The 144,179-nt window shown below is 44.2% G+C and overlaps 2 protein-coding genes and 1 long non-coding RNA gene across 3 annotated transcripts; 2 read left to right on the forward strand and 1 right to left on the reverse strand.

The window, feature by feature from the left end:
- The first annotated feature begins 12,296 nt into the window (after nt 1-12,296).
- On the forward strand, nt 12,297-103,096 carry LOC120052867 (protocadherin Fat 1-like). Its single transcript, XM_039000057.1, has 27 exons — nt 12,297-15,558; nt 32,096-32,410; nt 44,092-44,153; nt 52,460-52,789; nt 54,181-54,397; nt 55,845-55,984; nt 68,007-68,282; nt 69,153-69,363; nt 70,571-74,644; nt 75,708-75,904; nt 76,382-76,535; nt 78,992-79,225; nt 84,264-84,653; nt 85,133-85,347; nt 86,402-86,539; nt 87,060-87,203; nt 87,838-88,035; nt 90,116-90,715; nt 91,333-91,555; nt 91,831-91,965; nt 92,458-92,615; nt 93,982-94,462; nt 94,835-94,988; nt 97,210-97,320; nt 97,450-98,093; nt 98,579-98,713; nt 101,782-103,096. The coding sequence occupies exons 1-27, from the start codon at nt 12,297-12,299 to the stop codon at nt 102,465-102,467; spliced, it is 13,884 nt and encodes a 4,627-aa protein (XP_038855985.1). The 3' UTR covers nt 102,468-103,096.
- Nucleotides 103,097-105,189: 2,093 nt separating this feature from the next.
- LOC120052868 lies at nt 105,190-109,478 on the reverse strand. Its single transcript, XM_039000058.1, has 2 exons — nt 109,412-109,478; nt 105,190-107,287 (listed from the first exon to the last, which is right to left on the reverse strand). Exon 2 carries the CDS (start codon nt 107,278-107,280, stop codon nt 105,925-105,927), a length of 1,356 nt encoding a protein of 451 aa, XP_038855986.1. The 5' UTR covers nt 107,281-107,287; nt 109,412-109,478; the 3' UTR covers nt 105,190-105,924.
- A 23,121-nt stretch (nt 109,479-132,599) lies between these two features.
- LOC120051970 lies at nt 132,600-133,974 on the forward strand. Its single transcript, XR_005477343.1, has 3 exons — nt 132,600-132,641; nt 132,879-132,944; nt 133,161-133,974. It is a non-coding gene; the product is annotated as an uncharacterized LOC120051970 (long non-coding RNA).
- Nucleotides 133,975-144,179: the final 10,205 nt, after the last annotated feature.

The following is a 144,179-nucleotide window of genomic DNA, read 5'->3' on the forward strand; positions in this document are numbered from 1 at the left end:
GTTTCATCCCCAATCCAATGGCCAGTAGGAGCGTGCCAATTAGGACCTGGTGACGACTCTTCGGGGCCTCGTCTCAGCCAACCCCACCACCAGGGGGGTCGCCCGGAACACCCTTCCCTGCTTGACCACTGGGCTCTCGCCATTTCAGTGCTCCATGGGTTATCAGCCCCCTCTCTTCCCGGAGGGAAAAGAAGAGGTGAACATACCCTCTTCCCAGATGTTCGTCCGCCCCTGTCAGCATATTTGGAATAGAGCTCAGTCTGCTCTTCTCAAGAGCACCTCCAGGTATCATCAACAGGCGGAACGCAACCGGACCCCGGCTCCCCGCTATCGTCTTGGGCAGAGGGTATGTCTGTCTATCCGGGACCTACCCTCCGGGTAGAGTCCCGCAAACTTTCCCCCTGTTTTATTGTCCCTATCCCCATTTCAAAGATCCTTAGACCCTCTGCTGTTCGTCTTCTGTTGCCCCGCACCCTCCGTACACATCCCATGTTTCAGGTATCAAGGATTAAACCTCTGTCTCACAGCCTTCTGTCTCCTCTTTTTGGTTCCAACAAGGTGTGGTGTGGGGACGTGGTGTGGGTGAACGGATGATCTCCTCATGTGCATTTCCCACCTTAAAGCATGGAAGAGGAGGTGTTATGGTGTAGGGGTGCTTTGCTGGTGTCACTGTCTGTGATTTGTTTAGAATTCAAAGCACACTTAACCAGCATGGCTACCACAGCATTCTGCAGCGATACGCCATCCCATGTGATTTGCCCTTAGTGGGACTATCATTTGTTTTTCAACAGGACAATGACCCAACACACCTCCGGGCTGTGAAAGGGCTATTTTACCAAGAAGGAGAGTGATGGCATGCTGCATCAGATGATCTGGCCTCCACAATCACTTGACCTCATCCCAATTGAAATGGTTTGGGATGAGTTAGACCGCAGAGTGAAGGAAAAGCAGCCAACAAGTTCTCAGCATATGTGGGAACTCCTTCAAGACTGTTGGAAAAGCATTCCAGATGAAGCTGGTTGAGAAGAGTGTGCAAAGCTGTCATCAAGGCAAAGGGTGTCTTCTTTGAAGAATCTAAAATGTAAAATATATTTTTATTTGTTTAACACTTTTTTGGTTGCTACATGATTCCATATGTGTTATTTCGTAGTTTTGATGTCTTCACTATTATTCTTTAATGTAGAAAATAGTAAAAATAAAGAAAAACCCTGGAATGAGTTGGTGTTCTAACATTTTTGACCGGTTGTGTATCTGCAGTAGATCCAATGAATTCCATTGACTATCTATTATGATAGCGTGATTATATCTACCTCCCTCATCCCATTACCTTTCCCACCACATCCCTCTCTTTGTCTGTCTGATTAAAATGCACTGCTCTCTCTCTCTCTCAACCTCTTTTCTTTCTGCAGAGCCGATGACAATGCACCTCAAAAAATAACTCAAAAAGACTAGGCACCACGCGGTTAAAGATGAACCATTAATTTGCTAATTAGGATCTATATTGTGGTTTAGTAGGCTGGACTCATTTGGTTGCAGGTGGATAGTCTGAAATGTTGAGGGTCTGACGGGTCCTGTCAAGATTGCCAGAGGAGGTGTGTCACAAAACAACTGAGACTTTGTTTTCAGAGTTTAATGAGGCTGGGCCGGCTTGTTTATGATGCTAATGGATCCAATCCAATGTTCCATTGTGATCCACCTGGGACGCTATCTTAGCCTGGGTAAACCAGACTGAACACTGAATTAACTGTTGTTTCACAGCATTCAGTCTGGTTCAACAAGGATAAATGTTTCTGGCTAGTTGGAGGAAGAAGCCACTGAATAGCAGTGAGCTTCAACATGCAACAACATCTGAGTTAAAGATATTCTAAGATCAGATTTCAGTTTATATTCTATTTTCTTTCAAAGCCAAGTGAACAGCAATGGGCTTCATCAAACAACAACTTCTGTTCTGAGTCAAACTGGCAGATCTACAGATTATGAGCTATAGATTTATTTTCAGAGAGCATATGTGGATATTTCTAAGCTGGACAGACATAGAAGAAGTCTGGAAGGAAGAAGTGCATCATTCCAGACACTGCCATGGCAAACACATACATGTTTGCTTAAAGGCCCAATGCAGTCAAAAACATGATTCTCTGTGTTTTATATCATATTGTACAACAGCTTATGAAATGACCATTGTAAAAGTGTGTAAAAATTAGATCAGTGTCATTTCCTGAACTTTTCTGGTTGAAAATACAATCTATACAGGGCCTTCTAATCAACAGGTTTGCATGGGCAGGAGTTTCGGCTTTCCATGGTGACATCACCATGCGGTACATTGGTTAATAGACCAATAACAAAGCGAGTTTCAAACCTCTCTGACAATAACAGCTAGTTTTCCCCTTCCCACTCAAACGACTCCCAGACAGTCTTAGCAAAATGTTTGTTTGAGAATTTTTTTGTTGTTGCTAAAAAGCCGTTTTTGCCCATTTTAATGGAAATGTGTAACAGAAGGGTACTTAATTGTTACCCAGAAAGGATTTGATATTGAATATAAAAATGGCTGTATATGGCCTTTAAAGCAAGAAAGCTGCGATCCCCATACACAAGGACCCTGTGGACAGTGTTGTGTCCGACACAGATATAAATGAATGCATAATGTATAACCTGACTGTCAACTCTCATAGCAGTTTGTTTCGAATTTCGAGAGAGCGTTTCCATGCTATCATTTTTGGTGGGTAATTACAAGTAGAGCTCCAACCATGAGGATTTGTTAAGATAATCTTCTTGCCTCGCTCGAGGGAGAAGAGGGAATTTGTATTCAGCGCACAGCAGTTGTTCACACTAGCTGCAGGAGGAAAAATGTTGCACTTTTATTATTCCCAATAAACGCTTATGCCATTGTCTGAAAACCCCACCAAGTACAACTAGTTAAACACTAACACGTTTGCGTTGTGACAGGGGTGCAATATGCACTGTGTGACATTGTGAGAACGTTTGGAATGGTTTGTGATTTAAAAAACAAGAAATCAGCCTTGGGGTAATTGCTGGGACAATGGGTGCAATTTGTTATACTTTTAGTTCCTTGAATATAACTCAGTCTCAATTTTGTTGGTATTGAGCCTTTGGTTTCAGATTCCAACCGGATTGTGTTATGGGAGTCTAGGGCTATGTCCCAAATGATTCCCTTTCCCCCCTACTTTTTCCTTAGTTTGTAACTTATTTGGTACATAATGCTACCGTCTCATATGACCAAAATAAATATCAGAACAGCGATTACTCACCTCGACCTGGATGAAGATTTGTTTTTTATTGAGTCTGAAGCGACGGATACAATGCTGCTCCCAGACAAGGCCCAAATCCCAGTCATTCACATGAAGAAAATATAGAAATACAGGGGGCGGAGATCATGGTGCCCTGTGAGAATTTGTTGGTGAGTGGGTAACCCGCCTCTCCTATCCGTTCTATTGGCCAATGTGCAATCGCTGGAGAATAAACTGGTTGAGTTCCGTTGGAGACTATCCTACCAACAAGACATTCAAAACTGTAATATCTTACGTTTCACAGAGTCGTGGCTGAACGACAACTCAGATAATATACGGTTGTCTGGGTTTTATGCTCGCTTTGAGGCAAGCAACACTGATGCATGCATGAGAGAACCAAATGTTCCGGACGACTGTGTGATCACGCTCTTCGTAGCCGATGTGAGCAAGGCCGTGGGGCCAGACGGATTACCAGAATCTGTACTGAGAGCATACGCAGACCAACTGACAAGACAGTATCATGGTCCAAACACACCAAGACAGTAGTGAAGAGGGTACGACAATAACCTCTGTAGCGCCTTACGGTCTGATGCCATACCAGGCGGTGATGCAACTGGTCAGGATGCTCTCGATGGTACAGTAGTATAACTTTTTGAGGATCTTGTGACTGAAAAGATTTGGCAAGGGTCCCCAGATCCTCAAAAAGGTCTACAGCTGTACCATCGAGAGCATCCAGGCACTACAGAGGTTAGTGCAAACTGCCCAGTACATCACTGGGGCCAAGCTTCCTGCCATCCAGGACCTATATATTAGGCGGTGTCAGAGGAAGGCCCAAAAAATTGTCAAAGACTCCAGTCACCCAAGTTCTCTCGGCAAGTGGTACCGGAGCGCCAAGTCTTGGTCGAAAAGGCTCCTTAAAAGCTTGCACCCCCAAGACTGCTGAACAATTAATCAAATGGCCACCCAGACTGCTGCTGCTACTCGCTGTTTATTATCTAAGCATAGTCACTTCACCCCTACCTACATGTACATATTACCTCGGCTAACCTGTACCCCCGCACATTGACTCGGTACCCCTTGTATATACAGTGGGGCAAAAAAGTATTTAGTCAGCCACCAATTGTGCAAGTTCTCCCACCTAAAAAGATGAGAGAGGCCTGTAATTTTCATCATATGTACACTTCAACTATGACAGACAAAATGAGAATTTTTTTTCCAGAAAATCACATTGTAGGATTTTAAATTAATTAATTAGCAAATTATGGTGGAAAATAAGTATTTGGTCAATAACAAAAGTTTCTCAATACTTTGTTATATACCCTTGGTTGGCAATGACAGAGGTCAAACGTTTTCTGTAAGTCTTCACAAGGTTTTCACACACTGTTGCTGGTATTTTGGCCCATTCCTCCATGCATTTCTCCTCTAGAGCAGTGATGTTTTGGGGCTGTTGCTGGGCAACACAGACTTTCAACTCCCTCCAAAGATTTTCTATGGGGTTGAGATCTGGAGACTGGCTAGGCCACTCCAGGACCTTGAAATGCTTCTTACGAAGCCACTCCTTCGTTGCCCGGGCGGTGTGTTTGGGATCATTATCATGCTGAAAGACCCAGCCACGTTTCATCTTCAATGCCCTTGCTGATGGAAGGAGGTTTTCACTCAAAATCTCACGATACATGGCCCCATTCATTCTTTCCTTTACACGGATCAGTCGTCCTGGTCCCTTTGCAGAAAAACAGCCCCAAAGCATCATGTTTCCACCCCATGCTTCACAGTAGGTATGGTGTTCTTTGGATGCAACTCAGCATTCTTTGTCCTCCAAACACGACGAGTTGAGTTTTTACCAAAAAGTTCTATTTTGGTTTCATCTGACCATATGACATTCTCCCAATCTTCTTCTGGATCATCCAAATGCTCTCTAGCAAACTTCAGACGGGCCTGGACATGTACTGGCTTAAGCAGGGGGACACGTCTGGCACTGCAGGATTTGAGTCCCTGGCGGTGTAGTGTGTTACTGATGGTAGGCTTTGTTACTTTGGTCCCAGCTCTCTGCAGGTCATTCACTAGGTCCCCCCGTGTGGTTCTGGGATTTTTGCTCACCGTTCTTGTGATTATTTTGACCCCACGGGGTGAGATCTTGCGTGGAGCCCCAGATCGAGGGAGATTATCAGTGGTCTTGTATGTCTTCCATTTCCTAATAATTGCTCCCACAGTTGATTTCTTCAAACCAAGCTGCTTACCTATTGCAGATTCAGTCTTCCCAGCCTGGTGCAGGTCTACAATTTTGTTTCTGGTGTCCTTTGACAGCTCTTTGGTCTTGGCCATAGTGAAGTTTGGAGTGTGACTGTTTGAGGTTGTGGACAGGTGTCTTTTATACTGATAACAAGTTCAAACAGGTGCCATTAATACAGGTAACGAGTGGAGGACAGAGGAGCCTCTTAAAGAAGAAGTTACAGGTCTGTGAGAGCCAGAAATCTTGCTTGTTTGTAGGTGACCAAATACTTATTTTCCACCATAACTTGCAAATAAATTCATAAAAAATCCTACAATGTGATTTTCTGGATTTTTTTCCTTATTTTGTCTGTCATAGTTGACGTGTACCTATGATGAAAATTACAGGCCTCTCTCATCTTTTTAAGTGGGAGAACTTGCACAATTGGTGGCTGACTAAATACTTTTTTGCCCCACTGTAACTTCATTATTGTTATTTTATTGAGTTATTTTCTATAATTTTTGAAATTTTTGCTTAGTTTATTTCGTAAATATTTTCGTCACTCTATTTTCCTGAGAAAAAAAGAAAACCGCTCATTTTATTAAACTGTTACCATTCACCTGCAAAAAAGATAGTTCAGATATGCGAGTGCCTTTCAATTTTTTAAAAACTTTTTCACTCACAAATCACAGGGTAGAAGTACATTGCTGAAGGCATGGTAAGAGCTATCTTGTCATGGTCCGTATCGAGTGACAAGTGTACTACAACTTAAGGCATACGTTAAAGTGGCGTTTGAGCACCCTAATCACAACTCTTCTTGAGTCCTTGTTTTAATCCCTATGATATGTCTGTCAATAGCCAACTGTCAGTCCTCTATTTCACAACACTTCATAATCATTTTGGCCACTGTAAATACCCTAACAACAATATGGGGTGGAGGTTTAGGTATTTTGGGTACAGAATCAGAAGTTGTATACACAGAAGGATTTAAGACTGATGACAGAATGTAGTTCTGTCCCAGCGAATGTAGTTCTGTCACCAATAGTTTGATTACTCTATTAACCAAAGTCAAATATACTGCATAAAGATGTTGACAAACTATCCCCCATGATAGCTTCAAATGTCCCATAAAAATAACATTTTAACAGTCATTCTGTTTTGAATTAATGCAACCTTTGGCGCCAACATGGTGCACATTCAAATTCAACATCTCAAACTGAGTTTGATCATCCCTGAATATCTACAGCTCGAGGCTAAACCACTGCTACTCCATCTTCCCCATAACACCTCATACTGTGGCTTGACAAAGAATGAAGGCTGAAACCCCAGTGGAGGTAACAAACATTACCCCCTACATGCTGATCTTGGATCAAATTTCCACTCCTCCGTTTAATAGTCAAGGTTAGGATTGGGGAGGGATAATCTGATCCTAGACATGTGCCTATATGGCTAACTTCTACCCAGGGTACCTCCAGCAGCCCGCAACAATGACATGTCTAAACAGAGGGAAAGATCAAAGGAGCTCAGACTAGCCTTAGGGATCACCTGACCTGTATCCAATTAAACCTTTATGGGCGAATCAGAGGAGAGCTTCTGTAGGGGATAAAAGCCCCTGTAGTGGGTGCATGGATGGGCTCACACAGAGAGAGAGAGAGAGAGAGAGAGAGAGAGAGAGAGAGAGAGACAGAAGGCAGACCTGGCTCTCAAAAGAAGACAGGCTATGTGCACACTGCCCACAAAATGAGGTGGAAACTGAGCTGCACTTCCTAACCTCCTGCCAAATGTATGACCATATTAGAGAAACATATTTCCCTCAGATTACACAGTCCCACAAAGAATTTGAAAAGAAATTCAATTTTGATAAACTCCCATATCTATTGGGTGAAATACCACAGTGTGCAATCACAGCAAGATTTGTGACCTGTTGCCACAAGAAAAGGGCAACCAGTGAAGAACAAACACCATTGTAAATACTACCTATATTTATGTTTATTTATTTGATTGTACTTTAACTATTTGCACATCATTACAACACTTTATATATACAGAATATGACATTTGAATTTGGAATCTTTTGGAATTTTTGTAAGTGTAATGTTTACTGTTCATTTTTTATTGTTTATTTCACTTTTGTTTATTATCTATTTCACTTGCTTTGGTATGTAAACATATGTTTCCCATGCCAATAAAGCCGAGAGAGAGAGAGAGAGAGAGAGAGAGATACAGAGAGAGATACAGATAAATACAGAGAGAGAGAAATACAGAGAGAGAGAGAAATACAGAGAGAGAGAGAAATACAGAGAGAGAGACAGAGAGAGAGACAGAGAGAGAGATACATAGAGAGCTAGAGAGAGATACAGAGAGAGAGATACGGAGAGAGAGACAGAGAGAGATACAGAGAGAGATACAGATAAATACAGAGAGAGAAATACAGAGAGAGAGAGAAATACAGAGAGAGAGAGAGAGAGATACAGAGAGAGAGAGAGATACAGAGAGAGAGATACAGATAGAGATACAGAGAGAGAGATACAGAGAGATGTATATATAGAGAGAAATACAGAGAGAGAGACAGAGAGAGAGATACATAGAGAGCTAGAGAGAGATACAGATAGAGAGATACGGAGAGAGAGACAGAGAGAGATACAGAGAGAGATTTTAAAACCTTTTTGAGTGCAATATTTACTGTTAAATTATACTCTTTTTTTGTTAATGTTGTTTTGTGCCTTCTCACTTTAGTTTATTGTTTATTTTACTTGCTTTGGCAATGTAAACACATCTTTCTGAGAGAGAGAGAGAGAGAGAGAGAGAGAGAGAGAGAGAGAGAGAGAGAGAGAGAGAGAGAGAGAGAGAGAGAGAGAGAGAGAGAGAGAGAGAGACCAGAACCCCATACACAAAAGGGGCTCATGCCTGCCTTTACACAGACTTTGAGCATGGGTGGTGACAAATGGTGTGTGACTGTATGGTGGAATAGTAGTTGTGTTTGGGACTTCCATGCATGTTGACCCTATATACAAAGGTTATATTACATATTTTCCATAGATTGCATTTTACAGTCATTGTCTGAGTTCATGCTGAAAATTGCAGCCTTTTGCAACCATATCACATAAATGATATCCTACACAACCTTAGTTTACTTTCAATAGGGAAAGTCATTGTTATGGTCCTGTAGCAAAGCAATTGAGCACGACCAACGAGTGAATCTTGATTCCTGCTATTTTAACATTTTAGGCTCCTTGTCGCTTTATTTTCCAGTTGAACTGGTATGGGAATCAGCAAGGAGAGCAACGAAGGCGTGTGAGCCTCGTTACGTCACTGCTTCCTAAATCCGAGGCATCCCGGTAGAACCAGTAGGCTACTGCTGTTGAACCGATGCTGTTGAACCGCACGCAGATGAACGATTGTGGACTCCAATGTGCCATACACGCTTGATGAAAATGTGTCTTTTATGGATTTCGGAGGCGTTGAAAATGTGAATAATGTGGAATAACCGGAGTCGGATTGGTTCCTGTGTGTCACTTTACCGTTTTGCGACCTGCTCGCAAACATAATTTGCCAACATTTGCTGAGATTTATTTGAACCGAACTTTGGAGAGGCGGTGTCATCCAGCTCGTCTGGTAAGTACACTAGGAAATAGCATTGCTTTACACTGATAGAGTAACAATAATGTATTGCATAAAACCATTGAAAATAGCAGGAGTCTTTCATCATGATCATCATTACATTAGTGACATGATAAACTTCCGAGGAGCCTTTAATATTACATTGTACTGGCAGCCCATGCTTCACAATCTCCAAGATTCCTCTCTCACCACACACACACACACACACACACACACACACACACACACACACACACACACACACACACACACACACACACACACACACACACACACACACACACACATTATAAAGTTGTGGGTAAGCAGCAGCATGTGCCGTCCAGAGCGCAGCGCTTTGGAGAGAAAATAGCCTGAACAATAAGTAGTGAGAGAGCGCCATCAATCGCATATCGGTCACACTCCCATGCGCACGAATTTGGGAATAAGATATTATTGCACATTTATTACAACGAATATTCCAACGTGAAGATACTTCTAGAATACCAGGCGTGTAAATGTGCACTCTCGTTGCACACATCGGAATGAATTGAAGGTTGTAAATGGGAAAACACTTCCCCTCTCCATAGGCTCATAATAAAACGTTGTAGGCTATGGTACTGTATAGGCAATTGTTTACATTAATAGGGACTACCATTCACCCATGCGGGAAAAATTTGAATCAAACCTACACCCAAGTAACAATTTTAACTTGCTTGGATTACCTCAAACACTATTGGCACCGTGCGTAAATGTGGTAAAACATTGCCTACATTGGGGGGGTAAATTGTCATGTTCATTTTATGGATGCATGGAAAATGCAATCAAAAAGGATAATAGTGCATAGGTATTGGCATGAGTTTTCCCTACGAAATCCTATTTTTTATGATTTGCCTATTATAGCCTGGGAAGGAATAAATAATTTAAATTAAACTAGGGAATAGAGCCGATCAAAGTTAACCGTTATCTCGATTCTTGAAGCGGGGGAGCGAGCTGGTTGTTTTATCTTCATGCCAGCAAAGTAGATCCGGGCGTGCGCAACGCGGAGAGATACTAGGGGAATTCAGTGTGGAAGAAAGGGAGCACGAGAAGAAGTGGAAAGTGGATAGAGTCGCGGAGAGAGAAGTCCACGTAGTTACCATGCAGACGTTCGTACCTTACAAACTACATGAAAAACCGCCAAATCCACGCCGTTAATGAGGCAATAGGTATGTAATGTGATGCATTTGTTTTAGAACTTTTCCTGTGTATAAGCAAGTTGTCTTTGTGGTTTGTGAATCGGAGTTAAAAGTTGAGATAGTCCGACCGGACTAGTTCTCTATAAGTGGCGCTCGAGCAGTGGACTGAAATCAGATCCCTTTCTTTCCCCCAGTGAAGTTCAACATTTTAAAGTTTTTAGGAAATTTATTAAATAGGCTACTATCGAAATTAGAGACTATGGAAGTTGGTCACTGTTCTACGCCTTTTGTATACTTGTGGGAATTGTTTTACACATTGTGTAGTGTTGGCGGTTCGGGTATTGTTGCCATTTCTTTAAACAATCCATACATCTGGCTCGGGCAATGCTGCCGTGTCTACGTGAAATGAATAGAAATGGGGACCGTTGGGGGGATGGGTTGGACAATTAAACAACAGACAGAAAGCAATGATTTTATGAAGCTGTTTAGTTTTTGCCTTTTGCCATCTTCCAAGAATATGATTTCAGCAAAAAAAGTTCATTATTCTATAAAACATGTAAATATCATTTCCCCCCCCTTCTTTATGATTCGCCACGATTAGCCTAGTTCAACAGTTGAAAAATCCTGGATGTGTATGCAGACTTAGTTAAAAAAAAATATTGTACATGTATTTATTTTACTTAAGTTTGCTTACTAACCTGACATGACTGTGGCATAAAGCCCTACACTGGAGGCATGAATAGTTAGCCTAATCCCCGGGGGGGGGGGGGGGGGGGGGGGGGGGGGATATAGGCTCAAGGCATACTTTTTGTTGTTGAAAGTTCCCATGCGTGCATTATGCTACTAGCCCCATAAAACATATATATATATATAGTCTATTGCAAACATACATTCAACATGTGTTTTGAACAGATCTAAGACAGCTGGACACCAGTGTCAGTCAATAGCCCGGGCTGGGATGTTTTAACATTCTCCAGTGCTTTTCCCGATGGCAACCCTTTTAAAGCCCAAAGAGCAGCGCTGTGTTTATTTTAGCACAGCCTAAACAGAAAATAGCCAAGCTCAGGAACTAAGGCCCCAGAGTCAGTATAGACACGGCTTTTAGTGCTAGAATTCAGTTGTCTTCATCATACACTATTTCCAGGCATAACAATGGACTTATAATATACACGTGAAATCCAATAGGAGCACAAACCTGTATGCCTGAATGTCACTTCCTTTTGTATTAGACCATGAATTTTGAGTCCGTTTGCATGTCTAGTTATGCGAGGACAGTACCGCTTTTCCGCCATTTCCAACCCTTTCTTCGTGCAATGTGTCTGCTTGAGCTATTTGCATAATGTCATGTAGATCAAAGAATTTCAAAGATGTGCAATTTAGAAGATGGAAGGAATTGTGAAATGTGCTTATTATAGCTTTGAAGCCCGTTTTTCGCTTGACCTGCAATGGAATAAGTGAGAATTGAATTCCGTACAACTATTTTGTCATTACCAATGACCTCCGTCATCATTTGTACATAGAGGACTGAATTAAATGAGTATATGTTCTGATGTGAAGAGACTTGTCTCTGAATTGTGCTCTCAAACAGGATTTACGTAGTGTATCTTTTCTGTTAAACCTGTTGCTGAAATAGTAAGAGGAATGTCGGCTAAGATAAATAAGTTATTTGTCCTATGTCTTTTCTCCCTCTCCCCCTCGGTCACATAACACCCATTTGTCAGCCTGACCATCGTTTGTCATGCCGTTTAAATGAGCTCAGTGAGGCTCACAGTAAAGAGAGGAGTAAGGTTAGAGACCTTTGTCGAGCAGATATTAAGAGCAGACTTTCACCGTGCCACTTTAAAACCACAATTCTCTTAAGGAAGGTTCAACATTTAGCCCTTTTGCTTGTTAGCACAAAGACATATATTTTATGATGCTCTTAAATTAAAGCACTGATCCATCCCTATTGAGATTTTCTGAAAAATCTAATAAATGTTTAATTTGATGTTTATTTTTTGAGCTTGATTCTGACCTTCTGTTTTGTGTGTCTCCAGGTGGTTTGGTAGAGAACACGGTACGAAAATGGGGAAATACTTGACTTCACTGCTCATGCTGCTCCTGCAGCTCCTCTGCGGCTGCACAGGGAACCAAAGGACGGAGAAGGCATTGGCCCTGCAGTTCACTCACTCTGTTTACAATGCCACCATATACGAGAACTCTGCTGCTAAGACCTACTTGGAGAGTCATGCCAAGATGGGCATCTACATCACAGACCCCACCTGGGAGATACGGTACAAAATAGTGTCAGGAGACAATGAGAACCTTTTCAAAGCAGAGGACTACATCCTGGGAGACTTTAGTTTCCTGAGAATAAGGACCAAAGGAGGCAGCACTGCCATTCTGAACCGGGAGGTCAAAGACCACTACTTTCTCACTGTCAAAGCTGTGGAGAGGGGCACCAACGTGGAGGCTCGCGCCCGAGTCCAGGTCCAGGTCCAGGACACCAACGACCTGAGGCCTCTGTTCTCTCCCACCTCCTACAGCGTCTCGCTGCTCGAGAACATAGCCATACGGACCAGCGTGGCCAAGGTCACCGCCACGGACGCCGACATCGGGACGAACGGGGAGTACTACTACAGCTTCCGGGAGTGGACAGATATGTTCGCCGTCCATCCCACAAGCGGGGTGGTGACGCTGACGGGCAAGCTGGATCACTCTGAGACCAAGCTGTATGACCTGGAGATCCTAGCCGTGGACCGAGGCATGAAGCTCTACGGGAGCAGCGGCTTCAGTAGCATGGCCAAGCTGACGGTGAGGGTGGAGCAGGCCAACGAGCACGCGCCTGTCATCACCGCCGTCACCCTGGCGCCCTCGGGCGCCGACCGCGACCCCACCTACGCCATAGTGACCGTCGAAGACAACGACCAGGGACCAAACGGGGAGATCGCGTCGTTGAGCGTGGTGGCGGGCGACCCCCTACAGCAGTTTAAGGCCATGAGAACTAGTCCCGGGAGCAAGGAGTACAAAATCAAAGCGGTCAAGGATGTAGATTGGGACACCCAGCCTTTCGGATACAACCTCACATTACAGGCCAAGGACAAAGGAAGCCCCCCACAGTTTTCTTCAGCGAAAGTGGTACATGTAACATCCCCTCAGTTTAAAGTGGGCCCCCCTAAATTTGAACATGCTGTTTATAGGGTCAATCTCAGTGAGTTTGCCCCTCTCCATACACCCGTTGCTATGGTAACTGCATTGCCAAAGTATCCACAGTTGAAGTATGCTTTCAGATATAAGACAGAGAAGAATCGTTTTGCTATTAATCCAGACACTGGCTTAATTACCACAACTGGACCCATCTACGCGGATTATGCCCCAAAATTTGAACTAGAAGTTATTACCAGTGACAAAAAGGCAGCGACCAAGGTTATCATTGACATTATAGATGTTAACAATAATGCTCCTGAGTTCCAACAGACCTCTTACAAGGCCACCGTTGATGAGAATGTACCCGTAGGGTCCAACGTGTTAGCAGTGAAAGCCACTGATCTAGACAGTGGCGAGAACGGGTATGTGACCTACAGCATTGCCAACGTGAGCCCGCAGCCTTTTGTCATCGACTACTTCTCTGGTGTCATCGGCACCTCAGAAGAGCTGGATTACGAGCTGATGCCAAGGATTTACAATCTCAAAATTAGGGCTTCAGACTGGGGTTCCCCTTTCCGACGGGAGGTGGAGGCAACAGTTACTGTCACACTGAATAACCTGAATGACAATAAGCCTCTATTCGAAAATGTCGACTGTGAAGTCACGGTGCCTAGAGACCATGGCGTGGGAGAGCAGATAACGACGGTGTCTGCAATTGACGCTGACGAATTGCAGCTAGTGCGGTACGACATTAAAGCTGGGAATGAACTTGATCTCTTTGAGTTGAACTCCAACTCGGGGGTGCTTTCTTTGAAACGAACACTGAGCGAGGGGGAGGCAGGTAAAGTGTCCTTCCATAGTTTACAGATCAGAGCCAGTGATGGAGAGCATGAGACTGAACCAATGATTATGAACATCACTGTCATCACAGCTCGCAAGCCTGTCCAATTGAAGTGCGTCGACACTGGGGTTGCTACCATGTTGGCAGAAAAGCTTCTTCATGGCACTAAGATCCACACCGCAACTGAGCCTGACGATAACTTAATGGACATCCATTCGGTTAACCGCTACTCCCCTCAGTTTGCAGAGTCCTTCCCTAGTGTCATTGAGGTCAAAGAGGACCTTCCGGTTGGGGCTAGGGTAGTCCTTCTAAGCGCCTCCGACACAGACAGTGGTTTTAACGGAAAACTGGTGTACGTTATTTCAGGAGGAGATACAGAGAGTCGTTTCATTGTAGACATGAACACCGGTTGGCTTTTGGTTCACACTCCACTGGACAGGGAAACAACGGACCACTACACACTGAACGTCACAGTCTACGATCTGGGAATACCGCAGAAGTCCTCCTCGCGTCTTTTAGATGTTAAGATCTTGGATGCTAACGATAACAGTCCGCAGTTCCTGCAAGACTCCTATTCGGTGGAAATAAGTGAAAACACACCAGTGGGGACTGAAATCGTCCAGGTGGATTCCACCGATAAGGACCAGGGAGATAACGGAGTAATCAGGTATTCGATTGTGGCCGACACTGACCAGTTTGCCATTGACGAGCTGACTGGAGTAGTGACGGTGAAAAAGCAGCTGGATCGCGAGGTGCACCTGGTTTACATTCTGAAGATTGCTGCGTGTGATCAGGCTGTTAATGAACCTCAACTCGTGTCTACAGTGTTGCTAAAGGTCGTTCTTGAGGACGTCAATGACAATCCTCCCAAATTCATCCCGTCCAATTACCGCGTGAAAGTGAGGGAGGACCTCCCGATCGGCACTGTGATTATGTGGCTGGAGGCTCACGACCCGGATGTCGGGCTGTCCAGTCAGGTACGGTACAGCCTCAGCGATAACGGGGACGGCAACTTCGAGGTGGACAAACTCAGTGGCGCGGTACGCATCCTGCAGAATCTGGATTACGAGAAAAAGCAGGTGTACAATCTCACGGCGAAAGCCAAGGACAAAGGGAAGCCCATGTCTTTATCGTCGACGTGCTTTATTGAGGTGGATGTAGTGGACGTAAACGAGAATCTGTATCGCCCGTGGTTCCCCTCGTTTGTGGATAAGGGATTTATAAAAGAGGACGCCCTCATTGGGACATCCGTAATGAAAGTAACGGCTCAAGACGAAGACAAAGGAAGAGACGGAGAAATACGCTACTCAATACGGGACGGCTCTGGCCTAGGGATATTCACCATTGATGAAGAGACTGGTGAGTTTCTCACTTTTTCCCCCCTCTTTGTCATTACCATATTGCCCCTATGTGAAGGCCCATTTTGTTTATCATTTATTATTTAAGGCACCAAATGGGCATGCATGAATTTTAAATGACTGGGATGTGAAAAGGGATGTAATCCCATGTATCTGTGCAGACTATGCTTGTCTGCCCATGCCCCCCCCCCCCCCTGAAATATCAGTGGTGGGGGCAAATGGTGAATGGAGGTGAGGGTTGCTTCCTGGAGAACTGCTAAGCTTCCTGATTCCTTTCATTTTTCTGTCTGAGGGAAGATAATTGATGGCAGGAACAGCTGGAGCAGCTGTGTCCTAGACCTGCAGTAGACATTCCAAACTAGTTGCCGTGGAATTAAGAGGATTGCTTAGTGATTTGACCCACTGACTCTCCCTTTCCCACACGACCTAAACACGGCATTTTGTTTCAATGTTGAAAAACGAGTCATATGCAAATGGGTAATGCAGCATGCTGGCTAATCCCACATGAGATGGAACTTGTTTGTATAATGAGAGAGTTATTTTTCTGTGATTGTCATATCTGCTTCAGTATTGCAAATCTACATTTTTTTGTGTGTCTGGTGAAATGCACTTGCTGGCCTCTTTGTGGTCTTACAAAGAAAGTATGAGTATTTTTTTTTCCAGCTGCTCACGGACGTTAAAGAACCTGTGCCAAGGGTTTAAAAATAAGCAGTCCGGAATTCAAACGGTTTTGCCACAAAAAGCTACTGGTCACCCCATTTTGGGTGTGTCAGACCTGGCTTGCTGCCCTTCATTTTAAACATAGTTACCATAATCTGGGTGGCTTAATGTGAGTTTTTCCCTTTTAAAATGTATTTCTGCATGGCAATATACATATTTAATGTACAAATGGGCCGGTGAAACTTGATGAATAAACATAAAGTTTTTAGCATATATGTAGTCTATCCCCTAAGTCTGGAAGTTCAATGCAAAGTCTCTGGAAATGTAATTTACAGATTTTAAAGTAACTCAATGAGATATTGATGAGAGAATGTTAATTTAGATTCAGGTGGAGACATACACTTTATTAAGCGGAGTAAATTAGGGCCTTCCGTGAACCTGTGGGGAAATCACACTTTCTTTGCTGGTACATTAGCATGACGGGATGAGCCGGCATGAAGCATTGCTCCTTAAGGACCATCTGTCAGCTATTGTGCCTGTCCAGTCTTAGTGTGATTGTTCTCTGGGGTAGTTGTCAGATTGTTGCTTGTAGATAATTCTACCTCTTTTGTTCAAAAATACTGAGGGAAAATGTAAACAGAGCGAACTGGAGGGAGACTTTTTGATTCTTGAAATGCAATTTGAAACTCATCTGAGATTGGTTTAAAAATGGCTTCGGTCCCGCTCATCAACATTTGTAGAAACTTTCTCACACACAGTGCACTCTTTAGGGAGTTGACGTTTTGAAACAAAGTGCCTTATATTTAGGCAACAGAGATTTCTGCTCTGTGGTTTGTTAGTTGAGACTCTGCCCTTGGCTTGGGGCTGTGGATCTTAGGCCGAGTCTCAGAAGTGTTCTTGTTTCCGTGAAGGACACCCACTTCTTGTTTGAAATCCCACTCCTGAATGTATTGGATGCAGGTCACCGGGAGCTCCTGACCTGCTCTTCCTCCCCTGTCCTCGACCTCCATTGCCTTCAGAGTGATTTATCAGAAGTGGCAATGATATGATTGTCCTGCTATTCAGCCCCATTGTTCGGGATCACAGCCATAGCTGGTAGCAAACCAAATATGCCCAAGGCAACGGTGTGCCTCCTGGGAATTCATGCATTGACTGAAGGATGGTTTGGGGGGTTGGTCTGAGCAGAGGGGGGTGTGAGGTTACCATGTGAGGATTATGCTCTACAAGAAATCAATGTAAAACAAAGGGTGCACACCCAGCATCGCTTTCACCCAGTCATGCAGCTGCACCTAGTGCTTTCCGACAAGTAGGAAAACAAGGGTTGAGAGGAGAAGAAAACAAATGAAAAAGTGCTAAAACCAAAGGGTACATGCCAGAAGCCACACACACCTTAAGCTCTGGAAAGGTTTTTATGAGGGGACTAGTAAGGGAAGGCTGGCTAACATCTGTGGCTGGTTAAATTAAATGCCTTTTGGAATCTCATGTTCTCCTTATGCATGCTTTATTTATTCCCTTTATCCTCTTGAACCCCTGGGTTTGAGAATGGAGGGGTAGTGATGAGGAATGTGCAAATGAAAAGGTCTTTAGTGCCCATTTGACTCCCTTACCTCTCATCTTACTGCCAAGAAGATACAATTTTGGCCCTTAGTTTTTCTCCTTAAGCCTGAATCTTTAACTTTATATTTAGTTACAAGCTTAATTTAGTTCAGTGAACAGAGGTGGAAATTAATTTATGTAACTTCAGCTTTCAATATATTTTTTGACCCGATTCAGGGTTTGCTTTTGCTAACAGCAGTAATTCTGCAATTTTTAGGCCAAGATAAGATGAGCAAAACCCAGAAAGTTGTTACTTCTAAGATAGGAATCAACATGTTTCCCCCCCTATCCAGTTCTTATTGTCCGACTGTAGACGGCTTTATCCGCCAAACGTCTGGCCCCTCTGGATCTCTGGCCCTTGTATTTACTTCTGCACATCACACAAACATGTTTAGAGCTGTGGGCTATGTGGAGCCCTGGTGAGATTTTGTGTGCAGTCCAGGCTAATTCTGTCCTCGTGTGTGCTCAGACACTGCTGTTGGGGTTATGGAGCTAATGGGGGCCTGACACACTTAAGGCCAGCTAGGTATGCCGCTAACCTGATTGATGTTTCCAGGGCCAGGCATGGAATCTAGTTCCTTGATTTAATAAACCTTTAGTTGGAAAAAGGAACAAACAACTGGAGCCTGAGGTCGTGATACAGAGAGAAGAACAACAAGATGGACTTATTTTATAAAGTAGGCTAGTTGAGGCTTCTAGTAAGAGGGGGGGTTGTTGTGGTTGGGCGTAGAAGTTAGGGCTGGGAATTGCCAGGGACCTCAAGATAAGACATTATCACAATACTTAGGTGCCAATACGGTATTTATTGTATTTCTCGTGATTCTATATATATATATATTGTGAATCTATAGTGTGATTTTTATTGCGATTCGATGTTCCAAACATATTGCTCACCACATGTCTGCTGCAGAGGGGCAAGAGAGAGCCATGAGGAAACAGGTTTTGATCAGTCATGGAAATCAAAGTTCTAAAAACAAATTGGCTCCATATTTTAAAAGCTATGAATAAAAAATACTGGAGTTTTGCTAGCCAACTAGCTCAAAACTATATTGGGATATTGTCAATATGATATATCGAAGAAAAAAAAAGAAGATATCCCAATATGTAACTGTACACCCCCCCCAACCATCACTAGTAGAAGTTATTGTTGTGGGGTGGTCGAGGTGGTGAGTGGTATTAATTTGGGACAAAAACCACATGACATTCCGTTCTCTCTGTGAATCTAAATTGAGATCGACTCTTAATGGTCTTCACTCTGCAGTGCACTATAAATGCTTTTCACCGACGTCCCTGTAAAAAAGCCAGTAATGCTGCCGCTGTTGCTTAGGGAAGAGGGAGGGGTGGAGGATGTTGTTTGTCATGGACTGTGCTTAATTAGTGGCGAGGTAGGCTATAGGCATAGGCCCAATAAGTCTTGTACTGGTACATTGTTCAAATCAAATTGTATTTGTCACATACACATGGTTAGCAGATGTTAATGTGAGTGTAGTGAAATGCTTGAGGCAACAATGTAAGAAATAATACATAAAAAAAAAATGAATAGTGCATAGTTTCCTAAGAACTCGAAGCGAGGCGACCATCTCTGTCGGCGCCATCAGTGAATCGATGGAGACCGTTCTCAAAGTAGATCAATTAGACTTGGTGCTTGCGCTAAAGGATTGACTGCCGATTATGAGGCCATGGAAGGGTTATCTGTGATCAATTAAGCATGTCTTTCTGTTAGAACTCCTAATACCTTGTATTTCGGCCTTTGACGTAAAGAGCTAGTTCGACCAGACTCTCTCTCTCATTGTGTTTCTCCTCCAGGAACTGCTAGTTTAAATGCTGCTTTGACAGCACTATTGAAGTCATGTCTTTAAGTTCGTTAGCCTACTTTGTGAACCGAGGTGAAAAACCAAGATGTGATAATTGAATTTGCACTGATTCACTTAACAGGGGAAAAAAGAGGTGCAAATGCATATTAATAAAAGTCTCCAGGCTTAAAATATACTAGTAGTAAAGGTGACCAAAGGTGTAGGCCTTCATGCGGTGTGTTTGCATTTATGTAGGAAAAACGTAAGGAATCTCAACAGCCCCAGTGGAATCGCCTCTTCCGTCCAGATGCTCATTGGATAATGTATGCGTTGCCCTTTGCTCATTGGATAATGTATGCGTTGCCCTTTCACTTCAAACTGGAGGCAGCCGGTGTGCTGAAATAGCTGTTTGTGGAGGCAAATGAACTAGTTTGACGTGGAATGACAAAGTTCTGTGAGCTTGTGTTTTCCCCTCTTCAAATTTGGCCTTCCTCCCACCTCTCTTCCCCAAATTGTCCCCCCATTTCCCTTCCTGTCGAGAGCGAGGTAGGGCCGACCCTCAGTGATGCCAGATAGGGGAGGTATGTGGCGAATGGTTTTGTCTTTTCATGTTTGGCTGCGTTCACTATTCCAGCCATGTTTGCACCACCAAAGCTTCATGGGAGATTGATTGAACCCAAACACCCAGGCCCGGTCCCTTCTATTTTTTTGATTCTATACACACAAGCCAGAAGTGTGACTTCTTCAGCACACTCAAAAGAGCCGCATGACTTGTAATGGTCTTTGCTTGAGCGCCGTTGCTGGGGCGACAGGACCAGGAATGTGCAGCGGGGCAAAGTTGATTGTAGGGTGCTAAATGAAAAGCACACTTTCCCCAGTTAAAGTTTGTTGTTTCTCTCTGTCCAGTAAGTCTTTTTTAGAAACCTGTGAAGGTGCCACGTGCAGATGGTGTGCTCGATTGTGAGTTAACTCTTGTCATGCTAATCTAGGCAATTGAGACCCGTGGTGTAACGGCTGTCTAATTCCTCCTCCTCGGATGAGGAGAAGGAGTAAGGGTCGGACCAAAACGCAGAGTTGTTAGTGCTCATATTGATTTAATCAAAACGAAACTGAACACTTACAAATACAAAAAAACAACAAACGTGACAAAACCGAAAACAGTCCCGTGTGGCACGAACACTGACACGAGATACAAACACCCACAAACACACACGTGAACCCCGGCTGCCTTAGTATGATTCTCAATCAGGGACAACGATTGACAGCTGCCTCTGATCGAGAATCATACCAGGCCGAACACAAAATCCCAACATAGAAAATCACACATAGACAAACCCACCCAACTTACGCCCTGACCAACTAAATAAATACAAGACAAAAGAAAACAGGTCAGGAACGTGACACGTGGCTAATAATGGTTGGTGACATTTTGTTTTCTTTTTATGTAAACTACTGTAAATTATGACTCTACACAAGTTGCTAATGATTGCACAGAGATTCTGCAGACAAGACTGCTGTAACTACATGTTTGTCACACATTTGACAGAAAAGAAAAGAATCAAATTGATCTTTACTGGGATATTTCGATTGTTGAAACTTGGGCCTAGAAGCCATTTTGTTTTTCAGTTCTCTATCTTGGCGTGTGTTCCCCTGTTACTTTGAAAATACCTACAGTTCCCTGTAGCATGTTCACCTGAATATGAAGTCGTTGTTTTCCGATCATAGCAATCAAAATGGAGTTTTACTGCAGTGAAAGGGGTAACCGACAAAAGGCTTAGCTGGCTGTTTATTTTACAGCATCTCTATATGATGCATTGGCTCTCAAAGCGTAACTGACTGAATGTCAAAGTGAAACAGTGCTTGGCTTAACGAATCCTGAGGTTTCATGTGTTGAGAGACAGCCACTTAAAATCAAATGGCGGGAGATGAAGATGCTCCTTTTGAATTCCCCGTCCGTCATGTTTACTGTCAAGCTGCCAATGTAAAGACCAAAGACAGGAAACATCAGAATTACAGTAGCATGACCAGAGACAGCAGCTTAATGGCACTGGGTTCAAATCCAGTGTTATACAGATGTAGACACTGACATGTTTAGGCCTAAGTGCCATGGTTGCCTCTTAGGGTTGAAAAGCTTAGGATAGAAAATGCTGCCCAAACATGCATTTAAACTCCCATACTCTCCCAACCTTCCTGTCATAACTCTCAACAACCATAATGCCTTTTATAGGCCTAAACGCCACTCTAATCTCTAATCTCCGAAAACAATAAAAATTGAATGAAAAAAAGAATCAACCTTTGTAAATGTCAGCACGGCAGCCTATTGGAAAAACGAGAGCAGGCCTATATTTCAAAGTGCCTTATCTGTCTCCAAAAAAAAGACCTTTCCGCGGGAACCGTTTACCGCGGCGCATTGAGTACAGTCGGTGTCAGTGGGCAACTATCTCAGGGGGCTTCATAAACATTTTGCGATAAGAGGAAAACAGACGGTACATCGCGCCCACTATTATCAGAGGAGCGGGGCATGGCACCGGAGGGCCGGGAGGGAACAGGTCTTAAATTATAACATGATATTAAACCAGGTGGCGCTTCTCACAGGCCCGCTCTGAGGCCTTTTGAAATAACACTGCACTCTGTGACAATGGTAGCTGCCTGGGCATGTCCCAATAGGCTTCCTCAACTGGAATTAATGGGGTAAATTCTGCCAGAAAAAAAAAGGAAAAATCCCATCAGGCATGTTTTCATTGCATCACTCTCCTTTCGTTCATTAAAGACTCTCTCGCTTTCACTCTGTATCTCGCTGCGTTCTCCCCTCTCCCCCTCACTCCAGATGAATGCAGCCATTCTTTTAGTTTTTCCTTGGGCCAGAGAATCTAGAATAGGATTCTTATTTTATTACACAGTGTCATCAAGCTATAGTTTTGAATATCTATGCCGCTTTAAAACGTTAATGCCCCCCTGGTCTGTTGATGCAGTTTTAGTAAATGGCAGTTGTTTAGTGCTTTTAGTTAGTTCCCTCCCCTTTTAAGACCATATGATTAAAGCACACTGCTCCACATTGTTAAGCTGGCTGAAATGATTCAGTTTGTCTAAAGTTTTAAAGTACCATTTCCCTTAAACCCAGCTGTTGATAGCGCTGTTTTATGCCTCCGGTGGCGATTGTATACAAAATGCACAATGATGCGCGAAGCGGAAGTGGTTGGTGGATCGCCGGGTCAAAGAGAGATCAAATTACATTTTGTTACAACAAGTGTAGACTTTACTGTTAAATGCTTACTTACGAGCCCTTTCCTAACAATGCGGAGTTAAAAAGTACGCAAATTTGCACAAATTAATTAAAAAAAGGAATTAGTAACACAATAAAATAACAAGAACGAGGCTTTATACAAGGAGTACCGGTACTGAGTCAGTGTGCTAGGGTACTAAGTAGTTGAGGTGATTGAGGTAATAGGTACATGTAGTTAGGGGTAAAATTGACCAGGCAATCAGGTTCGATAATAAACAGAGTAGCAGCAGTGCGTGTGAAAGTGTGTCTGTGTGAGTGTGTTGGTGTATGCGTGTAGCGTCAATTTGCAGATGTGATATGTTTTGTGTTTGTAAGCGTGTGTGTGCGTGTGCACATGCGTGCGCATTGGAGTCGGTGTAGTATGTGTGAGCCCAGTGAGTGTGCATAGAGTCAGTGCAAAAAAAAAAAAATGGGTCGGTGCAAATAGTCCGGGTAGCCATTTGATGAACTATTGATCAGTCTTATGGCTTGGGGGTATAAGCTGTTCAGGAGCCTTTTGGTCCTAGACTTGGTGCTCCTGCACAGCACGGCAAGCGGAGAGAAATTCACTTTTGTTTTGAGAGACTGTGTGAACTCATCATGCAGCTGTTTTGATGGCTGTTTTCCCGGATCTACACTAATGTACTGAATACCCGCTGAATGCTGGTCACTCTTCAAAGCGCCACCATATTTCGTCAATGACCCCGATATGGTCTTTGACACTTCAATAGCCTGCTAAGTCCTATTTTGCATGGTGATTCTACGCCTTTGGCCGATGTGTTACCATGTGTAACTCAAGCTGTCCGTATTTATTCAGAAATATCCATCATTCTATAAAGTAATAACGATGATGAGTGCGAACGCGAGACCTGTAGGCTATGTGGGTATCCCATGAGGTGGAGTTTTTCTGCTTTGGCTGCACTTCATAGCCTTGTGAATTTTTCAAACGTTTTGGGCATTAATACTTACAGTATGGACCGGAAAACGTTGGAAGTGCAGGGCTAGGCTAGGTCTTAGCTTCTGAGAACTCTTGGATCCAAAGAGATGATTTGATTTCGAGGGGGCATGGGAAACTTAGCTCAGGACTCTTTTTCTAATACACCCAGGGCTCTACGTGGTGGAGGAATTTGAAGCATTCCACCAGGGCCGGTGGAAAGAGAAGAGGGGGGGGGGGGGAGCACTGAGAAAGTTTATGTAAGCATGTGAGGCAGGAGTCCTAAGAAGGCTGAGGAATGCGAGGGGAAAGGAGAGCGGAATTACCGAGAGGTAGTTCAAAGCAAACGTCTGACTTTTTCAAGTGCAGAGCAAGGGAGTGCTGGCGTAAGCCGAAATAGCTGATCTCTCGGTCTTGAGAAGACACGTTTTTGTTCTCTCGTGGTCTCCGAAGCACGTAAATTATTCCTGTACGGCCTCTTGTTGTGAAGGTCACCGGAAGACCATCTCGACTTCTGTAGATATCTTTGTCGACAATAGGAAAAAACGGTGAAAATAGTTTTTCTCTGGGCTGTGTAAAGTTGACTGCAGCCTAATTCCTCATTACACGTTTTCAATGCCAGAAAAATATGATATTGACTCAGTTTCTGAAGTAGACGTCGTGCTACCATATGAAAATAAGCACTGGGGATAAACAGGATTTTGCAAATCCTAATCCTCTCTTGACAACCGGTAATCTTTTTGGCGCTCTAATTTGTTTCAATTGCCAGCTTTTGATATCCATGGCATGTGCAATCCTCTCCATTTGTGGCGACACCATTGTAGCTACAAGGCCTTCTGGGGAAAAGAGTGTCTCTCCACAATTTAGCCCCCCGCCCACTATGTACCCCCTTTCATGACAGGGACCGTGGTCCTATACATGCTAGAAATACCGAGCACACCTCATCCTCTGAACTAAATAGGGAACATCATAGTATAGTTCCGGAGGTCCTACCCCCACTGGGTGTTACTTTTTTGTTTTGGCCTGGATCAGCTGGACTTATCCAATCCACCTAAATGTTTTCTGTCCTCAGATCTCCAGACCTCCTCTGCCATTTTCCTCGGCGCCTCGAAGCACAACCATGTTATTTCACCATTTTGTCAAAACAACACTCAGTGGCTGTGTGTTGTGCAGTAGACTTCATCCAGCCTCCCCGCTGTAACTAGCTATTGAGTAAATGTCACGGTGGACCTGTTTCCGGAGACTGATTGAGGCGGCAGGTAGCCTAGTGGTTAGAACTTTGGGCCAGTAACCGAAAGGTTGCTTGATCGAATCCCCGAGTTGACAAGGTAAAAATCTGTCGTTCTGCCACCTGAACAAGGCAGTTAACGCACTGTTCCTAGGCCGTCATTGTACATAAGAATTTGTTCTTAACTGACTTGCCTAGTTAAATAAAGGTTAAATAAAGATAAAATAAATAAAAATTGAAGCGAACACACTTTGCAGTTCACACGCCTACATGAGATGGCAGAATTGTAGGGACAGAATTGTAGGGACAGCTCTTTTTATTGTGTAGCCTAGCTGCTGTGCTAGGTGGCTGTCGAAGGTGTAGCTGTAGGCTATGCAAGGAAGAGGGAAAGAAAGGAGAGAGAGAGCAAATCTGTCTGGGTAGGTTGCCTAGCTTTGTCAACTGTTTTTATTGCCTCAAGGGCACATTTTGCAACTTCCTCATTGACTAGCCTAGAAGTATAGGTGTGGTGGCTAAATACCTCAGATTCATGATTTATACACATTTATACAGCTAACTATTGTTTCAATAGATGCTTTGTCGATAGATGCTTGTCTTCTAGTAGGTTTATTTAAAGCCAGCCACGCATTCATGTTTGAATAAAAAGTAGATGTCAACTGAAATTGTCCTTGTGTTCAGAAAGAGCTTAATTGAAATGTTTCTCTTTTTGAATTGAACTTGATATTCTAGGCGTCAGAGCCTCATCAAACTATGAAAAAGATACAAGATTTGGACTTTCTTACTTCCGCCAGTCAACCATTACAATGCTATCGTACCAGTTGGCCTTACCGACCACAGTTTAAGTTTCCTGTGAGGGGTGAGTTTGGATCAAGGTCCTCTATGACTATGCAGTATTGTTGTTAGTCACCACTAGAATGAAGGAATTACATTTTATTTTCATGTCAAATGGTTAATTGGCAACCCATCCTATCCGGGATTAATTGAAACATAAACAAACATTGCAATAATTCACTGTGATAATTCAGCGATAATTGCTCTAGCAGTGCAGAACAGTAATATAAAGTCATCTTCTCTATGCTGATAGCTTTAGGGTTGGCTGCTAAAAGCCTGACACTGATGAGCGAATGGAATGAAATGGTATAGGTGTGGTGGCTAAATACCTCTGATTCATCATTTACACCCTCTGTGAGTAATTATCCAGCCAACTATTGATTTGATATGTTTCGATAGGTGCTTTGTCTTCTGGTATGTTTATTTAAAGCCAGTCACGCATTCATGTTTGTATAAAAAGTAGATGTCAACTGAAACTGGCATTGTGTTCAGTTAGAGCTTCATCGAAATGGTTCTCTCTTTAAAATGGAACTATTCTAGGCGTCAGAGCCTCATCAAACTATTAAAAAAAGATACGAGATTTGGACTTTCTCCCTTCCGCCGGTCGACCATTACAATGCTATCGTACCAATTAGCCTTATCTACCACGGTTTGTTGAAGTTTCCTGTGAGGGGTGAGTTTGGGTCAAGGTCCTCTATGACTATGCCGTCTTGTTAGTCACCTGTAGCAGTGCAGAACTGCACTAATATAAAGTCATCTTCTCCATGCCGATGGCTTTAGGGTTGGCAGCGGGCACTCTGACAGCCTGACACTCGTGAGCGAGTGGAATGGTTCTGCTATGCCAGTGTCTCCCAGTCAAACGGATGAGCACTCAAGCATGGGCATTGCGTTGGCACAGGCACAATAAATGTCTCATCCCTCTTGTTCAAGCTGTCTCTCTTTTACCTTGTCTCTCACACACAATTAGTCTGAATAGCACACATTCTCACCCTTTACACACAGACACAGAAATGTATCACACACACACACACACACACACACACACACACACACACACACACACACACACACACACACACACACACACACACACACACACACACACACACAATCTTAGTTTCTCGCTCCATTTTCTTTTACCCACTCAACCGCTCTCTCCATCTCATCCTCACTCCTTCTTTTCCCAATCTCCACCCTCTCTCTCTCTGCCTCTCACTCATACTCTTTCCCCCATGCTCTCGCAGGACGCTAGCAGTCAGATTAGCACTCACATTTCTTATTCATGCTTCACATTTGCAAATCTGTTCCTCCCAGAAGCTCTCTCAGTGAGTGCAGTGAGTAGTCGGCAGTGCTTCCGTGAGAAAAACTCACACTTGCACATTTTGACTGTGTTTTTTTGTGGCAATATATATGTTTTTGTAATCGGTTTACTTCATTATATAATCACTTTTTGTATTTTTTTAAATTTCCGCCTCACGATGGCCCTTTGGGTGCATTTCACATTCGGTGCCAGCCAGCAAGCCTTGACAAGCCTGTATACCCATATGACATCGACCATATTACACCCTGCATGCCTTCAGAAAGTATTCATACCCCGTAACTTAATCCACATTTTGTTGTGTTACAGCCTGAATTCAAAATTGATTAAATATATATTTTTCCTCACCCATCTACACACAATACCCCCAAAATGACAAAGTGAAAACATGTTTTTAGAAATGTTTGCAAATGTAGTAAAATAAAGAACAGAAATATCTAATTTGAGTCATCTGAGTCAATAATTTATCGAAGCACCTTTGGCAGCGATTACAACTGTGAGTCTTTCTTAAGAGCTTTTGACACCTGGATTGTGCAACATTTGCCCATTTATTCTTTAAACAATTCTTCAAGCTCTGTCAAATTGGTTGTTGATCATTGGGAGACAACCATTTTCAGGTCTTGCCATAAATGTTCAAGTAGATTTCAGTAAAAACTGTAACTCGGACAGTCACTGTCTTCTTGGTAAGCAACTCCAGTGTAGATTTTGCCTGGTCTTTTAAGTTATTGTCCTGTTGAAAGGTGAATTTGTCTCTCGGTGTCTGGTGGAAAGCAGACTGAACCAGATTTTCCTCTTGGATTTTGTCTGTGCTTAGGTCCATTCCGCAAAAACATTTATTCCCGAAAAACTCGCCAGTCCTTAATAATGATTACAAGCATATCCATTAGGGTTGGGTGATATAAATTTTTATTTGTCACATGCGCCGAATACAACAGCTGTAGACCTTAAAGTAAAATGTTTACTTACAAGCCCTTAACCAACAATGCAGTTTTAAGAAAAATACTGAAAAAAAATAAAATTAACAAATAATTAAAGAGCAGCAGTAAAATAACAGTAGCAAGGCTATATTCAGGGGGGCACCGGTTAGTCAATGTAATTGGGGTAATATGTACATGTAGAGAGTAGCAGCAGCGCAAAATAGGGGGGTTGGGGGGCAATGCAAATAGTTTGGGTAGCCATTTGATTAGATGTTCAGAAGTCTTATGGCTTGGGGGTAGAAGCTATTTAGAAGCCTCTTGGACCTAGACCTGGCGCTCCGGTACCGCTTGCTGTGCGGTAGCAGAGAGAACAGTCTATGACTAGGGTGGCTGGAGTCTTTGACAATTTTTAGGGCCTTCCTCTGACACCACCTGGTATAGAGGTCCTGGATGGCAGGAAGCTTGGCCCCAGTGATGTACTGGGCCGTACGCACTACCCTCTGTAGTGCCTTGCGGTCGGAGGCCGAGCAGTTGCTATACCAGGCAGCGATGATGCTCTCGATGGTGCAGCTGTAGAACCTTTTGGGGATCTGAGGACCAAATCTTTTCGGTCTCCAGATTTTAATAACCATATATATTACTGGCTTAGTACACAAGGGGGGGGGGGGCAAAAAACACAAAAGGCCATTAGGCATCTTTTACCAGAATGCTAACAAAGTTAGCACAAGTTATCCAGCTAATAAAGTTATACATATATATGTAAATGACCGAATGTCATTTTTGTTGACATTTACAAGCGAATGTGAATGAGAGCTATTATGCAAATGAACAAGGTTTTGACGCATGCTTGTCTGAATGAAGAACAGTACTGTGTACACGCTGTGTCTGTGTGGAGTCTGGGAGTCGCTAGGGCAACGGGCTTGCCTGCTCTGCTTAGAGAAGATAGGGGAGTAGCAGATGGGCCTAGAACAGAGCGGAGAAAAAAATGCAAGGATATCAAGATGCAGTGGTAGTTGTACAGAAAACTCATTCAAAGGGCTTTGACTTCTCAAACACCCTTATTAATTCAGCCACTTACTTAGATAACTAGCAAGTTAAACTTAGGGGTCGCCCTATCTCAGAATTATTTGGTTTTCGTGGCCCAAAAATTGAAATAAACGTATATGAAATATCTTGCTACGTTTTGTAAACGCAGATCTATAATGCTTCTTATTGTAATTTTCGCTCAGCATCAAACAAATGTTGTGCTTCAGCTGCACGTGTCCGTCCACTCGGATTAGAATTCAAACGACAGCGCTCCGACTGATGTGTAACTACCTTTCTCTGATACTTTTCTCGGTGTAGCCAGCTTACTTTTCTCAGGTAAAATGCAAGATTAACTTTAAGCAAAACATTAGGAAATGTAGCTGGTTACATTTATTCTATGATAAACATTAGAAATATGATGGCCATGTATCGTTTTTTGCTTTATCATCGTAAGCTCATTTACTTGTGTGGCTGCCAGCCACATAGTGTTGCACTTCTGTTGTCATTTGATGAAATTGAAGCTATTTTCTGCCGAATGTGTTGTACTAATGTATTTTTTGTGAAAGAAAAACTATAGTTGCACGTCACTGATCACTCTTTTGAAGCAAAAAATGACTATTGACTTTCCATATAAACGCGATCTCTGTCAATACACAGCTGCTCCCGCTTTCTCCCGTTGTGCTGGTTCACCTAGGGAACTACCGTAAACTTCATAATGAAAAATAATGTGACAGGTGAAATGAAGAACGCAAACTGCTTTATCTCCTAACGTATTGCACAAGTTGACTGCAGGTATTTACTTAAAAAGTAGCGACAAATATTAAAATGTACGGTATACTGTCCAAGCCTAATACCCATAACATGATGCAGCTACCACTATGCTTGAAAATGTGGAGAGTACACTACTTTTGCAGTATTACTTTAGTGCCTTATTGCAAACAGGATGCATGTTTTGGAATATTTTTATTCTGTACAGGCTTCCTGCTTATCACGTAGACAATTCGGTTAGTATATTGGAGAAACTACATTTTAGCATTTTGGTCATATAGCAGATGCTCTTATCCAGAGCGACTTACAGTATTGATTCCATAAAATGTTTCTACAACAATGTTGTAACTACACTGTTGTTGATCCATCCTCAGTTTTCTCCTATCACAGCCATTCAACTCTGTAACTATGATAAAGTCACCATTGGCCTCATGGTGAAATCACTGAGCGGTTTCTTTCCTCTCTGGCAACTGAGTTAGGAAGGACGGCTGTATATTTTTAGTGACTGGGTGTATTGATACACCATCCAAAGTGTAATTAATAACTTCACAATGCTGAAAAGGATATTCAGCATCTGCATTTTTTTAACCGATCTACCAATAGGTGCCTTTCTTTTCAAAGAATTGGACAATTTAGTATCTCACAACATTTCAGCTTTTCATTTTTTAATACATTTGTTGAAATTTCGAAATAGATAATTCCACTTTGACATGATGTGATATTGTGTGTAGGCCAGTGACAAAACATCTCAATTTAATCCATTTTAAATTCAGTCTGTAACTCAACAAAATGTTGAAAAGGTCAAGGGGTGTGAATATTGTCTGAAGGCAGGTTATACCCTCACATGGCTGTAGGAAGTGTTATGGAGTGTTACAGTGCTATCCATTTCCACCTTTGCCACCCTGCCTCCCGGGCCTTATTACACGCCTCAAGCTAACCACTAACCCTGGCTAGCAGTAATGATGAGTAATGACAAAAAAAGCACCTCAGACATAAGATACAGTAACTCTGAGGTGAATAAAAACTCTGAAACCTCTGAAAAGTGAAATGTCAGTGACAGGTGTTGGAGATTTCTTTTTTTCTTCTCTTTATTCTGAATATTTTTTATTCCCCCCTGAGGTGAAAGGTAGGCCTGTCTCTCGGTTTATAGACCTGCAGTGCAACTCATTGAGTTACAGGGAGCAACAAAGGGTTTTGAAAGGCAGGCAGTAGGAAAAGTAGGATTGGTGCCATGGAGCAGTGTCTTATCGTTCTTCGGTATATGGCAGACTAGGACAGTACGCGATTACCGCTTGCCTATACGTGGCAAACAGGCCCACGCCCTGGCTTTATTATAATTTATTACCGTCGGAGGTGTGCCGGGCAAATGAGCTCACTTTTATTGCTTTCGATAACAGGTCATTGGGACCTTTTTCAAACGTTAATGTTGACTTAAATTGCATGGAAAGAGATTTTCTAGAGATTGTCTTCTTAACTGAGTAATTTCCTATCGTTCTACCCCTGACATGCCATAACCCAAGTCTGCCTAATGATCAGATATATTTTTAAAGCCCCAAATAAAATGTGCATGAGAAACCACATCATAAATGTTGGGTAATCCTTGAGGGAAACAACTGTGCACCCATCCAGAGAAGGATGGCTGACTAGCCTACTTTCTAGTTTGCTGTTTTGATGGTTCCACCACTGATCTCCGTTCAGTCATCGGGGGTATTGTTGTGAAATGTTAGTCCAGGTCTTTGAAAGCTCCTCTGTTTGCTCAGCTGAAAGCTATAGGCCCCTCATGGCATATGGCCTGCTGTACAAATCCAGGCCTGTTATGTAGAAACAGACAGCAGGGTCTGATGTCAATACCAACCTTCTACCCTACCATATTCCCCCTACTGCTGTGCACCGACACCTACCCATGATTAAAATAGCACGGACTGAGTTTCTCTCTTTCTCCATATCTTTCCTTTCTCTTTCTTTGTTCTCTTTCAAGTGGTATCTATATACTGGAATATTTTGGTTTTGCCTAAGCGTTTGTGTGTGATCCCCATACAGAATGCTAAATGCTCTTTGAACTACTTTTTGTTTTTATATGTATGGACTAAGACAATTTCCATATAAAAGCTGGGAGTGAAATGGTTTTCCATTCAAAAGAAAATGGATGGTTTCTCTTAATACAAGAGCCCAAATAACTAATTACTCTCTCTTTCTTTCTCCCAGGGGTCATCAGAACCCAGGAACTCCTGGACCATGAGACCACCCCGCACTACTGGCTGACTGTGTACGCCACGGATGGTGGCGTGGTGCCCCTCTCGGCCTTCGTGGAGGTCTACGTGGAGGTCCAGGACGTCAACGACAACGCGCCGCAGACCTCGGAGCCCGTCTACTACCCGTCGGTGGCGGAAAACTCACCCAAGGACGTGTCCATCATCCAGATCGAGGCGGTGGACCCGGATGCCCGGGCCAGCGACAAGCTCTCCTACAAGATCACCAGTGGCAACCCCCAGGGATTTTTCGCCATCAACTCCAAGATGGGTAAGACGAAGGCAAAGGCCGCCACTTTTCTGAATTGAACTTTATTGATTCCCAAGGTGGAATTGATTTCTCGCAGGCAAACATGTGTAGTGCTGCTATGCTTTAAATGAAGAGCATACACCGAATAGTAAAGGTAGACAGAAAACAACCAGGTAAGGTCACACGTGTCATTAGTGTTATCCATTTGTGGTACATTGAAATGTATTGTAAATGGCCTTGTCTTTTGCTTCCCATTGACTTTGTGTATTCCAATGGATGTGTTCTGTAATATGAAACACAAAGCATGTACAGCGCCTTGGATTTATCTTCCCACGTATGTGTGGCCAGCAATCAACTAACCATCGCCTAACAGATTGTAGTCAATAGGCTACACACCGACTGAGAGACAAGTGTATGGAACGGCATGTCCAATTTCATCACTTGAAAGAATACAACTCCTCTCACAGGGTTGTGAATAGCGCTTCTACATAAAAGGGTAAAGAATAAATGTAGAAAGAATAGATGTTCAATCGCCCTTTGAGACTATGAGGGTACATGGGGGCAGTTGTAGGTTATCTAGGTTATATCAATCTTTTTGTTCTTGTTCTATAAGAAGCCTTGATATCTCCAGTATGGCCACATGATTTTAGCATGGTCGATAGGAGAGATGTCGACAGGGGCTTTTCCCACTACCCACAGAGCACAGTGTGTTCACATATGGTGTTCTGAAAATGGATGAACGTTGAATATTTCATTTTTTTGGGGGGTGAAGCCCACTGGAGCAGACAGTGATTTTACTCCAGCACAAGTGGAAATAGTAGTACAAGGACTAAAAGGTGCAAACTGAAGCTTTTGAAATGGAAGCCAACATTTTTGAACGTGGATGTTTTTTTGTTTTTTTCAGTGGACTGTGTTATTTTTGGTGGGGTTTTGAGGAATTGTTCACACTTTATATTCAGTTGGACAGATACCATGTTATTACATACGACTGTGATTTATTAGTATAATACCATAGATCTTGACTTTGTTCAGTTTCATTACAATTCAGTGTGGACTTCAAATGCCTTGTCTACAGTCCCCACGCCCAGCTGTGTAATTACAGTTGGGTTACCAAAGCAGTTCGACGCTACAAGGCATAACAGCGGCTCAATATGAAAAGTCTGCTAGCCTGAATGAAGTCAATCAGCAAAACGATATTTGTATGTCCCCTTTTAATAATTAACACAGAATGCTCATTACAAACAAGCCTGTTTACTTTGATTGCATTGTGCAACCTTGTATGTCTTTCAATAACTGCTAATTAACAAACTCATTTCAATCCTACCTCGGAGTTTTGTATGCCAGTCTCTTGTTGCGAGTACTCATTTAAACTGACATGAGGAATGGGCTGTAGAGCAATCGTCTCTCCCAATTTCCCCCATTGACTTGTGTGGTCCCATATTCCAAGGCGGTCCTCCCATCAACAAACTGTGGTTATTTTTGTTATAGCAGGGGCCAATGTGAGTGTTCTTGACCAAATAAGGGTTCGTCTTGTAGCATGCTCTCTCGAGCTTTCCTAATGATGGCAACTCTCCAATGAGAGACGGAAAAGAAAGGGAAGGGGGGAAAGAACTTTCTAAGGCACATTTAGCTGCATTTAGCCGCATTTAGCTCATTTAGCCATTAACTCAACGGGGCAATGGTTTGATAGGTTTGATAATGAAGGTGTGAGTTGTGTGGGAGGTGGAAGGTTTGTGTGAGTGTGTGTGTGTTTGTGTGTGGCTTGACTGTAAGATTCCACTTAGACAGATAAGCCATCCTGAACACAGTGGGTATAGTGTAACTCTCTTGCAATGGAGAAGGCATTCTTGAAGTGATTTAAAGTATAGACGACTAGAGATGAGTTTGCCAGACTCATGCTGTCGCGATAATAGCTGTTGTTGGATTTTAGGAGTTGGCCTAGATTCGAGTTTCTCCTATCTGTAGTTAGTACCTATTGAAGAAAGTATATAGGGCAAACCAGCCTAGAGACTAATGCACACCGGTGATTAATCACATAGGATCTGATCAGCCGAAGAGGTTTAATTTCACCCAACGTTTTAACAGAATTGTATGATATTCTATTATCCGGTGTTGCCTGAACCTGTTTGGGCTAGGGGGCAGCATTTTCACGTTTGGATGGAAAGCGTGCCCAGAGTAAACTGCCTGCTACTCAAGTCCCAGTTGCTAATATATGCATACTATTAGTAGATTTGGATAAAAAACTCTGAAGTTTCTAAAACTGTTTGAATGATGTCTGTGAGTATAACATAACTCATATGGCAGGCGATAACCTGAGAAAAATCCAACCAGGAAGTGGGAAATCTGAGGTTTGTAGTTTTTCAACTCTTGGCCTATCGAATACACAGTGTCTATGGGGTAATATTGCACTTCCTAAGGCTTCCACTAGATGTCAACAGTCTTTAGAACCTTGTTTGAGGCTTCTACTGTGAAGTGGGGCGAATGAGAGGGAATTGAGTAAGGTCTCTCCCAGAGTGCCATGAGCTGACCATACGCGTTCACGTGAGAGTTAGCTTGAGTTCCATTGCATTTCTGAGGAATTCTCCGGGTGGAACATCATTGAAGATTTATGTTAAAAACATCCTAAAGATTGATTCTATACTTCGTTTGACATGTTTCTACGGACTGTAATGGAACTTTTTGACTTTGTCTGCTCCAAGTGATGAATTTGGAATACTGGGCTAAACGCGCAAACAAAAAGGAGGTATTTGGACATAAAGATGAACTTTATCGAACAAATCAAACATTTATTGTGGAACTGGGATTCCTGGGAGTGCATTCTGATGAAGATCATCAAAGGTAAGTGAATATTTATAATGCTATTTCTGACTTCTGTTGACTCCAACATGGCGGATATCTGTTTCGCTTGATTTGTTGTCTGAGCGCCGTACTCAGATTATTGCATGGTTTGCTTTAAAAAAAAATCTGACACAGCGGTTGCATTAAGGAGAAGGATATCTTTAATTCTGTGAATAACACTTGTATCTTTTATCAGTGTTTATTATGATTATTTCTGTAAATTGATGTGGCTCTGTGCAAATTCACGGAATGTTTTGGAGGCAAAGCCAAATGTAAACTGAGGTTTTTGGATATAAATATGAACTTGATCGAACAAAACATACATGTATTGTGTAACATGTTGTCCCGGGAGTCATCTGATGAATAATATCAAAGGTTAGTGATTCATTTTATCTCTATTTCGCTGTATGCTTTCTGTGACTAGTTGCTGACCTAACATAATATGTTCTGCTTTCGCCGAAAAGCCTTTTTGAAATCAGACACCGTGGTTGGATTAACGAGAATTTGATCTTTAAAACGGTGTCTAATACTTGTATGTTTGAGAAATTTGAATTATGAAATTTCTGTTGATTGAATTTGGCGCCCTGCAATTTCATTGGCTGTCGGTGAGGGGTTCCGTTCCCAGACAGGTTAAGAGCGCCAATGGTGCCCTCTGATCAACGGGCAGATCCATATCTGACCCCAGGCCATTGATTTGGGCTAACCTCCAATGATTTTCATTTAACCTCTGAGATGGAAAGCACGTCACCGCTCAACTGTTGAAAACACAAAGGTGCGTCTGAGAAAGTGAATTGACATCCGTCTGTCTATTTTAAGGGTGGCTGCTTTAGATCGGCCCCGTGGTCAATAATCGCTTTCACCATAGTGTATTGTAGTTGGGTGTTTTTGCCTCCCATCTGAACAGGCTGGATTGAACGTATCCGATATGCGTCACGGTCTTTCGACACGTTGTTTCTGGATGTTTCCTGAAAACAGCTCTATTGGGAGAGCAGATTTCAACTTGCCCTTTGAACCAAATGCTCCTACTTAGCCTACATATTACCAGTAGATATTTTCCCCCCTTCTGGATTACGGGGTATTTATGAAACTCAAAGCTTTACAGGGCTACTGAGTCTACCTGTTTATGTTCCAACGCTTCTCCGCTTGCTTTGTAGGTCTTCTCAAATGGGTTTACACGAAGGACGGCGATGAGCGAAGGATGAAACCCATTCATGCATATCAAAGTGTGTTAAAACGTTTATCAGTGGTACACTAGGGCTCCTCGTGTCAGGTTCAAAAAGAGGTGGCTTGTACAAAGAGAAACTTCAGCTAAATCACTGCCTCCGTATATGTGTTTGTGTAATTTCTGGGGAGGGGAGGAGAGGAGAGAGAAGAGAGAGAGAGAGAGTTGAGTGCATCTCAACTGTTGCTGAAAACATTCAAATGTAATATTCATAAGTGAACGGGACAGATTTGTTCAACGATTAACTTAACTAAATCACTTATATGGATTTGTATCATTTATATGGAGAGAGAGAGATAAAGAGTGCATTTCAGCTGTTGCTAAAAACATCATCACATAATGTTAATAAGCAAAAGGGACACATTAGCTTTTTATTTTCCACGTGACTTCCATTAAGACGGATGAAAATTGGCATCATACCAGGTCGACATTATCAACTCAATATGACATTCTCCCCGCATATTACAGGACAGCACGCTCTGTAATTATAAGCTCAAGAACGGCAACGGGAGCAAGGCCCTGTTTTGGCATATCTACAAAGCTCTAGAAAGGGGTGGGAAGAAAAAATAAAGGAAAAAAATAATGTGTGTTGCATGTGTGGGTTTTGGCAAACGTTGCGTACACATGTCTAGCTAGCTAGCTTATTAGCTTTGAAGCTAACATTTCTTCCCTTCAGCTTTCTGCCTGAAAGTCTGACAGCTTCAAATGCAGATAGATGAAGGCTTCTTCTCATGCTGCTTTTGGCTCCCCCTTTTCCCTATTTTGGTGAGCATTGCAGACACGTGTAGCTTAGCTAGCTAGCTATCATTGAAGCTAGTATTTTCTTCCTGTAGCTTATTGCCTGACAGTCGGGGGGCTTCAAACGCAGATGAAGGCTTCATCTCCTGGCTGCTTTTGTGTCGCCTTGCCCTTTTCTCTGTGCAGTCCCCGTATCGGCTGGCTAAATCCCTGGATGAAAGGCTTACTTTATTTCTGCAGAGTAAACAAGTCCGGTTGTTTAGTTCCCTGTAACTCTGGGGGTTTCATTTAAGTGCAAGGCCATCTCTCTCGCAAGACACCATGGCAATCCCATTCGGAGAAAGCTGGCAATGGGAATTCATGGGTTTTGGGGTTTCGCTTGGTCTGGAATAATGTATTTTTAATTTTTAAAGGAGTTCCTCCCTGCTGTTTGGAAGTTTGAACGTTTTTTTCCCCCCAGTCTTTTCAAGACACCAAGGAGAATTGTGAACCTTTGTGAGATTGACTCCTTGGCCATCAATGTATGTGTGCAGTCTGTGTGTGTAGCATTGTATGTGCCTCCTCACATAACAGTGGTCTGTTTCCAGAGCTGGTGTGAACGAGGCTCCCCCTCTTTCCGCCACCTGATCTAGTGCTAACCCACCCACTCGCTGTGTTGAAGTGGATCAGGTTTATAGTGATACACATACCACAGGATTCCCTCGCTCCTCTCATTCGTCCCTCTCTCCCTCTGTGGGTTCAGCGTCCTTTTCAAACACAGCCCCGGTCGGAAAACACGTTTCTGCTTTTCCCACCCTCGCCCGGCTTGACCCCCAGCGAGCCCTTGTAGGAGTAGAGTTGCTGAGTTTCCCACCTCCTGCTCTGTACAAGCCTCCACTCTCACGTACACTCTCCGCTTTTTAAATCGCTACAAAGCTTTGGCCTCTCGTTAAGAAGAGACATCGGGAGGTATTCTCAGGGCGGTCGTCAGGGAGAGGTGGACGTGAACTGCCTTCCTGCGTAGAGGGAGAGTAGGAAAATGGATACTGTTAATGATGCCTGGTGAAAGAGGGATTTAAAAGATGCAGGCAGCCTGCTGCGACGGATTGGACTGGGCTTTGAACAATGCCGGAATTGGAGTGTGTGCTCAAACAGCCGTGACTTCTCGTCGGAAATACACTTGCACTCCGGAAACAGGGAGGGAATGAGAGGGAGAGGTCGGCTAAAGATCACATGAGTATCACAGAAAGTCTAACTAGCTGGCAATCCTATGTAGTCCAAAGGTCATTACACCAATGTGTCATCATGTACTGATGATTGTGATCTGTACGAGCAAAAGCACCAATAGTCGCTGGTTCAGTATTTCAGTGTTTTAACTACGATCCCTTTAGGACTCTCTTTTATGACGATAGGTTCAAGGTTCCCTATGAACAAACACTGTCCTTGCCCAAGATGAGAGACTATTGTATAGTCTGTTTTATGAAAGTTAGCTTTGTAGCGCAAACACACGACCTCCCCTTTCACAATGAGGCACTCAATGTTCTTCACTTGACAACAGTACAGCATAGCCCATTCACTTAGTTCTGCTTCCAGATTAGTCCTGACAATGGCATGTCCTGTGTGGGACAGAGTTGTGCATTCCACGTTGTCCCCCCCTCCGCATTTGGTAGCAGCAGTTGACCCACGTATTGACATTAATGGGAAAGATAAACCCAGGTGAATTTTTCTTTTAGGCCCCCATTGAAAATGAGGGCTCAACGCTTCCTAGCGAGACCGGATCAGAGAACCAGTCATTGTAGAACCAGTCATCCTCTGACAGCTTTAAAATGCATTTCTAATACCAGCAGTTGTATGAAAAGCCGTTAGAACAGAAAAAGAATAGCCGGTGGGGTCCGGGCTTCAAATCATCCACTCCGTGAAATACTCGTATCAGCTTTCAGTGACACCTTCTCTGTTAGAAAAGGGGAGGGGAAAAAAAAACATCTGACAATGTGCACCGCATCTTTCAACGCGCCCAGGCCGATAGCGAGGGGAAGCCAGATAGGAAATGGATACTACCTCCAACAACTTCCTGACGTTTCCTGCTATTCGGGGGGGCGAACAATTGGCACGAGACACAAAAGGTTTTCAAAGGAGCAGGAAAGGAAAGGGAAACTAATCCACAGCTTCTAGCTACCTGAACCTTTGTAGGCTATTGTTAATGTCTGTGTGTGTCTGTCTGTCTCTCTGTCTGAGAGTGTGAGGGATGCCTACAGCACCACAAGGCTTCGAGGTTCATTAAGTATAAGCTCATAGCACACCTGTTCCTCCCGGCTCGCCCCCTCCTAAGCTGCTCCCAAGCACCTCCCTCACCTCTCTGGGAACAGCTGAATCTACATCCTCCGACGCTGCAGCCGGGAGGTACTGCAGACTGCGGCCTGCACACCGACCAGACTGTCTGTCCTCAGCGCATGACTGAGCACGGGAATGTACACACATCAGCAGGGGCCGATGTAAAAAAAAAAAAAAAAAAAAAAAAAAAAAAAACGTGGACGTCATCTGCCGGGGTTGGTGTTTTCTCAATCTCACACAAGGTGTTTCCTGTCTCTCGCTGTCTATTTTGCTCTACCTTTCTCTCCCTTTTTCCCCTCCCTCCCTCTAAATTGAAGGCGGACACATTCAGGCATAATAGAAACAGTATAGCCAGTATGTAGACCCCAGCTGGTAATCAGCTCCACAGTATCCAATTACTCATCCCCGTCACCAAACCATACATCAATCACATGCTCAAACAGGCATCTGGAACCCCCTATAGGCACACCGTAGCAAAACGTTTTGCAACGGGAGATGAAAGTTTGTGCCTCTCATTGGAGAAGTCCCTCGCTCTTTTAGCCAGTTTTCTTCTGTTTGGTTTCCTGTGAATACGACCCCCGTCACATTGACCATGGGAATCAGAATCAGTAACACCCGAGTGGCTCTGATACGCTTTCAATGTACCACGACCACAGATGACATTGACCTTATAAAAATCCGTCCCCGAAATTGAGTTCCTCCAGTGTCGATGTTTATCTCTGTTTATGGTCGTAAGCAACTGCGCTTTCTTAAGCTTATCGGCAGTCCTGCACATCCTGTCGGGGAAAATTCCCGAGCTTCCAAAATTCCTCGGCTTCCATCATATGTATATTAGTTTTGGAGAGGAAGTATTTTCCCAGACCCCCTGTATCCGTCCTAATCGAGGACCGCCTACAGATAGACAGTGAGCTCATAGTAGGGTTCCCTCTTTTTTACGTCCCAAATGGAACCCAATTCCCTACTTTTGACCAGGGCCCACTGTCAAAAGTAGTGCACTATGAGGGAATAGGGTGCCATTTGGGACGCATTGTTTGTTTATATCCCCTCGTATGAATCTCCATTAGATGAGCCCTATTAGCTACCTGGTTGGAGGGTAATGAGGTAGGGAGGATGGAGTCCTCTGAAGCATCCCTTTGTGTGTGTGTGTGTGTGTGGGAGGGGGGGGGGGGTCTGTGCAGTGCTTAGGGGAGCGAGGCAGCCATTTTAGTTTTGAAGTGGTTTAGCTGTCCCTCTCTCTCTCCTTCACTAAATGCTAGCCATTTTCACAAAGACCCCCTCTTAGCAGCAGGTGTGAGAGGATCACGGAAGGCTATTGTCTGAATCCACTCACACTGTGTCTGCCAGCATACGTGTGTGTGTGTGTGTGTGTGTGTGTGTGTGTGTGTGTGTGTGTGTGTGTGTGTGTGTGTGTGTGTGTGTGTGTGTGTGTGTGTGTGTGTGTGTGTGTGTGTGTGTGTGTGTGTGTGTGTGTGTGTGTGTGTGCCTGTCAGTACGTCCCTGTCCGAGTGTGTGGTGGTTTCTATCTTGTTGTGTGAATCTGTGTCACTGTCTGAATCCCTGTTTGTGCGTGTGAAGTGGGCTCTTATGGGAAATGCAGGGACCTTTTGTAAGCTGTGTGAAGTACGGCATTCCTCCCCTAGCTAAATGATACGTCTGTGGAGGCCCATCAATGGTACCCAGTCGACGGCTCTGTGGCATCTCACCTTTAAAGAAACACCCAAACAACCCCTTCTCTACTGGAAATGTTTATCCTGCCCCATCTTAAAGCCCCTCACACAAGTCAGCCATGCTTTGGGCTACTTCTTTTGGGATACTTTGCCCTGCAATACACACTTTGCAATAATGAGGGTTTCTTGGGCTGTGTTGGCTGTGCAGGGAACACATTGCTGTTTTGAACCGCCATTTTGGGTTCTGGTTGGGTCTCCCTGTAGACTAGCTTGGAGCTAGTTGGTAGATTCAACAATTAAACATGGTGATATTGAAATGGTTGTCTTTGGTGCTCGAAGCAAGGAGAGGTTATATGTTTTCTCCTTATGAGAAAAACGAGTCGCCCTGGGTCGTTATATATATTTTTTACCCCGACCCAAAAACAGAAAAACAACAATCCCAACTTAGATCAAATAATGAAATCTCGGGGCTTATTCAATTTTTCGCTAGTTTGTCAACAATTACGGTAAATATCTCAAGGCGCTCATATAGCTCCTTCGTAACTGGGGAGGGTTTAGCCTCCAACTGCAGACACCCACAACATTCCCGCACGTCTACAGTTGACAGCTAAATATGTGTCACCCTGCTAGACTGCTAATCACTGCAGTAATACCTGGGTTGTGTCAGAGCCCGCCACTGTCCCGGACAGCTCCCCCGGCCTCCATTTTGGAGACGCGGTTGTGCTGAAGGACATGCTGCGGAATGCCTCTCCTCTGCAACTGTTGTTTTTCTCTAAACAGCCTGGCTGTAATTACTGTCGGCCCCGGCTCAGCTCACTCCTGAGGAGGCTTGCGTGTGTGTGTGTGTGTTCTTCGTCACCTTGTACACTTTCGTCACCTTGTAGAGTCCATGCCCTGATGATTTGAGGCTGTTCTGAGGACAAAAGAGGGGGGGGGGGTGCAGCTCAATATTAGGAAGGTGTTCTTAATGTTTTGTACACTGTGTATAGTACCTATATGCGTCTGTGTATTTCTAATCCATAAGCAGAATTGATCGTCAAAGGCTGGAGGCCTGGAGCTGTGGCTCAGGTAAAGATAGGGAGGTACGCTACGCCTACTACTTCATAGTTGTTGACGCGTGTAACCCCACATCAAAGGACTGCTTCCCGAGAGCTAGGAGACAGCTAAGATCCCATTTTTTTTTTTTAAAGATGGCTCCAACCATCCGGATCAATTTAGAGCAACCTTTAAGAGTTCTACCTCGGTTAAATTTAGCTTCTCGCTAGGATGGAGGTGCGGAGGAGTCAACCCCCGCCCCTTTAATTAAAGCTGTGCAGGATTTTCAGCATGGCACACTTGGCAGCTTGACAAAGGGGAACGTGTGTGTGTGAGTGAGTGAGCGCAACCCCCCTCTCTTTGTCAGTCATTTGGAAGTGTAGGCAATATTAATGTGTGTGTATGAATGTGTGTGTGTGTGTGTGTGAGCTCTTTCATTCTTTGGGAAATGGGGGTAATACGATCACTTTGTTTACGTCCATTGAGATGCCTTGCAAATTGGCCGGTTTTCAGCCCCACCGATATGCCTTACCTTCTTTTACAAAAGTGATGTCACAGTCAGCTGCTGGTCTCAACCCATGACACTACCCATCGCCAAACTATCCAGCATTGTTACAAGCTTAACAGTACAGTGTAGCACATTGACTTAGTTGTTGAGTTTGTTCTGACGGTGGCATGTTGTCAAGAGTCCTTCCTTAGTCGCTCACAATTTCCCCAGACTAGTTTTTCCAACTTGTAATGCTTTCATTAGCTTTGTTCAATGCTTTTATTTTTTATTTTAACAAAAATAGCTTAGCACACAAGGGAAACACTGTCTTTCTCTAATGCTGATAACTCTTTGTTTTATTTATTTTCAATTCCAAACTTTTTAGGGTATAGTATGAACGAAGCCCTGGGGAGCTCCGGCTCAGTTGAGTCCTTCATTTGCTGTGCAAGAGCTATTTCGAGAGGTGCTGCAAGTTATGGGCTTGCTATTCCGGTTTGCACCATATGTGCCATTGATGGGCTCGGGTTTCGGAAATCCTTTTTTTTTTTTTTGCTATGATAATCTGTCGCCGCGTGGTCCACCAGCCGGCTCTGGTGCGGTCTGCTCTGGCACGTCTACTCTGCACTCATGTTTACTGCGAGGTTACAATTACGCCGGGAGTGAGAATACACTGCTTATTATTTGGGGAGAAGAGACTGCTGCTCGTATAATGTAGCCAGACTTTTTGTTGATTTTTTTCAACCCTTCTCTCTTTCTCTTCTCCCGGCCCTTTGGTTGAATTGGATTTAAATCAGATCTAAAACAAACCATGGGATCTCATTCGAAATCCCTCCACTCTAACAGATGACTCAATACGCTAGAGCTCGGGCTTGGGGCTGCAATTGACGGTGTCTGCCTCTGACTGCCTGCTTCTGTATTTGTTCAGCTTGCGGTATAAGCCTCAGTTAGAGTTGAGGCCACTGCTGTTTCAGAGCCCGTTTAGCGGACCGCTGCGATATTTCACGTCTGGAGGATGGGGTGGCCTGACAGTGGACTGTCTGGGGCGTGGATGTGACTGGGGGTTTGGAGACCTTTCTATGGGGTCAGTATCTCAGCCCCCATCCATCTCGCAGGTCATTTAGAAGGATTGGATGACATAACCATACACTGCAAATCAGCAATTCACCCTGGCCCTTTCCTGCTTTAGTGTTAGTTTGGCTATTTTGAGTCTTTAGGAAGCACATCATACATCTTGTAATGAAGTTCGTCTGCCATTTCAAATATGCCTTTTTCTCAATATGGTTTTGTGGTTTCATTTCAAGGAAATGGATATCACGTTGTCCTGTAGTAAGACAAGATAACATTGATGCAACATTGATACATTGATCATGGTCATAGTACTAACAAACCTCTTTTCCCTCGACAGGTCTCGTCACAACTACCTCGAGGAAGCTGGACCGAGAACAGCAGGACGAGCACATTCTTGAGGTAAGCACCTTGTTTTGTCTGGTCTACCGCTATCAGAAAGGGGGAAAGAAAAAAACGGTCTACTTTCTTGTCCGCCTGTCTGTGAGCCCTCGTGTTTGTTTGGAGAAGCATCAACAGCATTGCTAATCATCAGAAAGGCCCTCAAGGATGACCTCTTCAGCCAAAACAGACAAAAAAAAACTTTAGCCTTGGCTGGCTTTAACCTCCAACCGACATACTTTGGCCGGGTGCCAAGCGTTGCCAACCAAAACAAGCGGAAGCACAGAGACGCAGCACATAGTTCCACACTAACCGGCAGAAAGGGGGTTTGGGTTTTGGATCATGATTCCGCCGGTTGAGATTTCCAGGGGGGAAATCAGGGTGACTGTGCCTTTGTTCTTCGCCAGTGTACCATCTCGGGATCGAGGGAGGCAAGCCGGGACAGGAAGCGAGCCTTCAAAGCCGGGTTGATGTTTAAACTTGTGGATACTCACTTTCTCGGTCTCTCTTTCTGTCTCTCCCTCCCCCTCTTCATTCCGTTCCCTCTGCCCAACCTAACCAAACCTTTAACACCAGCACATTTCATGCCAAGATCAAGTAACCAGATTGGGCGCTGCTTAATTACCGTTATAGGAGTTAATGCAATTCGAGGTTCATTGGATGCCAATTAATGCCAATGTGTGCCCGCATGCCAGCCACTCCCTGTGTTTTCATACTCAATTTACACAGTGGGACACACTCATTTTATTCTGGGACTGGAGAGTAAAGATAGTGGGGCAGAGGGGAGGGATCTATTCTCCACAGGAAGACATTTTGCTGCCTCTCTTTTCCCCCCTCCCCCTCTCTCATCCACCCTTATGATAAATTAAATGGCCTACTCCTAGATTTGATTGCCGAGTTGCACAGGCCTCAAGTGAGAGGAAAACTAAATTGAAGCTTGAAACGAAAGCCCTTTAATTTGTTAACCTTTCTAGGACACACGTTCCGCTAGCGGAACCCCTCGACAACATTCCGCTGAAAAGGCAGCGCGGGAAATTCAAAAATATTTTTTTTAAATATGTAACTTTCACACATTAAAACCTCTTGAGCCTATGGGGGCGCCATTTCGACTTTGTAAAAATGAGTTCCCAAATTAAACTGCCTCGTACTCAATTCTTGCTCGTACAATATGCATATTATTATTACTATTGGATAGAAAACACTCTCTAGTTTCTAAAACCGTTTGAATTATTTCTCTGAGTGAAACAGAACTCATTCTGCAGCACATTTCCTGTCAGGGAGTGAGATTTCAGAAATCGAGGTCCCTGTTCTGAGGTCAGTTTATAAGTCCCCATGTAAGCCATCGGGCTACATGCACTGCATACGTCTTCCTCTAGATGTCAGTTATCGGGGAGAATTTGAATGGAGTGGATTGCGCAATCTGGGACCCTATATATAGACCGTGGAACGGAAGTACCGTCCTTTTCAATGGTGCGCCTGGCGCAAGAAGACATCACAATGGCGTCCTGCAAACGCTTTCGTTTTAGTAGTTCTATATCTCCGGTCATGTTTTTATTCGTTATAGGTGTTAAAGACATCATAAGGTAGTTAATTTAAACCGACTTATAGCAGTTTATAGCAGTTTATTGCGATTTTCTGGGATTTCTTTGTCATGCGCTTTCACGAGTTGGACACCTCTCCAGTGGGTGGCTATCGTTAGCTGCTATTTCGACAGGAGAAGAGGACATCTTTCAACCCAAAGACGATTGTTCTGGAGAAAGGACACCTTGCCCAAGATTCTGATGGAAGCTCAGCTAATAGTAAGCAGTCTTTATGCTGTTAATTCGTACTTATGTTGACAAATGTCAAATAATAATTCCGCCATGAATTATGGGGCGGTCTCGCTTTAGCGCACGCTGTATTGCGCAGTAACGTTAATTTTAAAAATCTAACACAGCGATTGCATTAAGAACTAATTTATCTTTCATTTGCTGTCCAACTTGTATTTTTTAGTCAAGTTTATGAATAGTTTTCGATTAGAATAGGTGCCTTTCCCAAGATTTCTCCTGACATTTTCTTTGCAGCTTGGCTACTTTTCTCATTGTATAACCACGATTTGTGCCGCTAAATATGCACATTTTCGAACAAACTCTATATGCATTGTGTAATATGATGTTATAGGACTGTCATCTGAAGAATTCTGAGAAGGTTAGTGAAAAAATGTATATCTTTTGGTGGTTTATACGTTATTGCTATGTTTGGCTTGAATCAATGCTGTTGTGATGTTTGCTATTGTGGTAAGCTAATATAACGCTATATTGTGTTTTCGCTGTAAAACACTTAGAAAATCTGAAATATTGTCTGGATTCACAAGATCTGTGTCTTTCAATTGCTGTACGCTGTGTATTTTTAAGAAATGTTTTATGATGAGTAATTAGGTAATACACGTTGCTCTCTGTAGTTATTCTAGTCGCTTTGGTGAGAGTTGTGATGGTGGCTGCAATGGTAAACTATGATTTATACCTGAAATATGCACATTTTTCTAACAAAACATATGCTATACAATAAATATGTTATCAGACTGTCATCTGATGAAGTTGTTTCTTGGTTAGTGGCTATTTATATCTTTATTTGGTCGAATTTGTGATAGCTACTGATGGAGTAAAAAACTGGTGGAGTAAAAAAAGTGGTGTCTTTTGCTAACGTGTTTAGCTAATAGATTTACATATTGTGTCTTCCCTGTAAAACATTTTAAAAATCGGAAATGATGGCTGGATTCACAAGATGTGTATCTTTCATCTGGTGTCTTGGACTTGTGATTTAATGATATTTAGATGCTAGTATTTACTTGTGACGCTATGCTAGGCTATGCTAGTCAGCTTTTTTACTGATGGGGGTGCTCCCGGATCCGGGTTTGGGAGGAATTAGAGGTTAACAAGTCCAGTACAGCAAATGAAAGATAAACATCTTGTTAATCTACCCATCGTGTCCGATTTAAAAAATGCTTTACAGCGAAAACACAACATATGATTATGTTAGATCACCACCAAGTCCAAAAAACACACAGCCATTATCCCAGCCAAAGATAGGAGTCACAAAAAGCAGAAAGAGATAAAATTAAATCACTAACCTTTGATGATCTTCATCAGATGACACTCATAGGACATCATGTTACACAATACATGTATGTTTTGTTCGATAATGTGCATATTTATACATTGGCGCGTTACGTTCAGTAATGTTTTGCTTCCAAAACATCCGGTGATTTTGCAGAGAGCCACATCAATTTACAGAAATACTCATTATAAATGTTGATGAAAATACATGTGTTTTGCATGGAACTTTAGATAAACTTCTCCTTAATGCAACCGCTGTGTCAGATTTCAAAAAAGCTTTACCGAAAAAGCACACCATGCAATAATCTGGGTACAGCGCTCAGAGCCCAAACAAGCCAAAGAGATGTTGTGGAGTCAACAAAGTCAGAAATAGCATCATAAATATTCACTTACCTTTAATGATCTTCATCAGAATGCACTCTTAGGAATCCCAGTTCCACAATAAATGTTTGATTTGTTCGATAAAGTCCATAATTTATGTCCAAACACCTCCTTTTTGTTCGCGCGTTTATTACACAATCCAAATGGACGACGCGCTGGCAGGTCCAGGGCGAAAGTTCAGACGAAAAGTCATATTACAGTTCGTAGAAACATGTCAAACTAAGTATAGAATTAATCTTTAGGATGTTTTTATCATAAATCTTCAATAATGTTCCAACCGGAGAATTCCTTTGTCTTCAGAAATGCAATGGAACGCAAGCTACCTCTCATGTGAATGTGCATGACCAGCTCGTTGCACTCTGCCAGACCTCTGACTCAATCCCCTCTCATTCCCCCCTCCTTTATAGTAGAAGCATCAAACAAGGATCTAAAGACTGTTGACATCTAGTGGAAGCCTTAGGAAGTGCAATATGACCCCATTTCCACTGTATCTTGGATAGGCAAAGAGTTGAAACACTACAAACTTCATATTTCCCACTTCCTGGTTGGATTTTTTCTCAGGTTTTTGCCTGCCATATGAGTTCTGTTATACTCACAGACATCATTCAGAGTGTTTTCCATCCAAATCTACTAATTATATGCATATTCTAGCTTTTAGGACAGAGTAGCAGGCAGTTTACTCTGGGCACCTTTTTATCCAAGCTACTCAATACTGCCCCCCTGTCCCAAAGACGTTAAGGACAACAAAGTCAAGGTATTGGAGTGGCCATCACAAAGCCCTGACCTCAGTCCCATAGAAAAGTTGTGGGCAGAACTGAAAAAGCGTGTGCGAGCAAGGAGGCTTACAAACCTGAGTCAGTTACACCAGCTTTGTCAGGAGGAATGAGCCAAAATTCACCCAACTTATTGTGGGAAGCTTGTGGAAGGCTACCTGAAACGTTTGACCCAAATTAAACAATTTAAAGGCAATGCTACCAAATACTAATTGAGTGTATATAATCTGCTGACCCACTGGGAATGTGATGAAAGAAATTAAAGCTGAAATAAAACATTCTCTGCTATTATTCTGACAATTCACATTATTAAAATAAAGTGGTGATCCTAACTGACCTAAGACAGGGAATATTTACTAGGATTAAACGTCAGGAATTGTGAAAACAGAGTTTACATTTATTTGGCTAAGGTGTATGTAAACTTCCGACTTCAACTGTATGTATATGTATGTGTCTGTATGTATTTTTGTTGTAGTTTTACTGAATGATTATATAATAACTTTACAGTTAGCTTTCATTTGATCTACTGCTCCACTTCAGTTTGTCCGGAACGGGAGCGAGATAGAAAAAAAAGAAGCAATTTGACGCAAGTACCTTTTGACCTAAATACTTTAGATGTGGGTAAGTGGTAACAGAGCTAAGGTGACGCCTTTTGTCTCAAATGGCACCCTATTCCCTATGTAGTGCACTTATTTTGACTAAGACCCATAGGGTGCCTTTTGGGACAAAGACCTTTGCTCCTAGCCTGGCCCCCTAGCAGAGTCTGGCTGGTAACCATAGCGACTTCAGAACATGTGGAGCTAGTGAAGTGGGGGGTGGTCGGGGCTGGCTGACTGTGCAGGCCTTGTTTGCACCAGATGCCGGGAGGGGAGTTGGAGTGGAGTGGCTGGGTGGGGATGGGGGGGGGGTTTATGATGGGGTGAGGGTTGGTAGGTGGTGGTGTGTGTCTGTGTGTGTGTGTGTGTGTGTGTGTGTGTGTGTGTGTGTGTGTGTGTGTGTGTGTGTGTGTGTGTGTGTGCGTGTGTGTGCGTGCTTGCGTCTCTGCATGTGTGCACATGCCAGTGTGTATGTGTGTGAGCGCCACTGGTGGTGGGAGTGGGGGAGGTCTCTGAGTGAGAAGACGGCAGGCTCATCTTGGTGAGTGTGTGTCGGCTTCAGCGGCAGGGTGACAGGCCTGAGAACAGGGAGGGAGGGAGGGAGGGAGAGAGAGAGGAAACAACAAAGGAGATATGTTAGGATATGCTCGCCCAGACCTGAAAGATAGGCAAGTTGAATGTTCTGGTCATATGCCTATCTATACACCAACTTCACAAGTTTCTATAGTCTCAGCCACTTTCATGATTAATGCCTGTGTGTCTAGGCACTAACATTTCACTAAATCCGACTTGAGAGTTGGCCGCCATTTGACCAGGGGTTTGTCGCAGACGTGCAACAATGCACTCCAAGTGTAAACATTTAATTACGAAAAAGCCCGAGAACCATTGTGACACTGTCTTGACGTTGTTGTGACTGTCTGTCTGACAGACACAGAGACTGTCCTCTGGTAAAGACTTTGTTTTGAAAGAGTAGGATGTGCTGATGAGCAACTGTCTAGCAGGGCTTGGGAAGCGTGCACGCATGTACACTCACATACACCATCTCTCTCTCTCACACACACACACACACACACACACACACTCTCTCTCTCTCTCTGACAAGGTAAAAATCTGTTGTTCTGCCTCTGAGAAAGGCAGTTAACCCTCTGTGCCCCGTACGGTATTACAGAGTTCAGTTTGTCTTTGTAATTGATGCTCCCGTCTTGTCTCTCCAGTCGCTCGGCATAATTACCATTCAGCTTGCGTCCCAAATGGCACCCTATTCCCTATTTAATGCACTGCTTTTGACCGGAGTCCCAAATGGCCTCCCTATTCATTATTTAATGCACTACTTTTGACCAGAGGCCTGTGGGCAACTGGTCGAAAGAAGTGCACTATATCGGGAATAGGATACCATTTGGGATGCACACACATACAGCAGAGTTCACCTGTTAACGTTAGCCGGGTCCTCGTCTTCAGCTTTTTTCAATCCACTGCTTTGATTTCACAAAGGGAACTGGGAACTGTGGACAACGTGTGTGTACACAATGGCACTCTATTCCCTGTATAGTGCACTACTTTTGAACAGGACACCTATGGCTCTGGTCAAAAGTAGTGCACTACGTAGATGTAGGGTGCCATTTAGGACGCATGTAAAATATAATCAGAAACGGGGCCAAATGAACTCATCTGCTCGTAATGGCAATGTTCATTACAGAATATGAGAATACGGGCCAACGCACCGGCAACACTGCTCCCGAGAGGAGCATGCCGCCTCGAACTCGAATGGTCCTCGTCGTCCTATTTCATTAATTTTGTTCGGGCAAATAGCTCGGACTGCCTCGGACCGACTAGGCGCGGGGAAACAAAAACACATTATGCCGCTAATCGTCGCTGCTAGTGCCAAATAGAGTGTGACCACCAACCCCCAAAGTGATTTTGCTGTAGCGCTGAGCAGATGGTTTTAAATGACTATTGTTCAGCTCTCTATTTTATTTCTGACGCTTTGAGATAGATAGACGAACCCCAGTTCAGTTTCCCAGTTACTCATAACATTTAAGTGTTGTGTTTTGTTTGGATCAGCTACGCTTATGGCTGGCTGAGTACTTTAAGCTGTCTCGGCTGTGCATTTCATTTGAAAGATTAGACATCATTCAGATATTAAGCCATGCCAAATTAACAAAGTGTTAAAACAGCTGAGTGTTCAAACTACCAAGTGTTCAAACTAACTTATGTCCCTCCGGCAAACTGTAGGCTGTAGGGTTTAATTATTATTTTGGAACTATTTTTAAACAATTGTTTCTCCCCTGGCTTTCCAAAGTGGTGAACACGTCATGCCACTGGTGTGTTTTTTTGTTGTTGCCTGGTCTCAGAACAGTTTGTGCCACATGACAATTACCATAGGAATTGGCAAGACTTCACAAACTGATTTGGGACCAGGCTGGAGTTTGATACCTAATAGTTCTATCACTGTGAGGAAGAAAACATCCACATATATAAAAAGCAGTTTTTCCTCCTTGTGCCTGGTTGGATGGTGATACATGTATCAAGTAAACCCATTTAACGGAATATGCAGTTTTTGGAGCACTAAGGAGACATTGCTCACCAAAGAGACGGGGCCTGCTACATCTCCAAAATAACGACGAGTCTCATTCTTCTGCAGCAGAAAAGCAAAGCGAGTGTGGTCTTTGGACCGTCTTGTTGCGCTTGTCTCAGAGAAAGAGGCAAAACTGTGACTTGCCTCTCACATTCATTCGAATCCATTCACTGTAAAAACGAACGACTGAAAGGGAAAGAAAGAAGGTAAGGGAACAATTCAATTTCAATAAGCGAGCGAGTGAATAACAGCCTGTTCCCTTCGCATATTGGTTCCCGGAAGCACAGTGTGGGTCTTTGAATAAGATGACTCGCTAATCTCGGAAGGAATTGCTTCAATTTTGGCAGCCAATTTACTTACTGAGAAGCATTTGTGTATACAGCAATGAAATGAAGAGGGGGAGGAAGAGGTGGGGGGGGGGGAAGAAAGCGAGTTTACTTTTTACCTCCGCTCTCTTTGATTAATTCAAGGCCTTTGAATAAGGAACGTCCTCAATCAATTGGCGGAGCTCTGGTCATTAGATATTCAAGAGATGCAGAGCTTACTGCTTACACATATGTGCACCATTATTGCCTGGTCCCCCCTTTCCTCTGCTGTATATGCATTGTTTCGCTTAACTGGTTTCAAACATGGCTTTAATTGGAAATGTTTACGTGACAACTCTTCCCAACGTTACATGGGTATATGGAACACAACGTCCGTTCAAAATGTGAAATGTGATGACGTTCTACCGTTGACTGTTGGCCTTGACACTTAATTCCCAGAAATCCTTTGAAGCTTTACATTTCCCTCTTTTCCCTCTAATTCCATATTTTCCCCTATTTTTCAATCGGATTAAAGTCACAGTCAACATAATTCCCATTCTCCCATTCTAATTCCATGTTTTTCCCCAACTTTTCCCTAATAGGTCACCGTCACGGACCACGGGGTTCCCGCCAAATCCACCACGGTCCGCGTCATCGTCAAAGTCCTGGACGAAAACGACAACCGGCCGCAGTTCCTGGAGAAGATCTACAAGATCAAGCTTCCGGAACGGGAGAAACCAGAAAAGGACCGGGCTCTGAAGCGGGATCCCGTGTACCGGGTGATCGCCTCGGACCGCGACGAGGGGGCCAACTCTGAGATCTCGTATTCCATCGAGGAGGGAGATGAGCACGGGAAGTTCTTCATCGAGCCAAAGACGGGTCTGGTGTCGTCCAAGAAGTTCTCCTCTGCCGGGGAGTATGACATCCTCACCGTGAGTAGCCTAGCGCATTTGGATTCGTAGTTTGTATACTCTGGATTTTTCATGAGGAAATTCCTCCGCATCTTATACTGAACAAAAATATAAACTATATACTATAAAATATAAAGGAAATCAGTCAATTGAAATGCATTCATTAGGCCCTAATCTATGGATTTCACATTACTGGGCAGGGGCGCATCCATGGGAGGGCATAGGCCCACCGACTGGGGAGCCAGGCCCAGCCAATCAGAATGAGTTTTCCCCCACAAAAGGGCTTTATTACAGACAGTTTCATCAGATGTCCGGGTGGCTGGTCTCAGATGATCTCGCAGGTGATGAAGCCGGATGTGGAGGTCCTGAGCTGACGTGGTTACACGTGGTCTGCAGTTGTGAGGCCCGTTGGACGTACTGCTAAATTCTCTAAAACGACGTTGGAGGCGGCTTATGGTAGAAAATTGAACAATTAACTTCTCTGGCAAAAGCTCTGCAGTCAGCATGCAAATTGCTAGCTCCCTCAAAATGTAGACATCTGTGGCATTGTGTTGTGTGACAAAACTGCACATTTAAGAGTGGCCTTTTATTGTACCCAGCGCAAGGTGCATCTGTGTAATGATCATGCTGTTTAATCAGCTCCTTGATATGCCACACCTGTCAGGTGGATGGATTATCTTGGCAAAAGAAAAATGCTCACTAACAGGGATGTAAACAAATGTGTGCACAATATTTGAGAGAAATATGCTTTTTGGGATCTTTTATTTCAGCTCATGAAACATGGGACCAGCACTTTACATGTTGCATTTATATTTTTGTTCTGTAAAGTTGGGGAGAAGTCACTTAGGCTTAGGATTTTATTTTGCTTTTAGAGGAATGTCAACGTACATGCTGAGTAATATGACATCTTAAACTAGAGCCAGTGTTTTAGAGAATTACTGGACAAATCATTTACTTTTACATTTCCAATGTACATGCCAAATTGCATTTGTTGATAACCTTTTGATGCTTAGGATAGTCACAGTATTTTTACGTCGTAGTACTTTTGGGCCAATGTTGCCTGTGATAGATTTATCTCACTTGACAGAATTAGACACATGACACAATAAGCTCCACCGACACCTGTTTAACGGGGAACGCCATGGTAACAGGTGTTCTGCTCTGTTGTTGTTTTTCCCCATGTGGGCTGGCTGACCGTTCTTTGACCCCTTTGCCTATGTCTCTGTCTCTCACTCTATTTCTTGCTCTCTCTCTCTCTCTCTCTCTCTCTCGCCCCCTCCCCCCCTCTCCCTGTGTTTTAATTAAAGTATTTAAATTCATGCTTTTAAGTGCTATCCCCCGGGAGTCCAATGCATCTTGTTGTATAATTGTGTTACCCAAATCAATTCAAATCAATTCATTCCCTCTATCAGATCAAAGCGGTGGACAACGGACGCCCCCAGAAGTTGTCCACCTGCCGGCTGCACATCGAGTGGATCCCCAAGCCGAAGGTGGCGGCCGGCTCGCGCCCCCTGGCCTTCGAGGAGCCCCCCTTCTTCTTCTCGGTGATGGAGAGCGACCCCGTGGCGCACATGGTGGGGGTCATCACCACGGAGACGTCGGACACGCCCGTCTGGTTCGAAATCACAGGTGAAGCCTTGACGAGTGGACGCAGGGGTTTTGTTTTAGGTTGTGTGCGGGTGGGTCTGTGCATACGCGCCAGGGTGTGTATTTGTTTAAGTTGAATGCATTCTAGAAGGAGATTCGTCTAGTTTTATAGTCAAGGGAAGACATCCCCGGCATAGATTCTTGTAGCATTCTTCTTAGCACTAACCCTAGCAAGTGAATGTGAGTGTGTAGCCTACAAACCCAAAAACTTACAAACCTATATACATGGTTTTTTCTCCTTTCTCACTGTAATAATTGAATCTCTAATGGGGACTTCTTTGCACGGTGACTGTTAACATCTCTGCTGCATAAACTCTTCCTGACATTTCCTGAAAGTACGTCTCCCCCTCCCGTCTTCTAACCAACGTTTGACTGACACCTTCTCTCTCTTTTTTCTGTGTTCTCTGCTTCTCTGCTGCTCTTCTCTTCTTTTCTCCTTTGGGAATGTCTCTCTCTCTCTCTCGCTTACTGGATTTGGTTTGTCCAGAAGGAGACATAGAGGAAGTGTTTTACATCGTTCAGATGGCTTGCGACCTCAACTGTACAGCGGAAGGTAGATCTGCCGTAATGGGATCTCTCTACTGTCATTGGCTGTATTAAGTGACCTCTCTAATACCATTGGTTGTATTAAGAGGTCGTTGACTGTGATGTCTGTCACGCAGACCCGGGTTCAAATACTATTTGAAATCATTTAAACTACTTTAGCTGTGCTTGTCTGAGCTTGCCTGGCTTAATAGACCAATGGGGTAGTCCCAGCAGTGTAAACCCCACCCATCTGACACTCCATGCAGGCTAGGGCAAACGCTCAAAGTATTTGAACGATTCCGAATAGTGTTTGAACCCAGTTGTGCTGTCACGTGCCCGTGGTTGAGCTTGTGCATCGTTTCCGTCGTTCTTGTGATTGCGTGACAACAGATTTACATAAACACATATATCGCACATGAACATGAACATATGGCTCCATTTTGTGTACGTACCGTATGTATTTCATTCGTGGTGTCTTGTGGAATCTATTGACACTTGCAGCTAACTGTATGTGTTTCATGTATACACATCGTACTACTTGCACATATGGTTCCATAAGGAGACTGGAAAGTTAACATAACCACAGGGAAATGTATTCACATTGTTGATGCATAGTGCAGTACACATGTGCTTCTGTATGTATCAACAATAGGGATTGTGTTGCTTATTATATTGATATAAGCAACAGTACGGATAATATACATATTATTATGCATGGATTACATACAATTGATGTATAAGGGCCTCTAGAATAACACCACAGCCAAACAGAACCGTATGTCACTGTTAGCTTACCTAGCTCCAGTGCTGCATCATCGTTTAAACAGGTGATGATAGCCCCACTCATTTCCTGTCCATTTTAATTGTGCGCCCGCCTAACCCTTCCCTCCATCGTTTCCACCAGGTGGGAACTACGACAGCCGCTTTGACGTGGGCAAGGCCAGTGGGACCCTGATCGTGGCGAGGCCCCTCGACGCCGAGCAAAAATCCAATTATAACCTGACAGTGGAGGCAACGGACGGCACACGATTTGTCAGCACCCAGGTAATTGGAACGTTTGTTGATGGCGGTAGAGTTTGTCACGGATCCAATGAGGTGGGATGATTGACTCTTGTGATGGAAAAGGGAAAGATTATGGAAACATTCACGGGAACGAGATGTTGGGTTTGCATGAGATGGAGAGTTCCTGTTGCGTGTCCAGAGGTTTGGATGGTTTTGGCTGTACAGATCATTGCGAGGCTTGTCACTACGGACAAAAAGAGGATTTGTTTTTGTGTGTTTTCGGAGGAAAGGATTATGGAAACATTTCTGAAATGAAATGGCAGAGCTAAGTTTGCATGAGGGTACCCATTGCATTCTGTCGTTTTGGATGCTTGTGTTTTCCACGGCTTTATTCTCGCTTAAATAGTGCATAGTCAATCACAAAAAGGTGATTGACTTGTGTGATTGGAGGAAAAGTAATAGATTCTGGAAACATAAACATGGTTCGCATGAGGAGAGGCTTCATTCTGCGTTCATCCGTCGTTAAGCTTTTGTTGTGATTTCTGCACTCTTGCCAAATTTCAATTGGGACTCAGCTTGCCTGACAGCCAGCCAGACAGACGAGGGGGTAAAGCAAGGAGGTGGATCTAGAGTGAGGTCAGAAATTCCGTGCGCCCATCCATCGCCTGCTTTTGATTAGACTCGCGCGTGGGTCAACACCTCACCGGGCGTACTCCAGGTGCTCGCTTTTCCAAACTTTACCCCTAACGTCATGCCATGTGCTTGGCGGACATTCCATCTTCTCTTTGTCCACATCTACCGTCCCGAATGGAATACTATTCACTGTATAGTGCACTTTATAGGGAACACGGTTCCATTTGGGACACAGACCAAGAGCGTTCGGAACTCTTTCTTGGCAGACCAGCTCCGGGATTCTTCCATTGTCTCATTCCTGAAGGGCTGAGGAGCGAGGGAGGAAGAAAGAGAGGGCGGGAGGAACGGTGCCTGTCTAGCCAGGCGCTTTTTAAAAAGTGTGCATTCCACAGACCCATGTCTGCAGTTACACCCCTCCTTCCCCCTCGCTGAACCTGCATGGCTTTTCTATCTGCATCTCTCATGAAAGTGCATTGAGTTCTCCTGACAAGACTGAAGGCTAAAGAAAAGTGCAGGACCTCACCACATTATTCTATCCAGAGATGAACATTCTCTTGAGGTTAGAAGCGGACAGAGCTGTAAGGGTTTTTATAAAAATCCGCAATTAGTCACCTCCAACTCATGGCATATTCATAATGATATTGCTATTATGTGATATGTTAAAAGTGAAATTGTTAACATGCTGGCCTTTCTGTTTCCCATCCATAGTCCACACCGGGTTTCAAGGAGTATTTGTTTACTTTCAAAGTGTTTCATTGTGCCTGCCTGGTGACAGGTTTGCTCTTTTGGGACTATCCAATTCGTTCCGTTGCGCCAGGCAGGCTCAATCAAAGTATTTGAAAGAAAACAAACACTATTTCAACCTAGGTCCCTATCCATATCCATAGTCACTGTCTCGGACCTATGGAACTCTGGAAAAATTCCAAAGGATCTGTGCCTCTTCTCAAAAGCATTCAGAGATCCGTTGTGGATGAAAAAAAACAAAAAACTATACTTATTGTCTCTGCCTGTGAAATAGAGCCTTTTATCATGTGGCCCTGTGCTCCACCGAGCCCCTGTCAGCCTGCTGGGTCGGGGCGGCGAGGCGGGCGGCGGTGTTTTCCACAGCCCGCCGACGGAAGCGTTGGCTAAATGGAGGCTTCAGATCCGTCACAGAGCACCCTATTGTCGTGTGGAGAGGGGAGAGACACACACACACACAGGCAAATGCATACATGCTTGCAATGTGCACACTCACACACACACACCACACACACACACACACACACACACACACACACACACACACACACACACACACACACACACACACACACACACACACACACACACACACACACACACACACACACACACACACACACACACACACACACACACACACAAATACAGTACCAGTCAAAAGTTTAGACACACATACTCATTCCAGGGTTTTTCTTTATTTTTAATATTTTCTTCATTGTAGAATAATAGTGAAGACATCACAACTATAAAATAACACATATGGAATCATGTGGGATGGCGTTGGGATGGCGTATCGCCGCAGAATGCTGTGGTAGCCATGCTGGTTAAGTTTGCCCTAAATTCTAAATAAATCACTAACAGTGTCACCAGCAAAGCACCCCCACACCATCACACCTCCTCCTCCATGCTTCACGGTGGGAACCACACATGCGGAGATAATCTTTTCACCTACTCTGCGTCTCACAAAGACACGGCGGTTGGAACCAAAAATCTCATTCTGACTCATCAGACCAAAGGACAGATTTCCACTGCTCTAATGTCCATTGCTCGTGTTTCTTGGCCCAAGCAAGTCTCTTCTTCTTATTGGTGTCCTTTAGTAGTGGTTTCTTTGCAGCAATTCGACCATGAAGGCCTGATTCATGCAGTCTCCTCTGAACAGTTGATGTTGAGATGTGTCTGTTACTTGAATTCTGTGAAGCATTTATTTGGGCTACAATTTCTGAGGCTAGTAACTCTAATGAACTTATCCTCTGCAGCTGAGGTAACGCTTGATGGTTTTGGCAACTGCGTTTGAAGAAACTTTCTAAGTTCTTGACATTTTCCGCATTGACTAACCTTGATGTCATAAAGTAATGACGGACTGTCGTTGCTCTTTGCATATTTGAGCTGTTCTTGCCATAATATGGACTTGGTCTTTTACCAAATAGGGCTATCTTCTGTATACCACCTCTACCTTTTCACAACACAACTGATTGGGTCAAATGCATTAAGAACGAAAGAAATGAATCACAAATTAACTTTTGACAAGGCACACCTGTTAATTGAAATGCATTCCAGGTGACTACCTCATGAAGCTGGTTGAGAGAATGCCAAGAGTGTGCAAAGGTGTCATCAAGGCAAAGGGTGGCTTCTTTTTTGATTTGTTTAACACTTTTTTAGTTACTACATGATTCCATGTGTGTTATTTCATATTTGTGATGTCTTCACTAGTATTCTACAATGTAGAAAATAGTAAAAATAAAGAAAAACCCTTGAATGAGTAGGTGTGTCCAAACTTTTGACTGGTACTGTACATGCTTACATATGCACACACACACACACACTCCTCATGATCTTCGAGGAAAATTTACTTCAGCAGACACCTCCTCCATTATCTTCTATCCCAGTCCATACAGTGACTTATTAATCAGATTTAGTCAAGTTTAGAAGACACGTCCGTCTTGCCGCAAAACGAGGAAATATCAGGCATCGCTGATTCCCTGATCAGTTATTTCCTCGGCCAGAGAGGGAGTGAGTCTCAAATGGCACCCTATTCCCTATATAGTGCATAGTCCATAGGGCTCTTGTCAAAAGTAGTGCATTTTATAGGAAAAAAGGCCTGCATTTTGGACGTAGTCATGTTTTTGACCAGTGGGACGGCGGTACAAAGGGGGGAAATGACATAACACAATTAGTCACGGCGCTGACAGTGTTCAAAGGCTCGGGGGTGCCCCGTTTTTCAAGTCACCCCTTGTTACCGCGAGGGGTGTGTGAAGGCCTTTGTAGAGCCGAACCCTCTTAGTTAGACATCAGAGGAAATCAGTGGCAGGCCGCTGGTGAGCACACATACAGGGAATATGGGTCGTGGTGGGGGGGGGGGGGGGGTTTGGCCCGCTTTAGGGGTGTGTGGTGTGTGAGGGAGATGGGGAGAGGGGGGGAGAGAGAGAGAGAGCGCATATACTTTCTGTGTTTGTGTTTTCTGCACATTCTCAACAGAATATGAATCGGGTCAATTGGACGTTCACCCGTTTTCCGTAGTTTCGACAACCTTTCGCTCTCCGCTGGTCATATTAGTAGCAAAAACAAAGTATCTGTGCCCGTCAACACTTTTGCCGCTGTACTCACACACAACAGACAGGTAGCGAGAAGGAAGTGAATCTAGGCCACACTGGACCAACAGAAAAAAATGTATCTGTTTGACAATCTATTATTTGACAAACTGTTTTTCAACCGCAAGCTCTGTTGATTTAAATTATGTAAGATAATCAGGTTTAACCATTTTGTTTAATCTTCAGAAGGGATTTTGAAATACTTCAATATATTGTCCCTCAGGATTTGTCTGCTCTATTACGTTCAATATTCTGTTTCAGTTTTTTAAAGATTGGAGATGAGTCAATGGAGATTACAGAGTAATTGACTTTGTGGATAACCCCCAAATAAGACCTACTTTTGTGAAGTTGCTTGTAAACCGAGGGGACGAAAAAAACAACAGAACATGCCAAACAACAAATTAAAGATACAAAGGGATGTTTTGGGTACTTTATTTTCTGTGACGGAGGTGTGCTGTTTAGCCTGTGGCCGGGAGTATGCCGTTCGTTTCGTCGAAACGGAACACACAAACACACACACAAAGTTTCACTTATCTTCTCCTTCAAATCAAAGTCATGTGGTGTCTGCCTCTGCCAGACTAGCTGGCCTATTTTCTTTCCTTCTTCCCTCTCTCCTCCCTTCTTCCTCTCTCCAAGGAATGCGTTTGTTTGTTTTCTTGTTTTCTCCCTCTTTTTTTCTCTCTCCCTCTTCTCTCTTTCTGTTTCTATCAGTCTTTCTCACTCTGTTTCTATCAATCTAGCCATCTCTCAATTCCCCTTCTCTCTCTCCCTCTCTGTTCCCTTCCATATTTGAGGTTCTCAGTCCCACCATGCACCGATCATTATTATTCTTTATTCTGTTGAGGGAGACTAAAGCCTAAACAAGAAACACTGAACCTCTGTTGGCTGTGTTCAGTTTGAATCCTATTTTGAGAAGCATGTAGCTACAGGTTGGACCATGCCAACATCCCGGACCCAAAAACCTGCCACCTGGCAGGGGGGCATCATAGCCCGCCTTACCTGGACATGGCGCCCGCTGAGGGCGGTGCCGTTCTTCTGCCTCACGTGTACCATGTTGAACTCCGCGCACGGGTCTGCATTAGAGGTCTGTGTGGGGGAGGTGTGATCTCTCTCTCCCTTTTTGTCCCTCTCGGAAGTTGCTGGCTGGCTCTCGCTGTTGTTTGTTGTGCGGTTGTGGTTTGACCTAGGCTTATATGCCTGTTCCAGCTCCCTAGCTGACCTGTTCCTAGTTCCTTGACTGGCTAAGTGACACCATAGTGAAGTAAAGTGTTTCTGTGTGGTGTTCTGTTATGTGGGAGTCTGTCTGTCTTTCTGTCCGTCTTCTCTCTAGCTCTCTCTTTCCTGTCTGCCTGCCTATACCTACCTACCAAACGACCTGCCTGTCTCTCTGTTTGCCTGCCTCTCGTTCCAAAGTGGAGCCTCTCTCTCTCTCTCTGTGGGGTCAGCTGATCCGAGGCAGGGGCGGAGCAACATTCCATCCTGGGCACCTCATCGGCAGGGAGCGGTGGCAGCCCAGGCAGGACGCCCCCTTCCATTCCTTTCCCCTGCCTCCTTGCCAGCCCCCCATGCCATCCTCCTGCTCTGCAGTAGTGCTTCAGGCTGTTCTGTCCACAATCTGCCTCAGCTCCCGTTTGTTTTCTTTTTCCATCTTTCTCTCTCTTTCACTTTCCATATTTGTCTTGCATGCTTCTCTCTGTCTTTCTCATTCCTCTCTTTCTCTCTCACTGTTGCTGTCTGTTTTCCCCTCTATCGGTTTTCGTTCTCTTGGGAACCATCTGTTCCCCTCTTTCTTCATATTTGAGTTATTTCTTGTTAACAAACTATAGTTTTGGCAAGTCGGTTAGGACATCTACTTTGTGCATGACACAAGTAATTTTTCCAACAATTGTTTACAGACAGATGATTTTACTTATAATTCACTGTATCACAATTTACATACACTACGTTGACTGTGCTTTAAACAGCTCGGAAAATTCTAGAAAATGATGTCATTTAGAAGCTTCTGATATGCTAATTTAAAAAATTTGAGTCAATTGGAGGTGTACCTGTGGATGTATTTCAAGGCCTACCTTCAAACTCAGTGCCTCTTTGCTTGACATCATGGGAAAATCAAAAGAAATCAGCCAAGACCTCAGAAAAAAATTGTAGACCTCCACAAGTCTGGTTCATCCTTGGGAGCAATTTCCAAACGCCTGAAGGTACCACGTTCATCTGTACAAACAATTGTACGCAAGTAAAAACACCATGGGACCACGCAGCCGTCATACCGCTCAGGAAGGAGACGCGTTCTGTCCCCTAAAGATGTACATACTTTGGTGCGATAAGGGCAAATCAATCCCAGAACAACAGCAAAGGACCTTGTGAAGATGCTGGAGGAAACAGGTACCATAGTATCTATATCCACAGTAAAGCGAGTTCTATATCGACAGAACCGGAAAGGTCGCTCAGCAAGGAAGAAGCCACTGCTCCAAAACCGCCATTAAAAAAGCCAGACTACGGTTTGCAACTGCACATGGGGACAAAGATCGTACTTTTTGAAGAAATGTCCTCTGGTCTGATGAAACAAAAATATAACTGTTTGGCCATAATGACCATCGATATGTTTGGAGGAAAAAGGGGGAGGCTTGCAAGCCGATGAACACCATCCCAACCGTGAAGCACGGGGGTGGCAGCATCATGTTGTGGGGGTGCTTTGCTGCAGGAGGGACTGGTGCACTTCACAAAATAGATGGCATCATGAGGAAGGACAATTTTGTGGATATATTGAAGCAACATCTCAAGACATCAGTCAGGAAGTTAAAGCTTGATCGCAAATGGGTCTTCCAAATGGACAATGACCCCAAGCATTCTTCCAAAGTTGTGGCAAAATGGCTTAAGGACAACAAAGTCAAGGTATTGGAGTGGCCATCACAAAGCCCTGACCTCAATCCCATAAAAAATTTGTGGGCAGAACTGAAAAAGTGTGTGCGAGCAAGGATGCTTACAAACCTGACTCAGTTACACGAGCTCTGTCAGGAGGAATGGGCCAAAATTCACCCAACTTATTGTGGGAAGCTTGTGGAAGGCTAGCCAAAATGTTTGACCCAAGTTAAACAATTTGAAGGCAATGCTACCAAATACTATTTGAGTGTATGTAAACTTCTGACCCACTGGGAATGTGATGAAATAAATAAAAGCTGAAATAAAATATTCTTTCAACTATTATTCTGACATTTCACATTCTTAAAATAAAGTGGTGATCCTAACTGACCTAAGACACGGAATATTTACCAGGATTAAATGTCAGGAATTGTGAAAAACTGAGTTTAAATGTATTTGGCTAAGGTGTATGTAAACTTCCGACTTCAACTGTATATCTTTCTCTTCATCCTTCAATCTCTTCATCTGTCATATATCTCTATTCGCAGTCTCAGTCCCAATCTCGTTGCCTCGAGTCCCTCAGGAAGGCATCGAGAGAGAGAGAGAAACATCTCTCCTTTGCCGTCTTTTCAACCGCCAGTCACACTGCATCATTCAGATTCAGGGGTAATGACCCTTTGAAGTGTCTTGAAGAAGCTATATGTTTTCCTCCCTGAATGTGTGTTTTTCGAAAATAGACAGATGGATGGATGATAGTGGACATTCGTCTTTTGCTCTGTCTGGTCCCCCCCCCTTCCTGTAGACTCAGATGGTGGACGGTTGGGGCGGATACGAGCGGACACTCGTCTGGGTTTTCTTTTTCTATAGCTTTTTCCCAGGCCCATCCGCTTGTGAAGGTCCCTCCTTTTACTCGCTGCACTATCTGCCACCGTCCAGATTGAAACGCATTGTGTAGGGGCTCAAGTCGCGTTGGTGTGGGGTGTGTGTGTGTGTGTGTGTGTGTGTGTGTGTGTGTGTGTGTGTGTGTGTGTGTGTGTGTGTGTGTGTGTGTGTGTGAACTGGATCGCAGAGGCCCCAGGGACCTTAGGCAGTGTGACGTCTGGCGTGACATGAAACGATGCGCCTAGAGAGAGAGAGACTGGTGGGCTGCCAAGAGGGTCCGATCCATAACACAAACCCCACTGGGGACCCCTTTAGGGTCACACCGAGGACAGTTTCAAGAAGTATCTAGACAGGGCCGTGCACAGATCTTTAGGTTCTCAAAAAATAACTTTCTCAACTCAAAATTCATACCAAATGTCTCTCTAGCCAAAATGTCTAAATGTATAGGCCTATTTATTTTCTAAGACAACAGCCAACATCACATATTGTAAGCAAGCTAATGCCAGACGACGAGAGATGATTGGCATTGGGAAAAGAGTGTCTTCTCGGCCGATCAGAGCGAATGATGATGTAAATATGCTAGCTAGTTAGCTATGCTGTTGAAACCAACTCGTTTTTTACTTGATGTAAGTTTGTTCTGCTGCTGACGTCTGCCTGTTACTAAGAAGCAGTCAAGTTTGCCCCGTTCTTTGTCCCTAACATTGAGGGAGACACATATGACAGATGCAGCTCTAAAGTAGCTTCCTACCAGTATTCAAGTCTCCCCGTCCTGCGCCCGCAGCCAGTGGCCACTGCATGCAAGTCAGACGAGTGAGCTCTTCGGGCTGAGCAGGGGGGACATTTCTGAGATTCAAGAGCTTATGAAATTTGCTCGTTTGATGAACACGTCATTTCATTTTAAAATAAAACGAAAAGTGAATCTAAATTTAAAATGAAAAGTACTTGATAGGAGTGCAAAAGGGCAGGTGCTCGGGCACTGGTTGAGCCCTATCTGTGGACGTGCCTGCATCTAGATAACAGCCAGTTCCTTACGAAACTGTATGAGAGAGAAAGCGAGAGGGGTAGATTAGAGATACAACTGTGCAGTTGCAATGTACAGTACACAACGGTATACAATTCTACTTGGACTGAGAATAATATCCATCAGAAGCTAACTTTCATCCAATCCGCTAGCAGACTGATACAACTCTTGACTGTTAGCATACCGCTAACATTAGAGACTGCCAGCTCTGAAGCTAAAGCACTGCCTAACTAGTATGTAACCTAGCCAATAGCTGTACTACCCAATGCTTGCATCTGTGAAACCAGCCAGCCCTGCCAACCTCACAGCACACGACAGATTGTGAATGTTATCGCACCCGTCAGATTAGGCTATATTTGTCTCCTGCACTCTGCTGGCAGTGCTTTCTATGCTCTCATTGCTGTCAAGAGGTACCGACGGACATTTTTGATGTCGTGGAAGAGCTGAGGTTCTGGCAGTGAGAGAGTTGCCTATTTCTGTCCTCTTGAGTACGATTCATACTGTAGGCCAGAACGACCGACATCGCTCGTCCTAATATTTCTGTATTTCTTAATTCCTTTCTTTTACTTTTAGATTTGTATGTGTATTGTTAGATATTACTGCCCTGTTGGAGCTAAGAACACAAGCATTTCAGCGACACCCACAATAACATCTGCTAAATATGTGCATGTGTCCTTTGATTTGATCAGTATCGCCTCAAATATTTTGTTTTCACATTGTCTTTTATAGCACGCTTCCAACGACTATGGTGGATGTGCAACCAGGCCAGCCCAGTATGGCTCAGCTCGGCTTGACCCGATATAGTGGGATTCAGGTGTATGAGTTCCAGCTGTATGTGTGTTATTCCCATGTGGGACACTGCCCCCTGGTGGCTGGCATCCAGGGGTGTCTAATCTGTGTTTTCCTTTGTTCTGCCGTGGAAAAGCCCCCGCCGGGCCGGCTACCGCCACAGCCATTCCGTCGGCTTGTCCTAATCCCTTGTCGGAAGTCCAGTAGACGAGTGGCTGATGTTGATAAAACAAGACTCAATGGAATTTTACAGTTTAGGGACCAGGGATGTGATGCTTTGTATGAAATGGGGAGATGACCTTCACATTGCCAATTGTGGTATTATGGCAAAAGGTCTGTCTTTGTATGGAAAATGTATTTGTATGATGCTGTGTGATGGAAATACACAATGGCACTTTTATCAGAGGTGTGCATAAATGTACAGTGCATTTGGAAAGTATTCAGACCCCTTGACTTTTCCCACATTTTGTTAAGTTGCAGCCTTATTCTAAAATTGATGAAATTGTTTTTTTCCCTCATCAATCTGCACACAATACACCATGATGACAAAGCAAAAACATCATCAAGGATCTCTCTGTACTTTGCTCTGTTCATCTTTCCCTCGATCCTGACTAGTCTCAGTCCCTGCCGCTGAAAAATATCCCCACAACATGATCCTGCCACTACCATGCTTCACCATAGGGATGGTGCCAGGTTTCCTCCAGACGTGACACTTGGCATTCATGCCAAAGTCTTCAATCTTGTTTTCATCAAACCAGAGAATCTTGTTTCTCATGGTCTGATAGTCTTTAGGTGTCCTTTGGCAAACTCCAAGTGAGCTGTCATGTGCATTTTACTGAGGAGTGGCTTGTTTGGCCACTCTACTATAAAAGCCTGATTGGTGGAGTGCTGCAGAGATGGTTGTCTTTCTGAAAGGTTCTCCCATCTCCACAGAGGAACTCTGTAGCTCTTTCAGAGTGACCATCGGGTTCTTGTTCACCTCCCTGACCAAGGCCCTTCTCCCCCAATTGCTCAGTTTGGCCGGGCGACCAGCTCTAGGAAGAGTTTTGGAGAATCCAAACTTCTTCCATTTAACAATTAGGAAGGCTACTGTGTTCTTGGGGACCTTCGATGCTGCAGAATATTTTTGATACCCTTCCCCAGATTTGTGCCTCGACACAATCCTGTCTCTGAGCTCTACGGAAAATTCCTTCAACCTCATGGCTTGGTTTTTGCTCTGACATGCACTGTAAACTGTGGGACCTTATATAGACAGGTGTTTGCCTTTCCAAATGTTGTCCAATCAATTGAATTTACCACAGGTGGACTCCAATCAAGTTGTAGAAACATCTCAAGGATGATCAATGGAAACAGGATGCACCTGAGTTCATTTTCGAGTCTCATAGCAAAGGGCCTGAAATACTTATGTAAAGGTATTTCGGTTTTCGCTTTGTCAATTTAAGGACATTTTAGGTAAAAGCTGCATAAATTCTATAAGCATACCCTCTTAAGGACCCAACCCTTTTTTTTCCAATTTTCGCCTAAAATGACATACCCAAATCTAACTGCCTGTAGCTCAGGACATGCACTTTCTTGATACCATTTGAAAGGAAACACTTTGAAATTTGTGGAAATGTGAAATGAATGTAGGAGAATAGAAACAGGATGCACCTGAGCTCAATTTCGAGTCTCATAGCAAAGGGTCTGAATACTTATGTAAATAAGGTATTTCTGTTTTTTATTTTTAACATTTCTTAAACCTGTTTTTTCTTTGTCACTATGAGCTATCGTGTGTAGATTGATGAATATTTAATCCATTTTAGAATAAGGCTGTAACCCAACAAAATGTGGAAAAAGTCAAGGGGCCTGAATACTTTACGACTGCACTGTATTTGTAAAAAAAAAAAAAAATGAAATTCCTATTAAAGTGTACCTCAATGTATTAGCAGATTTGTTTTCCTCATAATCAATATTCCACCTTGAACTATGAAACCCGCGTTGTTGGTGTGATAAATAGTTGGTGAACCATTTGAATCTGCAATATATTTCTAAATGCATTTCTGATGCATTTCTGCAAACTGATGGCTTACTTTGATGTCATTTATCAAGCGGTCACCTGTAACTTTCTCACCACCTCTTTAACACTCCCTCAATGCTCCGTCAACACGTCTTCATTTGAATGCATTAAGAAATCGATGTGGGATAACCCCGTTTTCCTTGTCGGCGGTGCCAAGTGGCCATCGGGTGAAAATATTTATATTAAGGCATTATATGTATTGATGTGGTCTGTATCTACACGAACACTGCTCATTACTTGATGGATGGATGGAAAGGGATGTAGGGAGGGGAAGAGGGAGTCGGGAAGGGAGAAAGAGGGAGGGAGAGATGGACAGAGGGAAGTAGAGAATGTAAAGGGCACTTTTAGGACTGGCGAAAGAGAGAGAGTGTGAGGATGGAGACAGAGAAACAATGACTGAGAGACAGTAAAAAGTCAACAGCACCATGCATTACTCTCAGATTGACCCTGACTCAAATATTCACCACACTCCCTCTCCCCTCCTCCCACCAGGTGCTGATCCGTGTCATCGACACCAACAACCACCGGCCCCAGTTCTCCAAGCCGCGCTACGAGGTGGTTGTGGCCGAGGACACGCCGCCAGAGACCGAGGTGCTCCGGATCAGCGCCGCGGACGAAGACGATAAGAACAAGTTGACCTTTACCCTCTTGAGCAGCACCGACCCCTTCAGCCTGAAGAAGTTCCGTCTGGACCCGGGCACCGGCGCCCTCTACACGGCCGAGCGGCTGGACCACGAGACCATGCGGCGCCACACACTCACAGTCATGGTACGGATGTTACGGATTTCCTAGAATCTACCTATTTAATAATGTGTGTTATTATTCTGCCGTCTGAGCTGAGTGTGCTGTAAGACCTTGCTAGAGCTCTGGTCAAAGTAGGTCAAAGGGGTGTGGTGCTCAGACAATGAACACATGCACTGTACACCCTGAACAAACCCGCCCAGCCAATCGGACACACGTTGTTATATCATCACCATATTACCATAGAAACAGAGCAGGTAAAAGGAACGTCGGTGTTCTATCAGCATATTGAGAAAGGTTTGATTGTTACTCTCTCAATGGAGAAAGTGGCTCACAGAGGTTTCAGACCACTCGCTCCTACTCAGCCACTGTATGTAGCAGTCTCAATAAGTGTTCTGATAGCATATTGAGACAGGTTTAGTTTGGTCCTCTCCATTGAGAGAGTACTAGCATTTTAAGAACATTCTCCCCTATTCAGCCACTGTGTGTGTGTCTCTCACAATCAGCCACTCTCCAATTCCAACAGATGGGCAGTCAGCCTGTGTTGATTAGTTGTTTGTTTGCTGGTATTTGCCATTTGAAACTAACCATGCAGCACCCATCCAAAGTGAATCCTCTCCCCATTCATTGTTTACTTGTTTGGATCACTGGGAATTGAGACAAATGAAGAAAAATTGTTACTTTGATGTTTTTTTGTTATTTGTGTAATTTGATTTGTTTGTTGTTTTAATACAGTTACTGTTGAGGGAAAGAAGAGTTTTCTTCAGATTGTATTACATCTCATTCATTCTCTCTTTCTCTGTCTCCCCATCTCTCTCCGCCTCTGTCCTATTCCTTTCTCTGCGTCTCTCTCTCTCGCTCTCTCTGTCTCGTTCTCTCTCTTTCCCCCTTCCCCAGGTACGTGACCAGGACATCCCTGTCAAGAGGAACCTGGTGCGCGTCATCGTGGACGTGGAGGACACCAACGACAACGCACCGTGGTTCGCGGGCTCGCCCTACTCCGGGCGCGTCTTCGAGTCGGCCGCCTTGGGCTCGGCAGTCCTCCAGGTCACCGCCCTGGACAAAGACAAGGGACAGAATGCAGAGATCATCTACAGCATCGAGTCAGGTAGGCTAACAGCTCCACAGGCGCACTAGACTACATTCTCAGGAGTAGCATGAATGTGCTCCTAGATGCTGATCTTGGGTCATTTTTGCATTTTCTACACTAATGGTTAAGGTTAGGATTTGAGGAGGGGAAGCTGATCCTAGATCTGTACTTAGGGGAAACGTTCTTAACATGTCAGCCATACTGGAATTCGCTAGCCTCTGGCTGGTCATGGTAGAGGCATGCATAGCAGCCCAGTAGGTGCTACCAACGCAAGGGGCCTGGGGAAAATGTATGCAGGGCATCCAGAGGTCCCCTGCCCACTGACCCTCGGTCATGAATGAAATACTTTACACAAAGTAGGAGGACTTTGACGACTTTGTCAGAGGATCTCCAAACGTGGGAGTTCGGCCGATGCCCCCTCTGAATTTCCCACCATTGTTTTCCCTGTAAATAAGCTGTGTTTTGAGAGAGGGTCGGGCATGTAGTCGTTGGCTGGGTTCTTTGTTTAGGATGTACATTTTTCAGATAGTTGAGATGACTCAAGCTAATTGTAATGTGTCTTGCCGGAGAATGAGTCAGGTTTTCAAATCAGAGGGGGACTGGTGTAGAACACAGAGCGGCCATGTCCATCGGTTGTGGATTAGTTTGAGTGTTGGAGGGGAAATGAGCATTTAATTTCATTAGAGTAATTGGAAAGTGTGCACAATTAGGCAATCCTTATCGAGAGCCATGGCCATTTGGGGGTGAGGGAATGAAGGGGGTCATGTCTAGAATGAAGGGGGGGGGGGTCTACTGCTATTAGCCAAAACAAAAGCATTGAATAACAGATTCACTGCATGTAACAATAGATAGTCCCTCCCAAAAAAATCTAAAGGAAGTTTGTTCTAAAGTGTCTATCCTATACCCTGGAAGATATAGGATATGTATCTAACCCCTTATTTTTGTCTCTAAACAGTCTCCATTTATACTCAGCTGCGACATCGGTGGATGCAGTGGATTGAGATGAATCCACTGCAAAAAAACGTACCTCTAGCTTAAACTTTTTATTATGCTAATTAGATTTCCTAGAGGGCGCGAACATTGCCTAGTTAATTAAATTTACGGTAATCAAGAAGCCTAAAATTACACCCTGGCTTTAATGTTTGAGGCACAGTGCAGGCTGGAATGAAAACCAATGCCATAGCAACCACATTAATAAATCTGTTTGTGTTTTTTTTTTTAACAGGAAATGTTGCAAACTCATTTGCCATTGATCCGGTGCTGGGCACTGTTACCGTGGCCAAGGAGCTGGACCGAAGCAGCAAGAACCAGTTTGAACTAGCTGTGAAGGCAACCGACAAAGGAACGCCCTCGCTGACTGCCACAGCCACCGTCCACATCGCTGTCACCGTGTCGGACAATGCCACCCCCAGATTCACTGAGAAGGAGTTCTCTGCAGAGGTCAGCGAATTGGTCCTCCCCGGCAGTTTTGTGACCATGATCTCAGCAACCAGCCAGTCCTCTGTGTTCTACCAAATCAAAGGTGGAAACACTGACGGCACATTTGATGTAAACCCAAACTCCGGTGTGGTTGTAACTTCAAGGGCTTTGGACTATGAAATGACCCCTGAGTACAGACTTACCATCCAGGGAACCAACATGGCAGGTCTTGCTAGCAACACCACTCTGCTGATTCACCTGAAGGACGAGAATGATAATGCCCCCATCTTCCTCCAGCCAGAGTTCACAGGCATGATTAGCGAATCGGCTCCCGTCAACAGTGTGGTCTTGACCAGAGAAAACACCCCGCTGGTCATCCGCGCCTCGGACACTGACCGCGATGCCAACGCCATGCTGGTCTATCAGATCGTCGAGCCGTTCGCCCACAACTACTTTGCTATCGATTCGAGTACGGGAGCCATTAGAATGACAACCACTCTGGATTTTGAACAAAGGAGTGTGTTCCGCTTCACCATTCAGGTCCATGACCTCGGAATGCCGCGTCTGTTCGCCGAGACAGCCGCCAACGTGACCGTCGAAGTCATCGACGTCAACGACTGCTCGCCGCAGTTCAGCCAGGAGCTCTATGAGACATCAGTGATCGTGCCGACTTACAAAGGTGTCGAGGTAATCAAAGTCAAAGCATCAGACGCCGACTCCGGACCAAACTCCAAACTCTTCTTCTCCATCTCAGAGGGGAATATCGGGGAGAAATTCAAGATGGATCCCAACACAGGCATCATCACTATCCAGAACGTCACACAGCTAAGAAGCAGGTACGAGCTGAGGGTGAGGGTCTCGGACGGCAGGTTCGCCAACACAGCGTCGGTAAAGATCAACATCCGTGAGAACAAGGAGAGCAGCCTGAAGTTCACTAGGGACTCCTACAAGGCTTACGTCAAAGAGAACTCCTCTGAGAAGAAAACATTAGCGGTCATTGCCTCTGTGGGGAACCATGTAAATGAACCCCTCTTCTACACCATTCTGAACCCAGACAAGAGGTTCCAAATTAGTCGCACTTCTGGAGTGCTCTCCACCACGGGGATACCTTTCGATCGTGAGGCGCAGGACATGTTCGACATCGTCGTGGAGGTGACCAGGAAGGACGCTTCCTCCGAAGTGGCCCACGTTCTGGTGATGGTGACCGTAGAAGATGTGAACGACAACCAGCCCATGTTTGTCAACCTGCCCTATCAAGCCTTGGTCCAAGTGGACGCAGAGGAGGGTCAGGCCATCCACCAGGTGACAGCGGTGGACGGGGACTTGGGTCAAAACTCAGAAATCCATTACCACCTGAAAGAACACCACAAGCACTTCCAGATAAGCCCCTTGGGAGAAATCTCCCTCAAAAAGCAGTTAGACAAAGACTCCCTCAACAGTGAGTTCGTCATCAACGTTGTGGCCAAAGATGCAGGAGAACCAGCCCTCTCGGCAGAAGTGGAAGTGCCCATAACTATAGTAAACAAAGCCATGCCAGTGTTTGAGAAGCCATTCTACAGCATCGAAATCCCTGAAAATATCCAGTTACACACACCTGTAGTTCACGTCCAGGCTACTGACTCTGAAGGCCCCAAGATAGTATACACCATCTCTGAGGGAGATGCCTTCAGTCAGTTTTCCATCAATTTCAACACAGGTGTCATTCATGTAATCCAACCTCTGGATTTTGAGACCCACCCCGCTTATAAATTGAGTGTCAGAGCCACAGACTCACTAACTGGGGCCCACGCTGATGTCTTTGTCGATATCATTCTGGAAGATGTCAACGATAATCCCCCTGTCTTCCAACTAAAGTCCTACAACGCAAGTGTTTCTGAAGCTTCTTTCATCGGCACGGCAGTTTTGCAAGTCGCCGCCACAGACCCTGACACTGGCAACAACAAAGTGCTCTTCTACCAGCTAGTTGAGGACAAGGAAAAGAGCTCAGACTACTTCAGCATTGACCGTGACTCAGGAATCATCTGGACTGCTCGCATGCTCGACCAGGAGGAAAAGCAGCAACACAAGCTGACTGTCCGCGCTGTGGACGGAGGAGTGCCTGCCCTCTCCAGCGATGTCACTGTAACCGTAGATGTCACTGACCTGAATGACAATGCTCCGATGTTCACTGAGAGCTCTTACAAAGCCACGGTCAGCGAATTGGCCCCCCGCGGTCACTTCGTCACCCATGTCCAGGCGTCTGACGCCGACAGCTCAGACGCCGGGAGGCTTGAGTTCTCCATCCTGTCTGGCAATAAGGACCAGAACTTTGCCATGGATAAAAATACTGGGGCCATCGTCATCTCCAACCACCGTAAGCTACAGATGGAGCCACTGTACAACCTCAACGTGTCCGTGTCAGACGGTGTATTCAGGAACTCGGCCGTGGTCAAAGTCACAGTCAACGGTGCCAACTTCCACAACCCCACTTTCCCCCAGCTCGACTATGTGGTTGAACTCACTGAGAACTCGCCGGTCGGCACGTTAGTGGCGGAGGCCAAAGCCACAGATGAAGACGCTGGCACATACGGGCGCCTAACTTACCACATTGTCAACGATTTTGCCAAGGACAAGTTCTCAGTCAATGAAAATGGAGAGATATTCACCCTTGAGATCCTAGACCGCGAGAACGCCATTGAGAAGGTCATCCCCATATCGCTCATGGCAAAGGACGGTGGTGGAAAAGTAGGCTTCTGCATTATTAATGTGATTTTGACAGATATCAATGACAATGCCCCACAATTCAGGGCAGTTGAGTACAAAGCCAATGTTGCATCGGATGTCCCCAGGGGAGCCACCGTGGTAAAAATTGCCGCGTCAGACATGGACGAGGGAAGCAACGCTGACATCGCTTACACCATCGAAGCCGACATGGAAAACGTGGAAGAGAACTTTGAAATCCATCCCTTCAGTGGAGTCATTGTCACCAAAGAGAGCCTCATCGGACTTGAGAACGACCTCTACGCTTTCTACGTTAGGGCAAAGGATGCTGGGAGTCCTTCCAAGCAATCCGTTGTTCGCGTTTACATCAGGATATTGGCCCCTGAGGTACCGATCCCCAAGTTCGCAGAGCCACACTACCGGTTCACCATCGCCGAAGACATACCCATCGGCACGGATATTGACGTCATCCAGGCGGAGAGTGAAGAACCGGTGTTCTACAGCCTAGTGAAGGGCAACACCCCGGAGAGTAACCATGATGAGGTCTTTGTGGTGGATCGGGACACCGGGGCCCTGAAGCTGGAGAAGAGTATGGACCACGAGACCACCAAGTGGTACCAGCTCACGTTGCAAGCCCAGAGCCAACAGGAGGGCTACGAAACGGTGGCGTCTGTCGACGTCAACATCCAGGTCAAGGACCTCAACGACAACAAGCCTGTGTTTGAGTCAGACCCATATGAGGCGGTCGTGGTGGAGAACCTTCCAGATGGCACGCCGGTGATCCAGGTCAAAGCCACCGACCAGGACTCAGGCACCAATGGTCAAGTGATCTACAGCCTGGACCCCAAACAAACCTCAGCTGAGATCTCGGAGCTGTTTGCCGTCAACAGTGAGACAGGCTGGGTGACGACATTGAAAGAGCTCGACCGTGAGAAGACCAGCAAGTACACCATTGCCGTGCTGGCCACCGACCGCGGAGACAAGGTGCAGCTGGTGACCAGCACCACCGTGGAGGTTACGGTGGCCGACGTCAACGATAACCCACCGCGCTTCACCGCCGAGATCTACAAGGGCACGGTGAGCGAAGACGACCTTCCGCCCAGCGGAGTCATTGCCATCCTGAGCACCACGGACGCCGACACGGAGGAGATCAACAAACAAGTCAACTACTTTATCACAGGTGAGATTTTATCTCTAACCATTCCAGTAATTGCTCTGCTCACAGCTCATGGCCTTATAGACTTCCCCATTTGTGTTAATAAACCGCTTTAATAAACACCGCCCAAAAGAGGATTAGACATTTACACCCGCTTAAATAGGGAGATGATATCTGCTCTCTGAACATATAATGCACATTCTTTATCTGTAAACACTTTGAATCGACTAATTTGTGAAAGCTCAAGGCAAATATGTAGGTCATCAGAAAAAAATGAAGAAAGGGAAATGTGTAATTATCTCGATAACGCTAATTAGCGGATTAGGAATGACTATGCCACATTTAATAACCAGAGATTTTCGAAATGAGCTCTCATATTAGCTTAGATTCACATTTCCTACTACGCAAAAACCGCCTCCTTATTACTGTTTCCTGTGTACCAAACATACTTGCTTCATGAACGTTGGTCTGCAATTTGAAGTGGTTATGATAAATGAATGATATGAACGCTAACAGAGGTAGATTTGCTCAGGCACTATAAAGATCCCGGGGGTTGAGCACGACTCTGACCAGCGGACAGCTTTTGAAATAGGATGTGATAACTGGTAGACATGGATGCAGTTCCTCTTTGACCTTCGCTACCACTCACAGGACAAGATCTTCTCCGATTCCAAGACTAACCCTGATAGAAAACGCTTGGATGCATCTAATTTGTATTTATTTCCGTCATTCATGTATGATTCAGTACAGTCCACAAACAGACAAACACACACACTCTTGAGATGCATACATACACACGCACACACACACACACACACACACACACACACACACACACACACACACACACACACACACACACACACACACACACACACACACACACACACACACACACACACACACACACACACACAAACAAAACCACTATCCCTCTCGAAAGCAGAGGCAGGGTCCGTATTGTGGTGCATTGTTCATTAGTTTGAATGCCTCTCTCCCCATTGACTCCCCAATGACTCGCTCCTATTGACTCTCCCCATTGACTCTTTCCCCATTAACTCTCCCCAATGACTCTCTCCCCATACAGGAGGCGACCCTCTAGGACAGTTTGCGATCGAGCACCTCCAGAACGAGTGGAAAGTGTCTGTCAGGAAGCCACTGGACCGCGAGGAGCGCGACAACTACCTCCTAAATATCACCGCCACCGACGGCACCTTTGCCGCCAAGGCCGTGGTCGAGGTCAAAGTCCTGGACGCCAACGACAACAGCCCCGTTTGCGAGAAGGTAAAGAGAGAAGGCGGGCCGTGTTATCTGCGTATGGGGGTGCACGCTATGCATGACACGTACCTGGGAGAAAGGAGGGAGGGAGGGAGGGAGGGAGGGAGGGAGGGAGGGAGGGAGGAAAATAAGAGGTTTGGAAAGGTTCCTCTTCGAAGAAAGCAACAGGAAATTAAGGGGTAATTTTCTTACATCAAGGGCTTTTTTTTAAGCAGATAATGTATTTCCATTGCTGATTGTAAGTCCATACAATGATGGTGCTGCTGTCGATGTAAATGTATTTTCATTCTACACCTCTCCATTTCCTCCCTTCTTGTTCATATACCTTATTGAATTCTGCCTTTTCTGGCATATTCTACCTTTACTTTTCTCTGGCCCCTCCTACCATCAATCTTTTCTCCCCCCCTTCTTCCCTCTTCCCTCCCACACATTCTCTTGTCCTCACTTTCTCTCTCTCCCCTCTCCGTCTCTCCGCTCCCCCAGTCCCTCTACACAGAGAGGGTCCCCGAGGACTTCCCAGCCGGCAGGCTCATCCTGCAGGTCTCGGCCACGGACGCAGACATCCGCTCCAATGCCCACATCACATACGAGCTCCAGGGACCGGGAGCCGAGCTTTTCACCATCGACCCCGACACAGGTGTCTGTCTGTTTTTCTGTCTGTCTGTGTTACACCTCAACACACTCGATGTGTTGACTAGTCTGCCCACGCTACCATACAGCTAATCAAAAATCAAATAACCACAGGTCCATGTCTGCCGCAATGTAGAGTCGATTCAAGTCATTTCAAATGGCTGCGCTGCGCTCGCATTCATCCAGTTTGTATTCACGGCATGTCAGAGGTTATTATGACTATCAAATATCCATGGATGTGTGACGGCAGCATGACGTGCGACACTAACCCACACATACACACCGCACACAAACACACTCGCACACGCGCGCACACACACGCGCGCACACACACACACTCGCACACACACACACACACGCGCACACACACACACTCGCACACACACACGCGCGCACACACACACACACACACACACACACACACACATACACACACACACACACACACACACACACACACACACACACACACACCAGTTTTACAATGCCATGGTTTGATGTGTGACCCTAACAACACTACACTACACGGACCCTGTCTTTTGCCTCCCGCTGTATCGTCACAAACAGACACGGTAATAACCCCCTCAGTGTGGACGCCAGTCATGCACACTTTCTGATCGAATTCTAATCCATCCACCCCAGCGCGTGTGTGTGTGTGTGTGTGTGTCCCTAGTGGCAAGGTGGATTTTGTTTACGTCGCATCCTTTAGATGGTTCTTTTGAATGTATTTTGCCCCAGAACATTTCCCCGGAGGGGTTAGCGAGCCATGGCGCTAAGAACCCACGTTTCATCTAACATACAATCGACATTGTTCTCGCCTGAAGTTTTCGAGTCTCCTCTGCAGAAAGCGGAGACAAAATGCAACGACTTGAGTCCGACCTTAGATAACGCAATGCCAGGTAGCTCCCATTAACTCCCACGCTAAAAAAGAAACGCTACATTGGTTTATTTCTGAAGGGAGAGAGAGGTTGGTGAAGAAACAAGACTGCAGCAGTGTAGAGTAGGCGAGAGACATACTTTTACAACAAAACAACAGTCCCTTTATTGTGGTTCAAGTTCAGACGTACTTTGATATCTCCATGTGAGCCGGCGAAGAGGGAGAGAAGAAGAGCGGGAAAATCCGGCCAGTTCTTTTGGTGTGGCACCAAATTGAAGGAGAAGGAGAGCTACTGTTGTAGAGTGGATAAAGTCAGGGGTATCGCGCGGGAGGAGGGGGGGGTCCTGTTTTTTATGCCGAGAAGGAGGATTGTTGCACGCGAGGAACGCTAAGAGTCTTCGTCGGTATTGACAGTTTGTGTGTGTCCAGCGAGGCCCCGGTAATGTTGACGTGCGGCATATCCCAGGACACCTCCTGGCTGCTCTCAGCTGCAAGTACTCCTGTCCTCCTGCGTTTTCCCTCGCCCCCCCCCCCCCTTCCTCTCCGTCAATTATTTATGTATTTCTCTCCATCCTCTTCTGAAAACCATTAGTTGTTTGGATGTGGGTCGGCTGCTTGGATCAGGGGAAGGGGTTTGTGGCATGCGAGAGGATATGAGTTCTCATTACACACACAGGCCCGAATGCAGGCGCGCGCACACACACACACACACACACACACACACACACACACACACACACACACACACACACACACACACACACACACACACACACACACACACACACACACACACACACGTCTGCCTCAGTGATCTGTGAGAAGCGTGTTACTTTTGAACGCACTGAAGCGGCTAATGCCAACTTAAAAATAGAGGTGTGCGGAGATGAGCATGACAAGTTTGTAAGGTTTTCGGGAAACTAAATGTTCAGGTAAAGTTTCCCCTAGTTACAGATCAGCATCCCCCAACCTTAACCCTAACCTTTATTTTGGTGATTGTTAACAAGCTGGACAGAGTGAATTATCTTAAGAGGCTTCATACACGTAGGTCCATTGTGGTTTGTACACGGTATCGATTCGGTTTCAGTCATTTTTGGTTACTCAAACCAGCCGCGAGCCGCATTAAATCGGCTTATGTTTGACAGCCCTGCTCTAGGGTCAGTCTACACCGAACTAAACGGCTCAGAGAACATTTAGCTTCACTTGCGTTTTATGTTGATGGTTTCTTGGAAAGGGCGTGGGGTAGGTGGACGATGCAGTTCTAACACTATCTGTCCTTGTCAAACTTGACCTTTCTTAAAGAGTGCATCCCGAAAGCGCCATACCGTGGAAAAGTGTGTGTGGATTTCAATCACTTTTAATAAGCCTGTGGGTGTGTGTGTGTGTGTGTGTGTGTGTGTGTGTGTGTGTGTGTGTGTGTGTGTGTGTGTGTGTGTGTGTGTGTGTGTGTGTGTGTGTGTGTGTGTGTTTGGCTGTGTGTTTGGCTATGTGTGTGTGTCATTGCGTTTAACGTGTGTGTGTGTGATTCACATGCTTGTGTGTGTGATTGATTGACATGTGCCTTTCTTCGTCTTCCGTTTTCCCAGGTGAACTGAAGACCCAGCAGCCCCTGGACCGCGAGGAACAGGAGGAGTACCGCCTGACGGTGCGGGCACTAGACGGCGGCGGGCGCTACTGCGAGGCGGCCGTGCACCTGACCGTGGAGGACGTGAACGACAACGCGCCACAGTTCACCTCCGACCCGTACGCCATCACCGTCTTCGAGAACACGGAGGTCGGCACATTCGTGGCGCGGCTGCTCGCCACCGACCTCGACACCGGTACGTTTGTTTGTTTATTTTACAAAATGAGTTGATCTGTTTGTTTTATTGTTCTTTATTTGACCAGTCTCCCACCAGGCAATGCTAACCTCTCTGATCTAGGACTGTACACCTGGTGCTCTCCACCTTGTGCACACGCGCAGTATGTTGCGTCTTACTACTCACTCCGCCCATGTCTGATGGCCACTGTGGAGCTCGACGTTATCCGTCAGTAAACTTAGTTGAATTTGAACCTCGTCATCTTTGTTTGTGAACAGGCGAGTCACTTAATAATTCATCTTTCTGCTGAGAAAATAGAGGTAGAATTGTTTGAGAAATAAAGGCGCGTTGCTTTTCCGCTGAAACGCTGACTCCACATTATCACAGTAATCCCCGCTCCGTTTTACACCAGACTCTTTTGGCGCAAAGCGATGATGTTTCAAGGATGAAATTCGATTCTCCTCAAGCACTCGATTCTGAACAGGCCTAATGGCCATTTTCTATTTGCCATTTGCCGGTGGGTCAGTCACAACACATGCATTCTCTTCATAGTCTTCTATGACTTTTGTGTTTTTGTGTTTGTCGTCCTGTGCGGTTCTGTTGGGTAGAGAATGGCGCTTATGGAGGCCACCCATATGAAAAATATATTCATGCACTGCTGTTAGTTGCTTTGGATAAAAGCGTCTGCTACGTGGCATATGTTTGCTTCACGTTTCAGGAAACCCACCTTTGAGGGAAAACTCCCTCAAATGGAGGACAGTTGAAAGCGTTAGTGTGGCGGCCATATTTAAACTCAAGAGCTCTGATATTAGCAAGCCACTTTTAGAGGCACTACCATTTTGACTTCTTTGACTGGCGTTTGGTAATGACTCCTCTTACAGGGCAAGGCGTTCTAGACTAGGGGAGCGTGTCAACGTGTTCCCTTCACAAAGCCTAGGGACGGCTGAAGAGAAGCTCTCTCTCTCTCCCTTTCTCACCCCCGTCCTCCCTCTCTCTAAGTCCTTCTGGTAAACTGACAGTTTGACAGATTGAATGGGATGTAAGAACTGGGTCGCTCGTTCGCTCGCTCAGAAAGTCGAAGCGCAAAAGGGGGGCTTGCTTTTTCGAAAGCTCTTCCCCCAGGGTTGGCGCACTAGCACGGAATTCCTAAAGTCTGCCCTACCTCCGTGCGAACTTAAAGGATATCTGAAAAGAGGAGAGGAGAAATTAGGTTCTCCCCCCCCGTCCCCCAATTTTAGCCGGAGGCGCATTTTGGATCATTTGGAGCTGGAGGGAGAGAGGGAGAGAGACCAAATATAGACTGCCTGCAGAATACTGCAAAAATATCCTCTGTGTACAACCTAAAACACCAGATAAGGCGTGCAGAGCAGAATTAGGCCGATACCCGCTAATTATCAACATCCAGAAAAGGGCCGTTAAATTCTACAACCACCTAAAAGGAAGCGATTCCCAAACCTTCCATAACAAAGCCATCACCTACAGAGAGATGAACCTGGAGAAGAGGCCCCTAAGCAAGCTGGTCCTGGGGCTCTGTTCACAAACAGACCCGACAGAGCTCCAGGACAGTAACACAATTAGACCCAACTGAATCATGAGAAAACAAAAACAATTACTTGACACATTGGAAAGAATTAACAAAAAAACTGAGCAAACTAGCATGCTATTTGGCCCTAAACAGAGAGTGCACAGTGGCAGAATACCTGACCACTGTGACTGACCCAAACTTAAGGAAAGCTTTGACTATGTATAGACTCAGTGAGTATAGCCTTGCTATTTTGAGAGGCCGCCGTAGGCAGACCTGGCTCTTAAGAGAAGACAGACTATGTGCACACTTCCCACAAAATGAGGTGTAAACTGAGCGGCACTTCCTAACCTCCTGCCAAATGTATGACCATATTAGAGACACATAATTCCCTCAGATTACACAGACCCACAAAGAATTCGAAAACAAATTTTGATAACCTCCCATATCTATTGGGTGAAATACCACAGTGTGCAATCACAGCAGCAAGTCGTGACCAGTAAAGGTCAACCAGTGAAGAACAAACCCCATTGTAAATACAACCCATAATTATGTTTATTTATTTTCCATTTTGTACTTTAACTATTTGCACATCGCAACACTCTATATAGACAAAGGTCTTTATTCTTTTGGAACTGTAATGTTTACTGTTAATTAATTTAAAAAATATATTATTTATTGTTTATTTCACTTTTGTTTATTATCAATTTCACTTGCTTTGGCAATGTGTTAAATATGTTTCCCATGCCAATAAAGCCCTTTTGAAATGAGAGAAAGAGAAAGAGAGAGATTTGCACTCCTTTCACACGTGTTGGTTTCACATACACAGATCTGTAGTTGTAGTTTGTATCTTTATTGCCAGCCTTGTAAAAGGTGCATTGGCTGACGTATGCCAGGAGAGCTGAAGAGCCCCACACACACTGCCCTGCAGAGAAATAACAAAGTCGATGCCGTCGATGACGACTCTGACGAGACAAGATACCCGTTTTGCCACAGTCCAGGTCACACAGTCCTCTCTCACTCAGCCAGCTGCCATTGGACTGATTCATCAGTATGCATAACTCCACTGTCTGGTGTGTGCGTGTGCACGTGCGTGCGTGTCAGACCTCCATTGTCAGATAGAGAGGAATCATTCACTATTCGGGGGGGGGGGGGGGGGGGGGACACATCATCAACATTTGAGACTCGAGTATCTCTTTGCTTCAAATGTTGACACATTTCGAGCACGGCCAGTTCCCTGCACCAGTTGTGCTATCTAGACCGGCTCATTTGGGTTGAAGATGTTTGCCACTTTGAAACTTACTCGCGTCATTGCCCCTGCTGTGTGCCCACTGCCATGGCGTCGTTTCTCAAAGTGGTCTGGGGGAAAGAACCAGACAAACCAGGAAGCTGGTTGGTGACCATAATTGGCGTTAAAGGGAGAAGTTATGCTGAATCATTCCTTTCTCTGTTTCTTCTATATCTCTCTCTCTTTCTCTTTATTTTCTCTCTCTTTCCTCTATCCCCCTATCCTCTATCCCCCTATCTCTCTCTTCCCATCTCTTTCTTCTCTATCCCCCTATCTCTTTCCTCTCTATCCCCCTATCTCTCTCTTCCCAACTCTTTCTTCTCTATCCCCCTATCTCTTTCCTCTCTATCCCCCTATCTCTCTCTTCCCATCTCTTTCCTCTCTATCCCCCTATCTCTCTCTTCCCATCTCTTTCTTCTCTATCCCCCTATCTCTTTCCTCTCTATCCCCCTATCTCTCTCTTCCCATCTCTTTCTTCTCTATCCCCCTATCTCTTTCCTCTCTATCCCCCTATCTCTCTCTTCCCAACTCTTTCTTCTCTATCCCCCTATCTCTTTCCTCTCTATCCCCCTATCTCTCTCTTCCCATCTCTTTCTTCTATATCCCCCTATCTCTTTCTTCTCTATCCCCCTATCTCTTTCTTCTCTATCCCCCTATCTCTTTCTTCTCTATCCCCCTATCTCTTTCCTCTCTATCCCCCTATCTCTCTCTTCCCAACTCTTTCTTCTCTATCCCCCTATCTCTTTCCTCTCTATCCCCCTATCTCTCTCTTCCCATCTCTTTCTTCTCTATCCCCCTATCTCTTTCTTCTCTATCCCCCTATCTCTTCCCATCTCTTTCTTCTCTATCCCCCTATCTCTTCCCATCTCTTTCCTCTCTATCCCCCTATCTATCTCTTCCCATCTCTTTCTTCTCTATCCCCCTATCTCTTCCCATCTCTCCCCAGTTGCTATTTTCTTAAAGTGGTTTCTTTTCGGGTCTATTCCTTGTCTGTGCTGTCCCTCGTTCGATTGGGTAAACAGCGTTCATGCGGCTCATACTAGACGTAAACAAGCTTTCTTGCCACTTTGGGTCGAGGTCTTTCCTACCGCCGTCGATAAAGGCTCACCGAATGCTGTCGTCAGAAGGCGCAGTTCAATCAAACGCACGGTGCAGAATGTGGAGTTAGTGAGTTAGCATGTGAACATTTAGTTGGCCTGTGGTGAAGTAAAATGGCAGACTGGTTTTAGATGACCAGATAGCGATGTAAGATGAAAGTAGTAGCGTTGTTTTTAATAGCAGTTTTATAAGGTACAGCATAAACATTGCAAAATCAGGTCTGGTTGAATCGGACCCAGAGTCTTGGAGGAAACCTCCAGAAGACTGGATGTGAAGTGTCCTCGTCTGGTGACGTGAGTCCAGATTGCTTAATGATTTGGCGCGATCCACTTCAACGTCATCAAGCAATTTCCGTCGGCCGAGTAATTTGGTCTGATAAAAGCGCTGGTGACTGGGACCAACAGGTGGCAGTAAACCGGGCTCCCGCAGACAAAAACTGCATCCCACACGACACCCTGTTCCCTTTGTAGTGCACTACTTTTGACCCATAGGGCCCTGTTCCAAAGTAGTGCACTGTCGAATAGAGGGCCATTTGGGACGCAGACCGAGTCTCTTCAGTCGTAATGAGATGCTCAGAGGAGGGGCATGTGTGTGTGTGTGTGTGTGTGTGAGAGAGAGATGTGGGCCACCTGCAAAAAAGGCATTATGGTTATTGTCCACATCCGTCTCTGTCTCGTTTTTGGACCGCCCTGTCGGGAGGCGGCAAGGTGTTATTACAAGGTGCCACGTGACTTGCGTGTTTGCGTTGTTAATGCTTTCGGTTGGTGAAAAGGGTATATTGTGTTGAAAGGCTGATATGAAAAAAGTATCGGTACTCACGAGTGTGCGGCTGTACTGCTGAGGAAGTACATGCAGATGACGTTTGGATTGTTTACGGTTTTCCTTTCCAACAAACGCAAAGCAATAATGAACTGCCACAAAGCGATAATGAACTGCCACAAAGCGATAATGAACTGCCACAAAGCGATAATGAACTGCCACAAAGCGATAATGAACTGCCGCAAAGCGATAATGAACTGCCACAAAGCGATAATGAACTGCCACTCAGAAGAACATTAGTATACTGCTCTTATATCAGATTATCAGACTACACATTACCTTGATTTTAGTGTATATGTTTTTTAACATGATCTCTCTCTGTCTCCTCCCAGGCTTGAACAGCAACATCCTCTACTCCCTCGCCGACTCAGCCGACGGCCACTTCTCCGTGGACGAGCGTACCGGCGTCGTCGCGTTACAAAAGCCCCTGGACCGCGAGGCACGGGCCGTGTACGAGCTCAAAGCGCGCGCCTCCGACCAAGGCTCCCCCCGCCGCCTCTCGTCCCTCTCCCGCGTCACGGTCTCCGTGCTGGACATCAACGACAACCCGCCCGTGTTCGAGCACCGCGAGTACGTGGCGGGCGTTTCGGAGGACGTGGCGGTGGGCACGCAGCTGCTGAGGGTGCACGCCGCCAGCCGGGACATCGAGGCCAACGGGGAGATCGCCTACGCCATCGTGAGCGGGAACGAGCACGGCATGTTCAGTGTCGACCCTCGGACTGGTAAGTTTCTCTCTCTCTCTCTCTCTCTCTCTCTCTCTCTCTCTCTCTCTCTCTCTAGCTCTCTCTCTCTCCCCCCCTCTTCTTTATGTGTCTCCCCAGTCACCCGGGGCACCATAGTATGACTATCATCTTCTCCAACCTCTTTGTGTGTATTTGTAGCAGGTTACCGTTTTTTCTTAATGAATGTTGTTCTGGAGGCAGCTCTGCAGTGGTCACTAGCTGGCACTGCCACAAAGTCATCAAATCTGATTTGAACCCTAACCTTAGCCACGCTGCTAACCCTAATGCCTGACTTTTACTTAAGACCAAAAATCTCACTTTAGTTTTCCTGAATTTTTGCAATAGAGCCAGTATTGACTTTGCAGCTGGCCTATCTAAGGGGAAGTCGCTCAGTTAACGTCGACCTGCGTAGTTTCTGTTGTGTACGTTGGACGGTAACGTAACCTATCCTCCCTCTCCGTCTTTCGTCTCCCCTGCAGGTGACATCTTCGTCATCGAGCCGCTGGACTTTGAGGCGTCCCACGAGTACTACCTGACGGTGGAGGCCACGGACGGGGGCACGCCGCCGCTCAGCGACATGGCCACGGTCAACATCAACCTGACGGACGTCAACGACAACAGCCCCGCCTTCGGCCAGGCCACCTACGCCGCCGTGGTGGCCGAGGACGCCGAGCCTGGCAAGACGGTGGTGACGGTGAGTTGACCAATGAGTGACCGTTCTGATCGTTTGGTCTGGTGTTTCCCTTCGCAACTAGAAGAGAGAAAAAGCCAAAAAATTTGCTGAATGTATATATTAGAGTTTGTTTGGTTTGTGTTCGAACCTAGAGATGTTTTTTCATTGCAGTGAGTCCGCTACCGTTGTATAGGCAGTCCGCTTCTGTCGCGTTTGTCATTTTTCTTCCGTTTCCCTCCCCCTCCTAAAATACCTTTTCAATCACTGTACACCCCATCCCATTATTTCACCCCTCCTTCTTAACTAGTCTTTCAGTTTCTCTCTCTCTCTCTCTCTCTCTCTCTCTCTCTCTCTCTCTCTCTCTCTCTCTCTCTCTCTCTCTCTCTCTCTGTATCTATCTCTCTCTCTCTCTCTCTCTCTCTCTCTCTCTCTCTCTCTGTATCTATCTCTCTCTCTCTCTCTCCTCTCTCTCTCTCTCTCTCTCTCTCTCTCTCTCTCTCTCTCTCTCTCTCTGTATCTATCTCTCTCTCTCTCTGTATCTCTCTCTGTCTCTGTCCGTCACGTATCAGTTGCTGTGTTAGATCACCTTCTGGTTTAGCAGAGTTAAATGAGGTCCTCCTCACTTCGTGTTCACCCTACTGTAGCAGACACACACACACTGATGAGTTAACGACGGGTGACTCACTGAGCCGTCCCTTTCTCGCTCCCCTTTTTCTATTCATCCCACCACCTCTTCCCTCACCCCTCCTCTCCCTCTTTCTCCCCCCCCCCCGTGTCCATTTATCAACGGTGTCTAATCAACTCGAATGGAAATGATCCGTGGTTAAAAATGGGATTTCTACACCTGCCCGTGTCACACACACGTGCGAATCCTCTCGGTCCCCATGATTTCCCCTGGGATCCGCTTTCTGTACATCCCAGGTTTGTGTGTGTGTGCTTGTGTGTGAACATCTGTGTCCCGCGGTCTCGTGTCAGAGCAGGTGTGTGTGTGTGTGTGAGTCTACGCCCTGTGTGTGTGGGTCGTCCTCGGCGGCTGGCCGTGACTCTTCCTCTCTCCTGTTCTCCCGGGTCGTAGGTGATGGCGGAGGATGCAGACGGGCCAGCCTGTAACCACGTGCATTACTCCATCGTGGAGGGGAACCAGGGCAGTCCCTTCACCATTGACCCAATCAGGGGAGAGGTCAAAGTGGCACGCCAGCTAGACAGAGAGACGGTATGGTGAAACATTCATCTCTGTAATGGATGGGCATTGATGTAAATACATTCAAATGCATATCTGTGAAATGTCTGTGAAGTTCATGTCTGTGTGGGGGTTGGGGTAGTCTCTCTCTCTCTCACTCACACACACACACACACACAGAGAGTGTGTGTGTGTGTGTGTGTGTGTGTGTGTGTGTGTGTGTGTGTGTGTGTGTGTGTGTGTGTGTGTGTGTGTGTGTGTGTGTGTGTGTGTGTGTGTGTGTGAATGTATTTAAGCTACTTCACATATTCATTGATGTGTGTGTGTGTCTAAATATATGCGTTTGTGTGTGTGGACATCTAATTCTGTCTTCAGTGACACCTTAATTGCACTGTACACTGCAATCTAAATTAATAGCAGATACATTTTGCCATTCAGCTTTGCATTATCGCTTACAAAAGCAGTACAGAGTGAAGTATTAATTCTCTCTCTTGCTCTCTCTCTCCTCCCTCTTTCTCTCGCCCCTACCCCTCTTCCCTCCCTCCCCCGTCAGACATCGGGATACACCCTGACGGTGCTGGCATCGGACAACGGCGTTCCGGCCCGCTCCGGCAGCGCCACGGTCAACATCGACGTGTCTGACGTCAACGACAACCCGCCCCTCTTCTCCCCTGCCAACTACAGCCTCATCATCCAGGTGAGAAGAGAGGGAGGGTGGCAGGGATGGATGGAAGGAGAGAGCGGGAGGGAGGAGGGTAGTGAAGGTGGTATAGAGGGGAAGGTGCTGGTAAAAATGGAGAGAGGAGCTGGTGAGAGGAGAGGATAGAGGAAGGGAGGGATGAGGGGTGGAAGTGAAGAAAGACGGGGTGAGATGACTGAAGGTGTAAGGATTCGAAAGATGAGAGTTAATAAGGAGGAAAGCTACATTTTTTTTGTGTGAGGGAGGAAGGGAGAGACGAGAGGAGGGAGAGATTGGGCAAATAAGGATAGTTGATGCACCGTCAGGTATCTCTGTTTTTACTATTGAGGAGCCGGCAGTGAAAACCAGAAACGTCATTTCGGAGAAACTCTCAAATCTGATACAGGGATCACACACACACACACACACACACACACACACACACACACACACACACACACACACACACACACACACACACACACACACACACACACACACACTTAGAGGAAGAAAAAGATTGCTTCACAAGATTGATTCCCACATAAACTCCCCTCTCCAGCTCTCTCACACACCTAAAAACGTAACAAGCATTCGTTACTGCCTACAGTACCCCTGAATAGTAAGTCTCAACCACTTCCTTTTCCCGCAGGAGAATCGTCCAACGGGGACCAGCGTTGTCCAGCTCATTGTGACTGACCGGGACGCCACGCACAACGGGCCGCCGTTTGTCTTCGCCATCATCGACGGCAATGAGGGCGGTGTGTTCGAGGTGAACCAACAGGGGGCACTGCTGGTGGTGGAAGAGCTGAAGAGGAAGACCAAGGAGAACTACCTGCTAAATGTCCAGGTACTGTGGGAACGTATGGAGAGACAAGGCATGGTGTTGGTTGGACACTTTCTCTCCTTCTACTACTGTATCCTTCACTTTCTCTTTCTTTCCCTCCTACTGTCTATCTCTCTCACTCTGTATCTCTCTCTCTGTAACTCTTTCTCTCTCTGTATCTCTCTCTGTAACTCTTTTTCTCTCTGGATCTCTCTCTCATTCTCTCTCTCTCTATCTCTCTTTCTCTCTCTGTATCTCTCTTTCACTCTCTCTCTGTAGCTCTCTTTCTCTCTCTGTATCTCTCTCTGTAACTCTTTCTCTCTCGTTTACTCTCGCTCTCTCACTCTCTCTCTGTAACTCTTTCTCTCTCTGGATCTCTCTCTCATTCTCTCTCTATCTCTCTTTCTCTCTCTGTATCTCTCTGTAACTCTTTCTCCCTCTGTATCTCTCGTTCACTCTCTCTCTCTCTGTAACTCTCTTTCTCTCTCTCTCTGTAGCTCTCGTTCTCTCTCTGTATCTCTCTTTCTCTCTCTGTGTCTCTCTCTCTGTATTTCTCTTTCTCTCTTTGTGTATCTCTCTCTGTATTTCCCTTTCTTGCTCTCTGTAACTTTCTATCTCTGTATGTCTTTCTCTCTCTGTGCCTCTCTCTCTGTGTATCTCTCTCTCTGTATTTCTCTTTCTTGCTCTCTTTCTCTCTCTCCACCCCCTCTACTCCTCCATAATACTTATACTTACCTCTCTTTCTCTCCCTCCTCTCTCAGAAGGGAGAGTGGAAAACTGTGGAAAACAGTCTCCTCTGCAGCTGCCCACTGTGGTAAACCTATCTTAGAAACATCATAATGATGACAAGATCTATAGTGTCAAATCGAAATAATCACCATGTATTTTTTTTAAATCCCGCTGCCCTCTCTCGCACCGAGTGAATCAGAGTGCAAGGCAGAATGTCTCACATGAGAGGCATAGTGGAGAGCTCTGCAGCCAGCTCGCGTGTTGCCAGTCGGTGAACTACTGTCCTCTCTCTCTCCCCGAGGAAAAAAGGAGTAGGCGGATGAGAAAGAAGTGCGATTCCTCGACTCCGACTAACGTTCGGAACGCCGCAGATAGAAATAGATTGAATAGAGCCGAGACGGTTTCCCCCTACTCTGTCTGACAGACAATTCCATCTGTTCTACACGGTGTATTTCTCTCTGAACGTTTGGCAAATCCTCCTGAACGCTCCGGATTCAGTTTTTTTTTTGTGGGGTTGGCGATGTCACTTTCAGGGCGGACTCAAAATGCTGCAGCGCCTCTGGACGTGTAAACGCCCTCTCAAATTTAGGTGGGTGTTTATTCGTCTTGAGCACGTAGGCCCTTTAGTCGTTCTGCAAGCAGTACTTTTGGACCTGGGTGTCGATGAACGGGGAGGTTCAGCCTTAGGAGAATGGAAGAGCGTAAGCTCCCTCTACCGTGGGAAAGTGGAGCTGCGTACAGACATGCAGCGATTTGAATGGGAGAGATATGAAGTACTTTCAACATTTGTCTTGGGTTTTTGCTGTACTCTGTATGTCATTTGGATATTCTTCTAAGCTCTCTCGGAAGATAAGTTAACAATTTGGCTACGATGCAGTACAATAAACAAGCACACTACCACGCAGCTGAAGAAGTGATGGTCAATTATAGGTCTGGTGTATTTTATGCTATTGCCCGTGTGTAGGTGATGTGGGGATTGCAGAGTGATAGTTGGGTCGGTCTGCGTTAACGTTATTGCCAAAATGGTGGCAGTTATTTGGGCTCATCCGTTGTTCGAAATGATGCGTTCGTTAACTTGATGAATGGATGAAAACGGTCAAATGGGTGCTTAAGTTTATATCTCAAGTTTCGGAGATATTTTATAACTGGGCCTGAGTCCTAGTATCAAATCAAATATAGCCCTTCTTACATCAACTGATATCTCAAAGTGCTGTACAGAAACCCAGCCTAAAACCCCAAACAGCAAGCAATGCAGGTGTAGAGTTTTTGATAATCACATGAACGCTTTTAGTTGGGTCACCGCACAACTTGTGTCTCTCTCTCTCTTGCAACAGACGCAGAGTGTGATTTATCCCTCTCCCTTTCCTCCCTTCAGGTGGCTGACAGCGGCAAGCCCCAGCTCCTCTCCGCCGCCTACATCAGTATCCGGGTCATCGACGAGAGTGTCTACCCGCCCGCCGTCTTCCCGCTGGACATCTACATCTCTGTCGCCGGCGAGGAGTACCCCGGCGGCGTGCTCGGCAAAATCCACGCCACCGACCAGGACATTTACGACACGCTAACGTACAGTCTCGCACCTTCATCGTCCTCGGATAACGATGAAGACGCTCTGTTCACTGTCTCCGCCACGGACGGCAAAGTCATCGCCCGGCGCCCGCTCGACGTGGGCCACTACCCGCTCAACGTCACCGTCACCGACGGCCGCTTTTCGGCGACGGCCGACGTGAACGTGCACGTGCGCCAGGCGACTCGCCAGGCGCTGGACAACTCCATCGCCGTGCGCTTCGCCGCCATCGCCCCCGAGGAGTTCGTCGGCGACTACTGGCGGACGTTCCAGCGGGCGCTGAGGAACATAGCGGGGGTGAGACGCAGTGAGGTGCAGCTGGTTAGTCTGCAGCCCTCAGAGCAGGGGACAGGAGACCTGGATGTTCTACTGGCTCTGGAGAAGTCCGGGAGTCCCTACCAGCCACAGGAGGTAAGAACCATGATCTAGGATCAGCTCCTCCCCCTGTCCAGATCAGTCCTGTTAATGGTGATCTGAAAGGCAAAACTGATTCTAGATCAGCACTCACACACTTTATCAATATGTAGCAATGATAGTGACTTTGTTTCACTAGCCAATGAGGTTATGATACCGATTAATAATAACATATGTCATAATATAATGCAATAAAATGCTTGTAATAATGATGATAGTGATATTAGCTTTCTCCTAACATATAATATGGCAAACTATGTATAAATAGCTTTTTAAAATGGCTGTCTTTCTTCTACGAACATAGAACTAAGAAAAGAAGACAGGCACCCGTCAGAATGTATTTACAGTTGTGAAATAGAATCAAAACTCTAGAATTCAACATGAAGAATAATCAAACGCGACCATTAGGCAGCGCACATCAAAATAACATCTAGCAACTTTAGTAGATCTCTTGGTGTAATGGCTAAACGGTCGGGTTGACCGTTGCTGGTCCCGAATTAGAGTCCCGGCTACCTGAGTTCGCCGCACTATGTTACATTTAAATGAATATGTCCGTGTAAGGACCTCAAGTCGATCGTTCGGTCTTTTTAACGTCTTCCCTATTGCTCCTCCAGGTGGTCTTCCGCAAGCTCAACTCGTCTGCAGCGGTCATCGAGGAAATGACGGGCGTGCGCATCGTGCGCGTGGTCAAGAAGCTGTGCGCCGGCGTGGACTGCCCGCTGCGCTTCTGCGACGAGGTCATCAGCCTGGACAGGACGACCATGTCCACCTATAGCACGGCCCGCCTCAGCTTCGTCACGCCACGACACCAGCGCACGGCGACCTGTCAATGTGAAGGTACTGACAGACACACAGAGACGTACATAGGCCTAAACACACACACACGGAGACACACACGAACACACACACATATAGGCATAGATGTGCATAAACAGACACACACACACACACAAAACACACAAACACACACACACAACACACACACTTTTACCCCTCCCGCCCCATCACACACAGACACACCTAAACCACCACACCCCACACACCCCTACCCCCTGACCCCACGTCATCCTGGCTTCATCTTGGCTCTCAACCCGTGTACGTTGTTGTTCCAGGTGGCAAATGTCCCACGGTGAACAAGCTGTGTGATGCCAGCCCCTGTCCAGAGGGCATGGAGTGTGTGGCAGACCGGAAGGAGGCCAGGTATAGCTGTGTGTGTCCAGATGGTGGGAAGCAGGGCAAGTGTTCCGGTAAGACCAGACACACCTCTCATCCTGTCTGACTCTCTAACTCTTTCCCTCGCTCTCTCACTCTCTTTCCCTCTCTCTTGCTCTCTCTCCCTCCCTCGCTCCCTCGCTCTCTCACTCTTTCTCCCTCTCTCTCTCCCTCACTCCTTCACTCTCTATCTCTCCCTGCCTTTCTCCCTCGCTCTCTCTCTCTCTCTCCCTATCTCCCTCGCTCTCGATCTCCCTCTCTCTCTTTCTCTCCCTTACTCTCTCTCCCTCACTCTCTCTGCCTCTCTCTCTCCCTCGCGCTCTCTCTCTATCTCTCCCTATCTCTCAATCTCTCTCTCTTTCTCTCACTCTCTCTCGCTGATATGAAGCTGTCAAATGAGTATATATGAACCTACTGTTTGTTTCGTCTCTGTACTCACTGCCTAGTCATCAGTCTCTCCCTCCACTATCTCTCTCCCTCACATACTTATCCTTACCTCTCTTTATCCACCCCTCCTCCCCTCTCAGATGGCCAGTCCCTGACGTTCAGCGGGACGGGCTATGTGAAGTACCGTTTGATGGAGAATGAGAATAAGGAGGAGATGAAGCTGTCCCTCAGGCTGAGGACCTTCTCCAGCCACGCCACCGTCATGTACGCCAAGGGCACCGACTACAGCATCCTGGAGGTGGGTCAAAGATCAAACACAGTGTGCGTCGTGTTCATGTGACAGAGCGCCAGATTCTAGCTACTAGCTACAGATGATAAAAGATCTCCTTCCCAACACCATTTCGAGTCCACCATAGTTTTTTCCCCGGCTTGGGCATGAAATCGCAGTAAACAAACCCCTTTCTTGTCTGTGCTATGGGTACTATCCTATTTATTCTGAGTCTGCTGCTCCAGCTCCCAGTCTCATGCCCAGTTCCCGTATTAGCCCATGTTATCCTGTGTAGGAAACGGCCTGATAAGCGCTAGCTGCCAGGACCTCTCCTGGGGGGCCACCCTGCTGTGTGCTGGTTGTCTTAGTCGGCCATTTTTCATCCTCACGTGAAAGGGCTCTGGGAATGCGGTGGTGGGCCTCCTGTAAAACAACACACAGCCGTGCTATTTGAAGGGAATGCTGGGAGGGAAGCGGAAAGCACTTTCTCACACATTCCTCTCTGTGGTACTGTCTGGTTGCCAGAGGATCAGCTGTTCACTACGTCGTGCACTACTTTTGAGCAGGGCCCATAGGGCTCTGGTGAAAAGTAGTGCACTATATAGGGAAAAGGGTGCCATTTGGGACACGGCCTAGGGTTAGCCTGACTATCACAAGACATAATGTCATACGGTAAGATACGCTATATGTACAAAAGTATGTGGACAGCCCTTTAAATGAGTGGATTCGGCTGTTTCAGTCACACCCGTTGCTGGTGTATGAGGTGTATAAAATCGAGCGCACCGCCATGCAATCTCCATAGACAAACATTGGCAGTAGAATGGCCTTACTGAAGAGCTCAGTGCCTTTCAACGTGGCATCGTCATAGGATGCCACCTTTCCAACAAGTCAGTTTGTCAAATTTTTGAGACTAGACTAGATACTGAGAATAGTAGTAATATAGTGTTAATTATCTGTGTGTGTAGACTGTACAGTAGTCAATGGTACGAGATTGTGCTCTTCGTGGAACTCCAATTTAACGTTCACATTATGCATCTCAAGGTATAAACATTATTATAAACTGGGTGGTGTGAGCCCTGAATGCTGATTTGGCTGACAGCCGTGGTATATCAGACCGTATAACACGCGTATGACAAAACATTTATTTTTACAGCTCTAATTACGTTGGTAATCAGTTAAGAACAGCCCGTAGCAGTGGTATATTGGCCATATACCACACCCTATCGTGCCCTTATTGCTTAATCATGGTAGCCCCACCTTGGCTAGGTGAACATTTAGCCATATTGCTTATATTTATCCTATGGGGGGTAGAGTTCCTATGGGGGGTAGAGACTAACTGTTCAATCTGGACGGGGCCTAACTTCTCTCTCTCTCTCCCACTTTCTTCTTCTGTCAGATTGTGAATGGCCGCCTGCAGTACAAGTTTGACTGCGGCAGCGGCCCGGGAATCGTCTCTGTACACAGCACCCAGGTCAACGACGGCGACTGGCACACGGTCACCCTTGAGGTGGATGGCAACTACGCCAAACTAGTCCTGGACCGCGTGCACGCCGCCTCAGGCACAGCGCCCGGTACTCTGCGCACACTCAACCTGGACAACAGCGTCTACTTCGGCGGGCATGTGCGCCAGCACGCCTCTTCCACCGCTGGGCGCCACGGTCGCAGCTTGCCCGTCACCAATGGGCTCCGAGGCTGCGTGGAAGCCATCGTGCTCAACGGCCAAGAGCTGCCGCTCAACACCAAGGCGCGTGGTGCCCACGCCGTGCTGGAGGACGTGGTGGACGTGGCGCCCGGGTGTGTGCTGGCGCCCGCCGCCGAGGGCTGCTCCAGCAACCCCTGCACCAACGGGGGCAGCTGCTCCTCACTGGCCAACAGAGGTACGGAGCTCCTGTTGTGGTTGTTGTCGCTTGGTGTTGTGTTCATTCAAGTTGCTTAGTCATGCTCCTCAACCTAGTCTTCTTATAATGCTCAACGTTGGATTATTTAAAGATGATTACTTTATCATCCAAATGTGTGTTTCTGAAACCCAAAGTTAAAGTATACAGCTGTAATCTTCATTCCTCAAGCCAAACCTGTTTAACCCACAATCTGTATCCCTCAGTCTGTCCAGCGCCTCTATTCTAATAAACACAAAGACAAATAATATTTCTCCCCAGGAGCCCTGTGAACACAGACATCAAGAAATGACCTTAGAAGTACAATAAGAATGTCCTACCTTTTTTCTTATGCCTTCTCTGCTATTTCCCCAGGTTACTTTTGTAAGTGCAAGGCTTCGTTCATGGGTACTCACTGTGAGATTGGCATCAGCCCGTGTGCCTCCAACCCCTGCCTGTACGGGGGGACCTGCGTGCCGCGCGGCGATGACCTCTACTGCCAGTGCAGAGGGCAGTACTCAGGACAACGGTATGGATCTGTCTCAGTCATAGATATGATACTCAGGGTTAAAATTGAATTATAGATTTGGGAGCTCAGACGAGACATTTTTCCTAACTTTTTCTAACATAGTGCCGGTTAAAGCTGACAGATATAATGATGTATTACTTGTTATAAACATGGTATAAAAAAATGATGCCCTCTTACCAATTTCAATGTTTGGACCAAATCTTTAAAAATATATATATATTCTGTTTTGGTATGTGTTGTAGAAATATTGGCGGAGGAAACGATCTCGGCTTCTCTGCGTTCCCAAATCCATCATTCCGTAATAGTTTTTTGCTCATGTCCAGGGCTCAGTATTCTCCATCAAGCGTAAAACGTTAGCTCTCTATTAGCTCACTCTGAAATTAAAATCGAGCCTGAGCTCGTGTTGATAAAAAACTGAAGTGTTGATCTTTAGGAAAGGGCATTGAGCGCTGAAATTACATGCAAAAATATACAGTTGAAGTCGGAAGTTTACATACACTTAGGTTGGAATCATTAAAACTCGTTTTTCAACCACTCCACAAATGTCTTGTTAACAAACTATTGTTTTGGCAAGTCGGTTAGGACATCTACTTTGTGCATGAGTCATTTTTCCAACAATTGTTTACAGACAGATTATTTCACTTATAATTCACTGTATCACAATTCCAGTGGGCCAGAAGTTTACATACATTAAGTTGACTGTGCCTTTAAACAGCTTGGAAAATTCCAGAAAATGATATCATGGCTTTAGAAGCTTCTGATAGGCTAATTAACATAATTTGAGTCAATTGGAGGTGTACCTGTGGATGTATTTCAAGGCTGACCTTCAAACTCATGGCCTCTGCTTGATATCATGGGAAAATCAAAATAAATCAGCTAAGACCTCAGAAAAAAAATGGTAACCTCCACAAGTCTGGTTCATCCTTGGGAGCAATTTCCAAATGCCTGAAGGTACCATGTTTATCTGTACAAAAAATAGTATGCAAGTATAAACACCATGGGACCACGCAGCCATCATACCGCTCAGGAAGGAGACGCGTTCTGTCTCCTAGAGATGAACGTACTTTGGTTCGAAAAGTGCAAATCAATCCCAGAACAACAGCAAAGGACCTTGTGAAGATGCTGGAGGAAACAGGTAAAAAGTATCTATATCCACAGTAAAACAAGCCCTATACTGACATAATCTGAAAGGCCGCTCAGCAAGGAAGAAGCCGCTGCTCCAAAAAAAGACAATACGGTTTGCAACTGCACAAAGATTGTACTTTTTGGAGAAATGTCCCCTGGTCTGATAAAACAAAAATAGAACGGACCATCATTATGTTTGGAGGAAAACGGGGGAGGCTTGCAAGCCAAAGAACACCATCCCAACCGTGAAGCACGGGGGTGGCAGCATCATGTTGTGGGGGTGCTTTGCTACAGGAGGGACTGGTGCACTTCACAAAATAGATGGCATCATGAGGAAAGAAAATTATGTGGATATATTGAAGCAACATCTCAAGACATCAGTCAGGAAGTTAAAGCTTGGTTGCAAAGGGGCCTTCCAAATGGACAATGACCCCAAGCATACTTCCAAAGTTGTGACAAAATGGCTTAAGGACAACAAATTCAAGGTATTGGAGTGGCCATCACAAAGCCCTAACCTCAATCCCATAGAAAATGTGTGGGCAGAACTGAAAAAGCTTTTGCGAGCAAGGAGGCCTACAAACCTGACTCAGTTACACCAGCTCTGTCAGGAGGAATTGGCCAAAATTCACCCAACTTATTGTGGGACGCTTGTGGAAGGCTACCCGAAACATTTGACCCAAGTTAAACAATTTGAAGGCAATTCCACCAAATACTAATTGAGTGTATGTAAACTTCTGACCCACTGGGAATGTGAGGAAAGAAATAAAAGCTGAAATAAATAATTCTCTACTATTATTCTGACATTTCCCATTCTTAAAATAAAGTGGTGATCCTAACTGACCTAAGACGGGGCATTTTACAAGGATTGAATGTCAGGAATTGTGAAAAACTGAGTTTAAATGTAGTTGGCTTAGGTGTATGTAAACATCCGACTTCAACTGTAGATAATTCTCTATAAAATGACGCATGTATTGGATACTAGTATTTAAGATACTAGGATTAAGCATGGGATCAATGACTGCCAGGAAATAATATTGTTATTTCTCATTACTCTTTGGTCTAGGCTGCTGTATTGAATATTTATTTTCCACTACAGGTGCCAGGTGGGGCCATACTGCACAGACAACCCCTGTAAAAACAGTGGGAAGTGCATTGACAGTCTGGATGGTCCTGTGTGTGAGTGTGAACAGGGATTCCAGGGTGACAGGTATGTGTGCGCAAAGGGTGGCCGTGTTACTTCTCAAAGCTACAGTTTTTCCAGTAGTAGATTTGCCAAACTACTATCTTTTACTGTTAATGTGTCTCCTAATCCTCCCCGTCCTTTGTCACGGTGCAGGTGCCTCAATGATGTGGACGAGTGCCTGAAGAACCCATGCTCCAACGGCGGCCAATGCCAGAACACCTACGGCTCGTACTCCTGCAACTGCTCCCTGGGCAACATCGGGCGGCTATGCGAACTCCGCTCCGAGGTCCGCAACGAGTTCGTCTCCACCTCCTGGAACATCGGCCTTGAAGAAGTCATCGGTATTGTGGTCTTTGTGGCCTCCATTTTCCTCCTGGTCGTCCTCTTCGTGGTCATTCGCAAGAGGATGTGCCGAAGAAAGTCCAAGTCTGACAACGACAAGCGCAGCCCGGGAGGCTTAGGAGCGCCGCACTCCTTCCTCCAGCGACCCTACTTTGACGCAAAGCTCTGTAAGAACATTTACTCTGACATTCCGCCGCAGGTGCCTGTTCGGCCCAGCTCGTACACACCCAGCATTCCCAGCGACTCGCGCAACAACCTGGACCGCAACTCGTTCGAGGGCTCGGCCATCCCCGAGCACCCCGAGTTCAGCACGTTCAACCCGGACACGATGCATGGACACCGCAAGACGGTGGCCGTGTGCAGCGTGGCGCCCAACCTGCCTCCGCCGCCGCCCTCCAACTCGGTCTCCGACAGCGACTCCATTCAGAAGCCCAGCTGGGACTACGAATATGACGGTAAAGCAAATTTACTTCAGTCCATATCTTTTTTGTTGATTAATATTTGTAGATTCCCTGCTATAGATTCTTTAGGCTCGTTGGTGGAATTACCATCGCTAAATCGTGAAGAGCAAGACGGTATATCGTAATATGCAAGACTATACTCTTTTTGAATTTTACAAATCAAAACTGTGCAGTTTGATCAGTTAGGCTGTATCAACAGGTCTAAATGAATTAACGAAAGCCTTATTTTTTTCGCCATACTCAGATTATTTAATGAGAATGTGACTATGATGTTATAAATAAGGACATCATTTGTACAGTCTGGAATGATCTATTTAGTCATTATCTCCCAACCCTAGTGTCAAAAACTAAAACTAAAACCAAAGTACAAAAACCAAAAATGTAGCAAATCCCTGCGTGTAGTCTCTTCCGGAAATACTACTTCACCAACTTACATCTTTGTTTGTCTGTGTGCATGTGCATGTGCTTCTGTACTCCAGCTAAGGTAGTAGACTTGGATCACTGTTTGACCAAGAAGCCAGTGGAGGACAGTGCCTGTCACTACAACACCAGGGGCAGTATGTCTGAGGTCCAGTCCCTCAGCTCCTTCCAATCCGAGTCCTGTGACGATAACGGTATGTATCTGAACAGAAATGGTCAACCTTTCGAGTTTAGGTATAAATGTCCTAATACATTGACGAGATTGATTTACACCCGAAGTGAACCAAGGAAGTTTGGTCGTCTTACACACCCATATTTGTACTAAACATATATTTTAAAATGTAGTTTTCCTTTGGTCTTATAGACCCATATTTGTTCTTAATATAGATCTAAATATGTCATTTTAATTTGGTTGTATAGTTTCTGAATTCTGAAGCGGTACATCAGACTCTTGCATGTTTGCAGTGGAAAGCACACGTGGGGATGCTTGTGGAAAAGTCGTCTGGTTCTTGTACGACTGCAGTTCTTTGTAGAGTGGCCCCTTGGCTGTAGTTGACTTGTATACATACTACATGCTAATCATCTCTCTTTGCGTGCCGTGATTGGCTGCAACGGTGACTCTCTGGGGTCATGTGTTTTTTTTCTCTCCCTCTGTGCTGCGGGGCTTCAGTTCCCATTTGGATCAAATCGGTTCACAGACCCAGAACACGGTATTAACTAGGGGTCAGCGTGTAAGTCCTCAATCACCTCGGTACAGAAGGAAGCGATCAAAGAGAAAATTTTTGCAATATTCTCCAAGGCATAAAAAAAACTCTCTCTTTCTGTTCTCTCTCACACTCTACTCAGCCCAAGCCGCAAAACAGGCTTGCTTGTACAGGCTTCCCCGCTGAAGTGACAAGAGGGGAAATTAGCATTAGCCAAGGAAGTTAGCAAATTAGCATCATAACATGATTTTAAGTTATTTACTTGCATGTCCCTTTTTTGTTTGTCTCTCTTTTTGCACGTGTTTCTTTTTAAACAAAATCTAGCCACGGATGGATGTTTGAGGAAGACAGTGAAGAGCATTAAGCAAGGGTATAAAGTACAGTACATATGATGGTTCTTCTCCCATATCTGCTCTCATTTCACATTGGGTTGTAGGGAATGTGTTTGCCATCAATCACCACAACCTTCATCTGTACTTACCCTTAACCTGACCGTGAAAACATGCTGGATTTCTGATACATTGATCTAATGTATTTATCATAGATATCTTCACAGTATATCTATATAGAAAATATTTCAACTTCTTTGTGAAGTATTATTTCGTTTTGACTGTATTTGGACAAAATAGAGTCTTCGCTATTTTAGGGCTGGAAAGGTTTTTTTTATCCTTGAGGGTTTCTCTGATCCTTCCTTCCATACTGTCAATGGCACCCCTAGCATCTCTGTATGTTGTTGCTGTGTGTTCTCTTGCACAAAGACCAAACTCCCTCTCCACCGTGTCCCGTTCCACCTCTGTGTTGTGACCAACCATTGAAACCCAAACATCCAATTGTAGACGTCGACATCATGCAGTCAGTCTTACCCTCCTGTCTTCCCTTCGTCCTACCTCCCCCCAACCAACAACTCCATACGTTTCAGAGCGACACGGGGAAAATACATGTTTTTGTAGGGAAACGTTTCTCGAACGTTGATTTGACGTTTCCCCAGCAAACGTGCACTTCCATTTTTGTTTGCTTCTCTTTTTCCAAGTCATTTGTACTAATGTTAAAATTCTCCTCATCTGCTCCTTTCCCTTGCCTTTCACAAGCCTCCATAGTGACGGTAATCCACCTTGTCAACTCTGTTATTGACTCGGTGGAAGGAGAAGGTACTTTTTTACTATTATCACCTCAATCAATACTTGTTAGCCGTCTGTGGTGTTTCTGTGTGGTGGCGTTCCGTAGTTTCCAGACCTGGGTTCAAATACTATTTGAAATCTTTCAAGTACTTTGAGTGTTTGCACTTTAAAAACACATTTATATTGGTTCCATTGCAACGGGCAAGCTCAATCAGGCACCGTTTTTAAGTATTTGAAATGATTTTGAATACTATTTGAAATCCAGGTCTGGTAGTTTTGTGCTCCGTCCTGAAGTGTCCGGATGATGAGTTAGGCCTCGGAGATGCCATTTCCTTATCCAATGATATGTCTCATCTCATTGTCATCCAAGTTATTGCCATTTGAATCGAGCTGCCTAATTTGAATCTCAAAATTGAAATGTCTCACACGATTGGCCAATTAACCGAGCAGCAAGGGTTTCATTTGGAAGGTGCTAGATTAATTTCCCTCGCCCCTCGGTTGACTGTTTAAGAAAATGGCACGACTGTTGTCTGTATTGTAAGCGTGTATCTTCGCTCAGAGCAGTAGGTGTTTTTCTTCATGTTTCATTCTTGTTCTGGGCTTCTCTCGCTCAGGTTCTTAACTTGACTTGTTCTCCCTCTCTCCTCTCCCTTCTCGCCTCGTCTAAAGAGTCTTTTTTGGCTCATGATCTCAAGAACCCAAGAGGTGACTATTTTGTCATTTGTTTGCCTGAATCCCAGTGGTGCCCCCCCCCCCCCCCCCACTTACTGTCAACCAACAAAACAATCCCATGCATGACGTAGATGCTGTGAGGAAATACAACTGGAAATGTTTAAGCACTGTTTGGTCGAAACAATATCATATCGATAGTTATAAACTAAACATGGAAACTGTCTAATTTTGTCACAGTACTTCAGTTCAAATCCCTCACGTAGACCCTAAAATGTGTTTTGTGTCCCCCCCTTTTCCCAGTAACTATAACTGTCCACGTTGAATGCCTTTTTGACGTCTGACACTAAAAAAACCTGGAACTTTAAAGAAACCGTTTGAAACGGTGTTTTGAAAATCACTAATCATATTCACCCCCATTTTGAACTGATCTCCGCTCAAACCACTCCATAAAAGCAATAACAACAAAAAAGTGTCTGTTTCAAGTGTACCACATCTTAAGGTAGTATTTGTTTACACTACGTGTGTGTACATGTGTGTATTTGCAAAGAATGTGTGTGCGTTTTTAAACTGTTTTGTGATTTTTGTGTTTATTTTTTTACGAATCCAACTTAATGTGTTGGTGTGTCGTGACAATTGCATGGTGTGGGCATTAACACGCTGCTGTTGTGTAAATGTATGTAATCTGATCTGTGCGAGTGTGTGTGCTTTGATTGAGGCTTAGGGTGGTGGGACCTGTGGTGTCTAATTATTTGCATCCTTGTCTAACAGGCTACCACTGGGACACATCTGATTGGATGCCAAGTGTTCAACTTCCTGGAATCCAGGAGTTCCCGCAGTATGAGGTTGTGGAGTCCCCGGCCCCCCTGTACAGTGACCCGAACGCCATCGATACTGACTACTACCCCGGCGGCTACGACATCGAGAGCGACTTCCCACCGCCTCCCGAGGACTTCCCCGCCCACGAGGACCTGCCCCCGCCGCCGCTGCCCGAGTATGGCGACCGCTACGACACCCTAGAACCACCCCGGAGGGACCTGGCACCTCCTGGCAGCTCGGGTTCGAGTTTGGCCTCTGGGGTACGCCACCGCCCACCACTGCCCCAGCTCTATAGCCTTAACCAGTATCTACCGCACCACCACTACCCCAGCGACGCAGAGGGCAGCCCAGGCTGCGGCAGCTCCACGGCCGCCACCACCACCCCAGCCTCCACCATGGGCGGCGCCAGCAGCTATCGGGGCGGCTACCCTATGGGGTACGGGCGGGGGGACTTTGAGGCGCCGGCGCTGGACAACATGTCCATGTCCCTGTACACGTCCACGGCCTCCTGCTCGGACATGTCGGCGTGCTGCGAGGAGTCAGAAGTCATGTTGAGCGACTATGAGAGCGGTGACGAGGGACACTTTGAGCGGCTGGCCATCCCCGCACTGGACTCCCAACAGCACACTGAAGTCTGACACTGGATCCAAACAAAAGTGCCTGAACCCCCCCTACCACCCCCCCATCTCTACCTTATGTTAACCCCCTCTGCCCGTGTATGTACACACTACAACTACACACGACACAAAGAGACACTACACTGACACAGACACACATACACACGTATACATACACACACAGAGCAATGAATTTGTTCACCTAAACAGGGGTTGTTGGGACTGGTCTTACTCTGAAGGCTGCTTGGCTGGGTGGCGGTGTCTTCAAGGAGATATCATTTAACAGCACTGGACCCCATAGCCTCCTCTATCTACTCAGTCCAACTCCTGCAGTACTGGAAAAATACCCGTGTTTGAGTTGCCTGTGCCATTGCTTTAAGTAAATGTCAATTATGCACAAGAAATGTCTGACGAAAAACTACATTGATGTACAACTACGAAGTAAAAAAAAGAAAACCATTGACACAACAACGATCATGATAGATAAAACACACACTACAAGGTGATATCTGTATTTGTAGAGGTAAAACCGTGCAAACTGATTTTTGATACAAATCCTCGTTCATTTTCAATGTAAATTTAAATGTACAGTTTTGATTTCAAGGTTTACTAGGTTTTGTAGATATTTTATGCTTTTATTTCCCCCCCCCAAAAAAACACAAGTTAAATGGTGTGCTACATTATCAGCCTTACTGTTCCTTCATTCACAAGAAGAAAAAACTGAAACTTGCTTTTTAAAAAAAGAGAGAAGAGCTCAGCTTTTCCAAAACACCATGTATCCGTTGAAAGTTGATCGTCTCCTGCTCATTTCAAAAAGGGTCTTCGATGAGCGACTGCATATTCTTGTGTTGTTCTATTTTTTATTTGTTTGTTTGTAAATGGCGACTTTGGAACCTCTTTATTTTTCCACCACGAAAATGGGACCCAATATATTTATAGTGCAAAGTTATCCATAGACACTTGACTTTTTCAGATGTCTATGTGGGTGTGAGCAGTACTATGGTCTTGTTAAGGTTTTTATTGAATACTGCCACTAGCTCACGCTTTCCTACTGGCAATAAATTATTCATAAAAAATAGTTTGGGTGCCTTGTGTCTTTTATTTGCTGCTGGTGTTTCAAGTATTTCATTTAACTAAATACAACTTTATTCATCCAACTTTATTTAGGGGCAATTAAGTAAAGCAAGTCAGGGTAAACATCAAAGTCAACTATAGAAATATCATGTGTATAACATATTTTTTTTTCCCGAAGTCAATTGTTTTGCAATGATGGATGAAATTGATTGCCAATCAGCTTCTCATCTTTAACAAGTGATCTCAATAACAAAACCGTTGAGAGTTCTGATGGATAAACGTCCCTTTGGAAGTTAAATGTCATCGAGCTCGAAAGTGTACAGACAGTTGAAATGCAAGTCTACTGCGCAGGTTGAATGCATCATCCTGCGACACGACTGCACCCTTACAATACTTTGTCATTCATCAACCTTTACATTATGAACGATTACACCACCCTACGCCTCAATCAAAGCACACACGCACGCTGCACAGATCAGATTAGGTTCCATACAGTTACACCACCATATTCATGTTAAAAACACACACCGTGCAATTGTCACAGCGCACCAACACACTCAAGTCGCAAGAGCAAGCTGGAGTTGATTTGTGATGAGCTGGAATCGAATCGACTCGAATGCAAAAAAGAGCAAAGAGTAGCCTACAAGTTGCATAATGGATTTGTGATTTAACCTAAATATGTGATTCTATTTCAGTTCATCTCATTTATTTTGGATCATTTGTTCCCTTTCAAGGTTCAACGACTGCTTTTTCCTCACTGTATTTATACAGCATGAAACAAGCCTTCACTCCAAGAAACGTGCTTCCATCAGATTTAGATTTATATACATAATATTCAGATGAACCAGATGAATTCTGAACTGTCTCATATAAGTATAACCACCCAAGTATAACCCTTTTTAGTGTAGAGCTGTAGACTGGCGTCGAAGCCTCAAATCTGAACAGGCATCTCTCCATTGGCATCGTCAAACTCAGGGCCCCTCTAGATGTTCTCCTCTGGATAGCTGGACCACCATGGTTTACTTGTGAGGAGCCTGACCTTTTAGGGTCACCCACGTGTCAGAGACGCCATTGGCTGTGGAGACTGAGTCTGACCGTTGTTGTCTTTATAAAGTGTCACCTTCACCCTCCTTGTCCAAAACCTACACCCCCAAGTCCAAAACCTTCTGCGGTAGGACGCTCCATCTAATTCCGGCATTCCCCCACCCTAAAGTATCGACCTCAAGCTTCATACTAGCAATCAACATTCCCATGGGTTTTCGCACCCTGAGGTCTCCTTCTGACTGTATTCCTTGGCTTCACTGTGCATTTATGCAAAGCACTGTTTGTGTTCGTTTTGAATCCTGCTTAATCCAGAAATTACAGCAAATTTCGATTTCAGATCTGTCTAATAAGGTCGACGTGAATCTCAAAGGTATTTGTCTGATCGTAATCCGTATTTGGCTGATTGCACTCAAATGGAAGGTGATGTGTAATAAAAATATGGTCAATTCTCGTCAAATCTCTACGGACATATCTAACAACAATCCTGTCTCGATTACGCTCAGTGTCGCCTATTGTTCTGGAATGGTCTTGAGTGACATAATAAGGAAATTGTCTATCCTGCATTGTGTAGTCAGACAGTGTGTTAGGCCGATACATGTTAACATAGAAACTGAATCACATTACATATTTGTTACCACCCACAAACGAGGTTTGTTTATTAAAATTCTGAATGTTTGTGTTATTGAGATCCCTGTTAATCATGTTGTTTCAGATTAGCTTGAACTTGGCATAATGCTAATGTTTATTGCAAAAACAGTGATACATTGCTGCTTCAGGTCATGGACCTTAAGCATTGGTCTTAACAGACTTAACTATTTATTTCATAAACAGATCATCGAGGGCATTCACACTCCCCACGTGCACCATTATATAAAAACAGTCAAACTACAATTGCACCACTATATAAACACTGTAAAACGACATTTCTTATAAGCATTACATGTATTTAAGGATCCATTGGAAATTCAAGTGTATTGTAAAAGTTGAATGCGTCAAACTTCAACATGACTGCATACTGATTAATGTATTTCTGCAATGTTCAGTTATTCATCAACTTTAACATTATGAACATGTTAATCATAGATATAGCTTACAGTTGATTACTATTTCATTTTATTTTGAGAATTATGTCAGAAATATTCATGAAACAAGGGTGCCAAAGAAAAATAAGTGATTTGTGATCAGACTCAAGGTTCAAATTCATGTTTCCTCAAAATATTACATTTCAGTATTGTCTGATTAAAGTTACATAACAACAATGATTCAACAGTTAAATACTTTTTTAGATAAACATTTGCTTCAAGGACCCCAACATCATCATGGCATAAAAATTCTCTACATTTCATCGAGGGTTTGGTTTTTAGGGTTGACTTTCCCAGGCTACCGTACGTGTTACTTCGTTGTAATTCGACAGCATGAATCGGGCCTGGGCACCTGGAGAAGTGGTCATACTGGACTCATAAAAATAGACATCATATTCAGGTATCTCATCTGAGGTAGTGTCTTTAGTAAAATACACTGCCCACTGGTAGGTTTGGTACTCGTTGTTGCTGACGCTGTTCGCCGAGTAGAACCCTACCCACGAGTAATAAAACACCTCCTTCCAGTCAGCGAAGGACTTCTTCACGAACAGGCGAGCGCAGGCGTAGCCATTTTTTGCGTAGAGCTGCAGACTGGCGTCGTAGCCTTTCACGACGACGGGAATCAAACCGTCCGCACCGTCAAATTCGGAACCACGCCAGACTTCCCTTTCGGTCGTGTCCCAGGGAGATTTTTTGAGGAGCCTGACCTGAAGACCGGGATTGAGGGCCACGTAAATGTCAGAGGTTCCGGACGTGTCGTTGCCGACGGGGGACTCAGCTAGTTTGGTCGGACTACCATCATCCTTGAAAAGCCCCACCACCATGTAACGGTCCATGATGGACTTTGGTAGGTTGCTCCAACTCATTTTCAGGTAGCCGTTCTCGGCTGGTTTGACGTCAAGCCTCAGCGGGTGACAATCGTCCTCAGTCTTCATTTCCACCATCTGAAGCCTTTGGAATCGGACCGACTTCACATAACAGACCTGGTATTCAGGTGACGGGCACGTTTGGTACCCAGCTTGCACCAGAAATGCCTCCAAACCGCCCAATGTGTCGTTCCTCCAATGGACCTGTAACATCTGGATTTCTCGTAAGAGGTCGAAGCTAATGGTGTACGTGTGATTTGGATGGAAGGAATTTGCTTGGTTGTCATTGAGCGGATCAAGTTCAGTAACAAAGACCTTGTACAACCTGGTTTGACTTGACCCTTCTGGCTGGACAACCCTGACTATGATCCTGTCCCTATTTCTGTTGCCAGATTTCAGTGAGTTGTAGTAGTTTTCAGTGACGTACTCAGGCAAGGCCCAAGAGTTAGCTTTACTGATATCCCCCACTGCGTAGTAAGCTTGCCTCTTTAGATCGGTCAGAGCTGGGAAGAAACTGTCGTTATTATCAAAGAAACCAAAGCCATAATCACCTCTGGCTGGATCGAAATGGGTTTGGATGATGTCATGGTTGATGTCGATCTCTGATTGGTCAACAAACCAGTAAAGCAGATGGAGACCATGTCGTGGGAAGATGTTGCCGTACCATATGTCTCTCAGATCCTTGATTGAATCAATGGTCGGATATGAGGAGGCAGTGAACAGAAACAGTAGCAAGACGGAACAGCAGAATAAGGTGTGCGATGCCATGATCAACCTGAGAGTGAGTGAGAGCACGCAAAATATCAACATTAGATATTGAATATTTATATTTATTCAACTACAGTGCATTCGGAAAGTATTCTGACCCCTTGCCTTTTTCCATTTTTTTTTACTTTACCGCCTTATTCTAAAATTGATTAAATCGTTTTTTTACTTCATCAATCTACACACAATACCCCATAATGAGAAAGTAAAAACAGGTTTTTAGACATTTTTGCACATTTATAAAAAAAACTAAACTGAAATATCACAGTTTAGGTTTTACAGTACTCCGACCCTTTACTCAGTACTTTGTTGAAGCACCCTTGGCAGTGATTACAGCCTCGAGTATTCATGGTATGGCGTTACAAGCTTGGCACACCTGTATTTGGGGAGTTTCTCCCATTCTTCTCTCTCAAGTTCTGTCAGGTTGGATGGGGAGTTGCACAGATATGTTCAGGTCTCTCCAGAGATGTTCGATCGGATCCAAGTCTGGGCTCTGTCTGGGCGACTCAAGGACATTCAGAGACTTGTCCCGAAGCCAGTCCTTCTTTGGCTTGGCTGTGTGCTTAGGGTCATTGTCCTGTTGGAAGGTGAAGCTTTCTGAGCGCTCTGGAGCAGGTTTTCATCAAGGATCTCACTGTACTTTGCTCCGTTCATCTTTCCCTCGATCCTGACTAGTCTCCTAGTACCTGCCGCTGAAAAACATCCCCACAGCATGATGCTGCCACCACCATGCTTCACCGTAGGGATGGTGCCAGATTTCCTCCAGACATGACGCATGGCAATCAGGCCAAAGGTCAATCTTGGTTTCATCAGACCAGAGTATCTTGTTTCTCATGGTCTGAGAGTCTATAGCTGCCTTTTGGCAAACTCCAAGCGGGCTGTCATTTGTCTTTTACTGAGGAGTGGCTTCCATCTGGCCACTCTACCATAAAGGCCTGATTGGTGGAATGCTGCAGAGGTTGTCATTCTGTATTTTTTTAAATTTTATTGAACCTTTATTTAACTAGGCAAGTCAGTTTAGAACAAATTCTTAAATACGATGACGGCCTACCCCGGCCAAACCCTAACCCGGACGATGCTGGTCCAATTGTGTGCCGCCCTATGGGACTCCCAATCACGGTCGGTTGTGATACATCCTGGAATCGAACCAGGGTCTGTAGTGATGCCTCTAGCACTAAGATGCATTGCCTTAGACCACTGTGCCACTCGGGACCCCCAAGGTTCTCACATCTCCACAGAAGAACTCTGGATCTCTGTCAGAGTGATCATCAGGTTTTTGATCACCTCCCTGACCAAGGCCTTTCACCCCCGATTGCTCAGTTTGGCTGAGCGGCCAGCTCTAGGAAGAGTCTTGGTGGTTCCAAACTTCTTCCATTTAAGAAGTATGGAGGCCACTGTGTTCTTGGGGACCTTCAATGCTGCAGACATTTTTTGGTACCGTTCCCCAGATCTGTGTCTTGACAAAATCCTGTCTCGGAGCTCTACGGACAATTCCTTTAACCTCATGGCTTGGTTTTTGCTCTGACATGCAGTGTCAACTGTGGGACCTTACATAGACAGGTGTGTGCCTTTCCAAAACATGTCCAATCAATTGAATTTACCACAGGTGGACTCCAATCAAGTTGTAGAAACATCTCAAGGATGATCAATGGAAACAGGATGCACCTGAGTTCATTTTCGATTCTCATAGCAAAGGGTCTGAATACATATTTCTGTTTTTTATTTTTTATTAATTAGCAAACATTTCTAAAAACCTGTTTTCGCTTTGTTATTATGGGGTGTTGTATAGATTGATGAGGATTTAAAAAAAAATGTCATCCATTTTAGAATAAGGCTGTAAAGTCAAGGGTTCTGAATACTTTCCGAATGCATCTGTGTCAACCGAAGTTACTTGCCAAAGAGTATGATAAAGCATGAAGTATACATCTTGAAATGGCTGCAACCTCTTTCGTAAATCAGTATATCAAAAAGACGTCAACAGTTTTGTGTACCATTTATCTTAACGCATTACAGCTTTTCTGCTACTTATACATACATTTTACATACACGTGTTACATACATGATACTTTTAAATACAGCAATCACATAACAATAATACATTACAGAACATAAGCTCTTTAAATGAGCCTCTTACCTGCTCTTTAAGCTCTTTTCGCAGTGTATCTTGTTACCGAGAGATTTGGTGTATTTATATACATCAATACCCATTGTGCAAACACATCTATGGCCACTCCTTTTGGTTCATTTTTACAGGTGCTTGCGTCTCAAACTGTACATATTGACCAATGATAAAGAGTGCCTTTTTTTTTTTTCTCGGATTTCCTCCAGGCATGAGAGGTTTTGATGGAACTGAGCCCAGATGAATGAGGAAATTGTGTTCATCTGTTGGGGTATTTCTCTTTGCAATGACCAGGAAGGTTGAATTTAACTACAGATTGAAATGCACCCTAACCTCTTTGCTGGAATGACTTATGTTTTCAGTCAGAACCATTATCGATCCTGAGCTTTTTAGTCCCTTCAGCTATCCTCAACCCCTCCCATCTATCTCCGTAGACCAACCATGTGCCATATATTGTTCAACTGTGCTGTGATGTTTCACAAACGTTCTGAACCTTTCTAATCGCATAGTATCAGATAGTAAAGCAGCCCTTTACACTTGTATCCTTATACTGGTTGAAAATGGCAGATTTGGACACTGATAAGCGCCTGAATGGCTGCACGGTAACATGCTATACCTGACATAAGAGCTCAGGGTCTCCGCTTCACAGCTCTGTATGGATTTTGACTTGCAGCCGTTATAAACTTGGGCACCGCACGCAACAAGAAGTTGCCCCCATCCCTCCTGCTAATTGCTCCCAGGTGATTTTATTTGAACAACTATTCATCAGGCATCCATATCCCAGGTGGGGGTGGTAGGTGCTATATATATGGGCAGTACTCAGTGATATCACTTCCTGACACAGGGGGTAAAAATATAGAACATACAGTGTGTTCATAATAACAACATCAATGTATCAAAATGCATGACCTGACACAAGAAATGTGATCAATGTTTACAGTAATATATATACACAATATTCAATTAGGATTTTTTTTAAAGCACACAATAATTTGGACATTTAGGATCTATGAAAACGGTTTTAAGTAGAACTCCTCATTAAGGCCAAGAGGAGACAGTGTGTTGAGCCTGTGGATCCAGAAAGATTCCCTTTGAAGACATTTTCTCTCAATGACCATTTCCATTCCAGTGTACCTCAGAGAACTAATAGGATGTCCAGCTTGTACAAAATGAACAGCAAACAGGTTTTTTGTCTCATCTGTCTGTATATTGCTGCGGTGCTCTCTGATCCGGGTCTTAAGGCTTCTTGGGCTTTTCCCTATGTGAGACAGACTACAGGGGTATTTCAACATGTAAACAACATTGGTGGACATGCAGGTAATCAGGCCTTTGACCTTAAATCTTTGTCATGTGCGGAGGTGGGTAAATGAGTCACATTTACACGTGAACTACATTGAGCACATTGGCCACATCTGTAATGACCCTCCGGAACCTTGTCCAAGAAAGTTTCCCTTTTCTCTGGTGAAATCAGATTTGACCACAATGTCTCTCACATTTGGGGTTATTTTAAAGACTATACGTGGGGGATATTTAAAGTTGGCTTTCAATTGTGGGTCAGTATCAATAATTTACCAGCACTTCCTGATAATGTCGTTATTAAATGACTTCCCCAATGGTGAGTCTTGGGTGAAGCACGATGGCACAAAAAGCTTATTTCTCTAAAATGTTATGCACAAATTTGTTTACATCCCTGTCAGTGAGCATTTATCCTTTGCCAAGATAATCCATCCACCTGACAGGTGTGGCATATCAAGAAGCTGATTAAGCAGCATGATCATTACACAGTTGTACCTTGTGCTGGGAACAATAAAAGGTCACTCTAAAATGTGCAATTTTGTCACACCACACAATGCCACAGATGTCTCAGGTTTTGAGGGAGCTTGCAAATGGCAAACTGACTGAAGAAATGTCCACCAGAGCTGTTGCCAGAAATATGAATGTTAATTTCTCTATCAACATTGTTTTAGAGAATTTGGCAGTACGTCCATCTGGCCTGACAACCGTAGACCACGTGTTATCACGCCATCCCAGGACCTCCTCATCCGGCTTCTTCACCTGTGGGATCGTCTGAGAGCAGTCACCCGGACAGCTGATGAAAAGGTGGGTTTGCACATCCAAAGAATTTCTGCAAAAACACTCAGAAACCGTCTCAGGGAAGCTCATCTGCATGCTCGTCGTCCTCATCAGGGTCTTGACCTAACTGAACGACTTCAGTGGGCAAATGCTCACCTTCGATAGCCACTGTGCTTTTCATGGATGAATCACGGTTTCAACTGTACCTGACAGATGCTGTTGTGTGGGCGAGCGGTTTGCTGATGTCAACGTTGTGAACAGAGTGCCCCATGGTTGCGGTGGGGTTATGGTATGCGCAGGCATAAGCTACGAACAATGAGCACAACTGCATTTTATCTATGACACTTTGAATTCACAGAGATACCGTGGCAAGATCCTGAGGCCCATTGTTGTGCCGTTCATCTGCCACAATCACCTCATGTTTCAGCATGATAATGCACAGCCCCATGTCGCAAGGATCTGTCACAATTCCTGAAGCTGAACATGTTCCCATTCTTCCATGGCTTGCATACTCACCAGACATGTCAGCAGCCATTGAGCATGTTTGGGATGTTCTGGATTGACGTGTACGACAGCGTGTTCCACTTCCCGCCAATATACAGCAACTTCGCACAGGCATTGAAGAGGAATGGGACAACATTCTACATTCCACAATCAACAGCCTGATCAACCACATCTGAAGGAGAGGTGTCGTGGCGCATGAGGCAAGTGGTGGTCACACCAGATACTGACTGGTTTTCTGATCCACGCCCCTCCTTTTTTTTAAGGCATCTGTGACCAACGGTCCTGTATTCCCAGTCGTGAAATAGATTTGGACCTGATGAATTTTTTTAAATTGACTGAATTCCTTATATGAACTGTAACTCAGTAAAATCTTAGACATTGTTGCATTGTGCGATAATATTTTTTTCTGAATATTTTGTAAGATGAGACCTTGAGGAATAAAATAAATACAGTGTTGACGCAAGCCAAACACCCGTAAGTCCGAATGTGCACTTCACATGTCCTAAAACTCATGTAATATACAGTGTCAATGTGCATGATCACCATGTTTGATGTACAGTTGCAAGACAACATGGTGTTATAACCCTGGGTTGTCTTTAACAGAATGAGCCTAGGTTTGTTGTATTGTGAAGAATATTTGTCGAGGACTACACATCTGAAGGCAATCCATTCTCTGCGCACCAAAATGACGATCTGCTTCTCTGAATTGTCTTGTGAAAGCCTAACACTGTAAGACCATAGGTTCTAATTTAGCTTGTTATGTTTGCAATAGAAGAAGCTTTCGAATAATGCACTCCTGACTCAGATTGTGATTTGTAATGGACCGTTCTTTGGATTGTGTAAACAACAGTAATTGTGCATCAAATCCAATCAAGCTTTATTTATACAGCACATTTCAGACATGGAATGCAACGCAATGTGCTTTACAGGAAAAAATGAATGAAAACAATGAAAATAAAAGCGGAAATATTTACTACACAACAAACACAAGATAAAAAACTAAAGAATGACACAAACTGAATGACTAAAAAGTACCCTAAGGAAAAGCAAAGCAAAAAATATGTGTTTTAAACTTCTTGCGACTACAGGGGGTGCTGTTTCGAATTAGCATTTTGTCGTCTCCAAATTAAACTGCCTAGTACTCAATTCTTGCTCGTACAATATGCATATTATTAATTCTATTGGATAGAAAACACTCTCTAGTTTCATAAACCGTTGGAATTATGTCTGTGGGTGACCCAGAACTCTTTCTACAGCGAAATCCATGACAGATAGTGCGAAGGTCTGAGAGCGAAGCTCTGGTTTCAGATCAGTTTTTAAGGTCTGTGTGTATCCTATGGAACGACATGAACTGCACCCGCCTTCCCCTGGATGTCAGTAACCAATGAGAAGTGGAATGGGCTTTCTGCGTAGCTCTCAGAGGTTATAAAAGGCCAAGGAGTGAGGGTAGCCTTCCTTTCGACGCTGACCATTACGCAGAGGAGGACCTCAGGATGCCATTTTCAAACGCCCAGTAATCAACGTTAGATATATCCGTCTGTAATTTAATTCGATATAGGAGTTAGAAACATCATAACGTAGTTAATTTAAACCGTTTTATAGCAATTTATATCCGTTTAGTGCGATTTTGAGGCATTTCTATGTGATGCTCTTTGAAGCTTTGGGCACGTTTCGGGGTCCCGGTCGAACGTTAGTGGGCATTTCGACGGACAGAGGACATCTTTCGACCAAAAGAAGATTAGACCCAAGAAAGGATACATTGCCCAAGAATCTGATGGAAAATCACCTCATAGTAAGAAATATTTAATATGATAAATCGTTGTTCTGTCGAAATATTTTAAACGCATATTCCGCCATTTTGTTTGGTATAGCTTCGCTTGGCGAACCCTGTATTGCACAGTAAGGATAATTTTAGAAATGTAAATCAGCGATTGCATTAAGAACTAATTTGTCTTTCGATTCCTGTCAACCCTGTATTTTTTAGTCAAGTATATGATTAGCTATTGATTAAACTAGATCAGTCTGAAAGATGGCGACCGACATTTTCAGGCATGTTTTGCTACTATTTTCATTGTATAACCACGTTTTTTTATGGCTAAATATGCACATTTTCGAACAAACAATATATGTATGTTGTAATATGATGTTACAGGAGTGTCATCGGAAGAATTCTGAAAAGGTTAGTGAAAAAATTTATATATTTTGGCGATGATAACGATATCGCTCCCTTTGGCTTGAATTCATGCTGGGGTAACGTTTGCACATGTGGTATGCTAACTTATCGATTTATTGTGTTTTCGCTGTAAAACGCTTAGAAAATCTGAAATATTGTCTGAAATCACAAGATCTGTGTCTTTCCATTGCTATGCTTTGTCTATTTTTATGAACTGTTTTATGATGAGTAAATTGGTCATACACGTTGCTCTCTGTAGTAATTCTAGTCGAGTTGTGATGGTGGGTGCAATTGTAAACTGTGATTTCTACCTGAAATATGCACATTTTTCTAACAAAACCTATCCTATACCATAAATATGTTATCAGACTGTCATCTGATGAGGTTTTTTCTTGGTTAGTGGCTATCAATATCTTTATTTGGCCGAATTGGTGATAGCTAGTGGTGGAGAGAAAAAATGGTGGACAAAGAAAAATGGTGTATTTTGCTAACGTGGTTAGCTAATAGATTTACATATTGTGTCTTCCCTGTAAAACATTTTAAAAAACAGAAATGATGGGTTTATTCACAAGATCTGTATCTTTCATCTGGTGTCTTGGACTTGTGATTTAATGATATTTAGATGCTACTATTTACTTGTGAAGCTATGCTAGCTATGCTAATCAGTGTGGGGGGGGGGTGGGGGGTGCTCCCGGATCCGGGTTTGGGAGGCAGTAAAAGTTAACTTCTTTTTCTATTTTAAATATGTCCACATTTTCAGCCCCCTCAGGTTCTCTGGCAGGCTATTCCAGAGGCTGGGGGCATAATAACGAAAAGCTGTCTCTCCATGCCTTTTGGTCCTAGTCTTTGGGAAAGTTAAAAGGCCAGTGTCAGAGGACCTGAGGGACCTACTGGGTACATAACTTAAAAGTATGTGGAGGGCTGTGTTCCAAAAAAAAAACTAATACAAGTGCTTGCTCTAGTTCCGGCACAGCTAGGAGAGCAAAGATTCTTCTTTTAGTCATACAATTACATTTAAATTACTTAGGAACTGTGCTCAATTTGGAGAGGTGTGTGGCCACTTGGAAACACCAGTTAGACCTCTCACTCAAACCCTTTTCATTTTTTGCACCTACTCAAAATTCTCTATGAATATTCTTATCGCGTTACTGAATGTATCTAGAGTATTTTCAGATGTTGTTGTCAACAAATACGGCGAAAAGGACAGTAAATGTGAAGTACACATTAAAATCATCAGTGTAATGTTTGGATCCTGTCTTGTGTCAGGTGAACTGTTGTGTCCTCGCCTTTAGTCTAATCATTTTCCCAGAATCTCCAAACTGTTGACTTTTAAATTGCTACCATGTTTATGCATATGCTTTCCATATTCCTTCTGTAAGGAACATTTCCACTTAGCCCTATCCATATAGGCCAATTCCAAAGAGTGTAAGGGGAATATTTTTACTAAGAGTGTTATTATATGATTGATTGACTATGGCTTTCCAAGTCACCCAACAGTGCTACAGTATTTGCAGAGATAGTTTTCGTTAAATGTGATTTTTTCAGCCAATATTGACCAGAAACAAGCTACGGTACCAGAACAAGTGATCTATTGATTCTGTCTCTTTGCAGCAAAATCTTCAGAGCTGGGACAGTCGTATCCCCCATATAGATAACATTCTGTTGGTATAAAGAATTTTGTATTATAATTTAAATTCAAAAACGATGTTTTGAATCAAGAGTTGTTTTGTGTGTCAGTTCTTAAAACATGTGCCATGGAATCGGCACATCAAAAATCTCTTCCCAACTATTTTGCAACCTGTATGGCACAGCTGTCAATTTGTTGGTCCTTAAATAGAACTGGATTATTTTTTTTAATCGATCACAATTTTTTATAAACAATTTTGTTTTTTAATGAAGGGTTGACAGACAAGGTCCATGCCTCCTTGTCACGCCCTGGCCATAGAGAGGTTTTTATTCTCTATTTTGGTTAGGCCAGGGTGTGATTAGGGTGGTCTATTTCTATGTGGTCTATTTCTTTGTTTTTGGCCGAGTGTGGTTCCCAATCAGAGGCAGCTGTCTATCGTTGTCTCTGATTGGGAATCATACTTAGGCAGCCTTTTCCCACCTGTGTTTGTGGGTAGTTATTTTCTGTTTAGCTGTTTTGTTGCCTGACAGAACTGTGCGCTTTCGTTCTCTAATTTTTTGTTTTGTTCGAGTGTTTTTTTAAATAAAATCATGAACACTTACCACGCTGCGCTTTGGTCCACTCATTCCGACGAGAGCCGTTACACTCCTACAGCTTCCACTTGCCCCCTCTATTTTTGCAGTAATGCTGCAATCAGTTGGTTGTAATTTTGGATAAGGAAGACATTTCCATATATTTTTGTTAGCTGCGTGTGAAAGAACACCAATCCTGTTTATAATATAATTTTGAAAGATTATATAGTTAAAAAATAAAATTGAATGTTTTTTTTTATTGATTAGTAATTTTGAGTTTAAACATAATATTTGTTATAATATTTGTTTTGTCTTTACTGGTGGATGAAACTGTAATTGCAACCAGCTTTCTATGGCTTGTTTTAAAAATAGCTATATTATGAAGATTTCATTTTCAATTAACCGAAAGTGATTAGTACAGTTGATTACTATTATGTTTCATTTTGTGAATAAAGTCAAGAGTTAACAGAATTATTCATGGAACAAGGGTGCCAAAGAAATTTAATTCAGTCATGTGTCTGATAAAGTTACAGAAACAACAATGATTCAAAGGTTAAATATATTATGATATAAGATATGCCTCAAAGACCCCAGCATCATCATGACATGAAGTAAAAGATGATCTACATTTCATAGATGGTTTTGGTTTTTAGGGTTGACTTTCCCAGGCTACAGTACGTGTTACTTCGTTGTATTTTGACAGCATGAATCGGGCCTGGGCACCTGGAGAAATGGCCATACTGGACTCATAAAAATAGACATCATACTCAGGTATCTCCTCTGAGGAAATCGCTTTAGTGAAAGACCCTGCCCACTGGAAGGTTTGGTACTCGTTGTTGCTGACACTGTTCGCCGAGTAGAACCCTACCCACGAGTAATTAAACACCTCCTTCCAGTCAGCGAAGGACTTCTTCACGAACAGGCGAGCGCAGGCGTAGCCATTTTTAGTGTAGAGCTGCAGACTGGTGTCGTAGCCTTTCACGACAATGGGAATCAAACCGTCCGCATCGTCAAATTCGGAACCACGCCAGACTTCCCTGTCGGTCATGTCCCAGAGAGATTTCTGTTTAAGTAGCCTGACCTGAAGACCGGGGTTCAGGGCCACGGAAACGTCTGACGTTCCAGATGTGTCGTTGCCGACGGAGGACTCAGCTAGTTTGGTCGTACTAGCATCGTCCTTGAAAAGCCCCACCACCATGTAACGGTCCATGATGGACTTTGGTAGGTTGCTCCAACTCATTTTCAGGTAGCCGTTCTCGGCTGGTTTGACGTCAAGTTTCAGCAGGTGACAATCATCCTCTGTCTTGATTTCCACCATCTGAAGCCTTTGGAATCGGACCGACTTTGCGGAACAGACTTGAAATTCGGGTGTCGGGCACGTTTGATATCCTGATTGCGTCAGAAATGCCTCCAAACCGGCCAATGTGTTGTTCCTTCCTCTGACCATCTGTAACGTCTGAATTTCTCGTAAGAGGTCGAAGCCAATACTATTCGTGTGATTTGGATCGAAGGAATTCACTTGGTTGTCATTGAGAGGATACATTTGAGTGACAAAGACCTCGTCCAACTTGAACTGATTTGACCCATTGGCCCGGGTAACCCTGACAATCATCCTGTCCCTGTTTCTGTTCCCCGACTTCAGTGAGTTGTAGTAGTTTTGAGTGATATACTCAGGCAAGGCCCAAGAGTTAGCCTTACTGATATCCCCCACTGCGTAGTACGCTTGCCTCTTTGGATCGGTCAGAGCTGGGAGGAAACTGCCGTTATTATTGAAGTAACCAAAGCCATAGTCACCTCTGGCTGGATCGAAATGGGTTTGGATGATGTCATGGTTGATGTCAATCTCTGATTGGTCAACAAACCAGTAAAGCAGATGGAGACCATGTCGTGGGAAGATGTTGCCGTACCATATGCCTCTCAGATCCCTGATTGTATCAATGGTCGGAAATGTAGAGGCAGTGTACAGAAAGAGGAGCAGGAGGGAACAGCAGGATAAGGTGTTCCAGGCCATGATCAACCTGAGACAGAGAGAGTGTGAGAGAGCAAAATGTCAACATTAACATTTTCTATACTCAAAAAAGTGAAAATCTTGCCAAAGAAAATGTATAAAACATGAAGTATAACTTTTAGAAAGGCTCAACCTCCTTTCTGATATAGTACGGCATGTGTATATCATAAAGACATCAACATTATGTGTACCATGTATTGTAGTAAGGATTGTCGTGGTCATTTCCTGTATTACTCAATAGAGAGAGAGAGAGAGCCAACCACACACAAGTCAGAGTTAAATTATATATTCCATCTTTAATATATATACAAGCTTCACCAAAGCCCTTTTCTGACTCTCAGATCAATTCAGTGTCTATAAATGAATTCTCTGAGAGTGCTTACAAAACAATTCTTAGTTTCATTTATAGCCAAGATACACCCCTCTCAACTTACAAAGAATCCTTTACCCGAAAGAGGAGTATCCTATCGCTAGACAGCATCAGCTATAAATCATCGTTCAGTTTGATCTCTCAAGACAAGGTTTAAATCTCATGCTTGGTACTTCACTGTCTACCAACCATTACCTCATCCAATGGCATATATCAATTGTAATTTCTAGATATTCCCAAACCTGGACAAACTCAAAATCAGACAGTGAGCCTCTTAGGTAAAATACTAGGTCAAGATAAGGTCAACCTCAGAGGGGAAATACAATGGTTCCAAACACTGCCAAACTCCTTCCCCCTATGAGAAAAGTAGGGAGTGACTGGCGTACAGATATTGTATGAGATAACTAACTGGTTCCTCAATTAATAACTCCATCCCGTCACATGGTTTAGGAATAGTTACAAACAACGTTCCCATAAGAAACCAACATTCCACTCTGTCCTCCTCCCCTTCTAATATTCTACTTAGCACCACATGGTTTAACATATACATTGACTTATGAAGACAAGCCTGACCTCTCCCCTCTCTGGCCCCAAGTTCCTAATCCCTAGCTCAGAAGATTCTAATGACAAGTATCTCACAAGCATATGATGAAAATAACATCTTATCTATCTATGTTACCTTGCTAAATCTGATTCTGCCATGACAGACGACAGGATATAGTACAGCAATTAGCATCTTACCTGCTCTTGAAGCTCTGTCTTTTCGCAGTGTATCTTATTACTGAGAGATTTGGTGTATTTATATTTGTTCATACCCATTGTGCAAACATACCATGCTGAAGGCCATTCTGTGTGTGGACTGCTGATGTCTGGAGTGTTATTGGGTCACATCTGTTGATAACAGTTATTGGTTAAGTTTTGCAGGTGCTCATACAATAGATTTGATTATTCTTCTCCTTCCCCTTCTTTTCTGGCAAAAATATCCAGTAGCTAATGCGTTTTGTCATGAACTGTACATATTGACCATGGACAAATTGTGCTAGTTTTTCCTTCCAGTACTTTTTGGTCAAAGAAAAGCTTTACAACTGAAAACGTACAAGGCCCCAATTCAATCAGTTGCAGATAAAGGAACACTGCACCACAGGCTCACTCAGAATGATTGTGCTTTATGCAGGCGGGGTTTCACGTCAATATTCAATGACAATGTCAGTGAGAAGAACAACTTTCGGGTAATTTACATCTCTGATAAACATTCAGAGTGAAGCCAGAGTATGTTTCTGCTTTATCTGAAAGTAATCGATTGAGGGACCCCCCATGTAACGGCTCTCGTTGGTGGTAGGAAGGGTAGACCAAAGCGCAGCGTGGTAGGCGTACATCGTCTTTTTATTTGATGACACCAAAACAAAATAACAAAGACAAAAAACAAAAGCGAACAGTTCTGTCAGGCACAGACACTAAACAGAAAACAAGATCCTACAAAACCCAAAAGGAAAATGACAACATATATATGATCCCCAATCAGAGACAACGATAGACAGCTGCCTCTGATTGGGAACCACACTCGGCCAAAAACAAAGAAATAGAAAACATAGACTTTCCCACCCGAGTCACACCCTGACCTAACCAAACATAGAGAATAATAAGGATCTCTAAGGTCAGGGCGTGACACCCCAATTATTTTACACCCACTGCTCCACCTCTCATTTAGGCTCTGAAAGGTGAAATGTCACAAACTAGTCAGTCTTTGTCTTGAATGAGTTCAATCAAACTCTTGTGGGTTCAGACCTCGGTTCAAATACTATTTGAAATATTTTAACTTTAGATGTGCTTGATTGAGCTTTTCTGTCGCAATGGAACCAACAGAATAGTCCCTAAAGTGCAAACCTGGCACTCCAGGTAGGCTAAATCAAACACTCAGAAAGATTTAAAGTAATTTGGTTCGAGTGGGTTTGATTGAATTGAACCCTTATAAATGAGTAAATGGTGTTACTCAGGTATCTGGGTATTTGCTTTTGCAGTTATAGGGAAGGTAGAATTTATAAAGGGGCTGAATTTACTGGTTCCACCTGGGCTGTTTTGGTACTCTTGGGGGTCTTGGGGGTGTGGTTCAATAGGGGTAGGCTTGTTCGACATTGCAGCCGACAGTGTAGGTGACTGCCAACTGACTGATCTACAAAATACCTTGCACCATAAATAACTACTCATTATTATTTGTAGATCAGTCAGTCACCCTTTAGCCACAATGCATCATGGATTTGATGCTTTCGACAGGGCCAGTGTCTTACGTTCACTGTATCAATGCCACATAGATCGTTTTCAACCAGATAAGTTCGTTTTTGCGTTCAGGTGCTCTCTAACCAACAGTCAGCCAAAGATTAATACATACTCTAATCTATTTGCTGGAATGAGGAAAAACGTGTGTTATTTACCACACTGTAGGAAAAACTGTTTGCTTTGGGCGTAGTATTAACCGGGTTATCAGTGAGCTATTTGTCTGAAAAGTACATTGTCACTTCATGCAAGAAAAAGCACCTGCCTACTTCCTTGTATTTTAGTGTATCTTGCTTTTTATATCTTATTGTTGAATCAGGATGTTCTAAGAAGAGATCTCAAGATTGTCTTAAGGCGTTGGAGTGTTCATTTTTATCGTGGTGGTGGGGGGGGGGGGGGGGGGGGGGGGGGGTTGTGGTTGCAATCACCCTACGGATTAAGAGGCACATTATGTGCATAAGATTGAGGGATCTGGGTTTTTAATGTTCATTTGTGTCTGGATCTGTGTCTGGTTTGGTGTAATGCAACTCTTGATCAGATCAGAGAGCGTTGGCTCAGGCAGTTAACTCACACACACACACACACGGGAAACACTCCCCCAGTCTTATAGAATGGGGGTTCACTTTACATGACCTCTTCCTTAGGAATTTTCCTCAGGAGTCTTTTGAAGAAGTCGGAAAAACACACACATTCTTCAAAAAGATGTTCTCTTTACACCTGGTTGATGTCGCAGCGTTTATAGAGAGTTTTCCTGAAAGAATCACATGCAATAACGTCAGTCATACACATCAATAACACATTTTCATTGAAAGCCCCTCACTTAGCTAGCTGATGAGTGCATGACTACATCCCAAATTGAACCCTATTCCCTATATAGTGCACTAATTTCGACCAGAGCCCTATGGGCCATGGTATAAAGAAGTGCACTATATAGGGAATAGGATGCCATTTGGGATGCCTCCCATTTAAAAGTCACCTCTTATTGCACAGGAAGTCTTACAAAGGTGCCTAACATAGGCTTAGAGCAGATGTTGAATATTGTGTTTCCAGTATATTTAACCCTTTATTGGGCCAAACCGGCCTTTGTGTCAGTGGTGTTGTACTATGGATGTATGTAATAAAGAATAAATGAATGATTGAATTACTTACATTAGTATGGGTTACCCATCCGTTAAATGTGCAGTAGAAGATTGTTAATGAGTTACTTTTATGAATCATAACGTTATATAACTGCTTGATGTTATCAGTTAGAGCACGTTTTGATTTTGGCCCTAGCACTACACAGCTAGCTAATTCAAATAATAAATTCATCATCAAGCTTTGATTATTTGAATCAGCAGTATAGTGCTTGGTCAAAAAACTAAACGGGCACCCCTCAGAGTCCCCAGGACCGAGTTTGGGAAATGCTGAGTTAGAGTTACTATTGTCCTGATGATATCAGTTAGAGCTAGAATTGTGTTTATTCAAGGTGTGAAATGGAATGTTTGGGAGCTTACTCATAGTTTTTCTTCTCAAGAAACCCTTTGTGGTGTGGCTGGTGCCTAGGGCCAAACTCAGTCCACCCATATAATGTCAACAAAATCAATATCAAATGTGTTTTCCCCTCATTGACACAATTTGAATTGTTAAACAACCCTTACACTTTGACATGGTTTATTACTGCCTGTCAGACAGAGACATTTTAATAGCCGTACATGAAAAATTACTAAATAAATAAATGGGGAAAAGTTGTGCCCATTTAATTCACTTTTTGCACATCATGGTCCCCTGTGGGCCTTCATTTCCTGCTTGAGCAGACTCCTCCAGAACTTCTAAAATGTCCTCCCCTCCATCCTAAAGAATTATTAGAGTTTGAATCCCGTCATTTATCAACAGAAATGTGTGGGGAAAACACTTTTAATACTCTCATATGGAAGATGTAACTTAATGCCATTTAAAAAAATATATTAGTGGAGGCTGGAGCAGAGAGACATGGAGAGGACCTGCTCATTGACATTGCTGGAATGGAATGAATGGAACTGTATCAAACACATGCAAATGAAAGTTGTGTGTTTCTAAATACCTTTTGTCATAGTTATTCTCAGGTGAGTGGAAATTGTAGAAATGTGAAACTAAGGACTTTGTTTAATCAAATGTCTTAACCAGCTTTCCATGTTATGTAAAAATAGACACTTCTGCACAATACAAATAATTGTGACAAGTTTTTATTTGGTTTACATTTCTTCATGATTTAAAATAGATGACACAGCTACAGAGGAGGTCAGAGAGCCCTGACACTCTTACCGATGCTAAACAGGAAGGAAGAGGACGAGGAGCAGAAGGAGATGTATACATGTAACTGTAGAGCCTTCACTGTGGGACTCAAGCCAACACTGGGGTTAAAGAAACACAACAAAATCCCTCTAGTTTGTCAGAAGTTCAGTTCTCCCCTCTTATGAAGTACACTGGATGTACTATTAGATTCAAAAGTAATTTTCTACATAGTTCAAATGGAGAGAAATTTGTTTTACTTTTGAATCTAATAGTACATCCAGTGTACTTCATAAGAGGGGAGAACTGAACTTCTGACAAACTAGAGGGATTTTGTTGTGTTTCTTTAACCCCAGTGTTGGCTTGAGTCCCACAGTGAAGGCTCTACAGTTACATGTATACATCGCCTTCTGCTCCTCGTCCTCTTCCTTCCTGTTTAGCCTCGGTAAGAGTGTCAGGGCTCTCTGACCTCTGTAGTTGTGAGCTCTAGAACATGTATGGTGCAACACCACCTTTTGTGTGTCTTTTGGGATTATCCTTTTTCTCAATTGAGACCCATTCGGAACCATTCTCCTACACTGACCTGTCTCAACTGTAGCATGCATAGGGTGAGAATATATATACCGTTTAAGTCGGAAGTTTACATACAACTTAGCCAATTACATTTAAACTCAGTTTTTCACAATTCCTGACATTTAATCCGAGTAAAAAGTCCCTGTTTTAGGTCAGTTAGGATCACCACTTTATTTTTAGAATGTGAAATGTCAGAATAATAGTAGAGAGAATTATTTCTTTCATCTTTTATTTCTTTCATCACATTCCCAGTGGGTCAGAAGTTTACATACACTCAAATAGTATTTGGTAGCATTGCCTTTAAATTGTTTAACTTGGGTCAAATGTTTCGGGTAGCCTTCCAGAAGCTTCCCACAATAAATTAGGTGAATTTTGGCCCATTCCTCCTGACAGAGGTGGTGTAACTGAGTCAGGTTTGTAGGCCTCCTTGCTCACAAACACTTTTTTAGTTCTGCCCACAAATTTTCTATAGGACTGAGGTCAGGGCTTTGTGATGGCCACTCCAATACCTTGACTTTGTTGTCCTTAAGCCATTTTGCCACAACTTTAGAAGTATGCATGTCCATTTGGAAGACCCATTTGCGACCAAGCTATAACTTCCTGACTGATGTCTTGAGATGTTGCTTCAATATATCCACATAATTTTCTTTCCTCATGATGCCATCTATTTTGTGAAGTGCACCAGTCCCTCCTGCAGCAAAGCACCCTCAAAACATGATGCTGCCACCCCCGTGCTTCATGGTTGGGATGGTATTCTTCGGCTTGCAAGCCTCCCCCTTTTTCCTCCAACCATATCAATGGTCATTATGGCCAAACAGTTCTATTTCTGATTCATCAGACCAGAGAACATTTCTCCAAAAAGTACAATCTTGGTCCCCATGTGCAGTTGCAAACCGTAGTCTGGCTATTTTATGGCAGTTTTGGAGCAGTGGTTTCTTCCTTTCTGAGCGGCCTTTCAGGTTATGTCGATATAAAACTCGTTTTACTGTGGATGTAGACTCTTTTGTACCTGTTTCCTCCAGCATCTTCACAAGGTCCTTTGCCGTTGTTCTGGGATTGATTTGCACATTTCGCACCAAAGTACGTTCATGTCTAGGGAACAGAAGGCATCTCTTCCCTGAGCGGTATGACGGCTGCGTGGTCCCATGGTGTTTATACTATTGTTTGTACTGATGAACGTGGTACCTTTAGGCGTTTGGGAATTACTCCCAAGGATGAACCAGACTTGTGGAGATCTACAATTTTTTTCTGAGGTCTTGGCTGATTTCTTTTCATTTTCCCATGATGTCAAGCAAAGAGGCACTGAGTTTGAAGGTCGGTCTTGAAACACATAAACAGGTACACCTCCAATTGACTCAAATGATGTCAATTAGCCCATCAGAAGTTTCTAAAGCCATGACATCATTTTCTAGAATTGTCCAAGCTGTTTTAAAGGCACAGTCAACGTAGTGTATGTAAACTTCTGACCCACTGGAATTGTCATACAGTGAGTTGTAAGTGAAATAATCTGTCTGTAAACAATTGTTGGAAAAATTACTTGTGTCATGCACAAAGTAGATGTCCTAACCGACTTGCCAAAACAATAGTTTGTTAACAAGAAATTTGTGGAGTGGTTGAAAAACGAGTTTTAACGACTCCAACCTAAGCGTATGTAAACTACCGCCTTCAACTGTACCTGAGGTAGATGTTCCCTTAACCACAGATGTAGAATCAGATTACTAACCTTAATCATTATGGGGATTGAAAAAGATCTCCAACCACTGTTCCAGGCACAGAACGCTTACAGTCTAGCCATTTCACAATCGTTCATGCCTTCTCTTCATCTCATGCTCTGCAGATCCAATTTAATTCTATTGCTTAAAATGCTTTCATCAATGTTAACCCTCCAGAGTGAATCTAAGTTACATAACAATCCCCATCAAAATCTGTCAATTTAAACTAGATATCAGTTTGAATGTGTCTCAATCCCACCGCATCCGCCAGTCGCACTTCCGCATCTGCGGTGAAAGGTGACAGAGCGGTGTTTGTCAGACCATGAGACATCCCGAAAATTGGTCTTCTCACGAAAACATCTGTAGCATCCGAACAGTTTGACCTTCAAACTAATGGGACCCCACTGTGGAAAAGGGAGATTCCGTTTTGCTCTACAAACCCCACAAGTGTCACTGGACTCGTCTGAAGGTAACCGGTACCAGTTTTAAAAAACGAACGGAAGTATGAAGGTAGTTTTGTGCAGGTATGAAGTATGAAGGTAGGTTTGTGCAGGTATGAAGTATGAAGGTAGTTATTTTCCACATAGTAAATATGTATAAAAAACAAACAAAAGTTATTTTATATCTACTAGATTTAGGACGGACACTTCAAAACCTTGTTTCTTATGATAAATTATTTTACTGTCCTTTTTTTCCATTTTTGAGTCAGTTATTGAATGTCTTACTATGGGCTTTAGTAGTAAATGCCAAAACCAATATTTTATTTAATCTTTTTTTTATATATATATTTGTTTTATACCTAAAGGGGTCCTAAAATTCTATGTGATCCATAGTATGACCGTCTTAAAACAATTCCGTATGTCAGCTTAGCACCCCCCTACCCCAACGTCTAAGACTTTAAATAATCACTGAGGAACTTCACTTAATTCATAGGATCTGGAATTACTGAGTGAAGTTTGGAATAGGCTACGTTTCTGCCTCGAGTGCAGTGGTTAGTCACAGGATCAGATTGATGTTGTTATAGTAGCACTGAAAACCCACCAGATGGCGCTGTTTAACAAATACTATTGACACTTGACAATTACTATTGACAGCATACATTCAATTGTTTAATTAAGTGATATTGATAAGGCCTTAGGACATTATGGATGAATTGTTCTCTGTGTAGTATTCACTGTGCGTAACTGGGTGCTTCAGTAGAGGTTATACGTTTATTTTACTTCCAACCCTAAAAGTAAGACCAGACAAGGCCAGATCAGGCAAAGCTCATGTTTTCGGTTGAGTAAATATAATAATGATGATCCACTGCTGCGTGGTCTGCTGCTGTGTGTGTGTGTGTTTGTGTATGTGTGTGTGTGTGTGTGTGTGTGTGTGTGTGTGTGTGTGTGTGTGTGTGTGTGTGTGTGTGTGTGTGTGTGTGTGTGTGTGTGTGTGTGCGTGCGTGCTGAGTCGATGATAAATCCAGTTTGAAGCTCGCATGTAAGAATCACATAGAATCAGTGTATTATTTCAACACGGTGCCAGTGACAGATTGTGTTATGCTTTTTCTGCACTAGAGGGCAGTCACCACTAAGCCTGCAGTAATCAGACAATCACTCTCACAGGTGTTGAATATGTGTTTGTAGTTATGCTCTGCTAACTGAGTGATGATACAACAGCCCACTAATGTTTTACAGATGAAGAAGTCATATCTACACGTTCCTGAATCCCTGCCCCAAACTAAAACAAAACAATAAGGTTAGAATCTCACATTCACAGGTTTAGATTAGAATACCTTAGTTATCCCAAAGTTTCATTTGGAGTTTTAAACGTAACAACATCACTAGTCTTACAGACCACTATCTATAAAAAAAAAGGTTTTGTCAGTGAATGATGCAGGTTAAAGATGTAGGGGTGAGTGGGGTAAGTTGAGACGTTTTTTACATTCATTATCACTACAACAAGGGAAATAAATTATTCTTTCTAACAAAGATATGTCTACATATATTTCAGGATGTTTTGTATCCCTGGAAATAATCAGAAATGAGTGTAAACATAACAGTTTAGAAAACATAGCTTCTCCAAAGAAAGTGGTGTTTTGTTTAGCCCAGATTACCCCGGGTATGGGGTAAATTGAGCGTAGGGACTGCGTAAATTGAGCCGCCTTGGGGTAAGTGGGTGATGGTGCTGGTAGGTCAAAGTTTATTCATGGGATGGGGGTGTTGTATATTGTATATCTTAAATGTATGCCTTCATTTAGATATAGATCTTTGTTCAACATCACTTACCCTTCTATTTCTTGACCAGTTGTCTGGGACAGGGATGTTGTTATCGATGTGCCAGTTTGTAGGTTTCCTGCATGTGAGACTACTGCGCCCATGAAACTGGTCCCCGAGATTCTTGATATGTTTAGCAAACTCAGACTCCGTGTCATCAGAAAATGCCTTGTGGCTCTTCTACTGGCTTCTTCCCTTCTCTCACTTCCTTATCATATCTGTAACAATACAAATACACTATCTTGAGTTCATATGCATGACACATTGCAAAAGTGTTATGCATATTATGCATACAATTTACAAAATGTAACTATCATTTGTAAGGGGTACGGTCGCCATTGGCTCGACATTTTGACTATATTAGCCCACACAGCTACAAGGATGCACTTTCATGCTAGGTTTAGGACCTCATATTGTAAATTATTTAGACCACAACTGATGTATAAAACAACCTTGCAGCTATCTACGTTGTTTTAGATACAAGCATCATAAAAGCTATAACACATTCATTCGACATTGTGAATATTTTTGGACCTAACTTGCTTACTACTTTTTCCATGTGGTTTCTTTCCTCACATACTCCATGAAATGATGACCTCTTCCTAAACATTTCGGTCAGATGATTCATTTTGTGTATGGTTTCCTGGAAACAAGAGCGGCTCAACTAACTATTGTCTCTCAACTTACCCCACTATCCCCTAAAGGCAAAGGATAAAATACTTTGTATAAATCTGGATATATGCAAAATTTAACTGGACTTGTTTCTAGCATTACTTCACTGCCTCCCTAAACACTGGTATTTATAAGCCACGTCAAGCCTTTGTCAAATGACAAGTTAATAACCAGGGGTTAATGGATGTTGACCACCTTACACTCCTTAACAGTTTTGGGTATATTTTCTAGGAAAGTTGTACACTCTGACCCAGTTTATATACTAGAGACTAGTCTAGATTATTTCCAAGTACTGGTACTCTCTTGTGGTTTGACCGAGGTAGAGGTATGAGTTGTATGCAGGGAAGGGGTTGAATGCGACACATGAGCTACTTAAATCAGTTTCACCAGATTTTTACCAGCATGTCAAATGTGCAACCAGGGGGGGGAAAAATCCTTCACCACCTTTACTCCACACACAGTGTTACGGCTGTGTACGGGAGGCGAAGTCAGGTGCAGGAGAACAGAGTAGATTTAACAGTGTAGATTCTTCCGGTCAAGAAATAGGCACAAAATGACATCAAAGTGCCCAAAAGAAAACACGGAACATGTACAAAAGTATAGCGCGTGAACATCTCACATAACAATAAACAATTACACACAAAGACATGGAGGGGAACAGAGGACTAAATACATACAGTGTGATTAGATAATGAAAATCAGGTGTGTATGGAAACAAGACAAAACAAATATGTGTCGTAGTAGCGCATGTGCTTCAAAGTAGTGTATGGACCAAAAGTCAGCATGGGACCAAAAGTCATGAACGAGTTCTAGATACCTGCTCTCTAGAGACAGCAGGAGCGGTAGAGATACTCTGAATGATCGGCTATGAAAAGCCAACTGACATTTTACTTCTGAGGTGGTGACCTGTTGCACCCTCGACAACTACTGTGATTATTATTATTTGACCCTGCTGGTCATCTATGAACATTTGAACATCTTGGCCATGTTCTGTTATAATCTCCACCCGGCACAGCCAGAAGAGGACTGGTCACCCCTCATAGCCTGGTTCCTCTCTAGGTTTCTTCCTAGGTTTTGGCCTTTCTAGGGAGTTTTTCCTAGGCACCGTGCTTCTACACCTGCATTGCTTGCTGTTTGGGGTTTTTGGCTGGGTTTCTGTACAGCACTTTGAGATATCAGCTGATATAAGAAGGGCTTTATAAATACATTTTATAAATAGAAATATGAAAAATGCAGCGGCGATGGCTAGAAAGCCGGTGACGTCGATCGCCGAACACCGCCCGAACAAGGAGAGGAGCCGACTTCGGTGGAAGTCGTGACACACAGAGATGAATGCAAAGCTCTCCCCCACGCTCCATCTGGCAAATCTAATCATAATTATATCCTCCTGATTCCTGCTTACAAGCAAAAACTAAAGCAGGAAGTACCTGTGACTCGCTCAACACGGAAGTGGTCAGATGCCGCGGATGCTACACTACAGAACTGTTTTGCTAGCACAGACTGGAATATGTTCCGGGATTCATCCAATGGCATTGAGGAATACAGCACCTCAGTCATCGGCTACATCAATAAGTGCGTCGATGACGTCGTCCCCACAATGACTGTACGTACATATCCCAACCGGAAGCTATGGATTACAGGCAACATCCGCATTGAGCTAAAGGCTAGAGCTGCCACTTTCAAGGAGCGGGAGACTAATCTGGACACTTATAAGAAATCCCGCTATGCCCTCAGACGAACCATCAAACAAGCAAAGCGTCAATACAGAATTAATATTGAATCCTACTACACCGGCTCTGACACTCGTTGGATGTGGCAGGGCTTGAAAACTATTACGGACTACAAAGAGAAACCCAGACGTGAGCTGCACAGTGATGCGAGCCTACCAGACGAGCTAAATGCCATTTATGCCCGCTTTGAGGCAAGCAACACTGACACATGCACGAGAGCACCAGCTCTTCTGGATGACTGTGTGATAACGCTCTCGGCTGCCGATGTGAACAAAACCTTTAAACAGGTCAACATTCACAAAACTGCTGGGCCAGACGGATTACCAGGATGTGTACTCAATACATGCGCGGACCAAATGTGTGTCTTCACTGACATTTTCAACCTCTCCCTAACCGAGTCTGTAATACCTACATGTTTTAAGCAGACCACCATAGTCCCTGTGCCCAATGAAGTATAGGTAACCTGCTTAAATGATTACCACCCTGTGGCACTCACGTTGGTAGCCATGAAGTGCTTTGAAAGGCTGGTCATGGCTCACATCAACAGCATCCTTCCGGACACCCTAGACCCACTCCAATTCGCATACAACCCCAACAGATCCACAGGTGATGCAATCTCAATCGCACTCCACACTGCCCTTTCTCACCTGGACAAAAGGAACACCTATGTGACAATGCTGTTCATTGACTACAGCTCAGCGTTCAACACCATAGTGCCCAGTAAGCTGATTACTAAGCTAAGGACTCTGGGACTAATCAACTCCCTCTGCAACTGGATACTTGACTCCCTGACGGGCCGCCCCCAGGTGGTAAGAGTAGGCAACAACACATCTGCCATGCTGATCCTCAACACTGGGGCCCCTCAGGGGAGCGTGCTGAGTCCCCTCCTGTACTCCCTGTTCACCCACAACTGGGTGGCCAAGCATGACTCCAACACCATCATTAAGTTTGCTGATGACACAACAGTGGTAGGCCTGATCACCGACAACAATGAGACAGCCTATAGGGAGGAGGTCAGAGACCTGGCCGGGTGGTGCCAGGACAACAACCTCTCCCTCAATGTGAGCAAGACAAAGGAGATGATCGTGGACTAAAGGAAAAGGAGGGCCGAACAGGCCCACATTAATATCAACGGGGCTGTAGTGGAGCGTGTCGAGAGTTTCAATTTACTTGGTGTCCACATCACCAAAAAATATCATGGTCCAAACACACCAAGACAGTCATGAAAAGGGTCCCCCTCAGGAGACTGAAAAGATTTTGCATTGGTCCCCAGATTTAAAAAAAGTTTCTACAGCTGCACCATCGAGAGCATCCTGACCGGTTGCATCACCGCCTGGTATGGCAACTGCTTGGTATCCGACCGTAAGGTGCTACAGAGGGTAGCGCGTACAGACCAAATACATCACTGGGGCCAAGCTTCCTGTCATCCAGGAGCTCTATCCTAGGCGTTGTCAGAGGATGGCCCAAAAAATTGTCAAAGACTCCAGTCACCCAAGTCATAGACTGTTCTCTCTGCTACCGCATGGCAAGCAGTACCGGAGCACCAAGTCTAGGTCCAAAAGGCGCCCCCCAAGTCTAGGTCCCCCCTCTTTGTTTTTACACTGCTGCTAGTCGCTGTTTATTGTCAATGCATAGTCACTTTACCTCTACCTACATGTACAAATGACCTCGCCTAACCTGTACCCCCGCACATGGACTCGGTAGCGGTACCCCTTGTATACAGCCTCGTTATTGTTATGTAATTTTATTGTGTTACTTTTTATTTTTTACTTTAGTTTATTCAGTAAATATTTTATTTAACTATATTTCTTGAACTGCATTGTTGGTTAAGGGTTTGTAAGTAAGCATTTCACGGTAAGGTTCACCTGTTGTATTCGGCGAATGTGACATAACATTTGATTTGATTTGACATGGTATTGGAGCAGAGAGTGGAGCTGAGGAACGTGGAGGCCGGATTGAGGGACAGCGAGGACAAGGTGGACGAGCGGAGAGTGGAGCTGATTCTGACCAAGAGCAAAGAGGCAGCAGGCTTGTAGGGAGGGATAGAGAGGGAAGATAGAGAGGGAGGGAGCGAGAGAGAGAGAGAGAGAGACTGCCATGAAAATGCTGAATCAGGTATTGTTTAACTCAGCAGTGTTAATTGTAAACGTTTTGGACTTCTCTTTTGTAGCATTTGAGACCAGAGAAACAGCCAGTAAGGGAAAGGTTGACCAGCAGAATGAAGAGAGGATGGCTTTCCTAGTGGAACTTGAAATAAAAAATGCAGATATGTAGCAGGTTTTATTGGCAGCTTGTTGATGTTAGTTTTCACGCTGCTATCTCCTCAACTCCTGATAGGAAACGTGCAAGGAGTCCGCTTTTAATGATTCTTCTGTCTCATTTCAGGTGTGGCAGGTAGCCTAGTGGTTAGAGCGTTGGGCCAATAACTGAAAGGTTCCTGGATCAAATCCCCAAGGTAAAAATCTGTTGTTCTACCCCTGAACAAGGCAATTAACCCACTATTCCCCAGTAGGCCGTCATTGTAAATACGAATTTGTTCTTAACTGACTTGCCTAGTTAAATCTTATTTAAAAAATAATGATAATTACTGCCTTGGATGCCAGACAGCCAGTGAGGGTCAGATTTCAGATAATTAAGGGATGCTACTAAGAAACATCAATGCTTATCCACATTTTTCTTCATATTGTTGTAGGGTTGGAGGTTAGACTGAGCGTTAGTGAGAGCCAGGGGGAGGAGCCGAAGACAGAGAATGCAGCAGGTAATACAAATGTGGTGTCTACATAACAAATCCTTCACTATAATGTAATGGATTCTTCATTTCCAGCATCGTAATCATTCAACATAATCAACACAGAACCATTGCATTCCCAGACACTGGTTTATGGCAGCGCCGAGTGTACTTTATTGTGATGCATGTAATGATGGTGTCATTCATTATCAAGGTAGCTTCTCCCATTTGTTCCCTTGTTCACAGCTAAGTTGGCGTTCTCTGCTGGTTTGGGCTCAGGAGACGTTGGACCCTACAATGGCGAATTGTCATGGAAGTTCAGCAGAGTCCTCATCAACGTCGGCAAGGCTTACCACCCTTTTGCAGGCACAGTTCTAGTTACATCTGTCTTGCTATCCAGTCTACCAGGGTTGGGAGTCAGTTCCAATTCGACTTAGTCAATTTGGAAAGTAAATAGAAATTCCAATACAGTTTACTTCCTGAATTGACCGAATTGAAATGGAATTGAGCCCAACCCTGTGGTCTACACAGTATGTCACATATCCCTTTGTTACTCGAAAGAAAGACAGAATTGATGTCTCTTCCTGTTTCTCCTGTGCAGGTGCGTTCACAGCACCAGTGCGAGGCGTCTACTACTTCAGATTCACTGTCAAGAATGACAGTGATAATGTTTACTATGGAGCACACCTGCTAAAGAACGGCAAGAGTATAATGTTGAACAGTGAATGGAATGATCATCTAGATCATAGTTATTTACCGTAGAGCTGGAGGATAGAGATGTAGTGCACATGAATCTCCCAGAAGGCTACGTACTGTACGATAGCGTAGACAACCACGGTATCTTCAGTGACTTCCTGCTCTTCACCATGTGAGGGCAACTGGAAGGCTGCATCTCAATAGTCTAAAGGGGCTTCCTGTACTCGTCCCCTTTCCTCCACCTGTGTTGATACGTAAGAGCTGGACTGGTGAAAGCAGATGGCCGGCATAGTGCGTTGACCTATCTTGTGGTTTCAGAGCAGTGATGATATAGGAGAGGGAACCATTTTAAACCTTTGAGATTTTCAAATGATGAAAAGGGTGACATCTACCAAATGGTGATGTCATACTGATTAGTAATAAAAACAATGAGAACTGAAAAATACTGTGTTGTGTGTTATTGCGAACACTCGCACTCTCCCTCGGACAGAGGTTCAAATTAAGGCATGTTAATAAAGCTCTGTGCACTATATCACACGTTTAAAGGTCATTTATGCTTGAGCCAACATGCCCAGCGTTTACCAGGAATTAGATCTCTGAAAATGTCTGTGAAAATGCCTTTAAAAGGCACATTGTTGGCTGTATAGAGCACTGAGCTACACTTTGCAATGAGTCATCACACTTAGGCACTTATTAAAGGCAATGTTCCCACATTAGTGGAGACAGCATTCACAGTAAACACTGCATATGTCAACTCAATCGGAAATTACCTTTAACTCTTTCAGCTAGGGGGCAGAATTTTTATGTTTGGAAAATAACATTCCAAAGATAAACTGACTATTTCTCAGGTCCAGATGATAGAATATGCATATAATTGACATATTAGGATAGAAAACACTCTAAAGTTTCCAAAACTGTCAAAATATTGTCTGTGAGTATAACAGAACTGATTTTGCAGGCGAAAACCTGAGGAAATCCAACCCGGAAGTGCCTTTTATTTGGAAAAATCCCTGTTCCGTTGCCTGCCCCTCCTCCATTTAAAGGGGTATCAACCAGATTCCATTTCCAATGGCTTCCTCAGGCTGTGACCAGGCTTTAGACATAATTTCAAGCTTTTATTTTGAAAAATGAGCAAGATTTTTCAAAACGCGTCAGGTGTCCTTTGATTAGTTCCTGCGCGCAAGAGATGTAGCTCGACATTTTCTTTCTCTGTAGTATTGAATAGGTTACCGTCCAGTTGAAATAATATCGATTATGTATGTTAAAAACAACCTGAGGATTGATTATAAAAAACGTTTGACATGTTTCTACAAACATTATGGATACTTTTTGGAATTTTTGTCTGCCTTTCAGGACCGGAACGAGCCTGTGGTTTTCTGAACATAACGCGCAAACCAAATGGCGGTTTTTGGTTATAAAACTAATCTTTATCGAACAAAAATAACATTTATTGTGTAACTGGGAGTCTCGTAAGTGCAAACATCCGAAGATTATCAAAGGTAAGCGATTAATTTTATTGCTTTTCTGACTTTCGTGACCAAGCTAATATGGGGCTAGCTGTTCTTACTGTTTTGTCTAGTGATTGATAAACTCACAAACGCTTGGATTGCTTTCGCTGTAAAGCATATTTTCAAAATCTGACACGATAGGTGGATTAACAACAAGCTAAGCTGTGTTTTGGTATATTTCACTTGTGATTTCATGATTTTAAATAATTGTAGTATTTTTTATTTATTTGGCGCTCTGCAATTCAGCGGTTGTTTACGAAAATGATCCCGCTAAAGGGATCCGTGCAGCAAGAAGTTAAATGGTGGATAGCCAACAAAGCACAATCGGATTGAATCCTATGTGTATCTATTGTATGTTTTTTTCTTCTGTGGCCTACTGTAGGAGCATGGATGGTCATTCAGCGTCGTGAGTGGCCCCGTTAATGCAGAGGTCTTAAGTGGTATAACTCACCTCAAATAGCGAGAAGTTCATCAAACGCTCCTCTACCGCCCACTCCGCAAGACTTTCCCGGGGCCGGCGAGGCACACAGTGAGAGAGATAAATCGCCTCCCAAATCAATTGCAACCATCCTACCCCCCCCCCTCTTTTTTTTACCCTCCTTTCCATCCTTTTATCCTTTCCATCCCAAAATAAACATGACAATTGATAGAGTGACTTCTCAATGTACTGCTCGCACACTTTGGCGCAAGAACATTTTGAAGGATGACTTGAGAGGGTTCGGCAAGGCCTTTTCTGTATTGATTCCTGAGTGAAATATGAGCGGAGGTGTCCATTGATTTAGAGTCCCCCCCTTGAAGTGCTCATTCAGTGCTTACTGAACCCATCCGTATTTCACAAGTATCAGAAAAAAAAACTTTTTACATTTAATAAGTCCCACACAGACACCCCTGGGTTCAAATACTATTTGAATTATTTTCAAATACTTTGAGCGGTCACGTTAGCCGGCCTGGAGTGCCAGGTGGGCGGGGTTTGCAATTTTGTGACTATTCTATTGATTCCATTTGTGTCAGGCAATCACTGACAAAGTATTTGAAATTATGAAATGATTTCAAATTTTATTTGAATTTTATTTGACCTATAGTAGCAAGAAGTACGTAGATTTGAACCGGGCTAGAATGACGTAAAGAAGATGATCAAAGAGACTATGAAGAGACCAGGACATGTGGGGCTCCATAAAGGGTAGGTGCTTGGTTGGGTTAGAGGTAGTTTCTGAATAGAGCCCCAGAAACCATGTCCAACACACTCTGGTTGTCACGGCCGTCAAAAGAAGGAGACCAAGGTGCAGCGTGGTGAGCGTACATATTCCTTTTATTTTAGAAAAATGACACCAACAAAACAACAAACGAAGAAAACAACCGTGAAGCTTACAGTGCTAAGTGCCACTAACAAAAGTCAACTACCCACACTCAAAGGAGAGAAAAAGGGATACCTAAGTATGGTTCCCAATCAGAGACAACGATAGACAGCTGTCCCTGATTGAGAACCATACCCGGCCAAAACATAGAAACACAAAATCATAGAAGTAAAGGACATAGAATGCCCACCCAAATCACACCCTGACCAAACCAAAAAGAGACATAAAAAATGCTCTCTAAGGTGACACTGGTGGCCATTTTGAGTCAAAGATCAATCATGCCAACAGTTTCCTCCAACATATCTGTTCACAATTAAATTGACTAGACTCACCATTCGACACTTTTGTGTACGTTTTATTCTCTCTGGCTTATCCAGCCAGTATTAACCAATAGAGTCACACGTGAGCTAAAGCATATTACTCATTTGCTGGTTCAGATGAGTTTCAGAATCATTGATTCATTTAGCATATAAATTGGGGCGGAAACGCACAAAAAAAGGGTATCTCTGTCAGGTCTCGAGGTGGCTGAAAATGTTCTGACTGCTAGCCTACAGATAAGGAACAAGTCAGCTAAATTAATCCAATACAAAAAAGGGAGATTGGATTTTTTTTCTCTCTCCTTGCTGCTAACTCGACAGCTCCCCCAGTTTCCCAATTTCACCTCGACTTTGTATACTGCCACAGGGATTCAAAAATAATATACACTGAGTATCCAAAACATTAAGAACCTGCTCTTTCCATGACAGACTGACCAGGTGAATACAGGTGAAAGCTATGATCATTATTGATGTCACTTGTTAAATCCACTTTAATCAGTGTAGATGAAGGTTAAAGAAGGATTTTTAAGCCTTGAGGCAATTGAGACATGCATTGTGTATGTGTGCCATTCAGAGGGTGAATGGGCAAGACACAAAATGTAAGTGCCTTTGAACGGGGTATGGTAGTAGGTACCAGGCGCACCGGTTTGTGTCAAGAACTGCAACGCTGCTGGGTTTTTCACACTGAACAGTTACCTGTGTGTATCAAGAATGGTCCACCACCCTAAGGAAACCCAGCCAACTTGACACAACTGTGGGAACCATTGGAGTCAACATGGGCCAGCATCCTTGTGAAATGCTTTCGACACCTTGTAGAGTCCGTGGCCGACGAATTGAGGCTGTTCTGAGGGCAAAAAGGGGTGTGGGGCACAACTCAACATTAGGACGGTGTTCCTAATGTTTGGTATACTCAGTGTATATGGTTGGAGCGAAAGTGGGGGATATCCTTCAAAAGGGATCCTTACACCTCCACTATTACAGCTGATGGGTGGTGAGCATTATATCATAAAATGGCTACCGTAGCATCCGGTGCTCAATATTAGCATGAGGTCACCGGCTTATGGTAGGTCTATAAAGTGCTTCGAGCACCTGGGAAGGTCCTTTACGTGATCCATCCTCATCGAAAACTCATCCATCTTTGGTATTGGCATGACAGTCACATATCTTTGGGAGATTGAGTATCTCTGTGGAACTAAGGGCCTACAGAATATTGTTTTAATGCTTGGGAGATCATGCCGAAAATAACGATGGACTTCCTATTCAATTATGTGGCCGATATCTATATGGTCCACTTAGTCAGCCAAAAGGGCTTTTCTTATGGCAATCAATACAGTATGTTCATGATCATTTGAAAAGCCTAAATATATATGATGATATACTGTTTAGATTATTGTAATGTTTTGATATTCTTTACTTCACATTCATCAAAACAAACTGGATTATTTTCACCAAACAACATGAAAATGGTGAGCAATAAAAAAAATAATAATCCCAAAGTGACAATAAAGCTGTATGTAATTGCGTTTGATAGCAATGTTTACCCAAACAATCTTCTTGCCGGAGACACGGAACAGATAATTGAGTCTCTCGTCACAAAGTAATGAAATTGCCTCCTGAATGTCAAAGTACGGAAATTGATGAAACATAGAGGCTCTCATTTGCAGCATGGCATTTTGGGAGTCGTGTTTGAGCAATTTGAGTTCTATAAAAGTTTAGTGCATGCTCTCTGTCCGTGTGTGTGTGTGTGTGTGTGTGTGTGTGTGTGTGTGTGTGGTCAGACCCAGACAACAGTACTAAAGATGAGAGCCAGGCCTCAGGACCACCACTCTCCTGTGAAATAATCCCACTTCTGCCCCGCAAACCAACCTCTCTCAGAACCAACTGGAGTGTACTCTCCTGGCCAAGATTACATCGGGATTCTCTCTGCTAGGTTTTTTCAACTCCTAACCCCCCGAGCACGCACTTATATGCGCACACACACACACACACACACACACACACACACACACACACACACACACACACACACACACACACACACAGTGGGTGTTCTCAGGTCACCAAGACCTGAATCCTGTTCCCTCTCTCAATTTAATTATGGTTGTGTTCTGTTCTGTTCGACACACCGACACTTTGAATGAAATGAACCCGAACCAACGACATCTTGACAGATGTCTAATGAAATGACCTGACAGCAACAAGCGCTCGCAGGACTACGGGGCAACTGGTAAAGAAGTGTGTTTGTGCTCTCCATCTCTCCATCTTTCATTATGGACCCAAACAAAGTATTACAATGCAGTATTTCGTAGCTCCATCTTGACCTCTGATAGAGGTGTACTATTTGCCAAACCAATCGGAAATCTTAAAAGTCTACACAAGTGCATTGGTGTAGGGGCTAGGTGTTGCTTCTGAACCGACCACTATCGCCAACCACTATCTCCAACAAACACCCAGGTTAAGTAACTCCCCACCTAACAAGCGCCAACAGATCACTGCATAATCTGATGGCCCAATGACCTACTCTGCATTCAGCTGTACCTCTACTGCTCTATTGCCACACAAACGTGGCAACAGCTGCTGTCAGAACAAACGTTGACAACGACTGATGTGGGATGTGTGTTGCCATGTTGGTAAAATCCCCTCGGTATTGGACTTCATCAACGTTTGTTTTGACAGCAGCCGCTGCCGTGTTTGTGTGGCAATAGGGCAATAGAGTTACAGTGGAATGGACGTTTGTTTCCAAGTCATTTCAACCCCAAAATTCAATGTGATGACGTTGAATCAACGTGGAAAACTGATTGGATTTGCAAAAAGTCATCAACATAAGGAAATTTTGCACCCAACTTCTAACCTAAATCCAATTACATTTGGTTGTTGTGATATCATGTTGAATTCACATTAGTTGATAATTCAACCAAATGTAAATCAAAACTATAATTTAAAATTAGGGGGTGTGCTGAGAAGTCGAAGAAGACTGGTGTAGTAACGGATATGGGCAATTTTCTGGATACGATTATGATCAGAGAATTTAGTTGAATTATCGGTCATAAAAAAAAAAAGTGTGCCAGCGCCCGTCTTTCTCATGTCAGTCAGTCATGTGTGACGTTCTGTGTCGTCTAAATAACTCAACTGGCTAGTTGGCCTGTCTGTAAAGAGAACGGAGATGTACGTTGACCCTGCTGCTCTTTTTTAAATGTATATTTCACCTTTATTTAACCAGGTAGGCCAGTTGAGAACAAGTTCTCATTTACAACTGCGACCTGGCCAAGATAAAGCAAAGCAGTGCGACAAAAACAACAACACAGAGTTAAACATTAACAAACGTACAAACAATAACACAGAGTATGCACATAAACATACATACAGTCAATAACACAAAAGAAAATTAGAAAAGTAGAAAAATATATGTACAGTGATTAGATAGAGCGAACCTGTAGCCTTTCTCCATCAACTCGCTTCATAATTTCACCCGATCACATTTCCTTGCATGTTGTCGGGCGGATCATTTAGATTGCTGCTGCCTTCTACTATGATACATTACATGGCGAGGATGTTTACTATCAAGCTATCAATGTGCATAATGTCTAACAAGTGGGACAAGGGTAGGGAAGAAATATGAAACGCTGTTGCGTATTCTGACTTGGCTGACTGCTGCAGGCTGAGGGGAGACAGACACACAAACCCAGGCAAGGACACACACACACACACACAAATACACATGACCACACGCAGTCCCAACCATTTTATCATTGAACTCTGTACTATCACCAGGCATCGTATCTGAATGGAGCGGTACTCTGTTTGGCATTTCGGAGGTCACGCTACCACGTGGATCCTACTGTCTTTTACGTCCATCTTTGTTAGACAGAAAGGTCAAAGAACCGTCCTCGGAGCCCGCAGGCAAAGATTACCTCATGACAATTGTAATATTTGTGTTGTGGAGAAATAACAAGGCAGGAGACGGAGTACAGTTAGTTTTCGTTTAGTCAAAACCTCTCCTGCTCTACAGTTTTCGGGCACACTCGTGCGCATGTGCATTTCCTATTAGGTGTAGTAACGTAACACTGTCGTAATAATCACTGCTTAGTAACAGCATAGTAACTAATATAAACAGATGTAGATCCCAGATACTACACTCCTCCCCCCATAGTTTTTAACTCCCAGAGAACAAGGTAAATATGTTAGGGAACTACTAATGCAATATCTGAACAATGCATTCTTAACATTTTTCAACTACTGGGTTGAAGCAGACTTTTCAGAGCCCAGCACAAATCCAGGGGATTATTCTGCCCCGAAGATGGAGTTTGTGTCCTAATAACTAACCCAGGTAATGTCCGTTTTCTTTCCTTTTATCTAGGACATATTAAAGTGTTTGTTTGTTTTACTGTCTGTTACCTTAAACAGTTCAACTCACAGGTCAAGCTTTTGAGGTGCCCTTCGCTGTCGAATAGGATATCTCCGCTCCTCCTGGGCTTCCGGTAGTGGGCCAGGTTCGGGTGGAAGGTCAGGCTCTGTCTCTCCCGTACGTCCACAGTCAGGAGAATAGTCCTGGGGGTCGTTATTGTTCTCTCGGCGTGTCTCTGCTGGGGCGTTGGACCGTAGCAGATGATCCACATGAACGTTGACCTGGCGATGACCAATTTGGACTTGGTAAGTCAAAGGTCCTTTGCGTTGCAAGATCACACCTGAGTTCCACAGGCTCTTGGGGTGTCTGAAATCACGTACCATCACCCTCTCTCCCTCTTTGAATTCTCTGACAGTCTTTGAGTGTCTGTCATGAGCTTTCTTCTGCTGTAGCTGGTGCTTTGCCACAGTGCTTGACAAGTCTGGTTTCAACAATGTCAGGCGGGTACGTGGTTGGCGTCTCAGAAACAGTTCAGCTGGTGTACATTCCGTTACTGTGTGTGGTGTGTTACGGTAAGTAAACAGGAACCGGGGAAGCCTTAGGTGGGTGGGCACAGACTGAACCTCGAGTCTAGTCCAGGCCTTCTTAAAGGTTTGCACGGCTCTCTCCGCTGCTCCGTTTGATGCCGGATGGTAAGGTGGTGACAGGATGTGCCTTACTCCATTGTTCTTGAGAAACATTTCAAAATCGTTTGACGTAAAAGGAGGGCCATTGTCCGATACGAGCTCCTTGACTAGTCCAAAGGATGCGAACAGGTGTCTGAGAAGATTGATGGTCTTCTCAGCTGTGGTCAGTTGAGTAGGGAACACTTCCATCCACTTGGAATGGACATCGACGACAACAAGGAAATGTTGCTTGTCAATCTCGGCGTAATCCACATGGATGCGTTCCCAAGGTGTCGCAGCCCAGGACCATGGATGAAGAGGTGCAGCAGCAGGCTTGTTGCGAACAGCTTCACAAGGTGAGCAGTGGCCTACATGCTGTTGAATGTCCTGATCCAGTCCAGGCCACCACAGATAACTGCGAGCGAGTGCTTTCATTCGAGTGATCCCTGGATGTCCCTCATGCAGGTCAGATAGCAGTCTCCTCTGGAATTTTTGAGGTACCACCACCCTTGATCCCCACAGAACACATCCTTGATCAGTGGACAACTGGTCTTTCTTGTCGATGAATGGACGAAGGTTATCGTCATTTACGAAGTTTGGCCAACCTCCTAATGTTAAGTCCAAGACTTTGGAAAGCACTGGATCTTTCCTTGTTTCCTCTGCTATGTCTGAAGCAGATATGGGCAGTTCGTCAATGAGAGAGATCTGGAAGACTGCTCTATCATCTTCACTGTCGGAGTCACTATTGCATGGTAGTCTTGATAGTGCATCTGCATTTGCGTGATCACTGGATCGTCTGTACTCAATCTCGTAGTCGTAGGCTAACAATATCAGAGCCCAACGTTGCATTCGAAGTGCAGCAAGGGTTGGTATAGCTGATTTTGGTCCAAGGATGGCCAACAGAGGCTTGTGATCTGTCAGCAGTTGGAACTTCCTTCCGTACAGGTATTTGTGAAACTTCTTCACTCCGAATATTATGCTCAGGGCTTCCTTCTCAATTTGAGCATAATTTCTCTCACTTGGTGACAGAGTCCGTGATGCAAATGCAATAGGGTGTTCTTCACCTGACGATAGAACATGTGAGATGACGGCTCCTACTCCGTATGGAGATGCATCACACGCGAGTCTCAGCTTCATCTCTGTGTTGTAGTGGGCAAGCCACTTGCTCTTTAGCAGACGCTGTTTGCAAGTCTTGAATGCTTCTTCGCATTGTGGGGACCAATTCCACTTTGTATCGGCCTGCAGCAGTTGGTGAAGCGGATGCAACAATGTGGACAAGTTTGCCACAAACTTTCCGTAATAGTTCAGGAGCCCCAAAAATGACCTCAGCTCTGAGATATTTGTGGGTGCTGGTGCGTGTACGATTGCTTCCACCTTGCTGTTGGTTGGGTGCAGGCCTTGTGCATCAATCTTGTATCCGAGATACTCCACTGAGTCCTGGAGGAACTCACACTTGCTGCGTTTCATTCTCACTCCGTATTTCTCCAGTCTTGACATCACTTTGTCCAGCACTACAAGGTGCTCTCCAATGGTTGGTGCTGACACGAGGATGTCGTCCATGAAGCACACAACGTTGTCTATACCGTCCAAGATCTGATCCATTGTGTGTTGGAATATCGCTGGAGCTGTCGAGATTCCATAGGCCAAGCGATTGAATCTGAATAGCCCCTTGTGTGTATTGATGGTCAGATACTGTTCTGACTCCGGATCCAGCTTCAGTTGCTGATAAGCGAATGCCAGGTCCAGCTTACTGAAAACCTTCCCACCAGCTAGAGTGGCAAACAGATCTTCAGCGTTTGGTAGTGGATATTCCTCTGGTAGTATGCAGCGATTTACTGTGACCTTGTAGTCACCACACATTCTGACGGTCTTGTCTTTCTTTGGGACTACAACAATCGGAGCGGCCCAGTCGCTCCTCGCTACTTTCGTGATTATGTTATTCTTCTGTAGGCGGTCCAGTTCCTTCTCTACTGCTTCCTTAAGAGCATAGGGAACTGGACGTGGTTTGTGAAAGATAGGCTTGGTTCCTTCTTGCACTCTGACTTTTGCTGTGAAGTCTTGTATTTCGCCGTAGCCATCTTTGAAAAGTTCTTTGTGCTTCTCCAGCATGTTAGTGAGTGTAGCTTGACTCACTGGTTTGTCCTTTCTCAGACTGAAGATTTCTCCCCAGTTCAACTTGATCTTTTGTAGCCAGTTTCTGCCTAGCAAGGCTGATTTTTCTCCTTTAACAATGACAAGCGGTAGCGTCCACTCCTTCCCCTCATACCGGACTGGTACCTGGATCTGCCCTAACACAGGAATAGTGTCACCAGTGTATGAAGAAAGGCGGATGGACGCTGGCTGAAGAGGGCACTCTTTCAGTTTTTCTTTGTAGAGTCT

The sequence above is a fragment of the Salvelinus namaycush genome, chromosome 8 (assembly GCF_016432855.1).
Source record: "Salvelinus namaycush isolate Seneca chromosome 8, SaNama_1.0, whole genome shotgun sequence".
NCBI lineage: Eukaryota > Metazoa > Chordata > Actinopteri > Salmoniformes > Salmonidae > Salvelinus > Salvelinus namaycush.

Excerpts from the sequence above, each read along its gene's own strand:
- LOC120052867 (XM_039000057.1), top strand. The coding sequence starts at position 12,297 with ATGGGGAAATACTTGACTTCACTGCTCATGCTGCTCCTGCAGCTCCTC. Across the intron at positions 94,463-94,834 it reads CTCCTCACTGGCCAACAGAG|GTTACTTTTGTAAGTGCAAG; the intron begins GTACGGAGCTCC and ends CTATTTCCCCAG. Across the intron at positions 98,094-98,578 it reads CTGGGACTACGAATATGACG|CTAAGGTAGTAGACTTGGAT; the intron begins GTAAAGCAAATT and ends TCTGTACTCCAG.
- LOC120052868 (XM_039000058.1), bottom strand. The coding sequence starts at position 107,280 with ATGGCATCGCACACCTTATTCTGCTGTTCCGTCTTGCTACTGTTTCTG.